Source organism: Sphaerodactylus townsendi, linkage group LG09 (assembly GCF_021028975.2).
Source record: "Sphaerodactylus townsendi isolate TG3544 linkage group LG09, MPM_Stown_v2.3, whole genome shotgun sequence".
Lineage (NCBI taxonomy): Eukaryota > Metazoa > Chordata > Lepidosauria > Squamata > Sphaerodactylidae > Sphaerodactylus > Sphaerodactylus townsendi.
The window spans coordinates 88,013,406-88,149,952 of NC_059433.1; the positions used below are offsets into that span (position 1 = coordinate 88,013,406).

Genomic DNA, 136,547 nt, shown 5'->3' on the forward strand with positions numbered 1-136,547 from the left:
AGGTACAAACAGAAACTAAGAACCTTCAAAAATCTGCCATGGGTGCCTAACCAGACCAGTAGAGAAATCAAGTCACAAAAGCTAAGGTTGTATCTGCTCCAAATTCCTATAAAACACATAAATGAACATGATCACTATAATATCTCTCCTCATGCCAAATGAAAATTTACCTTGGCTTATTCTAACATAACAAAAATCTGCTAGACAAATCAAAGCATATGTTTTACTGTTCATACAACTTGGATATCATCTTCACATAATATTCTCCAACAAATACTACACCATAAAAGTCATAAAATACACAGAAAAAAGTCACAAAATACACACTATAAAATACACAGAAATATATAGGAAGATGTACCAGAATCTTTCATGGTTGTCTACAGTGGCTATTTTACATAAGGCTATCATCCTGTTTTACATCAGGCTATCTAGCCTGTCACTGTTTTCAGATTTGAAAAGATATTATATGAAACATATCCAAGATTAAGAAAATCAAAGGGGGTTAAGGAGCCCCATGGGGCAGAGGAGTTAGCTGCAGCACTATAGTCAAAAGCTCTGCATATGACCTGAGTTTGATCCTGACAGAAGTTGGTTCAGGTTCTGTCAAGACTTTCAAGGAAGAAACTTACTAGACATATGCCATAAGAACCTGTAAAGACACTGAAAAAGAAAGGAAACAAGTTAAGGTCCAATAGAGCAATGCAAGATTTTTAAAATCAATAATCATGTTAAAGATTTAATTCTATTTTGGTGTTTAATGTGCTGAAAGTTTAGGGTCTCTGGGTTAATATTCGATGTAGGAGAAACTGCATGTCTTTATGAAATAAGTACTTTATAATCTGGTCAACTTTTGTCTTTGTGTATGTTTTGGATTTTGATTTTAAAGTAGAAATAAAAAACTGAATCAGAAAAAAGAAAAAGAAGAGAAACTATGGAATTCACCATGCAAAATCAACACAGGTAACATAATATACAAACAAAATCTGTACACAAAGAATATAGAAGAGTATATATAGAAGAGTATATATAGAAGAATATATATTTTGTTTAATTTTAGACCAAAAGCCTAAGTGCATGTTGTGTAGATGCTCCAAAAATCCTCTCCCTGATTGGACACCCTAGAGCAAAATCTCCATCTGGAAGCAATTGTACTGTCGTAGTATCACCTAACTTCGACCTTTAGATGTCTAAATTTTGCCTTTCTTCCTTGTGTTTTTTCTTTTTCACTTGTCAACTGATCCTTCTCTCACTCACAATGGTGACTCTGAGCGATAAATGTTTATGAACGATAAAAGCATTAAATGTAATTATCACACATTAGCCTTTGATTTGCTTGTGTTGACCTAATTTGAACACCTCAACTTTGAAAGCAAAAGTGTCCCTCAATTCAAAATAGCTGGTGCTCTTTTGCCTCTGGGATTAACATATTTCAGCATCTCTTCTCTATTTCACATTTGAACAAAGCACGCTGCTTTCAAAGGGAGCATAATACATTTTCCACGTTTTTTTAAAAAAAGAGAGGTTTTATCTGGCTACTGTAAGGCTCTTATGTTTGTCTCCAAGGGATTTACTCCCTACTGTTGTATTTAGTAAAAAAAAATCATGCAATTAATTGTGTGACTTTGCAGAATTATTTTACCTGATGGCTTGATCTCAAAATTAGGAGTTCCTCATTTCCATCCAAAGTTAGAAAATGAGTCCCTTGATGCTTCAGTTTACTAGGTCAATTAAGTTCTTTTAACTTCCTTGACATAATTGGTGGCATGCAAATGTGCAAAACCTGGATTGTAAACTTGGACAGTTTTCTCTCCCCTCCCTTCCAGATATGGTGGGACTGGATGTGATTAGGGGCATAGCTACAGAAAATGGTGCCCAGGGCAAGTTCTCCAATTGCACCCCCTCCCAACATTTGACAGATAGGGAAGTGCCGCATTATAGCAAGATAACATCACTACACCAAACAACCTGGACAAGTCATGTACCCTGTTTCTCCGAAAATAAGACATCCCCTGAGAATAAGATGTAGTAGAGGTTTTGCTGAAGTGCTAACTATAAAAGCCCTTCGGGGGTTGGGCGGGATATAAATTTGAAAAATAAATAAAATAAATTTAAAAAAACATCCCCCGAAAGTAAGATGCATGGAAGCATGCCCGTTGAACAGAACACCAGAGCATACAGCTGTGGAGCGGAAAAATAAGACATCCCCTGAAAATAAGACATAGCGCATCTTTGGGAGCAAAAATTAATATAAGACACTGTCTTATTTTCGGAGAAACATGGTAGCATCAAAAGACTCCATGGTCATGAGAAAACATGCAGAAAGAATTCCTACTGAGTTCTCATTCTTCCCACCTCCAGCAATCCTAATACACACTTCTCTAGGGTAGAAACGCCACTGAATGTGGAGGCAACTATTCTTGAACAAACGTACTTACACCAGGGTGCATTATGGTTCTGTAGACAGGAAGGAAGAAGGAAGAAGAAGAAGAGTTTGGATTTATATCCCCCCGTTTCTCTCCTGCAGGAGACTCAAAGGGGCTTACAATCTTTTTGCTCTTGCTCCCTCACAAAAAACACCCTGTGAGGTGGGTGGGGCTGAGAGAGCTCCAAAAAGCTGTGACTAGCCCAAGGTCACCCAGCTGGCGTGTGTGGGAGTGCACAGGCTAATCTGAATTCCCCAGATAAGCCTCCACAGCCCAGGCGGCAGAGCAGGGAATCAAAGCTGGTTGCTCCAGATTAGAATGCACCTGCTCTTAACCACTACACCACTGCTGCTCCTTAATCACTTAACCACTCCTCAACCACTACTTTGGGCTCTTTAACCCCAGCTGATCCTGAGGTCTGATTGGCTTGTCAATACAGGGAATCCATTTGTGAATGATTGCTGTATGGTGATGGTAGAGCAACATCCAAAGATGTGTAGATGCAGCCAGAAAGCCACCTGTAAGATCACTTCAGTTCTCCAGACTGCAAATACAAAACATAACGAGGTTCATTGGCTCTACAATAGCTTTCTGCATTTACTTACCAGTGTCTTTGCAAAGTACAAATAATGAAAGTAAAGGTGTAGCGGAACCAAGGTATAAACCAGAAAAAAACCTACTACATCAATGCTACTGGCACAAAAGAATAAAGCGTCAAATTTTTAAAAAGTGCTAAAAAATAAAATAGCTAAGTGCAATAGTGCACAATGACAATAATATACAAAGCCACATATTCAATGGGAGTAACAATCCCACATAAATAGCGCAATACATACAAACAATACCAGTGTCTACAAGATGAACAAGTCTCTTAAAGGAAGGACATAAGTCCTAAGATACTGTCGCATAAAGTCCTTTGATCTTTATGCAGTAAAGATCCTATAGGAGGTGGATCATAGCCAGTATGGAATCTTTCAAAAAAATCCAGTGTGTTATAGAATACGGCACAGTGGTGGGATTCAAATAATTTAACAGCTGGTTGTTTACAAGCACCATTTTAACAACCAGTTCTGCCGAAGTGGTGCAAACCTGCTGAATCTCACCACTGAATATGGGGCTCCTGGTTACTATCTGTTTCACACAAAGCTTGATCACTTCGCAGTTACACACAGTGCTTGCTTGCCCTTTATCAGGATATCCAAGCTGAACATCACAGGAAGACATCCCAGAAGAAATGGCTCCTCTCTTCTAGCTTCAGGGGAAGAAGAATGCTGAACTTCACCATTGTGGAAGGAGGAGTCCTTTCCAGTTCTGCATCCTGCCAAAGAGCAGCAGACCCCTATTCAAAAGGGCAGGAAAAGAAACACTCAGAAAGCAGGTAATTCATCCTGAGAAGATTTTAGATTTTGATTATAGCTCCATTCATTTCAGGCTGAGTAACTTCCTGTGGTGTCAAGTACTTTCCCAAACAGGACACCAGCACTTTGCTCTCGCGACGTACCCTGCAGAAACTACCATCAGCCTCAGGAGGGGAGGGGAAAAACAGCGTTCAATCATTTTAAGATTCCAAAGCAATCAAGCTTCGTTTTAATGCACATCACTTATTATTCCAAGTGCTCTGCAGGACACAGATGAGAGCATTCTGTAGTTAGTACAAATCACTCCTGTTGCAAAATTGCCACCCTTTACAAGAAAAAAAACCCTTTCTTTTGACTCCATTCAAAACTCTATTTTACACGTTAAAACTGGGAAAGCTGGGGCTAATTTTGACTTTTAGGATTTGAGACAAAAGGCTTATCTACTCACAGTTAACACCAAGAGAGGCATACAAACAGCTGTTGCTGACTTACGAGTAGCTGACCGAGAGAACGTATTTATGCTTTATTTCTGCACTTATTTAATTATATTTCTGCCTCACCCTTCAAGGCAGGGCGGTTGAGGCTACCACCCCCCTGTCAAAAGTCTACTCCTCCACATAGCCCAAACCAAACAGCAAATGAAAACAAAATGGATGGCTTGCTGCTATATGTGCATTATACACTCCCTTGTACTGTTCCTCATATCCCTCTCTCTCAGGTTTCCAACTCTAGGGCTGGGCGGTATATTCAACCAATAAATAAATAAACAAACAAACTCCAGTTTGCGAAATTGCTGGAGATTATGAGGCTTGCCTAAGAGCATTGGTGAGCTTCAGCGTTCCCAATGAATTCCTCTGGTTCAAACAGGGAACTGTGGGGCAGGTGTGGGCAGAGGTGGGATCCAGCAGGTTCTCACAGGTTCCCGAGAGTAGGTTACTAATTATTTGTGTGTGCTGAGAGGGGGTTACTAATGCGTGATTTTGCCACGTGATTTTTGCCTTAGTTACGTCCCTCCTCTCAGCAGTAGTGCGCAGAATTGGAAGCAGTCTAGCAGGAGGTGAACCGGCGTGCGTGGCAGCCTGTGCCTGCGTGCATTCATTTTCCGCCCAAGGACTGGTGCAGTGGCTGCGTCCTTGTCACAGCCCCGCCCCGGAATGCCCAGCCACGCCCCCGTCGTGCCCCGCCCATCCCCATTGGCACTACGTTACAGTTTGAATCCCACCACCATGGGAACCTGTTACTAACATTTTTGGATCCCACCACTGGGTGTGGGTGCACCATCCGTGTGGATGTTCCACACATTAGCCAGTACAGGGAGAGGGGACAGTGCTAAGCTTCAACTTCAAATGGTGGAGCTAAACTCTGGCCTTCCTCCCCTCATCTTTTGAACCTTCTCCTACTTAAGTCACATTATAGCTAAGCTCTACAGCATAGCTAATCTGGGAAGGAGGAGAGGGTAAATTGCTGTGTAGAGTGGCAAGACTCCCCCCACCCCTGCTGGTCCTTTCTGTCACTGCTCAGCTGGGTGGCAAGAGAAAAATGGGGGCCAGTCAGCATTAGTGTCAAGATAGTGCACCTGGCAGGCTACGAGCTAGCAAGCGGAAAAGTTCACACAGAGCAAAACCCACAGAAATCAGGCCTGACAATTAGCAGTGATACCATGACATCACTTTTGGTTGTGCCTCATCCACAACGGTATTTGGCCCAACTAGAGTTTTGGCTGAATGTGACAGCATTAGCCATGACACAATGACATCACTTCTGGTTGTGCAGGAAGCAACATAATTATGTCAGCAGTGATGGGTGTAGGGTTGCCTCGCTTCAGGTCCTTTTTCCCACCATTGCTCTGAGCAGCATTGGGGGAATGTAAAGGTTTTTTTTTTAATTGTCAGGACGACAGCATGATATCATTTCCAGAGAAACCACTGAAGTGATGCCACACCTGTTTAGGAATCCCCAGAAACTCTACAGTAAATTCATAGAGTTTTCAGTGATTCCTAGAGAGGGCGGGCATCATTTCCAGAACTTTCTTAGAAATGACATCATCATGCTATTGCTGAAGGCCACCCCCAAATCTCTGCCACTGTTGCTAGGCTGGGTCTAGCAACCCTAGTTTGTGAAAGCCATTTCCACATGTGATTATATATGTGCGTATACTTTTAAGTCAGCCCTCAAGAGCTAGTTTCTGTTTACTCCCTCAAGCACTGTGTGGGAGGGTCCTCAGTCTTGTTCTGTGTCTATGTTGGTTGAAGTCTCCCAATGTTTATCGTAAATATTCTCCATTTGTAACTGGTCCTTCCCAGTTGAGAGTAATAAAGATACCTGTAATTGAGGCTACCCGGACCTCCTGTGTGCTGGCTATTCAGCAGATAATACGATAGGTTATTTTATTTATTTATTTGTCTTAATATCCTGCCCTTGCCTTTTAGGCTTGGGGTGGTGTACAACAATAACAAAACAAAAGTTTATCCCTGTCCTCCACACCTCAAAAAGCACCATACCACCTGCCCCTGTCATGTTTCTCTCTACTGCCCAAGTAGGGTTCTACTTTTGTGCCCACATACAGAAGCAGACAAACGGTCTGAAAAAACTCAGAACATTCACAGCTAGGTTATTTAAGATTGCCAGCGGGTTTGTATGGAATGGGCAGAAAAAAATATTTATTCCCATTGAAGGAAGTGATGAGCAATTATATTTTTAATCTTGCCTCTGATGATTATCTCTTTCAGCGCGTCTGGATGTTCAGGAGATTATTGTAAAGTACAATACAGTCATCAGCATCCACATGAAAGGCGCTTCAGGATGTCATCTTTAAAATGTAGACTCATCAGCTAAACTGCATTTTTATTTCACCGTTCCTTTCAGGAGCTCATATGTGATTCCCTCTTTGCCATTTTATCCCAACAATAACACTGTTGTGGAGAGAGGGCAAGTAATCCAAGGCCATTTAGTAAGTGTCACAACACAGCATGGATGGGAACATGAATGTCTCCAGTTGTGATTCTACAAACCAACAATAACACCTCACTATCTTTCAGTGGTCTGGAGGGACTGCAAGTTTAGGGCACCATTGCTTAGTCGTAGGCTACTTCGTTATGTACACATTAGTGCACAGGTGTCGAACTCGTGGCCCTCCAGATGTTATGGACTACAGTTCCCATTATCCCCTGCCAGCATGATGCCATAACATCTGGAGGGGCACAACATAACATGAGGCCATAACATCTGGAGGGCCACAAGTTCGACACCTATGCATTAGTGTAATGGGGAATGAAAAAGTTACCATTACATGTTAAGTTACATGTACCTTACTTCTTCGATCAGTGAGAAGTTGCAGAAGCAATGTTTTCCTGGGTTAGTTCCTTTTGGAGAAGAGAATCCTGGAGACTTATGGCATTTCTGATGTTTTTGCATTGTTTTCAAAAATAAAAGTAGAGTACAGATGGATGCCCAGAGGGGCAGCAGATCAACTATCCCGCATCAGATACTGAGAAAAGATCCTGCATTCACTCTCCAGATCTTTCAGCCAAATCACAGCAGTGGCTCTCTGTTTCTCTCTTCTCCTTTGAACGTAAACTGTGCTTTCTTTTTACACACACACCAATCTCCTCCCTCCAATTAGGCTGGAAACTTACCTCTTTCAGGCCCTGATAAGCTCTTGAAGAAAAACACTTCCTGAAGTTGAAGGCCCACTGAAGAGATGCCTGCAATTATTAAGACACATCACCCTTTTTCCAGGTAGGAAAGACTGATTCTCACAGAACCAAACCCACAATGATTGGCCAGGGCAGGGGGGGGGGGGGTCATTCTAACATTAGAGTCACCAACAACCTGGAGGGGGAAAAATCTCATGTTGCTTAATGTTATGTGATGTTATTTACTTCCATGCTGCCAAAAGGATCAGTTGTTCATGATTTCCATAACTGAAACCTTTATTAAAGGGGCAGGACATTTTCTTCTCCAGGTTGTTGGTAGCCCTCTCTAACCCTGAGCATTTGAATCTGATTACTAAGATGTACATTTTCTCCTGCTTTGTGGCTTAAATGAGCATTTGATATTATGCACATTTATTTATTTTATCAGCCTCCCAAAAGCGGTCTCTCCCAGTGCCTCCCTCTGCCGCACCTGCTTGCTTCTTCAGGCTCCACAGCCAGCTCTGGTCTCCTCAACAAGGCAAGAAAATGGAAACAGGCTCCAATGAGACTTTTGCAATATTAATATTTTTAATCATGCCATTTTGACTTCATGCAGTTTGACCTCATGTTAGTAATGTTTGTAGCAGTTTTATTCTTGGCAGTGATTGATAACTTACTGTAATAGTTTCAAAGTGTGAACAGCTAATTCAACCTTATTAGCAAATGGTTTATATGGAGTAGTCATACAACTGAAGATGGTGAAAGAACCATTGGCTAAATCAAAATCACTCCTATTCCTGTTTTCTGCCACTTTGGAGGACGGGGGTCCATTATTCTAATCAGTTTTGGGGGGTGGTTGTGACCCAGTTGTCAAAGATGCTGTACATCTTGCATTACAAAGGCGTGGGAGTTCCAGTGTGCTGGAGTGGTTAGATTGTTGGATTAGGATCTGGGAGACCCTAATTCAAATTGCCATTCTGCCATGGAAGTTTGATGGGTGACCTTGGGCCAGTAACATACTCTCAGCCTCACCTACCTCACAGGTTTGTTGTGAAGACAAAACAAAGAAGAGGGGAATGATGGAAACTGCTTTGGTTCCCCATTGGGGGGAAAGGTGGGGTATAAATGAAATAAACAAATAAATAGTTCCACCCCTTTCACTGATTGGAAGTGGTTCTTCAGGGGATCATGCATTTCATATCCTTCTTTTAACTAGATATGCTAAGGGATGGACCTAGTATATTCTAGGTGCAAATCAGGTGCTCTACCACTGAATCACAACTCTTCCCCAGGACTTTGAACAGCAGTTTTATGTAGATGTGGAAACACATAGGACACTTTCGCACATGCAGAATAATGCACTTTCAATGCACTTTCAATCCACTTTGCAGCTGGATTTTACTGTGTGAAATAGCAAAATTCACTTGCACACAATTGGGAAAGTGCATTGAAAGTGCCCAGAACTTTGTGAGACTACACAGATTAACTCTCATGATGTCAAGCAGTGATCACCCAGCATTACCCCAGAAAGGAGGATAACTTCCTTAGAGTAGTCAGTGCCCCAACTTCTAACTCTGAGGCTGTTTCCAAAAAGGTACGATAAATGGTAAATGATATTGAAGAAGAGTTCAAGAAGAATTAGTAGGATTGCAGGCCCCGCTGTGCTTCTCTTTTAAGTAAGCCATCTACCAAGAGAACCAAGGTGTAGCCTCAGTTGCAAAATGAACCTGACTAAAATGAATCTACATAATCTACTCATCCAAGGACAGTTGAAGTTGGCTGACAACCATCCTTTCAGTTGTTTGGCCCCCAAATACCCAAACTGGCGTATAGTTGTTGAGTTTTACTGAATGTAATGAAGGCTTTAAAAAAGAGAATGAACCACTGCCTGTTTTAGAAGCGTTAGAAAATTGTCTTCTACAAGAGAAGCACTAATGATCAGAACAATCACATTGGCCAGTTTACTTTTAATATGAAAAACTGCACTTTAAAAAAATGTACACTTTGTTTAAAATAGCTAGATGCAAGTCTAGTTGTACCTTAGGCTGTTTTCCCACTTTCGAAATCCCCCCGTGCTATATCTGGGAGCGCAGCTGCCGCGGGGCTCTTTAACCTGCTGTTGACTTCGCACTGCTCCCTGGCTGTCCTCCACTTGCACCGCGAGGTCTTCGGCAACGTCTTCTACGAATCTCTCCCCGCCCCCCGCTTCCCCCAGTCACTTTCACAAATTTAGTCTGCACAAAACAGGTGCTGGTAATCGGCGCCCTCGTCTAAAATCCCAGCATGCGCGAGAGAATCGCGGTACTCCAACCCCCCCATCTAAACTCATTGCGTGTGTGAGGGAATTGCCACCCTCCCGTTCACAGCTCCTTCACACACCACTTCTCTGCAAGGTTTCTCACTTTTGTGGTTCTGGAAAGTTCTGTAGCAAAGCCACTGCTGTGGGGTGGCACTGGGGCAACAGCATGCTGTGGGAAACTCCCCATTGCTCCGGGGAATTCCCCGTGCCAACAACGGGGCACTTTTAACATGCAAAATCAGCCTTAGAGAGCAGCAAGAGCTTTTGAGGGTTAAAGCTCCCTTGGCTGGTGACCACCAGCTCGTGATGCTCCTACCCGCAAAATCCTGATGGTCTCCAAGGTGCTACTGGACTAAAATCTAGATGTTCTATTGTACCAACATGGCTACCCTCTGAAACTGTTTATAAAACAGCAGCTCTTAAGGCTTACTGCTGAAGTCAGAAACATAATTTATCTTCAAAGGAGTGTTAACAAAGTTGTTTGTTCTCATCTTTGTCCTCTGCTCTTGGAGAGCACTTGTAATCATTAAGTACTTGAGCCTCCCATTTCCTAAGGGCAACATTACCTGTGGAAAGCCAGGCAAATGTGCTAGCTGTTATCTTATGATGGCAAACTGTTTGGATACAGTGTCAAGAGAGGTTATGTACTGTTCTCTCATTTCCTGGTAGCTTGAGGTTATTACATGATAATGTGGCTTCTTCTGGTCATTCCATTTGTCATGTTTCTGACTTAAAAATATTGTTACAGTGGACTGTTAGCTTACTGGGAAAACAGATCAAATTAAAAAAAACAGAGTGGGACATGGAGTACAGATGTGTGTGGGTAGATTGGGAAAAAAAATATAGGGCATAGGGATCTTTCTACAAACTTTAGCAATCATGTGTTCTTAGAATTTTATTACACAACTGAGAATCAGCATAGCCCAGTGGAGAGTGAGACACTGAGTGGGAAGAGCCAAGTCCAATTCCATTTTAGCCAAGAACTCACCAGGCAACCGAGATGTGTTTTTTTGGCATGGTGTCGAAGCCTTCTGAGAGACAGTCCTTCCCTCATTAATACTGAACAGTGTCATTACGAAAAAATAGTAGCTGAGATTGTGACATTGGCAGCCACTTGGAAAGAAGAAAAAGATACCAGATCAGTCTCTCATGTTTTAACTCTCTATTTCTCATAGTTACTTAATTCTTGTCTACCCCGGGGCATCCTTGCAACAAAACTGCTTGTGGAAATAATAAAAACAAAGCACAAACAAGCAAATAATACCACTGGTAAAGCAGGATGAAATGTCCTAGTAACTGAAGTTTGCTTACCAAGCCCTGTGCTTGCCAGTTTTAATTTTTAAAGCAAGGGTCTTCTATTTATAATTGAAGAAATAAGTTTGAAATAGAATAACTCCCCCCCCCCCCAAGAACCCCCAAAGAAAATGCTCACATTTGAAAGGACTTTTCACTTCACAGTTAAATACTGGACTAAGTGGAGATATTATCATTACAGTATATATTACTGGCATTTCAGATTCTATCTCTTTTTTCCTTAAAAAAATTTATGCTACACCCATGCCAAAATAGATATTGTGCTGTTGTTGCCCTGAAGCAATCATTTCCAACTGGATTGTCTTATCCACTGTGGACAATCTAGTTGCAAATGATTTGTAGAGTACAATGAGAGCACAATATGCAACAAGGTGTGGCTACCATCTTGCCTGTGAACAGATACTATTCCTTCTACATTGCTTAAGTGCTAAATGACAAAGAACTGAATACTGGCATTTCAGTTTACAAAAGAGTTTAAGCAAAAGGTCATGGAAGAGGCTGCTTGTATTATAAAACCCAAATAATCTGGATGCATTTAATATGCATGGGCTCAGCCAAGACCAAAGTAAACTCTGAAGAACTGGCTATGTGATTGAGGGCAATAACATAGGTTTAAAAGAATGGAAATATAGTCATGGGCCCAGCTATGGAAAAGAAACCATATTAATCGTAGGCAAGTTCTCACCTCTGAATAAATACATGCCCATATTGGGGGGTGGGGAGAGTAAAAGTCCTCCAATAAATGTAGAAAGGAGGGTAGAAACTACCATAGGTTGTGGGAGAAGGCACCAAATTAAAGAGGTAATACAAGCCAGGGAAAGCACAGGAAAGGTGAGCCCCTAATAGGAAAATTCTTAGTGGGTCACTGAAGCAAGCCAAGCATCTCTGACATACAGCTCTGATCCCGTCATAACTTTGACAGATATAGGACTTTCCCCTCACTTCCTCAGGCCATCTGAATCCAATCTGGGCCTCTCTGCAGCGATGCAAGAGGCAACAGTGCCACTATTTCCAAGACTGGAGCCAACCCCCAAAGATACTACCTGGATTCCAACTCCTTTCTTAAGACTGTCCACAGCACCTACACGAAGCAATAATTTCGTTCATGTTTGGCTAATTGCCCATCTTCGTGCTCATCTTTGTTCTAAGCACCTGTAGAATGAGTGTTTTACACTGAAATCTTAAAACAGAATTATACCCTTCTAAATCCATTAACTTCAGTGAGTTTAAAAGGGTGTAATTTTGTTGAGGATGGGGTTGCTAATGAGTTAATGTGCCTCTTTTGGAATGAGAGGTAAGAAAAATTAACACTGAGTTCTTCCTTTTTTATTTATGTGCAGTGAAGTTGGAAAGATTAGTAGGATTTTTTTTTTTGCAAAGGAATTATGCTGTCATTAATCCTGTTCGGCAGAGATAAAGGTTCTCTGCTTTTCTGGTAAGAAGGTTCAATACTTTTCTCACTCAGACATTGTCAAGAGACCAGCACAGACAAATTATTTCCCTGTTTCTGAAAATAAATTATTTTACCTCTTTATCTTGCTGGAAATAAGCTACCAAAATAGAATGGGTGAGAAAGGTAAGCAGAAACTGCATTTACCATAAAACTGCATTTACCATGGGAAAACCAAGCTAAAGGATTTAAGTAAGTAAGCCATCACTGTTGGACAAATCTCCATGCAGAGTCAGCAATCTCTGTGTATCAAAAGGTAAATGATAAGAACTTCATTTTTATATGCTGGTTGTTGCTTGGGGAGGAGGCAGAATTGTCACCATCAATTTCAGATAATGTGTGATTATTCTTAAAGAAAATCTATATACATAGCAACCATATCATATTCTCAGTTGCTTTATATATATATATATGTTTACTAGCTATAAAGGGAGGGCTACATGGAGATAAAATAAGAAATTTTTTCTTTCCTGTTACACATTTACATTACTGTATATTTGGTTACATCTTACTACCTCTCTGCTGTCTCACATGATGTCGGTGACCTCGTGTCGCCTCTCTAGTGTCCTGTCTACTCAAACAAAGAAAGAGTTAACTTTATAATTTCAGATGTACATGCTCCCTAACATGTAAGCAATGGCTATCTCACTGACCAATAGCTAATCAATAGATCAGGTCATAAACAGTGACTTCAGCAACTTCTTTACATACTCAAGATGTTGATGTTAACCCCAAAAATCCTATATGTTTGGGACTAGCATATTTAAGGACTGCCATCTCCCACCCAGAGCTATCTGCCTGCTACGGTAATATTCTGAGGCCCTGCTTCAGATGCCCCCACCTTCTTAGGTCAGATGGTTAGCAACTTGAAATAGGGCCTTCTCAGTTGTGGCACCCCCTCCCAAGGGAAACTTGCTGCACCCTTCTATCAATGTCTTCTGACAGCAGGTGAAGATTTCTTTGTTTTGTCTGGCCTTCCCATAGTGACCCCCCCCTTCTTCCTGCCCTATGTTTTGCTGTTTCTGAAATTTTACCTGTATAGTTTCATTTTGATTTTGTTGGTTTTATTGTTTGTTTTCATAATGCTGTTTTTAATTGCTAGCTGCCTTGGTAGCCTGGACCAGGCAGAAAGGTAGGATATAAATTGGGCAAATAAATACATTTCTGGCCAACTCACTACTTCTACTGAGTTACTGTTATGTGTCCATGGGCTTTACAGACTGCAACCATTGAATGGTGCTGTACTCAATAAAGTTACAAAAAACTTGAAAACCCAGCTTTTCTTCCCAGTGGGGACACAAAGTTGTTATCCTCTTTCATTTTTATCTTCACAACAACTTTCACGAGAGGTAAATTAGGCCAGGGGTGGAGCGAGGGGGAACTGCGCCTGGGGCACGCGTGCGCCCCGTGCCCTTGCCTCACCCCACCTACCTCCTGCATGCCCCCTCCACGCCCTGGCCATGCCTCCGCACAGACACGTGCCTGGGGCATCGCCCCCCCTGTCCCATTGGTGCTACGCCACTGAGTTAGGCAGAGTGTGACTAGTCCAGGGTCACCTGTTGAGTAGTAGACATTAATTTATTGACTGGAAATTAATGGATTCATTAATTTCCAATCTTTGGAGACAATAATTTAATTTCCAAAACTTTGGAGACATTAATTTCTTGATTGGTGTTCCAGTAAATGTTCTGATCTTGGGCAAAGTGACTGAATTCGTTGTTGTTTGGAAAGTCATCTGTTTGTAAATTCCTGTCCATAGGAGGACACCAGAGAAAATAATCTGGTGTGCATAAATAGCATATTTTTTTTCCAAAAAGCACATTTTTCCCCAAAAAGCACAAAATACTAGAAGATTTGAAATTATCCATAGCTATGACAAGACTGGACCACAGCTAAATTGCCGACAGATGCAGAAGTTTGCTCTAAGCAGATGCCAAGAGGAGATGTGTGCCATGCATGCAATGACCAGACATAATTTGGTTCATGAGACCCACTTATGTGCAACAGAATGGCATTAATTGTAAAGGGAGGAGGGATAATTAATCATATTTCCAAAGTACAATGGACTCAAGCCAGCACATTCTCAAATTCCAGTCACCAAATTGCTGTGTCCTATCAGTATTGCCAAGAGAAGTACCAGAGCTCAAAGGCAGCTGAAAAAAAGAGCAGAAAATGTTATTCAATCCCAGAACTGAAGTGAGGTATAGTGGTTAAGAGCAGTGGAGTCTGATCTGGAGAACCAGGTTTGGTTCCCCACACCTCTTCTTCTTCTGGGGGAAAGGCAGATGGGCAGCATCTTCCCACTTCCCCATGATGTGGGGAAAGATGGAAAAGGTAGGCATCTGGGCTTGTCCCTCCATCAGAAGCAAGAAGAACAGGCAGCCTCTTCCCACATTCTCGTGGCATAGAAGGGGCTGTCGGAAGGGGCTGTTGGAAATCGGAAGGCCTTCCGATTTTCCCCACTGGGGAGCGCTGCCAAGTACCTATGGGATCTATATTCAGACCTTAGAGTAGGGCTGGGGCCCGTGAGCTAGGATTGAGCCTGGCAACTGGCAACAGGGCTGCGGGCAGGAACCTGGGGGTGGATATAGGTTTGCCAACCTCCAAGTTGTGGCTGGAGATCTCCTGCTATTACATCGAATTTCTAGGTGACAAACATCAGTTCACCTGGAGAAAATGGCAACTTTGGAAGGTGAACTGTATGGCATTATACCCCACTGAAGTCCCCCCTCCCCTGAAAAACCCCAAATATCTCCAGATATTTCCCAAACTAGAGCTGTCAAACCTAGGGGGTGGGTGGGATGTCAGCAATATCACAACATCATCTCCAGGTACAACCCAGAAGTGACAACATGTACGTCCCTGGAAACTCTATGATTTTACCACATGGTTGTATCTGAAAGTGACATAGTAAACCTGGTAATAGTGTTTTTAAAATGTTCTCCTGCCACTGTGAGAAGCTATAGAAGGAGGTCTGACAGATCTACTGTGGAATATTTTCAATAGTGAACAGAGGAAAAGTTCCAGAGGAAAAATTATTTAGAGAAAATAAACAATTATAAGGTATACATCCTAGGCTAACCTCATCAGACCTGATGGCATACACTGAAGGTTTGAGCAGAATAATTCTGATGGTGATGGGAAATAGACCTGCCCTCTGCCTCATTTTGGCCCCTTCTTTTGTAGGGTTGATGGCAATATCACTGTGTCTCTGGCGCTTCTATGCTCTTTCTCGACCTCTTTTTGACCCTTCTCCTTTATTCTGAAAATGCAGGTGTGGAGAAATGGCTTCCCCCTCCCTTTTTTTCCTTTTGCCTCCCCTTCTCCAACTAGGGACCATAGATCTGGAGGACTTAGAAATCCCAGATCAATATTAGGAAGTACTACCTGACCTAGGGGGAAATGATATCTTGACCCAGCCTGACCTGGTCAAAGGTGGGTGGGGTCTGGGATCTGATAAATTGAGGGGAAGAGAGAGGGGAGGGCTCTTTGCTCAGATCTCTCTGGATGAGAGCAGATCTTTTGCCCGAACTGGGAAGGCGGCAGTCATTTTCTGGACCATGTGCCAGGTAATGTGAGCTCTTTGCTAATTGCAACATTTTAAGCTTAAAGGACCTACCTGGCTTTCCACCATCTTTTAGCCAGAGTATGTATTAGTGATAGGGGAAGAGGATTTGCATTTTATCTCCTTTATTTTGTAAACCCTTGCTAAATCTGGTGTGTGCTAAAACATATGGTAATTGCTTTCTTTTTAATAAAGATTTTTTAAACCTTGGATGTGGAGGACAGTTCTCTGTACCACGTATGCACCACTGTCTTGGACATGCTATTTAAACAGGAGGTAGAGGAAGGCTGAGCAGCTTTTCCTCCAGGAGCTCCAGTCTAACCTGTGGAACCTAGGAGAGGGGAACCAAGGGGAAACTGAGGCAGGCGCCTCACACAGTTGGAAAGGAAGCTGGGAAATCCCCAGTGGGTAGTCCTCAAATTTTCAGGTGGTGGCAGCATACCCAGAGAGAAAGTTAGCCCTCCCCAGGAAACGTCGGTAACTCCTGGGGTGTGCAGAGTGTGAAATAGGGCCTGCCAGCCAAAAGCAAGCCCGTTTCGCCATAGCAGTTATACCCATTTCTTGCTCCACACCTGAAGTTATTTGTCTGTCTTGTCAGCTCATCAGCTCCAACAGTCTTCAGGGTTGTTTCTGCTTACCTTGCCATGGTGGCTGTTGGGGAAGGAAGAGGCTGACTATACTGAGAGGTTCCAATGCATCACATGTGTTATGCCAAAATGGAACAAGCTGTTCTACAGCCAGAGTATGGTGTCCTTGATCTTTGCCTTGCTCCTGCTTTTCACAAGTTCTTGCAAACATTCTCTGTTTCTAAATATGGATTAACAAATCGTCAGCATTAGAGTTGGCTACATAGAAAATTTCATGCTAGTGTTGCTGAATGCACAGAATATTTGAGGGACAGTTGCAGTGTCCAAATTAGCTGGTTTTCTTTACCCTACAGACTTAGAAATAAACATATAAGCATTTCAGGAAGCAATATCTATTAACAAGCAGTATTGGCCCTTCAATCTATATTCCATGTTTCACAGGCTGAGGCCCTTTCCGCACTGGCCAATGAACATGGGTTAAGGGTGGGATAAAACCTGGGCGGGGGGGGGGGGGGCTTTGCATGGATCCCACTTCTAATGCAAGTCCACTCCGTGTTCCCTCCCCAATCTGGGTTTTTCATGAATCGCGATTTGTGCAATTCTTTTGTTTTAACATGCCTTGCAGCTGTGGCCGAGCCAACGGACGGCAGGAGGCATGCTATGTGGCTGTGCTTTTTTTTCACTCCCGGCCCCCATCTGCAGGCACTTCTGGAGATTCAGGTATGTCTGCTTGCGTAGCTACTGATTGATGGGAGGCAAGGAAAAAGAAAAAGACGCGCTGGTGACCCGTTAGTTCCGGGGCTGCCCACATGGAAGCATGCGAATGGCCTGGGCCTGAACCGGGTTCATGTACCCCAGCTGCACCCTGCTTTGTTTTGGCCATGCGGAAAGGGTCAGAGTTGGTCGACCCTGTTGGTAATTTAATATTTCTTGAGATATTTATACCCTGTTTTCCTTCCCACTGGGGACCCAAAGTGGTTTTAACGGTGGTGAAAAATGCTGTCAGGGTGCAGCTGATTTATGGCTACCTTATAGGGTTTTCAGGGCAAGAGATATTCAGAGGTGGTTCTGATAGCACTGTGACTGGCCCAAGCAGGCTTCATGTGAAGGTGTGAGGAATTGAATCTGGTCCCTCTGGATTCGAGTTTGCCACTCTGAACACTACCCCACACTGTAAAGAAGGTTTGCAGCACTGTTGTCTCTCCTTTTTTTAATCTTCACAAAAACTTTCATGTGAGATAACTTAGGATGAGAGTGACTAGCCCATGATAATAGTGGGAATTTGAAGCTGGCTCTCCAGATCTGAAAACGAAGCAGGGTCAACTCTGGTTAGTATTTGGATGTGAGATCTGAGTTTCTATGCAGAGGCAGGTGATGGGAAACAACCTCTCTTCGTCTCTTGCCTAAAAAATCCTACAGGGTTACTATGAATTTCTGTGACTTCGCAGCACTTTCACTACCAGTTCCATATCTTAGTCCCCATACTTTAACTACACTACTACACAGGCTGGCTCTCCCTCACGGATTCTTCCCCCTAACTCTGCATTCACATGGCAAGGCAAAAGCAGAATTATACAGCGTGTTTTCCCTTTTGTTGGCAATGGGAACCGTTCTTCTGGAAAGATCCCTGCCCAACTGCAGCTGTTCGTTAGAGTCTCTTGGTCCAGGGAGACTTGCTGTTCTTTTTCTGCACCAGACGGGAACTCTGCCCAGTGCTCAGACCATGGCAAGCAGGCTGTATTGTCCGATTGGCGGGCTGATGGCTCAGGGGCTCCATATTGTGCTCTGGCTGAAAGACATCCTCTCCATTCCCCTGCTGTTGCTGGTTGTCCAAACCAGGCAGCTCGTTTTGTGATGCAGCACTGTTCTGTCCTGAACCTCACTGGAGAGTCCGATAGCTCCTTCCTCACTTAAAAAAAGTTAAGCAGACAATACACGTATAGAAAAAAAATATCTATGAACTCTAAACAATAGTCCATTATTCACATGCTGAAGTTAGAAGGGGAAGGGTGAAAACTGACGCTGCCTGACAATACCACTGATTGAATTCCAAAAATAATCCAATGGGCTTCACCCTGCTCTCCTCCAGTTCTTGTTATAATGAATAATCAGTGGTGCTGAATTCAAGAATCAGAAATACCTCAGCTTGGGAGTAAAGAGAGGCACAGAACAACTACACAGCTAAGAAATAATAATGGAAGTTGCTGTATCACTCCAAAATCATATTTTGCCAAATCAACAGAAGCCAGTGGTGGACATGGGAAGATACGGGAAGGTCATTTTACATCCTGGGCCCTGCTAGCCATTCTCCATTTCCCTGCACTGGCAAATTCTGGAAACAGAGCCTAGAGGGGCCAGCACTTCTGGAGGGGACTTATCTCAGAGGGGCATGATGACATACCATGCATCTTCCAAAGCAGCCATTTTCTCCATGGGCACTTCTAGAGATCAGCTGTAGTTCTGGAGATATCCAGGGCACTCATGGAGTTTGGCAACCTTGATTTTGACTAATGCAGGATTGACATATGAAGAACATCTGCTCTGTACCTAAAGCCCTGCTGACTGACCAAAGTTTTGCTTCTAACTCCTATGATGCCCTTCCCCGGTTGTGGTGGTGGTGATGATGATGATGATGAAGAAGAAGAAGGGTTGGATTCATATCTTCCCTTTCTCTCCTATAGGAGACTCAAAGGGACTTACAAACTCCTTACCCTCCCCCCTTCACAACAAACACCCTGTGAGGTAGGTGGGGCTGAGAGAGCTCTGTAGAGATGTGACTAGCCCAAGGTCACCCAGCTGGTGTGTGTTGGAATGTACAGGCTAATCTGAATTCCCCAGATAAGCCTCCACACCTCAAGTGGCAGAGCGGAGAATCAAACCCAGTTCCTCCAGATGGACTTGCACATGAAACTTGCACATAATGGACTTGCACATGAAACTTGTAATTCACTGAGAGGACAGGTCCTCCCTGCCTCCGTAGACTTAACAGCCATGGTTCCTTTATGGGCTTTATAAATAGGAAAGCCATAGACACACACACACCCTCCCAAAAAGCATCTGCAGCTTTCTGCTGCTTCTTTTTGCAAGGACTTCTGGGAAGGTGGGGATAGATCAAAGCCAGCCATCTGTATCTCACTCCATGTCAGCAAGGCAAGCAAACAGCAAGAAGAGAAAGAATCCTCTTGGCCCTGAGCCTGTAGCATTATGTGAGCCAGTCCAGAAGGCCTGGTGTATTCTTTTGAATCCCCCCATTTATTTATTTAGATTGTATTTTTGATATTTTTTGTGAGTTGCCTGGAAGGAAAAAAAGCAGAATTTTAAAACTGCCTGAATGGAATGATAATGTAAAAATAAAATCAGGACAATGCCACAGCTGCGTCAAAAAGAGCAAATTACGTCACTGGCGGCCACTGGATTCCATCCCCCTCTTCCATGACTTTGCATTAGTCCCAGATAAAATGAATGCAGTTTTGAAGCCTGACCTCCAAAAACTACTTACCAGCTATATAATTCGTAGTTTGCTGAAGTGCTTTACAATTCTTCAATGAAAGAGGCCAGTCAAGTGTGCTTTAAAGGTTATTCCATTATTCACAATACAGCTGCCTGGAAAAGCCAGGATATTTTAGATGAAAGCGGGTGTGTGTGTGTGTGTGTGTGTGTGTGTGTGTGTGTGATGAGATTTTAGATGAAAGTGGATATTTGTGTGTGTGTGTGTGTGTGTGTGATGAGATTTTAGATGAAAGTGGATATTTGTGTGTGTGTGTGAGTGTGTGTGTGATATTATCCAATATCTGGTGGGCTGGATGAAATACTAGGCATTTCAGGGTGGTTAAACTTTCTGGGAGATGCACCAAGGGCCTTGCCACATAGAACACAAAAGAAGAGGTTTGTTGTGCTTGTGGAGAGACTCCTGTCCAAAGACTGCAGCTGTGTATTCACTACAAAGCTACATGCATCATTCCTTGGGTACCTTGGCCATATTTCTATTGCTTTTCAGCTTTTTTCCATTTCGATTTCCCTGATACTTTTTTTAAAAAAAAGATTGCACATGCGGTCGAGGGGAATGTGCTGATCATAGCAAATTCCAAATGTGGTGAAATAAGCTGGATGTGCAAAAACTAGCATGAATCTACACGGTTTCCTTCCCTGGCACCATTTTTTGCACCTTCTGACACCTCCTGCTTTTATAGCACATGCAGCCAAATAAAAACACCCAATTCATAACACAGTTAATACCAAGTGACTTTGGGAGCATTCAAACGTGCACCATAGGCTGCCTGTCCTGCCTGTGATGCTATGGGGCTTGCAAATACCCCAAATCACATGAAGGTGGAGGAGTTCTATGAGGACTTGAAGGATCTGCTGAGATAAAAAGGCCACTGTAAAATATGGTAATTGCATACAACTTTGTGCATGGGTATTTTTGGTTTCCCCTGGCAACTATATACTGGCCTCAGAATGGCTTCACTAAACCAGTGATTCACAGCGTTTCAGTATGGGGACCCACAAATCCAAATTTACTAGTTATAGTGACCCACCCAGGGCCCAATGGCGTAGCACCAAGGGGACGGGGGTGCACACGAAGCACCAGGCATACGCCCCTGTGGGTGCAGTTCCCCCTTGCTCTGCCCTTGCCAAGGCTAGCCCAATATTTTTCTGGTATTTAGTCAAACTGTGACCTTGGCACCCATCTAATCCATTCTCTACAGTAGCCAATGAGATGTTTTTGACAAACCAAAACACATCATAGGAAGGCCGCAGCTGCCCCCAGTATGAACCTCAAGCAACTAGCATTCCAGAGTACAGAGCCTTTGCATGTGAAGGTTACTTTCCAGCCTTTGATCATCTCTCCATTACTCTCACTAATCTTCCCTAAAATTTTAAGAAACTAGCTGTAGTTACTATCAGGACATCTTTTACTTGATTCTTGTGCACTTACACACTTATGGTCTCCTTCACATTCAGCATATATTCCCTTCATGTTGGATTATTCATAACTCAGTGTGCCTCAGACCAGAAAATCTCTGAAGTTTCTGAAACCTCTAAAAGCACGGCTTTTCATCTCCCATTGCAGGGAAAGTGATGGGAGACAGCATTAATTTGGTTTGCAATGGATTTTCTTGTTCCTCCCACTTTCCCCCACTCAATCAACAGCACTCTTTGGGGCAGCAATTCAGAGTTATTGGAAGAGCTTTCTTTCTTTAATTTTAATGCTGCCAGTATATCCCTGGAGCAGTAGACCAGTGAAATCTACCTGCAATTAACATGGTCTAGTAAAATAATGCTAGACTCAAGACTGCACGCATAAAAAGGCAGCTGAGAGCAACCTTTCCAGCTGCAGGTTGCACAGAGAGAACAGGTGGGTAAAATGATGAATCATCTCGGCTGAGGACATCTTGCAGAAGGAGAATACTGTTTGAACACAAAAAGCGGGAAAAACACACTGCAGTGCTGATAGCCAGAGGACAAGGGCTGCATGTATGAAGGGCCTTTATCAATCACTATGCAGTGAAGCAGAATACCAACTAATGTATAACATGGAAGGGGCCATGGCTCAGTGATAAAATATCCACTTGGCCAGCAGAAGGTCCCAGCAACTTCAGTTGAAAGAACCAGGCAGAAGCGTACCGGGAGAAAATGGTGCCTGGGGCAACACCTGCTCAAGCGGTTCACCAGATAAGCCTCTGCCACTCAGGTGGAGGAGTGAGGAATTAATCCCAGTTCTCCATATTAGAATCCACCTGCTCTTAACCACTACACCACACTGGTTCTGTCATCTCCTCCTCAGCCAGCGAGCCATTGACACTGTTAGCTACCCATTTCACACGAATCTCCCTCCTGAGGTAACTTAGGCCCCTTCCGCACATGCAGAATAATGCACTTTCAATCCACTTTCACAATTGTTTGCAAGTGGAGTCTGCTATTCTGCACAGTTACAAAGTGCATTGGAAGTGGATTGAAAGTGCATGTGCAGAAGGGGCCTTAGGGTCTCGTTTGAGGATAAAGGCAGGGTATAAATCAAGCAAATAAATATTTTTTAAAACAGATAATTCTCATTTCAGAGCTGTCATATTCTAACTTCAACAACCATCACTAACATTCACTGCCTCAGCCCTCTAGCCCTAGGTGTGGAAGGGGAGCTTTTTCTGGACATCTTTGGCTTGGATTTAGGTTTCAGTTTCAGTTATTCAGTTATTACTGCTCTCCTTCTTCCAAGCCTTGCTTTTAGTCCTATGGAGGTTCTCAGAAAGCAACAGCATCAAGAATGGGTACAATGCTACCTTAGTCACATGAGTAATCTCAGCCGGTGCTGGAAAATCCAGAGCAATTTGGACACAGATTAATAGGGTTAGCTATGAAAACTTGCACTAAAGAGATTGTTGGACCCTTAGCTTGATTCATGTTTTGATTACTGTCTTGAAAGAAAACAGATTTTCTCTCCCATCATCTGTATTACTTCAAACCTGCAGCTGCTGCTACTACTAATAGTTTTCCAGCCAAGAGAGAAACTGTGGATATCCCATTAGCAGCCACTAGCCAATCAGAACATTGCTGATCCCCTCGTCACTCAACCCAGACCCCTTCAGGAGGTTTGCCAAACTGCCAATTCTCATTGACTGAGAATGGAAATCTAGTGTCCTCTGAGGGACCGCAGCTACTCTGGAACTAATCTTGAGTTTGGCACAAAACCTCAGAATTCTTTTTGGTCAAGACAATATTTTATATACCTAAGTGTGCTTAAAAGCACATTCTAAAAAGCTTCGTTGAAATGTATGGAAAATAATTAGTAATGTTGCAATTTTAATCTCAATTTCTCTTGGCTGAAGAACATATTGAAGTCATTTGCACAGATTGTCTGTAGACCACAGGTACTATTTATCTAGACCCAGAATTCCAGACACAGGCTGAACAGAAAGCAACAGATAGTTTTATCAAACAATATTTTTTACAAACAATAGTTTTATAGTTTCATAAACAATATTATCGATGGGTTTTTGGATGAGCTCATCTTTCTTAGAATCACATGCTAACATTAACTTTTGAAGTACTGTTGGAATCTATAAGTTTTACAGTTAAAAACAGTCAATCACAGATACTAGTCTTATGCCTACCCATAACAAGTTCTTAGGTTTCTTTCCTCATTTCCAAAGGACCTCCCAAGAATCAGCAGACCCTCAGGGGCCACATTACTGATATTTTCTTGTCTGACAACAAGGGGATCTGTTGTGATTTAGTCCACTCTTATGCACTCAGAACCTGCATAGATTTATAAAAGCTCTTTGAACAGTTGGATATGGTGTGTTTTTAGAGTTTAGATTCTTTAACTAGATTTCTTATTCTCTTAAAGGTTAAATTCCCTCTTATCTGATTCAACATTTATTAGCAAATTACAAAATATGCCCACCCATGAGCATTTTCCATGTCTCTCTCTCTCTCTCCCTCCCTCCCTCCCTCTCTTTCACACACACACGAAACAATTTGCACCTGGGCAGATTTCGCTTTTATCTATAACCTTACCAAATATGAAAAATGCTAAAATTAATTCCATATGCACACTGCAATAAAGGCTGGCATTTCTATTTTAGCTGATTAGATGAATTCAGTATTTATAAACGTACCTTGCTTCCCATGTATTTTCTTTTGTCAAAGTGAAACCTATGATTAATAGCCCTATCAGATCATAAATCACATTATTAAACACAGTCAGCACTGCGGGTGCTTTTAGATCTCACCGCAGCATTTGGCACGGTCAGTCATGATCTTTTGGCCCATGGACTCGCTGCCACTGGAGTGCAGGGGACTGCCCTAAAGTTGCTGACCTCATCCTTCTACGAGCAGGGTCAGCAGGTAGCATAGGGGGTAAGGATGTCTCAGTGACACCTTCTTGTGTGTGGTGTGCTCAGTGGCGTAGCACCAAGGGGACAGGGGGGTGCGTGATGCACTGGGCATGCGCTGGTGCAGGGGTGTGGTGGGGGCATTCTTGGAGCATTTAGGGGCAGACAGGGGCATTCTGGGGTGGGCGTGGCAGGGGTGCAGGGTGCACGCACGCCCTGGGTGCAGTTCCCCCTCGCTCCGACCCTGGGCATGCTACAGGGGGCAATCCTTTCCCTAGTATTATTTAACATCTATATGCAACCCCTGGCACCACTAATTCAGAGCTTTGGGATGGGTTGTCATCAATATGCCAATGAGACCCAGCTTTTTCTGTTAACGGAAGACTGGCTGACTGCTGCCCCAGATGTTTTGGTGCAGTATTTGGAGTCCGTGGCAGAATGATTACATCAGAGCAGGCTGAGAATAAATCCAGCGAAGATGGGGGTCCTGTGGCTAGGATGGGGCTTACTGACTAAGTTCTAGCTGCCAGTTCTGGGTGGGGAAGCTTAAATACCCTTCTGCCAGAAGCCTGGGTGTGATCCTGGAGTTCTCCGACTCTATGGAGGACTAGGTTGCATACACAACCAAATTGGCTTTTTTCCATCTCTGCCAGGCTAGGCAGCTGATACCCTATCTGTCCTGTGCCAACTTTCCACAGTGATCCATGTGACAGTCATCTCCAGGCTAGACTACTGTAACTCATTCTGTGTGGGCCTACAGTTGAGATTGCTCCAGAAACTGCAATTGGTCCAGAATGCAATGGCTAGAGTACTCACTGGAACTCCAGAGAGACCATATGAGACCTGTCCTCTACTGTCTTCACTGGTTGAATTCTGGATGGTTTCAAGGTTTTGGTGTTAATCTGTAAGGTCTTGAGTGGTCTGGGGCTGTCCTACCTATGGGACTGCATCTCATACTGCCCACCCCCTGGTCCTCCAAGAGCAATCTGCTGGTGATCCTGGCCCCCAAGGATATATGTCTAACTTCCACCAGAAGCTTCATCTTGGTGGAACATTCCCCAATTTCACAGAACAGGCAAGACTATGTTGTTCGGCAGAGCATATGCCTGAAGACGATAAGAGCTATGCAGAATATGCTGATGCTGACCCATATATTCCTCCTTTATCACCCAACCAAAACTTCTAAGACCAAGCAAAGTTGGGTTGGTATAAGCAATGTGATTTGGTTTAAATCACCATCTGGAGTTTGTTCTATTTATGAGTTTTCCGGATTTTAATGATCTGACTTTTGTATGATTTTAATTATGTATGTTACCCATCCTGAGCCCAGCTCAGGCTAGGGAGGGTGGGATATTAATTAAAATAAATAAAATCAATGAGGAACTCAAGAGCACCCCCTCGTGAGAAGCAGCCAGCAAAATGTCCAAAGTTTAACAAGTAACTTGAACAAGCTGGCACTGGAGCACATTAAATGTAGAGTCAAGCTCAAAAGGATTTGTTAAGTTTCATTTTCACATTAATTATTGTAAGGTCTGCTGGAATGACCCTGTGAATTTGCATCTATTATTTGTTCATGTTCTTCAAAAGGTGGCAAACACCTTTCAAATTGTAGTTTGCATGTCTTAGTGGAGCTATACAGTCTCCGAGCTAATCCTGAGGTTCTCCTGGGAGTCGAGGTGATATTTCAGGATTTGAGCAAGCACTTGGAAGCTAACTACTACTAGGACAAAGTTTGAGCAAAAAATCTTCACAATCTCTCTGAAAGATTCCTCAGGCCCCTGTCAGTAAAGTCACATGGACTGAGGGAAGGCCTACCAAGTAAATGAAAGAAGAAGACGAGTTGGATTTATATCCCCCCTTTCTCTCCTATAGGAGACTCTAAGGGGCTTACAAACTCCTTTCCCTTCCCCGCTCACAACAAACACCCTGTGAGGTGGGTGGGGCTGAGAGAGCTCCGAGAAGCTGTGACTAGCCCAAGGTCACCCAGCTGGCTTGGATTGGAGCGTACAGGCTAATCTGAATTCCCCAGATAAGCCTCCACAGCCCAGGCGGCAGAGTGGGGAATCAAACCCGGTTCCTCCAAATTAGAGTACACCTGCTCTTAACTACTACGCCACTGCTGCCGCCTAAGCTTTAACTGAGGCTGCTTCTGCATTATGGAGGCAGATTGTAGGGCTGCCAACATTCAGTGAGGCCTGGAATTCTGAAATTACAAGTGATCTCCTGACTACAGCAATCATTTCTCCTGGAGGGAATGGTTCTGTGGAGTCATATCAGGGCTGAGCTCCTGCCCCTCCACAAACTCAGCCCTCTCTAGGCACCGTCCACAAATCCCCAGGAATTTCCAGAGCTGGTCTTGTCATCTCAAGGTTGGGAAAAAGTGCCCCTGCTGTGGTGTGGAAACTGGTAGAAATGGACTCCACCATCCTCAATCCATTTGCTGCTATCTGTGCCATCTCCCCCTTCCCTTCCCCCTCCGCCTCTCTCACCTTGGCAGAGAAGTGAGGAATCATGCCAACCTGCCCCCCCCCCTCGCCCAGCAATCCTCTTTTTCAGCTGAGCCTTGATGTAAAGCTTAACTGCCTTAACATGAAAAAAAGTATCTTCAAAGGTCTAAAAGCCGAGGTGCTGTGGAGCTAAACTCAACTACCACCCCTCCACCGAGTATCTACATGGAGACTCTGCCCACAGCCCCCCCACCCCCCCAGTTGTTCCTTTGAGTCAGCTTAGCTCAGAGGATTTTCTTGTTCCAGCTCAAAGGGGAAAGCGCTGACAGGCCAAAACTTGCTCACAATGAGTTGTGTGGAAATGGAAATGCCCAGTAAATTCCAGAACATGGTGCTCTCCATTCAGAGAGGGGAAAAACTCTGGACAGAAACAACTTCAGGCTCAGCCAGGTTGGGAATTTCTCCAGTCTTAGTCAAGCTCAGGGACTGCACAGCTATCTTGCTCCTGAAATTCCACAGAGTTTTCCCGAGCGATATAAACTAGTTTAGGGACTGTACAGGTCCTGGAATCTTAAATATTATTTATTCACAAAATTTATATCCCACCTTTTTCTCCTTACAAGGACCACCAAGGCAATGTGCAACAATTTAAAACATACATGAGCAAATTACCTCATGAAACTATAAAAATCAACCCACTTTCCAAACACCTTTAAAATAAATTTTAGAAGAGTTAAAACAACACAGTTAAAATATGTACAAACCGGTTAAAACACATGCAAATTATTTAAAACATTGGTTAGGGGGGAGGGATCATTGAGGGAATGCTAAATTAAATTTTAAAAGTCTTTCATCACTGGCAGAAGATGGCAACAGAAGATGGCAACATGAATCCTTCTTGGGAGAACGTTCCAGAGCTTTTGTGCCAAGACTAAGAAGATGCTCTCCCAGGTTGCCCCCTGCTTAATCTCAGGCGACAGGGGCAGCCAAAGCAGGGCCTTCGTGAATGACCATGATAGTTATGCAGGTTCATAAAAGATTAGGCTTGCAGAAGGGGATGGAGGAGAAATGTATGCGTCTCCTTTCCTCTGAAAGCCATGCCCAGCACTTTCAAGGAAAGGAGCAGAGAGGCAGACCTGATCTTCCAGCAATCTATTCTGCCCATTTCTTGCCTTAAGCAGTTCACATACTTTGGAGACACACTTGGGTTGCCAGGTTCCCTCTGAACACCAGTGGGGGGTGAGGGTGGAAGGAAGGCAGTGGCGTAGCACCCACTGGGCAGAGGGGGTGCGATGCCCCGGGCGAAGCTGTGGTGAAGGTGTGGCTGGGCCGTGAAAAGGGCATTCCAGGGCGGGGGTGGGTGGTGCTGTGGCAGGGGCGCAGGGTGCATGCACACCCCAGGCGCAGTTTCCCCTCACTCTGCCTCTGAAGGAAGGGTTACCAAATCCAGATTAGGAGACTCCTAGAGATGTGAGGTTGGAACCTGGAGAGGGCAAAGAGGATCTCAGTGAGGTACACACTGTGGTACAGAGTAGTCAGCACATTTTTATTCAGGCAGGACTAGCATGCTCAATTCTGCTCTCAATGAGGTTTTGAAAGTGCCAACTTATGGTGACCCTGAAGGGTTTTCAACTCAAAGAGATTAACAGAGATATTTTGCTATTGCCTGCCTCTGTGTGGCAGTCCTAGACTTTCTTGATGGTCTCCCATCCATGTACTAACCAGGTCTGACCCTGCTTAGCTTCTGAGATCTGACAAGATTCAACTAACCAGAGCAATCCAGTTCAGGGAATTCTCAATGTGCAACTAGTATGTACCTGTATACATTGCCTCTACTAGCCTGTTACCATTTAGTGTGCCTAAAGGATTTTTGACATCAATTTTAAACCCCCGGCTTCTTGGGATGGTTAGACTGAAATCTAAAATGCTGTTACACAGTGTCCCAATATTTAGAACCAGTGTCATTGGAACCCAATCTATACAGAAGTGTGTGTGCTTTTTTAAAAAAAGACACCACTACATTATTCATAGGCATTCAGGACTTTATTTTTCACAGGTGAGTAGCCAAAAGCAGAGCTGAAACCAAATTCCATGTTAGATACTGTATTTTATACATAACAGTGTTTCATACAGTTTTAATACTGGTAGCTTGCAATAACTTTGCTTTTGGTGACTAAGGTTCTCCCTTCTTATTTGATGCTCTCTTGGCCTTAAAAACACCTCTTTTAACTGGAGCTTTTTTGCAGTGATCTAACCTGTTCCCACTGTTTACTGTTTCAGCCATACCAGGTTAGGGTCCCCCCCATCAAAGACTGCTCATACAGCAAATCTCCAGAGGAACTAAAGTTAACCCCTTCTTCAGTAAGCACACTGTAAATGATTCTTTTTTAAAAAACCAGACGCATACACACACACGCACACATATATATAACCTGGAGTGTAGTCAGGACAAATGTAAAAAGTAAGATGGAAGGGCATGAAACAAGTAAGAAAAAAGCCTCTAAATGGTAGAAAATAATACCTTCCAGAATTCTCAATACCAGAAAGACAATGCTAGAGCTCACATGTGGAATTCACCAGTTGTGGGATACATCTCTCAAGTCTAACCACATCATATTTCTAGACCTGATCAAAGCTCCTCTTCCAGGTTTCTATAGGTCCAGGTCTCAATTCCATGAAAATGTACAGTACACAAACACCATTTAGAAGAGAGAGTACGACATGAGTATGTCTTCTGTCGCAAGAATAAAATGATTTCAGTACAGAAAATGCAATGTTTCCACACAACATTTGAATATTTTACATAATTTACAATTAAATGAGTAGGGGAAAGATGAACACGGGTAATTTATCATGGGTAGGTAACATCTTTACACTTCTAGCAGGATTAAGAGATTTTTAAAAATCTTAATCATGCAAGATTGTCTTTTATAATTCCTTTATAAAGCAGAGTGCATGGGCTAGCAGCTAAAGATATCAAATGGCATACAATGCCCACTTTTTGTACACATCTACGTATTGTTTTCAGTAACCACGGAGGTGTTTTTTCATTGCAGTTGGAAGAGGAAAGCATTCTTTCACGATACACAACCACCCCTCCTTGTAACCCAGCCACCATAAATGGTAACAGCAATTTCTGTTTTTCAAAAAGGTCTGCATGTACATACTGTCCATGATACAACTGTATACATAAACACTTTTTATTGACAGATGTAGCTTTTGTATATGAAACCGCTAGGTATATACCTTGGTCTTCATCTCTGACAAATCAAGTGAGAACTATTCACTTGATAGCAGAGGTGGAATTCAGCACATTGTGGCAGTGACAGAGCGCCAAGGGGGTAAGGGGCGGGGTTGCGTCATGCACAGGCCACACACCTGGGGGATGGAAAATCGCCCCCGTCCCGTCCCCCTTTCCCCCGTGCCTCCCCGCGGCACACACACCCGCCCCCTTCCCACACTTACCTACGTTCCTTTTTTTTTTAGTACTTTTTGAGGCTGAAAAAAGTGGCCTATTTACAGTTCAGGCTAAAAACCGCCAGAGGAACTACAGTTCCCAGGAGACCTTGGGGCTCACAAAGTCTCCTGGGAAGTAAAGTTCGTCAGGCAGTTTTTTCCCTGAACTGTGAAGAGGCTGCTTTTTTCAGCCTCAAAAAGTACTAGAAATAGAAAAGGAACGTAGGTAAGTGTGGGAAGGGGGGCAGGGGGTATGTGTGCTGTGGGGGGAGGCGCCGCGGAGGGGCCATGGGGCGGGGCAGAAAAAACACACTGCGCACCGGGCGCAGTTTGGCCCAGCTACGCCTCTGCATTGTGGGTTTTGCATATAAGCTCTTTAAGGAATGTGGGTGGTAACACTAAAGTGAATGCCATGAAATGTTCACAAGGATATCCATGTTTTCTGACTTTGGTCTGGAATAAATAGAAAAATTAGCATGTCTTGGATCCGTCAACCTTTGAGCCGCGGTATGTTCCGCTCCCTCTAGCAGTCCCTTTGCTCCCTGTTCCATAAACAAAGGGTTGTTGATGGAAGAGGGATAGTTCCCCCTCAACCCTGCAACATCCTTCTCACAGCAGCCCACTCAGACCCTTTACAGCCATCTGTCCATGCAAGTCCTGTGTCACACCCCCCCCCCCTCGGAATAATCTTCTCAGGAACTGAAGGGGAATGCTAGGGGGTGGGGAACCATTCAAAAATCACTTACCACTGAGATCTATGGATTCAAACCACTTGTTCAAGCAAATGACCCATGAGGGAATTGAGAGTTAACACAAATACATTCAAGAATGATTTAACATGAGACGACCATCAAGCGGTAACAATATACATCTTCAAGAATACAAAGAAGAAACCAATGTTTGTTATGAAAAAAAAATCTCTTGAGATATTTTCTCCCATGTAACATTTAGTACAGATGGCGCAAATAGAATATAGATGCAGCAGCTTTCGATGCAAGGGCTTTCACATTGATGACGAATGAAAAACACCAAACAAAAGAGAACCTCGGTTAGCTGCAAAGAGTACATTCCAAAACCTGATCCCCTGTGGCACATGAACAGTCATGGATTTCTGTGGTCTCTCTATTTACAGCACTTTACCTGTGGACTTTCAGAATATTTTATTATTGACTGGTATATATCTGGTAGCAAATCACATCTAGTGGCATTTCCCAGTTGAAGAGCCATTATATTTTATTGCATGGATGTGGATGCCTATCTCACCTGCTACCTTTCTCACAACCCCACAACCCAGCTGCCAGATGCGAAGGAAACAATCTTTGCCAAAGAAGGTTTCAGTTCTGATCACTTAAGAGCAAAATATAGCATGGTTCAAACTATTACTGATATTGTCTTCTTGGGAATTCCCCAGTTTGGTGAACTTTATAATGAAATACTGTTAGAGCATTTTTTTAAAGAAATGAAGACAGTACTGTAAAAACTGACCCGATAAACTAACAAGGTTAGGTGGACTGTACTCAAAAAAAATAACAGCAAAAAAGGAACCTCTAGCAATTTGCCAGATATGCCATCTTCTTAGGCTTAAGAACAACCATTCTTTTAATGGGGATAATTTTGTTGCTGTTGGCCTCTCAAGAGGAATGTATCTGAAAGACGTGGTGAAGTTGAAGAGATGATAAACTTCCAGGAAACACTGGAAATGCTGGGAATTATTATTTTTTTCGGAATACCGATATGGGTATATGAAGCTACATATGCATCTCTGGAATGGCAGACACTGCTCTTATTGTGCAGTAGATTTGAATGAACATTGGACGATGAAGTGAACATGATGAGCATTTGTTAGACTCAGAAAAGGTTCAGTTAAAATTACCAACACATACTCCAATACTTTATGACACCCTGCTGATTGTTTTTTTAAAAAGTGCAAAAGGGTTCAGCTGACTGATGGAGAAAAAGGGCAAAATATCTTTCAACCAAAACATCCTGTTCCACAACAACAATAAAGGAAGATGCAAAACAAAGTTTTTGGGAACCTACCACAAAAGCAACTGAGCCAACCCCAGTGGCTGCCTTTGAGTTATGATCCTCAGCTAAAGAAGGGCTTTCAAAGAAGGCATTTGCGCTACCAGAACAAAACTTAGCAAACAAAACCCTTCAGGAGCAAGCAATGATTTTTCCATCTTACATCTGTTTTGAGTGTCAAGTGCAGAAGAGGTTAAATTTAATCCAGTGAATGGCAAAGTGACAGCAGCTAATGATCTGCAATATACAGGTGAGCTCCATCTTAGACCAGGTTCTGGGCCTCTGGTTTCTGAAGATGTCGTCCGTTTCCATCTCCTCCTCTTCTCGTCAACCTTCAAGCAGGGAATTCAGAATCAGGCCCGGTTTAGTTCTCAGGCACACTTCTGGAACCAATCTGGAAACTGTCATTCTATCTCTTGCCAATCCCATTGGTCACTTTTGTTTTTGAATGGCGATTCCTCTTCCTAGACGAATGGCCCTCAGTGTTGCTGGAGTGCTTAGGTGGGCTGTCTTCGATTCCTGTAAAACCAATCAACCTTTATTATGGTCGCAGACCAACATAAGGTAAATAAGATACATACAATTGACAAGATTAAAATATAATAAAACTGTAAATATGCAGAATCTACTGGCAGAAGAATATTGGGCAACCAAAAAGGTATGGGAACACTGATTGACTGATAGGTCTTTAAAAAGATCATTTGCTTTTTAAAATACAACAGCTGGATCTGGTAATACCTTTTGATATATTTTGCTTGAAACCAGTATGCCACCTAGTGGCGTAACAACTGTCTTATTTCCCCTCATTATGGCAACCTGTTAACTGCAATGTAATAATGATTAGTCTCTTCAAATATGTATCACTCCCTTTATTAACAAAGGGGGCAGTTAGCATGAAGATGTACTGGTCACCAAAATGCAACCAAGGAGAGACTGCAGTGGGTCTTTCTAGGGCAGGTTTTGGCAGGAAAATCTTGATAGTTGGAATAAAGCCCTGGATTTCACTAAAATTCTCCCCAACTGAAAAGTATGCAGGATCGTGTAAAGAATGAGAGAAAGCCTGCAGGAGGAGGCAGTTAAACAGCATCCCTTCGTTATAATGCATTCATAGCTGCATGAATCAACAGGATTAGAATTCTAAAAACAGGTAGGAAAATCAGCAGTTAGACTGGGAAGAGGAGGAGCGGTAGCGAGCAACAGATTTTGGCGTTAGGAATTTTTATCAGCATTTCTTCAGACTGACAGACTTATTTGGGACAAATAAGGCAAGTTTTCCAGGGCAATCTTTATCTTTTATTCAATTTGGTATACCACCCCATCCCTGGAGGGCTCTGGGTGGTGTACAACATCAACATAATACAATAACAATACAATAATGCTTTCCAATGTGGTGCCCAATAATACCCGGACACTTGCCAATTGATTCCTGGCTTCTATTGGCTTCTTCCTCAAAGCAATTTACCCCCAAAGCAGAGAGCCAATCCTGATTTTAATCCACTTCACGGGAAAAGGAGGGGCTCTGGAAGGAGCAAAGGAGACATCCTCTTTGGATTTGTGGGGAGCACTCATTTAGAAATGTTCCTCCCCCCTCCCCCCAAATCATAGGATAATGCGTGGCCTAGAATCATACAGTTGGAAGAGACTACAATGGTCATCCAATCCAACCCCTTGCCATGCAGGAATACAAAATCAAAGCACCCTTGACAGATGGCCATCCAGCCTCTGTTTAAAAACCTCCAAAGAAGGAGATTCCACCACCCTTTGAGGCAATGTATTCCACTGTCGAACAACCCTAATTGTCAGGAAGTTCTTCCTAACATTTAGGTGGCATCTCTTTTCTGGCACCTTGAATCCATTACTCCTTGCCCTAGTCCAGGGGTAGGGAACCTGCGGCTCTCCAGATGTTCAGGAACTACAATTCCCATCAGCCCCTACCAGCATGGCCAACTGGCCATGCTGACAGAGGCTGATGGGAATTGTAGTTCCTGAACATCTGGAGAGCCGCAGGTTCCCTACCCCTGCCCTAGTCTCTGGAGCAGCAGAAAATAAGTTTGCTCCATCTTCAACATGACATCCCTTCAAATATTTAAACATGGCTATCATGTCAACTCTTAGCTTTCTCTTTTCCAGACTAAACATACCTAGCTCCCCAAGCTGCGCCTCATAGGGTATGGAATCCAGACCCATTCCAGCTTGTCAATATCCCTCTTGAATTATGGACTTGTTCCAGCTTGTCAATATCCTTCTTGAATTATGACTTGGGACCTCTTAACTTTTTGTAGAATCTCCCAGCATTTTGTGACTGGAACTGCCATGGCTGACAGCTACAGCAGTCCAGAGGAAGAGGTGGCAGCTGTAGTAGGGAACTGTTAAGCCACCTAGATCTGCCTCTGGAAGACCAGCCAGCTGTGTAGATGCACCACCTTGACCTGGAAGTGTCACCCGGCAATCACAGCTGCATCCCAGGATCGTCTTACTGGCCCTCCAGCGATCCTGCCCCCTCTCGGAGGGAGAGGCTACACCCTATCATTTGGGTTATGTGGCCACATTAAACACATGACATCCAATCATTCTGACAAGCATGCTCAAATGAAAACTGCTCAAGGGGCCACTGAGCACCATTCTGCCAGCAGCATGTGCAACATTTGCCACCCTTGACCATGCAGTAGTTGTGGCACTATGTCCTGAAGGCTGCCTCAATGGTCCAGAGGCCTCAAAACAAACCTGGTCTATTGCGCATTAAGGTCAAGTAGGACCTATTTGGACAATTGGGATGGAAGATTGAAACAATTCAGCTCAGTGTGCTGCTGAAGAAAAAAACAAACCAGGGAGGATCCAAGTCCATATTCACCACAGACAGTAACCTGTCCGTATTCCAACACTATAGAAACTGTTGAAGGCTTTCACGGCCAGAATCACTGGGGTGCTGTGTGGTTTCCGGGCTGTATGGCTATGTTCTAGCAGCATTCTGTCCTGACGTTTCGCCTGCATCTGTGGCTGGCATCTTTAGAGGATCTTCAGCCAGCCACAGATGCAGGTGAAATGTCAGGAGAGAATGCTGCTAGAACACGGCCGTACAGCCCGGAAACCACACAGCACTACAGAAACTATTCTTCACTGAAAGCTGCAAATGAGCAACAAAAAGTGTATAAGCGCTATTGACAAAAGGGAACAGAACGTACCGTATGATGCACCAGTACTTCTTGGGAACTTAGAGTTTATCCAGGAAGCATCTGGGATGTACAAGCTGTCTTCACTTTCTGACAAAGTCTGTGAAAAAAAAGATGGACATCGGTGAATTTGCAATTAGTACGTCTTGTATCCAGGTCCTATCAGACAAATAAGTTTATAATCACCAGGACAACTGAGTGAATACTAAAAAGCCATATAGCTCCACCCTAACCCCTGCAAGTTCAGCAGCAGAGAGGAAAAGAACCAAACAAAAAGCAAGTCTGACTCAGTTCCCTTCACTCCACCATGTAACTCAAACCTTTCCCCCCATGTTTGGGATACCTGCAGGCCTTTCCATCCAGCTATGGTGACATTAATGGTGTGCCAGCTATACTTTGCAAAACTGGAGTTGATCATAGTTGTTGCTTACCTCAGACAGAAGGATTTGGGCCTAACTGGTCATTCTGCTTAAGTCACAGAACTCTTCTCACAAAAAAGGTTGGCTTTCAAATTCATATATCAACCATTTTTTTGTCCAGCACATGATGGAAAGAGGCAAAAATCCATGATTTTTGGTGGCATAGGGAGCAACCCTAAGGGTTCAAAAGTAACTCCCATTTTATTCAGTAGTGCCTATTCCCAGGGAAGTGTTCTCAGGATTGCAGCCATAATATCCACATTCTTGCATAAAGAAGTAAGGGAGGATTTAGCCTGGTACATTAACAGGCAAACAGGAGCACCATTTAGAAAGGGCTGGGGAAGGCATTCCTCCTGTGATTCCCAGGTGATTATAGTTCAGGACCACTTTTATTTATGACCAGCTCACTTGTTCAACACGCTCCCTGCTACAGGAATTGGAAATGACGCCACTACATACAAATCTACCTTGGCCTCCTCAGACAATTCTTGTCATTTTTCTGGGTAAACTGTATGCGATCTGCAACCCCAAAAGCTGCTTCCTATGAAGGGCTGCATTTCCCACTATGCATACCTTTTCTCGCTGTCCATAGCGGTCTGCGTACCAAACCATGCCATATAAACACAGGAAAGTTGTAACGGCCTGTTACAGCGAAACAAAGAAAAAACAGAGAAATGGTGAAACACCCAACAAGACAGACACACAGTTCAATGCAGATCTCAGAAAACTGCAGGCTACATTTCTGTTACCATGATGAAACCAGGACATTAAAAATTAGCTCCTTTTTTAACACAGACACAGGGCCTTGTTTACCCAGGAATACATGGCAGTTTTACATCATTTTATTTGTTTGTTTGTTTATTCGATTTAATACCCCACCCCTCCTGGCCTAAGTCGGGCTCAGGGCGCTAACATGCATAATTAAAGTTATACAATAAAGCCAATAAATTGCATAATTAACAGTTTAAAACATTCGCACATATAAAAATTTTCCCAGATTGTGGTTTAAGTCAAAGTACGTGGCCCATATAATAAAACTCACATTCGCTCCCAAAAGAGGGAGCACAATCACGGGGGCCAACGTAACTCAGTGTGGTTCACAACAGCTTCAGTTGTAAGCATGACAGAACATCTTGGTTTTGAATGCTCTGCAGGACTGCTTGATATCAAGCAGAGCTCTGGTGTCTACTGGTAATGCGTTCCACCATGTAGAAGGCAGGGCCGAGAAAGCTCTGGCGTTAATGGAAGCCAGTTGTATGACCTTGGGGCCGAGGATCACTAAGAGATTGCTATAGAAGGTTTGAAAAATCCTCAGTGGACAGTATTGGGAGACATGGTCCTGAAGGTACGACAGTCCCAGACCACTCAAGGCCTTAAAGCAGAGGTGGGATCCAACCGGTTCTCACCACTTCTCTAGAAGTGGTTACTAATTTTTTCTGAGTGCCGAGAAAGGGTTACTAAAGCAACCTCTCTGCCCAACAGGGACTGGAGGTGCGTGTGTGCGGTGCTGCCACTGTTTGAATCCCACCCCCATCGAAACCTGTTATTAAAATTTTTGGATCCCACTACTGCCTTAAAGGTTAACACCAAAACCTTGAAGATGATCCAGAATTCAACTGGTAGCCAGTGCAGCTGATAAGAGTATAGGTCTCTTGCCGCCGCATTCTGGACCAATTGCACTTTCTGGAGCAGTCTCAAGGACAGGCCAGCGTAAAGCGAGTTACAGTAATCCAGCCTGGAAGTGACCATTGCATGGATCACTGTGGCAAGGTCTTAGCGGGGCAAATAGGGGCCAATTGCCTTGCCTGACGAAGAGGTGTGACCTGGGCCTTCATTTACAAGGAGGACTCCAGAATTACACCAAGGGGAAGGGGAAGGTGTTAAAACCTCACCATCTAAATTTGGCACCTGGAACCCCTGCTCTGGCATGCCTTGTCCCAGCCACAGGACCTCAGTCTTCATTGGATTTAATGTCAGCCTGCTCTGACGCAACCACCCCGCCATATGACATAGCTTTCTGCAAATTCCTAGTCTTCCCTGCAGTGCAAATTAGACCCCAATCATTTAGATAAAGGTTACCATGAAATATGAGAGCACTTCAGTGATTATATATGGGCCATTATTCGCATATAGTTTGCTAGTGACTTACTTTGAGTTGCTTGATAGAATGTTTTAATCTCCTGGACTATGCTACTGATCTCGCACAATTAGATGCATGAGTCTAGCAATGACCTCTGCTGGGATCTGACTCAGGATGGCGCTGCCTACAGGGCTCCAGCTGGCCTCAGGCCAGCCCAGTGCACACAGATGTTCCTCTGCCTTCGACTAGAGTCTATTGTGCTCAAAAGCACGACTGTTATTGCAAGCCACACCCCCAGGGCGTTTTGGCTTCTTGCAAACCATACCATGTGCATTTCATGAATGCTGGAGAAAGACATCTCACAATGCCGTTTCACATAATTAATTAGTCTAGACTAACTACCCTTACTGCCAGAACTAATGACTGTTCTTCTGTTTGCTCCCAGTTCCTCTGATCTCCAACAGTGCCGCAGCATTTACACAAGTTCCTAAACTTGCGCCTATTTTGGGGAACAATCAAACAGAACTTCCTGCTTGCTCTCCAGTAAAAGAGGATGCACAGGGCCATGGCAAGGACACCCATGCAGAAACTGCTTACCGTAATTTCAGTGGGTTTCAATCTAGAGGAATTTCCACTGAACTAAATCATAAACTTGTGTCCCAGGGTAGTTTCTACACAAATCATGTTGTGCTTGAGGTAGCCAGGAGCTGTCCTGGTAGATCTAGTTACTGATAAATGGGCTGGTTGTGGTGAGTTTTCCGGGCTGTGTGGCCGTGGTCTGGTGGATCTTGTTCCGAACGTTTTGCCTGCATCTGTGGCTGACATCTTCAGAGGTGTATCACAGAGAGAAATCTGTTATAAGAGAAGTCTAGACGCAGTGTGTAACAGACTTCTCTCTGTGTTACATCTCTGAAGATGCCAGCCACAGATGCAGGCGAAACATTAGGAACAAGATCTACCAGACCACGGCCACACAGCCCGGAAAACCCACCACAACCAGTTGAATCTGGCCATTAAAGCCTTCGACAATAAATGGTCAATTTGTATAAAATATTTATACCCCATCTCTCCATACTGGTGTCTTGGAGGCAGCTCATACAGTATGAACAAACAGGCATCACAATGAAAGACAAAACCAGCAATGAGGGTTAACAGTAAATGACTGATAAAACTAATAAAAGAGCATAACATTAATAATATTAAAATAATGAATAAACTTCAAAAAGCATGAAGCAGCAAATAACATAGTAAATTTGGAACTTATTTAAAATTGTTGTAAGATGCTTTGGGTCTGGGAAGAGAAGCAAGAATAAATATTGTAAATATGTAACAGATCTCTTTTAAAAAACATCACCACCACCACCACCACCAATAAAAGAAGGAAAAATAATAAATCTCTATAGAGGAAGGGAACTCTTTCTAAAAACTTGGAGAAGTAAAGACATCTTTGCTTGAAATAGTTCCTCTTTGAGAAGGGAGTTCCCCAATCCTGATGCCACAACCAAAAAGGTCCTGGTTCTGTTGTGTTCCCCCCATCTTGTTTGTTTCTGCAGGGACACAGAAGGCAACAAATATCCAGACACTGCAGCTCCACGGAAGTAGACACAGCCGCCAAGATGCAAAACATCATCATGCACAAAGCAAAGTGCAACTTACCAGACAGATGAGCCAAAGTATAACATATAATATCTGTGTTTTAGAGAAGAGGTCTTGACCAAACTTGATGCAAACGATTGCTTCAAGGAAACCGATCACCCTGGAGGGAAGAACAGAAAAAAAATGTCACTTGGATTGAGCCACAGTAGACCCTCAAGTTCGATGGACCTGTGTCTTGACTCAGTAAGAAGCAACTCTATCAGTTCAAATCAGCTTAGTGGGTTTGGCAGCCTTCCAAAGCTGCTTCCTGCTGAAGAGGAAGTGAAGAGCTCAGTAGGGGGGTGGAAAGCACCATCAGTTCACAGCCAACTGACGGCGACTCCATCGGGTGTTCAAGGCAAGAGATGAACAAATGAGATGCACTGCCGGCCTCTGAGTGACAACCTTCAACTTCCTTGGTAGTGGCCCATCAAAGCACTAACCAGACAAACCCTGCTTAGCTTCCAAGCTCAGACTAGATTGGACTAAACCTGGGCCATCCAGGTCAGGTTAAGGTGAAAAGTTTTAAAATAATGAGCCTTACTTCTGAAAACTCTTCAACAGGGTCTTTTCTCCCTTCTGGAATACCTTAATTGTGGAAAAAAACCACGACAAACACAGGTAGAAATATTTTGTTCACTTCAACCAAGTACAAAAGAGACATACAGCTGTTATCAAGGCTACGCATCAAGGTAAGCATGTGCTATGGGGCTGGAGAAAACCCACTGAATGCTGAAACTAGGTCTTCTGAGAATCTTACACTTCCTTAAAAGAAAGAAAGAAAGAAAGAAAGAAAGAAAGAAAGAAAGAAAGAAAGAAAGAAAGAAAGAAAGAAAGAAAGAAAGAAAGAAAGAAAGAAAGAAAGAAAGAAAGAAAGAAATAAAGAAAGAAAGAAAGGAGCATGTTTCTGGCCCTTGCTGTGCTGAAGGTATGCTTGAACATGTGTGGGCAAAACTGCTCAAATCACAAATGCTAAAGGTGGTTGAATACCGTTCCTGGGAAGAGGAAAAGGACCCTTGTCCCTCCCCACGAATACTATTAAAAAGGCAGAAACAGGCAAAAATAAAGCAAATCATGCAAAAAGACATCACTGGCATCTTCAATACAGCCATTAAATCCAGGCTTTCACAGGGCAGAATTTGTGCTACAGGATGTTGAATGTCCGATTTTCACAGCAGCAGAGGACATGAAGACCAAGCTGCTCCTTCCCTGGAAACCCCCCCCCCCCCCCCCACACACACACTTTTTGCCTGACGTCTGTTTTACAAGGAAGGGATTTCACTGGATGTCTAAATTCATTTAACTTATGATCTGAGATTATGTTTAAAGAAAGGAAACCTAATCCTCCTTGTGAGACACTAAGCAGCTTTCTGGCAGATGAAAGCTTGTTTCTCTCTCTCTCTCTCTGACACACACACACACAATGAGACAGGGAAGACATGCACATTGACTGCCTCTAGGTCACAGTTATTTGTATGAGGAGTTCTTTAAACCAAAAGACAATTTGAACGGACCCAGCTCCTTTCTTCATATATGGAGAACATCATACAATTGAAGGGTGTGCAAGCAGGGACATAAACAATTTTTGTTTGTTTTTGGCACGTATTTGTTAGTGAGAACTGGGAAAGTTGTGTGTGGGGAGGTGTCTTTTGTTACTTATTTTTAGATCTTGCCCCTTGCCTTTATCTGGTATGCAGGTTATTGCTACAGCCCAGTCTGGCTGGGGGACCTTATTCAGGTAAGAATTTATCTCACCCATTCCCTATGGTGCCTTTTTCTAACAAACAGCTGTGATGATAGTGGTAGGGACCCAGGGACCACATTTCCCAGCGTGCACCGAGGCACAAGGTCTTGTCAGAAAGAGAATCTGAGACACTGAGAGAGGAGATTTTTGACCTACATCAGTCATGCCCCCAGCTGGTCTGGCCTGCAGCAGTGCCAGTCCCAGCATTCTTTCTCTCCAGCCGTCTCCTCTGCTATGCTCCTCCCCGACCCCTGCACATTCCCAGACAGACTGAGATGTCAGAATATGGAACCTACTGTAATCTGAAGGAATGTCATTAACAGTGGAGTGCTGTGGGGTTTCCGGGCTGCAAATGCTACTGGAACACGGCCGTAGCCCGGAAACCCCACAACACCCCAGTGATTCCTGCCGCGAAAGCGTTCGACAATAAAATGTCATTAATAGTTTAACTTGCATTAGTTTATAAACATTAATGAGAAGAATTACTTTTAGTCAGCTTATATCTGAATAAGCATCCCTACCCTTGAGAGCGACAGCAGCAAAGTCCCTGATTACTTCTGCTAAGCACTGCTTGTGCATTTACACAGGTGACTTTACTACTGTGGAAAAGACAAAAGCCACTGTTTGGAATCAACAGCAGATCTTACTCAATTCCTCTCCTATTTTTCCCCTTTGTTGCTTTGCCTCTCCCTCTCCATCTGGCCAACAGTTAGCAGGTGAGCTCCAAGAGGGTCTTGGTGCTTTTTTAACATCAGTTAATGTGTCAAGTACCTCATATACAGCCACAGCCAAGTAAAAAGCAATAAAGGTCTGAATGGCTATTCAACAAGGCATGTGTGCAAAACCATGGGCAGTTTTGCATTGAACTTTGGGGCATTCTGCCGTAATTACTCATTTTTACGCAGTTTTAATGAATGTAGGAGAGATCACTAAGCATCTCTGACAGAAAAGGAGACCTTCTACAGGAGACTCTTTTTTTGCCCCAAAAGGAACAATTGTAAAGGACCATTAAGATGAGACCTTGAAGGTGGATCGGACAGTGAGGAAATGATGACAGGGAAAATGTTCCTAAGTACAGCCAAGTAAAATGATTCAACTGGTTTGTTTATTTTTGCCAAACGCCAAAAGCAAGAGTCAAGCAAGTCCCTTTGTTGCTATTAGCTCCAAGCTGACCTTCTCTACGAGGTCAGACTCTGCAGATCCAAACATTGCCGCTGCTTTGAGATTAGGAAGCTTTCTTTCAAAAGGCTTGGGTGTTGTACACAGATTTGCTTCCTTTACTCTGGTAAATTGGGAGGTACAGTAGGAAAAAAACACAGTTTCAACACACAAGTGAAAGCTGCAAGAAGCTAGGAAATCACCTAATTCTCTTCATGACAAGATCCCTTTATGCAATATCTTTTCCCTGCCCCCATCCTTGGAATACATGCTACAGAGTGCTATAAGGAGAAAGTCATGCAGACTAAGGTAAGCTTTGCCGCTAATAGGCATGGGCAAGAAAATCCTTCTATAGCTTGAACTGCTGAGATAAATCACATGCCCCAAAAGAAAATTTGAAGGACAGCTGGTCAGTTTCCTAATACTAGAGAGATGGGTTTGATATTTCTACAGAAATCGGGGCACCTTCACAGTTCATAGGCCCCTTCACAGTTATTGCATAATGGCTGGAGCTGAAAAATGACGCCAAAAGGAACGGTATTACTCTTCTCTCTTTCACACAGAGGAACCGGAGTTCATTCTGCAGCTGAAGCCAATTTAGGGGAGAATCTCATCTCCAGATTTGGCCTTAATTATTCACGACTTTGAAGGGCAAAATTCATATTTTAATCAAACCAAAATACCATAGGAGCTTTTGCCATTAAAGATGTTTCACGCACACGACTTGTAAACAACCTCCACCATGGGTTGTATTTATAGTTCCCCAGTCCGGTCTGTCCTCTAAGTGACATTTATGGCTAGGCTTCTCCTCTCCCATTCTCTTTTTTCCCCACAGGGAAGGGCTAGGAGAGAAAAGTGGAAGGGGTGGTCAGGATAGGCCTTTCTCTTCTCTATCTCAAGCCTTCCCCCATTTGGGCAAATGGGGAGGCAGGAGAAAGGTTGACTAAACTGTGCTATGTCCAGATTTATTTCTGTTTTCCTGTTACTGATAGAGAGATAAAACAGGAAAAAGTACAGAAAATTTTATAAAGATCAGCTGATGCCCCTCAGAACCTTTAGCAGTTTCAAAAGGACAAGCGTCTTAAACCACTACAAGGTGTGTTGAAAACCTCAGGTTAACTATGAGCAACCATTCCACACAGAAGGAACATTTCAGCTCTGTCTTGTTTCTAGGACGTGACCTGAAGTGACAAGATGAAGAAAGCTTCCCAAAATCATGCAGGTTCAGTTGCTACATGGATAGGAGTCCATCCGCAAGTCTTTGGGAATAGAGGCTCTATCCTCACTGAGGAAGACTGCAAACGTTTCTACGCACATCTATATTTTCAGCTATAGCAAACACTTACCCAAAAACCCAGCACTGAGTTCCTACCCTCTTGCATTGTGTGTCTGTGAGGTAGGCATAGTATTGTCTGGAACAAGAAATAGAATCCTACTTTAGTGAAATGAGAAATTACCCATTTAGGATATAGCCAGCAAAACACCTGGGTTTCGCCCATTTTGTGAGAAAGAAGGGCAATTAATGAAAGCTAACAGTGCAATCCTGAGGGGTGCTGAAACACCTGAGGAGGTGGTGTGACTCCAGTGCCAATGTAAATGACATTTCTTCCAGCATAAGGGACGTTAATGCTGGCACAGAGGCACTTATGGCAACTCTGGGGAGCTGTGCAAGAAGGTAGGCACAGTCCTACCTTCATAGACCCAATTCCATAAATGGAGCTCCATAGACCAATTCCACAGAGGTTCGAACCCTGTTGGCTTGCTGCCTGTAGTGCAGTGGCAATGTGGCTACACCATAACTGACCATAGTGCAACGGCCCCCCCCCCTTAGAATTGCACTGGCTGGTGGTCACCTGATCAGAGAAATAGTCACTTATCTGCATTTTACACTGCCATTCTAAGTAGTTACAGCCTTCTAAGACTACGGGCCTTCATAAACTCAGAAAAAACCTCTACTAAGAATAGTCAGTTAATTAAATTAAATATGCATGCATTTCTATAAGGAAAAATCATATATTGCAATTGGCATTATCTTAGAAGAGGCAGTATTGTACTACACTTAGAAAGAAACGCCTCTTCTGGGACTTGCATTTAAAAATAATTTCAAATATCTGTTGCTTGATTCAAGAAACAATTTTCTAGTCAATCAAAAATTAATTTAATCAGTCAATCCAACAAAATGCTGCAGCTGTAATTAAAAGGGTTTGAATGTTTCTGGGATAGCTGCCAGCAAAATAAGACAAGCAATCATATGAAGTATTAAAAACAGAAGAGATATTCCCTGTCTCCCCTTACCTGAGTAGCTAGAAAAACATATTCACCTGTAATCTTACAAAGTTGCAAAGTTTAAGATGTCTGCCTCCACAGCTCAAGCGGCAGAGTGGGGAATCAAACCCAGTTACTCCAGATTAGAATGCACCTGCTCTTAACCACAACACCACTGCTGCTCCTTATGAAACACAGGCAGTGCAGTTACAGTGAAACAAAAATCATAGATTGTGAGTGTTCAGGAAAACACTACAGATTGAAAAACCATCTTACAAGCATAGAGTAAAGCTCTTATAACAACTGGAGAGGTAAGCTAATGCCATAAAGGGTGTGTACTATTTATCTAGCTTTCTCAGTCAAAATCATATAATCAATATTGGTTGAACAGACAAAAATTGAAAGAAAATACAATGAGGTGAGCTAGATCCCCAAAGGGTGCAAATAATCAAACAAGCTCCTTCAGTCACTTTCTATATAATATTAAGTAGTCAAAAAGAGACAACTGGTATATTCAGTCCTGTTTCATAGGGAGTCAAACAAACCCCAACTTCAGCTTTCTGATATGCAGTATATCAGCTGCTGCCTCAGCCTTTAGGAACTGTGAGAAATGGATATCACGTATTATTACAGATAAAACGTAAAATATATGATTTTGATTGTACGATTTTGACTGAACAAACGAGATTAATTGCACACACACTTTGTGGCATAAGCTTACCTCTCGAGTTGTTATAAGAGCTTTTACTCTATGCTTGTAAGACTGTTTTTCATTGTTTTCCTGACAACCTATGATTTTTGTTTCACTAGAACTGCATTGCCTTTGTTTCCAGTAAGTTTAAAATTATTGTGGTGGTGGTTGTTTTCTTGTTATACTAAACTCACCTTTTGTGTTTTTGTCTATGAAACAAAGGTAGGCAGACAAACAACTAACAAGCTCCTAAACAGAGCTACACCTTTCTAAGCCTATGAAAATCAGTACACTTACACACTTCTAACTCTACTGAGAAATGCACTGTAATAATGGGAAGGTAAACACTATGGGGAATTGAGGCACAAAAGGGAGGTGTCCTGCCAATAGAACATCTTACTTTGTGGGATTTTGCTTAGGTGATCTAAAATTAAGACTGTGTCTACATTGCCCTCTTAATTCTCCATTTTCTATTAACATTTACTATTTTACTTTAAAAAACAATTTCTGCAAAATTTGTTGCATATTAAAAAGGGAGCAATACAGTTTCCAAGCACTTTTTCAATGGGAGGAAAAACAAAGCAAAATATTACCTCACAGTGGGGGCTGTGATAGTTCCAATGAAGAGGATTCTACCCCAGCTTAAAGGGTGGCTGGCTTGGAAAACAAAGATGTGTTTCAAGAAAAATGTGTTCAACTCAGTCAGCTACGGAGAAGAAGAAAGAGTCAAGTCACAAAACTTTATATCCCGGACAGGCAAGACACATTCTTACCTCCGACGTTTTCTTTATGTTTCCCACAGGCGGTTAGTGACCAATTTTGTATTTGCCTAGTAAACCAATGAGTTTTGAAGCACCTCTTTAGACAGTGAAATGGTTATTTGAAAATACTTTCTTGCATACACACACAGTAAGGCAGCAAAGATCCTTTTAGCAGTGACTATTTAGCAGTGACTATTGAAGCAATTTTTTTAAAAAAAATCTGAACAGCCTATCTCCCAATGGCCAATCAGAAGCCCTGCTGGGTGAAGCCCCCCCCCCTTAGTTTCTAAAAATCACAAAATGGTGATGGTGGGCACAGTAGCACACACAGGCACCGCACGGAGTATCCCTCCTTCAGGTTATGGTTTTCTTTTTTTTATAAACCTGGATAGCTTTCAAAGGGGCTTGGACAGATTTATGGAGGAGAAGTCGATCTATGGCTACCAATCTTGTTCCTCCTTGATCTGAGGTTGCAAATGCCTTAGCAGACCAGGTGCTCGGGAGCAGCAGCAGCAGCAGGCCATTGCTTTCACATCCTGCCTCCCAAAGGCATCTGGTGGGCCACTGCGAGTAGCAGAGTGCTGGACTAGATGGGACTCTGATCTGATCCAGCAGGCTCTTTCTTATATTCTTATGAATACAACAAGCACAATTTCTTTTGACTAAACTAGTGAGGTATCCCTGGCTGTTGCCAGGTTTTTTTTACCTGCCAGATAATCATGAAAAGGTAGACTCCAGTCACTCTTTGAAACGAAGACTTGGGATCAAACCAGCGAACGTATGTCCAGCTTGCTGGAGTGAACTGTAACACAGCTCTTTTGATTTTACCTGTGGTGGTGTGGATATCCCTGCAAACAAGCCACAAGTTAAAAAAAAGGGGGGGGGGATCAAAATTGCATTCCCCTGGATCTGTACAATATAGAATGGTTCTATAATAGTGCTACACACAACATGAGGATGCGCGCATGTTGCCAAGAGAGGTGCATTGAGAAGCAAATTTTAGTACCTTTCCTAGTTATGGAAGCGGAAGGCACACTTTTGCACATGCATGCTTCACACTTCTGTAATAGCGAAACAGAGAAGTGCAAAACACTAACAGCTTCCTGTGACTACTCAAAAAGGCACTTTCAAGCTGTAATACATTTGACAATTAAAAATTGTTCCTGAAGACAAATATTGGAACACAGTGACGTTCTGGAGGTCACTGCCACTTTCTATTATTTTAGATTTGATCGTAACAGTTAAGAATAAGGGATTAGGAAACCATTACAAGGTTTCCTGGTAGGAATTTGCATTCCATCCTAATGTGACAGTAGAAACAACCAATTTCACCCAATGGAAGTCCTCTGCCATGGCGTCCTGGAGCTTTTCTACTCCCCCTTCTCTCCGCAGCCCATGTCCCCAAAATAGAAGCGTATAAGGGGGGGGGGTCTTGTGCCCTCCACAGCACTTGATGGACTATAGAAATGTTTCTTTTAACATGCATTATTTGTATCTGAAGTGAAACGTAAATTGACAATACTCTTGAGGGCTGCCCTGTTGCAGACAAATTCTCCCCTTTGCTGATAAAGGGATATGAACATCATTCTAGTTTATTTCTTAAAGAAATGAAAATTTGTTTACAAATGATAACAAAGAGGCTTCTTTTTTTCTTTGAGGATTAGCAAAATTGCATCGAGTTTGTTTTGATTCCCATGGGGGGAGGGGGGAAATGGACCAAGGCATGAATTTTGTGTCAATATGGTATATATGTTTGTGGTGTCCAACTGGAAGGATTATTATGTAAGTTTATCATTTTACACTGGATGCTTTCATTAAAATGTTGTTATTATCTGCCCTGGCTTAATGCCAAGACAGAAAGAGAGGAAGGGCAAAGAACAGGCTGTACACCTCAGGGTGGAAACACAGAAGATAAAGTAATTTTAGGGAAAAAAACCCTTGTAAAAGGAAGGCAAACAGAGAACTAGGGAAAGTGTAAATACAGCCTCGTGTACTTTACTGCTCAATAGCTCCTTCTGGTTTAAAAAATAAGTTTGACATTTAATGGGACATTTCAGCTACAACTTCAAAGCATATCTTGGCACTGCATGCCCAGACTCCAATCCTAAGCAGAGTTATATGTTTCTAAGCAACATGGAAGTCTATAAGCTTGGAAGGACAGAACTCTGCCTGGGATTGTACTCTAAATGTTTTAATGGCCTTGTAACTGGAAAACCTCCACAGGTTACACACAATTTCAGAGTTTTTACACAGTAGTATCATTGACACAACGTATATTGGCTTGTACTTGGGAGACCTACTTGAAGCTGGCCCAGTGATAGGTCCTCATCTCCAAGAAACGACAAACTACCATTCCCAACCAGATGCCACCCCCGTTACATAGCAGGATGTCCAAAATGACTTGATCCCACCAGCATTCAGCGAAATTAGGCAGTAGATGCATGAAGAACAGCTACAGAACACAGCAAAGAAATTCTGGGTGAGAAATTCATACAGATAAAAGGTGTTTTTTTCTTTTTCAGACATACAATGCAAATTTATACGACAACAGAAAATACAGAAAACACTTTTCAGCTGAATTTGACAAAAATCTATCAACATGATTTCAAAGAGCTCTTGATCAGCTAGTACTTCTCAGCATAACAGTGCAACACAAATGTTTTCAAAAACATGGTTATTCAGGGCTAAGTTGATTGGTTGGTATCTTTGCACTGGTAAAGACTTGCTCTAAATCATAGGTGTCAAACTCGCGGCCCTCCAGATGTTATGGACTACAGTTTCCATCATCCCCTGCCGGCATCATGCAGGCAGGGGGTGATGGGAACTGTAGTCCATAACATCTGGAGGGCCGCGAGTTTGACACCTGTGCTCTAAATTATCATGCTTCAATGAGCTAATCTAGAAATCCGCAGCGCAAAATTTGCCAGATTCACTGGCAATGTCTACATACTTCACTGTCCATAAAGTCTACCCTTCTAAACCTGGCTTCTTGGCTACTGCCAATTACTAATGGTGGTTCTACTAGGACCAACACCTGGTCCTACCAATTTGATGCCAGCTAGTTCATAAGGAAAGAAACTTTCAGTCAACACAAACTGAAATCACATCAATGGGAATGAAAGCATCACCTCCTGAACTCCCGATACGCAGTGAGTGCAATTCTAAGAACACTTTCCTGGGAATAAGCTCCACTGGACAGACCTGAGCAGAATTCCACATAGACTTGTTTTGCGTTATCTTTATAAGCAGCTTTCTCTCATCAAGTAAAGAGTGAAAAATCCATTCTAACTTTTCCTCATTTAACAAACACTACAAAAATAATTTGGCCTTAGCATGTTGATCGAGAGATGGCTTCCAAGCAACAACGACCTTGTACTTTTCACTCCTGCAGTGGCAACTGGGAATGCCAGATGGGCATCTTTAAATCCAAACTTGACGAACGGCTGGAAGCATACTGCTCCTCAGCAGTCGTTCAGTTTTACCACTCACAATCAATTAGGAAAAACAAAGACAGGCACTGACTCAGTTGAACTGCAGAACTGGAGCCATTTCAGGTTTGGCATCACCTTGCACTAGGGCACCTACTGAACATCAAACGTTTTGTAGTCTCTGGCACAGTTAAGATCAGGTTGCTGGGAGCATTTTGACTCTGAGAATCATTTGCCTGAAACAGTAGTTTCAGATCCAGACAGTTTTCTGTATTTTCTTAAACACAAAAGGCTATTCCTTGTCACCCAATCCAGCCTTTATAACATTTTAACAGATCAAAAAAACACAAGTTATTGACCTGCTAATTCGCCATATTATGCAGCAAGCACAATTTTAACTGCAGAGAGCGTGCTAAAGAAAATGCAACATGTCACAATCAAGGGGCAGTAGACTGCTTCATGACACCATCAAGGAAAGGCACAGATAACTATATAGTGTACATCAGTAAGCTATGCAGGATGGGACATTCCACAGAGAATTTACTAAATTGTTTCCTACATTAAGCAGCTTACAATCTGAGGTTGCAGGGTTACGCGATCAATTTAACATGATGTAAAAATAGCCCTGTAGGTTGATTTGCTGTGAATCTGTGCCATGCATATTGTTTCAGTCCGGCAGCAGAGATTTCACATAACTGTCATAAAATGTTTGGCCTGATCTAATGTGGCATGTGCTTTAAAATCTTGCCCAATACTCAGACTCAGGTCAACGAACTAGGCTACACCATTTGTAGTTTCTTGAAAATAAACATACGGTTATCCAGCTTTGGTATTGATGCTCAGTAATGTAGATCACAGGTAATGCTAACATCCAAGCTTTGACAAATTAGGAGTCAAAGCTTTTCAACTATATGGCAATGGTTCACAGTCACACAGAAAAATGCCATTGTCTTGGTGGCTTAATCTTTGGCTGCACCCTTGAAGGTTATGGGAATAAAATTCACTTGGTCCTAGACTGAACAGACTACCCATAGGCTTTAACTAGTTTCTATGTTCAAAACATTTCATGCATGTTATCACATTTGCAATGCTTACAACCACCTCAAAAAGTAGAATAGTATTATCTCAGATGGGGGATGATTCTGAGGGAGAAAAAGAGTGGTCTATGACCACCTAAAGCATAGGTGTCAAACTCGCGGCCCTTCAGATGTTAGGGACTACAGTTCCCATCATGGGCCGCGAGTTTGACACCTATGACCTAAAGTGTCTGCAGCAGGTGCAATTTGACTCATTCAGCCCCTAGATCACTGCACATTTTCTTAGACACCACACTATCTCAACTCACTGCAGCTCTAACTTAAAAAAATGAAGAAAATCCAAGGCCTCTCCTGTGCCTTCATCTCATTCTCTTACAAAAACGAAAGCGATCCTTATATACACAGGGAACCAGCTGCCAAAGATATTTACATCTCAGGCTATCAGCAGTCCCTTGTATGTAAGAATCACTTCCAAATTACTGAGGCAAGCAATTTACTTGAGTTATATAAATTATTATGCCTATTGTGGTGACAGAGTGATAGTAATGCCACATGAATGGTTGAATTGGACACATCCTTCCCCTGGGATACATATATATCTCCTTTCTGAAACAAAGATGTTCTGCAAGGCTTCAGAAGGGTGTCGTTCTTGGCCTATTCTAGCATGAGCTAGACAAGAGCTTCAAATAGCACAATCTGCCTTGTACATTCCCATCTCACTGGGAACTACCTACCTCTGTGAGCTCCCAAGTGATGCTAATAGTCCAGCAAAGACCATAGCTGCGGATCAACAATGCTTTCATTGCCCAGCCCCAGAAATGCCCAAAAGCAAATATATCAAAATGGCTCAGGATCCGCTCCCAAGTGATAACATGACAGTTCACAGCGTATTCCTGGAGAACGAACAGAAAGAAGAGACAGAATGAGCTCAGCAAATAAGTCCACGTTGAAAACGTTTCAAGGTGAAATTAACTCCAGACTACTCTGCTACGAGAGAATATTCCGTGCCCAGATTACACTCTTGGATAATGGCTAACCGCACCTCACTCTGGGAAACAGTAATTGGCACACATATCCTCCATGATTGGCAATACTTTTAATGCATTCTATACTACTGTTTCTCAGCTCATCACATGAATATTTATTCATAGTCTGAAAAAAATATTTCTATGTTTTGAGGCATAATTACTTTATATTCACAAGTCAACAACCCTCAAATTTTGTGGCGGGGAATTCAGATTCTGCAATCCCTCCATGCCAAATTCTTTTACCCAATTAGCAGGCTGTTCTTGATTATTTACATAAGCGGTGGTGTGGAGCACCAACAAACTGCCCTTGCTCTAAACTAGCTCTGTTTCTCCCCAGTGATGTCCTCACATAACCAAACCTAACTGGCTTTGTGAATGTCAACATTATTCAATGAGCTATTTTTTGAACAAATTAAAGCACTGAACTTGCAGCTGATATGGTTTTTGAAGAAGTTGCTGCCTGACCATGTCAAGCAGCATAGCTTCCCTTTGAGGCACACCACCTGCTACAAAAAACTGCCCCAGAGGTCCACCATGTGGGGTGAAACATACATCCTTTCCTTGTATAAAGCTGTTCAAAAAGCTTCAAAAGCTTTAGTTGTTCCAGTTAGGCAAGGTGCTCTTATCATGTTATAATCAACAACCCTTTTTACTCTCCTCCTGTATGGAAGAGATTTTACATCTAGAATGCACTTTATATTTTAGAGCCATTTTTCTTGTCCTTCCCTGTACCCAGGGAAAATTCTAAATTACATTCTATTATTTTCAAAAGAGGCAACTGATGCCACTTTGTTTCTCTTCCTCTGTAGTGCTGGCAGTACATACCATGATGTCTGCTTCTCTTGTGGCATATCGGAGATTGGGGTCCAGCCAGTACATCACAGATTTCACCTGTTCAAAGTTCAGAAATAGCAGGAACACCAGAAACAGAAAATAGAGCACACTCAAACCTGTAGGAGAACAATTCAGAGGGGCTGGTTTACTGATTAAACTTTTTTGAAGGTTAGATCCATCAAATATCTGCTCGAACAGCAATACCCCCCAACCCTGCATTCAATTAATGTATACGTCAGTATTAATGAACCTCAGCCCCCACCCTCTTGTCCTTATAAATTACACATATTGAACATTTTTCTCTTGAGATGATTCTCAATTGACTACTGATCCTAGAAAGAGTGTGTGTGTGTGTGTGTGTGTGCATGTGTTAAATGCCATCAAGTTGTTTCTGACTCATGGAGACCCTATGAATCAATGTCCTCCAAAATGTCCAATCATTAACACCCTTGCTTAGGGCCATGGCTTTTTTATAGTCAACCAGTCTCATGTAGGGTCTTTCTCTTTTCTTGCTGTCTTCAACTTTTCCTAGAATTGCTGTCTTTTTCAGGGGCTCTTATCTTCTCATGAGAAGTTCAGTATGATAGCTTCAATGAGGTCATTTTAGCTTTTAGGGACAATTCAGGCGTGATTTAATCTAGAACCCATTTATCTCTGGGTGCATGTTTTTGATAGTCCACTGTATCCACTACACTGTCTACCACTGCCACATTTCAAAGAGATCAACTTTCTTCCTGTCAGTTTTCTTCATTGTCCAACTTTCACCCCCATACATAGTAATAGGGAGTACTTCTGTAGAAAGTACTTCTGTAAATAGTTTTATCCATAGCCATATCATATATTGTTGGCCAGTAGCTTAGATAGCTTTAAAAAGGACACAGGTTTATCAATGTCTACTATGGCAAAAAGAAATCTTCTAATTTGCAGTCAGTGTGCCTTTAAATACCAATTGTTGGGAAGCAAAAAGGCGGGGCTCCATGTTGGCCTTGACTATCATGTCCTGCTTCTAAGTTTTGCAATGACATTTGGACTGCATAGACCTTTGGCCTGATCCAGCAAAGCTCTTCTGATGTTGATGTTACAGTGATGGTAGCAATCAGAACATGACACCAATGAAAACCTCATCACCATTCCCCCAGGTGTTTTTACAACTGAAATTTGAAAAGCAAACAAGTTAGAAATCACATTATGAACTACAGTCAAAATACTCTGAACGTCTGACTGTCACCGTTTACTTCCAACTTTGGTTTGGTTCCAACTGTCCATTGTGAACATGGACAGGCTCAAGGAAGAATTCCAGGATTTGGAATAAGAACGATATAGCAGTTAAAAGGATCATCCACCATTCATGGAGCAGATGCATCTTTGCTCAGGTTTTTGAAGGGCATCCAAGAATTTCTTCACGATGGAAACTCAGCCGCAACCTTACCAGCAGAATGGCGGCAGATGCTTGAAATGCCTGCAGATTATAACTATACACGATGACATTTTTGAAACTCTCTCAGTGTGTATGGAGGCCAGGGTCCCATTTTCCAAAGTATCTCAGGAACTCTTGGAAACTTTCCCCAAATCTTTCAGCTGACTGAAGCCAACCCCTGCCTTTAAACATTCACAGGGGAGGTTTTCTGCACCCACCTGTCACTCTGAACACTAAGATATCCTCAGGAGTGAGAAATGACTGGGCACAGCTGTGTGCTCCAGTCTTACTGTCCTTCTTTTTGCCTGAAACTCACTGCCCCCTTTAAAAAGTCCAGTGAACTCATTCTTAGGTAGTAAACATGCAGAACAAGAATATCTGAACTGACTTTGTGCTACACTCCTGAACATTCAGGAAGATATTCCCACAATCTTTAAATGGTAGGCATGTAGGCAATTTGATAGGTATGACAAAAAACTACCAATGCATTTCAAACTTGTCAACTCTCCCATCCGTTCATATAGAAGTTTTACAATACTCATTCACTGAGAAAATTTATCTTCTGTATTTCAACAGCAAGCACTCAAGGCAGTCGATAGGCAAAATTTTAATCATACAAAAACAACACAAACAACACTTATCCCATCCAATAATAATTTGGGGGAAAAAACTAGCAAAGTTGGGATGGATAGTACAGGAGAACAAAAGTGACAGGGCTAACTGACAAAGTAGTTTGTAAAAATCAGCATTTGCCGTTTAGGTCCTCAGTTAACTTATGGGTATTCCCTTTGCATCAATATCTTGAATGTCTCTTGTCATGGAGATAGGAAAACAACTTCATTAGATATATTTACTAGTTTAAGAAGAGAATTCAAGCTCAGTACATTGTAGCTGAAGTGTAACTGATTTTATGTTTATCCTGCTTTGCCTGTCTATTAACAGATGGGAGAGACTCTCAATCGCTCTGAATGGACTGATTACTTCTTTGACAGATTTTGTTTTAACCTGGTCTCTCTTCGAAAGTTTGTCCGCACACACACACACACACAAAAATATCAACATAAACTTATTTGCGCAAAGGATGAATTGATGCATGCATCTGATGGTGACCTCTGACTCATAAAAGATTATGTTGCAGGAATAAATTTCATTACTCTTTGCAATAGCATTACTTTACTGCAATAGCAATAAACTGGACTCCTAGTTTATTGTTCAGAATAATCCAAAAATATCTTTAAAAAAAAAGACTTACCAAAAACCATGCGCCATATTGCAGGGTGTGGGCGAGTAAAAGGCCCTATAAAGAAAAAGTTCTGTTAAAGGAAAATAAAGCAATACACAGAAAAAGTGGAATAATACACCTAAAAGGACATTCAAGACAGCCAAAAAGATGTAAATCTATACCAGCTCTGAAACAAATTGTGATTCTTACCTAAATCCATTAAAGAGAATGTTTCATCTAGGCCAGGGGTCTGCAACCTGTGGCTCTCCAGATGTTCATGAACTACAATTCCCATCAGCTCCTGTCAGCATGGCCATGCTGGCAGGAGCTGATGGGAATTGTAGTTCATGAACATTTGGAGAGCCACAGGTTGCAGACCCCTGATCTAGGCAGCTCATGTTTGAACACAAACACAGACCTTTAGAATCTGCCATTCTTCTCAAGACTGCTGTGCACTTGTGTTGTGGAACTCAGTGAGAGCCGTCAAGAACGGAGCAGACCGTCCATCTCTAGACCTCTGGGAATCATTTGTTACACATACTGATCCCAGTACTGCTTGCAGAACACTGCCACAATATTGCCTATATTTGGAGCCATTCCACGAATGTAAGAAGATGGCTTGCCTTTGTCTCTAAGAACTCATCCCACAGGGGAAGCAGCAAAACTCACTGGTCACTGGACGTGGGGCTCACCCATCTTTTTATGTCTTGCTTTTTTTCCTTCACAGGTACCCCCAAATCAGCTCAAAAAAGCATTCTCTCCTTAGTTTTGTTTATTAGATATTTATAACCTTTCCTCGTCATTCTCCCGTTCTCCAATTTATCCTCTCAACAACAAGCCTCTCAACAACAAACAACAATTTATCCTCTCACTAAGATAGGTTAGGCTGAAAGCGAGTGACTTGGCCAAGATCACCCAAGAGTTTCCGTTGTAGAGTAGGGAATCAAACTTGAGTTTCCCAGTTCTTACTCCAATACTTTTACCATTTATACCACAGTGATTTTTATTGTAACAAAACACCTGTGAGGTGGGTTAGGCTGAGAATGACTAGCCTAAGAAAACTTGGGTTGCAGAGCGAGGGTCTGAATCAGACTTTCCCAGACCCTGGCCTGGTTCTACATCACACTATACCATTCCACAGAATGGATCTAAACTTATGGGCTAAAGAGAAGCGTCATGTCTTTCATACACTTTACAGTGTTGACAAATACCAAATACCTTTCATATACTTTACAGTGATGACAATTGCCTTTCATATACTTTACAGTGAAGACAATTGCCTTTCATATGCTTTACAGTGATGACGATTAGCTGGAAAAATTCTGAATCAGAAAGTTTTCTGATTCAAATTTACATATATTAAATATTTAAATAGCAAAGGAAAGCAAATATACCACTACAAGCACTGGAGTTTGTCCACGCTTCATATCTCACATTTAGCTCACCTAATATGGTATATTTGTGGCAGCACACTAGCTGTGATAACGATAGATTATATTTACCTATGTGGGATGGAAATTTTTCCACAGGAAATAAAGCACCAAAAAAATTTCAGTCCCACTTCCTGTCTTGACCAGGTAGTTAAAAGCAGAAGACTCCTCTGAGATCCCCTAAGTGACCCCAGGGATTAGAGCCTCTTCTTAGATGTCCATATTCCTTTTAAGAAGTACTTATTCCCCACACGATCATTTTACTTTCCTCAGTTTCTGAGGCTTACTTTCAGTTCATTCTGAGTAGGTGGATTTTCTGCAATCTAGTTTATTTCAATTACATTGTACAACAGCTTGCTTGAATGTACATATTCCTACATCAGAGGAATTCTGTGAGGTACCCTCCTGCACTGCCTTCATAAAATGTTGCCAGACAGGCCACCTAAAACGTCCCACAAGCCAGACATTAGATAGCACCCAGGATATCAAATACCAGACACAGGTTGAATTCGTGTGGAAAATCGGTCCTCTCGGCTACACGGCTGAAACAGATACCTTTCGGAGGCACTGGCTAAGATCAGATACAAATCCAGATTATATGGCTCAAAGCAGCTTATTTTGAGGTGTCTGAAGCCTCTCTAGCCCTCAAGGCTCTCAACTGATGAAGGTGTATCTCTGCTTCATTTTACAACTTTCCCATTAGAGTGATTCAGGCCCGCATTTATTGGGTGCCTGGTTCCATAGCATATAGCCTGAGCGTCCTCCGTGCAAAGAAATAGCACAGTGCAGTCTCAATCAGTCCTATGGGATACCAGACACTGTTTGATAACCGGCAGTTTGGATGATGGAGTGACTGATTCTCGGAAGCCCCTAGCAACAGAATCACTCTGGGGAGGTATTCTGGGGGAGATATAAAGTGCTCCTAACAGCATTTATATCTCCTCATCTGAGCGTTCCTTGGTATTCAGTCACTTGCCAAGAACACCAGGACTGAATACAACTATTGCTTCAATCAGATAACACAATACCATCCCCCCCCCCCTTATATACCACATGATTACTACACATAGTTGAATTTCCCTTTGTAAGAGCAAGGAACTATTTGCTATGAGTAATGACCACAGCTACCATTGTTCCCCACAACAGACACAATTTTCAGTGGAAGAGGGTACTGAATTGAACACTAAATAGTAGACTTCAGTTAACCAAGATCTACTGAATTCTACTTCCTTTCTGTATCGGAGGATTTATCTAAAGCCTCATGTTTTAAACTACATTCTCTTAATATAATGCTAACAGTGGGATAGCAAGATGGGATAGAAATAGCTTAATAAAACAAACAAACAGCTTTTGTAGCTGGACGGATGGATAAAAACCAGCAATTTTTTAAAAATCAGATTTTTGTCATTTAATTTGGATTTTAAAAATTATTTTTTTTAAAAATAAACTGCTTTTGGGGTAAAAATTTATCTAAAGATAGTTTTCTATTTAAGATACATTATAGTCCAAAGATTATTCATAATGAAATAAGGATCAGTTTTTAATTATACAGCATGAGGATGTATATTCACGCAATATTTAAATTTTCTGATAAATAAATTCCATTAATCAATTCACAAATTCCAGAGGTTACTGTAAGATTATTTGAGGCATTTCTTTTATTTAGAAGGTATTATCACAGATGCTTGGTTTTACAGTTCACAAAACTGTGAATTTGCATCTGTAGAGGTAACATGCCTCTTCTTCACAGCAACTGATATTATATTATATTCTTGGTACCACCAAAGTCACAGAGTTAGAAGTTTTAATTTTTTTTAATTCTTTAAACGCATATATATTTGTTTGTATTAAATGTTGCCAGCTGCCCTGAGCCCATCGGTGGAAGGGTGGCATACAAGACCTATAAAGAAACAAACAAAACTGAGAAAAAGACTTAGCCCCACTGTTCCTTTGCAAATCAATGTACACAGAATCAACCCCTTACGTCAAGAAGTTCAATGAATAGAAGATTGTTTGGAGTGGAAAAGATCTGCACAAGAAGCTAAGTATGAGGAAGGGGGGGCTAGCAGTAAAAATGAAAGTGAAACCTTTTGAGAAGAATACTCCACAAGTCTTGGGATCTTTGTGTGTATAGCCTGAGGCTTATTATACTATTCTTTCCCTGGAGGGGAAAACCAATAATGGCAGCAGACTGAAAAAGAGACCCAATGAGGTTTCTCTACCTATAGTAAGGCAAGCAGGCATGCAAAATGAAAACGCTGCAATAAAGATGTGCAAGACCTTGTGGCCTAAATGAAATATCATGAGAAGCGCTGTTTATGCAGAAAACCATGATTTAAACCTAGTTTTACTGACTAGTGATTTAAATTATGATTTCAATTCGTGACTTAAATCAACTTGATCTATATCAAATCCACTCTGGTGGCTAGGGTCTTCTTTTTATGATGCCAGGTGTTTTCACAAATTCTTTCATCTAACAATATGAAATTCATGGGATAAACAGAGTAGAAAATGCTAATCTCAATTTTAAAGCAAACCTATACCTAATTCAGAATAAATTCAGGAAAAGCCTTTTAGGCTGAACAGCTACACAAACAATGTTGGAGTAAACCTCATGGAACTTTATGAGGTCACTTCTGAGTTGACATGCAAAGGATCAAGTCAATAGCATTTCAAACCTAATAGGAACTTGACCTGAATCTTTTTCAATGACGACATGCAGTTCACTGCTTACAGCACATGCCTTGAATGTAAAAAGTCCACTCTAATCCCTGACATTTTCTGTTAAAGGATCAGCAGGTCTTGAAAGGACTTCTGTCTGAGACATGAGGGAGAGTGGGATACAAATGCAAAGAATGAATGAGATCTCAAACATCTGCTGCTGACCTAACAGCACCACTCGTCTGACACAGCAAAAGACACTTTTCCCATTAGACAGCAGGAAAAAAACCATATTCTCACCCGGATCTTAAACATATTTGTCTAAACCAGTGGTTCTCAACCTTCCTAATGCTGCAATCCTTTAATACAGTTCCTCATGTTGTGGTGACCCCCAACCCTAACATTTATCCATTTTACAGATGGAGAACACTGATGCAGAGTCTCTTAGGCGACCCCTGTGAAAGTGCCCAAGTCGCCGACCACCAGTAAGGGTCGTGAACCCACACACAGGAGTTGAGAACCACTGGTCTAAACATAGATGAAGGGAATGCTGGTCTAAACATAGATGAAGGGAAAGTAAGACCTTAGTAAGACCTTTGACAAGGTGCCCCACAACACACTTACAACCAAGCTAGTAAAATGTGGGCTAGACAATGCTGCTGTTAGATGGATTTGTAATTGGTTGATGAACAGAACCCAAAGGGTGCTCACCAACGGCTCATCTTCATCTTGGAGGGAAGAGACTACTGGGGTGCCACAGGGTTCTGTCCTGGGCCCAGTGCTATTCAATATTTTAATCAATGACTTGGATGATGGAATATACCTAAACATTAGGAAGAACTTCGTGACAGTAAGGGCTGTGGGACAGTGCCTCAGAGTATGGTGGGACTCCTTCATTGGAGGCTTTTAAACAGAGGCTGGATGACCACCCATCAGGAGTGCTTTGATTGTGTATTCCTGCATGTCAGGGGTTGGACTTGAGGTCTCTTCCAGTTGTAGGATTCTATATTTACTAAGCAATTTATCTCACAGACATTAGTGAGACTTACACCCAAGTCAGCATGCTCAGGATCATAGCCTTTATCTTACTTCCATTAATTTCCCTTTCTCTCTTTTAGGGCATTTCAAGGATTAGTTAAAACAATAATGGTATTTTTCCATTTCAGTTTTTTTTTTTTTTTTAATGAAAAGGCGAAAGGGATCATAGTATTTAAAAGATATAATCACTAGATGACAGGCAAAGAAACTTAATCTCAATTGCTGCAAACCAAAGAAAAAGCAGATATTTCCATTTTTAAAAGTGCAGTTCTTTAACTGAAAACCTTAAGAATGTGTAGCCTGCATTTTCATTTCAATTTCTGTTTAATGTTGCTGTTGCTACCACCACCACGGCATTTACGCAGTGTTTTAATTGTTGTCTTCCTGGGTATTACCAAAGTAACCCTTACGAAAGCTTGGCAGGAAAGGCTGATATTATTAACCCATTTTGCAGCTGAAAAACTAAGACTTACATACAGTGACTTGCTTTAGGTTACCTAGTGAGTCTGAAGCAGGGATTAGATTTGCAATTATATTCCCACAGATCCATTCTCTTAGCGATAGGATACCGCAGCTCTCCAAATGGGTTTCTGCATATCTGAGGGTATTATGGAGTACAAACCCATTCAAATCCATGGAAGGTTGAGGGTTCCTTACCATTTCTGCCCTAGGAAGACTCCAAGTAATGTCCATCTATGCAATAAAGCTGTAAGAAGGGAAGGAAACTAATGCTTCCTTTTTAAGGGCTTGCACTCTGCCAGCAACAGGACAGTAACTTATACATTAACTAAAATGCATCAGCAAAACAGGTTGTGTTCTTTGTTCTGTGACAGTGTATGAGTAGGTAAGTTAAGAGCAGGTGTACTCTGGAGGGACTGGGTTTGATTCCCCGCTCTGCTGCCTGAGCTGTGGAGGCTTATCTGGGGAATTCAGATTAGCTTGTACACTCCGACACATGCCAGCTGGGTGACCTTGGGCTAGTCACAGTTCTTCTAAGCTCTCTCAGCCCCACCTACCTCACAGGGGGGAGGGAAAGGAGTTTGTGAGGGGGGAAGGGAAAGGAGTCTGTAAGCCCCTTTGAGTTTGAGAGAAAGGGGGGATATAAATGAAATTCTTCCTGTTCTTCAAACTGAAGTATTTAGAGCCCAAACAGGAGAATTCTAGTGAGCGTCTCAGGTCATCTTTTATACCTTTTCAGCTACACACTGAGTTTATTACCACCCTGTTGTGAAGCTTTGCCAGATGCTCTTCCGGGAACGCACCCGAGTGCCAGTTTATGAATTCAGTAGGATCGATGGATTGCAACACCTTGAATTGCAGATGGCAGATCACATTTCTGGACGTTCCTGTGTGTGTGTGTGGGGGGGGGGGGACCTTCCCACATACTCCAAAATAGCAGGTTAGGGCTGAAAATTTCTCTCGAAACGCTAGTTTTTTATTGCAGGGTACTGCTCAAACATGTAACTTTCTTCCTCATTCCTTAATAGGTGCAGTTCCGGAAAAGGTTGATTCTGTTGAATTTGTGGCGGCATTTTGGAAAATGCATATTATTTTCATGTATTTACATATAGTTAGCATTTCGTAGCCAGAGTTTAGTATAGCAAGGAGCAATGAAGCAAAGAAATATAGTAAGAATTGATGAACTTTGACATAATTTCCATTTCTCCCAGTACTACAAGATACCAGCAAACAACCACTGTATCAAAACCACATCTATCAGGGCAAAAAGGGCTGAATGAGCAACAGGGAATGGGGAAGAAGAGAATGCATTAATCATAACTTCTTGAGGATGTTTTGGGAACATTTGGATGACCCACAGAACCAAAAAAGTTGCATTAAAATACTAAATTATTCTCCTTCTTTGCCTAAAGTTCAACCACTTTTTGGATCATGTATCACATGCACTGTATGTTCTGGGCTAGCACATGCTTTGTAGGAACTGGGAGGAGCCTAAAAATGATATAATTAATGTTATATGCAAATCAATTTGTAAACTACCATATATACTTTATGATAAGCTCGGCACTCCACATACATAAGTCAGAGGGTAACCTAATTTTACCTCCTCAAAAAAAAAACTGGGAAATTTCCATTGACTTCGTGTAATAAGCTTCCAGGGTGGGAAAGGTCCATCAGGAGGCAGGGGTGCCTGAGCCGGCAAAGAGGAGCTTCACAGCTGGAGGAAAGAAGAGCCCCAGAAGCCTTTGGGAGGCTTTTTAAGGAGGGAGCAAGCGGCATGTGCGGGTCTTCGGGGAGAGGGAAAGCAGCTGAAGTAGTGCAGAGGAGAAAGCGGGTGAGAATGCGTCCGCCCCTCACTACTTCGACTCATTCTGACAGGCTCTAAGTCTAAGGTTTGAGCGAAGAGTAGCCGTTGGGAACTGAAAGCCGTGTTTACGGTTTTCTTAAAAGGGCAATGCTGGAGCATTGCCCTTTTGGCTGAAAAAAGAAAAACTCCCACAGACGCGGGCTGCTCCTGGCCGCAGCTTCCTGAAGCTCAGGCCTTTAGACTTATGAGTCTCCAGCAAGAAAGAAAGCTTTATGAGATTAGTGAGGGGACGAGGCCGGACTTCAGCAAGTGGCCTTCTTGACGCGCCTAGTGGTGGGGGGGGGGGACCCGCGTAGAAGTTGAGTGGGGCATTTTTCAACCTAAAAAAGGGCTGAAAAATACAACTTATGCACGAGTATATACAGTACTATATAGAAGCCTGCTTTTGTGTTGTCTCGTGACCTTCTGAATTACTGTGAATTCAGTTATTTTATGCTGAAGAGGAAAATAAACCCTCCAATTTAACCACAGTCTTGCCTCTAAAGTTTTATTTTGGCTGTTGAGACTTTGGACTTTCAAGATCTGGTGTTTCAATGTGGGACGTCAAATTTATACACTTGCCTCAAGAAAGAGATCTCACCCAAGTGACAATCTGAAGAACCAGACTGAAAGACGAGGATTGCAAACCAAACAGTTCTCAACTTAAATCAAACAGACTGATACTCTGGAATAGTTTAGGAACACTTTGCCGAAGAACCCTTACATGTAGCTTAGGAGACCAGAGCAAAATCCTACTTTTAAAAAGATGCTGTTAAGAAAAAATAAAAGAAGATAAACAATGGTAACAAAGGCACACAAATACACATGAAATTACTTACCATTTGGAAAAGCTAACACACTGATTATGAGAAAGAAGAAAATCACAGAGAGAATGCCTTTCCAAATATTGTCTTCTGGAGTGGTATCATCCCTAAAAGAGAAAAATGGTAGTTTAAAAAACAACCCAGGGAGGTCAAGTACTGGATTTTTCATCTTAGCTATCAAAAGCTAATTCAGTTATCTCCTGACACCATGTATTTTAATTTAATTGACACATCTGCAGCTCAGTTCATATGATGGCAAAAATAAGCATGAGATCAAGACAGACATTTTAGGAGTTCTAGCAGCAGCCTTAGGAAATGCATTCCTGCAGTTTCTCCAGATGTTCATGGACTACAAATCCCATCAGCCCCTGCCAGCATGGCCAATTGGCAGGGGCTGATGGGAATTGTAGTCCATGAACATCTGGAGAGCCGCAGGTTGCAGACCCCTGTTCTAGACTTTGTTGGACTCTATTGTAACCTGAGGACACTCAATGAACATGAGGCTAGTCAATCATTCAGCCAAAATATAACATTTCTCTATCACAAGCACCTGTCATAAGAAACTGATCTATACAAAATTCTCACTCTTCTCTCCCTACAGATGAAATAAAACTTTAGGAATGAGTCTGGTGAATGGGAGTGTTAGATTTAGACCAGATATTCTGACAAGTAGTTCTTTTAAGATATTTGTTTAGATAAGAGGAGGTGCTCACTCCCTTTTAAGATCGTAGAAGGAATGCAAAGAAAGCTCTTTTAGCTCCATACTGCTGAGTCGACAGAAGGGCTTTCCTCACACTCCATCATGTCATTTGAGTCATGCAGCTAATGGGCATAGTTTAAAATCAAAGCAGCAAAGACTGTGGCCATGAGCCATGCCATTGAGAGCCAATGTGGTGAAGTGGTTAAGAACAGTGGACTCTAATCTGAAGAACAGGATTTGATTCTCTCTCTTTCATTTGAAGCCTGCTAGGTGAATTTGGACTAGTCACAGTTCTCTCTGAAATCTCTCAGGCCCAGCTGCCCCACAAGGGAAGGCAATTGTAAGCCACTGTGAGACTCTTTACAGTAGAGAAAAATGAGGCATTAAAACCAACTCTTCTTAAAATTGGAAGGTTCAGGTGAGGAGGACTCCCTGCACTATGCTAACTAAACAAGGCAGAAATGGAGTTGGTGAGACTCCTGAATAGAAGCAAGAGGGTCCACAGATGCACACATGGCATAAAGTCAGACCCACAATCCTGCCTGCCTCTCTGTTCCAGCACACTAGAGACAAAAACATCACCAAAATACCATAAGTATGGTATTGCACATTAATGTGACATTTTCACATGGCTTGTGGCACATTTTCCAAACAGGTCTGAGCACCACTGAACTTCACATCAAGCATCAGAACACTTGGCATTTGAGTTGTCTTGGTAGAGGAGAATAAAAAAAAACAGGGCTCAATCAACCTTACAGATTTTCATTTTGTCAGCATTCGAAATGTAGAATTGGATCCAGCCACTCCCCATCCGTTGAGTGAGGAGTTGACGTTGAACACTAAGTGCAGCCCTAACCAGAATCAAACTTTCTGAATTAGCTTGAATCGATTTAAATGGGCACAGCTCTGCTTAGGACTGCACCATAAGACGGATTCTCCTTTAGCAAAATGTCGCTGCTGTGATCCAACCCACAGCATTTCCCTTTAAGTATAACATAAAATAGGGCTCTGTATGGACCCCCAATTATTCGGAAGGTAAATAAGGAATCTTTTCTCAGAAGGCAGCAATTGGGAGTGGAAAATCAGTGTGTGTTTGTGGGGGAGGGGGGCAGGTCTTAATCTTTTCCTTATAACCCATGTTTAAAATTCCTCTCCAGAGCTGATTTCTCCCTGCCCTCAAGATCCCATACAGTGAAAAGCAATTTGGGAGGACTGCCTGATGGGGAAAATATCGACTGGGCAAAGGGTTAAATCTCCTGCGCTGACCAGTCCTCCACTAAATGTTGGCAAAACATTACAAACATGGTCTGGTCTGCATAATAACAGACATTACAGAAAACAGCAACCCTGTCTGTCAAACAGCAGATTCCACTGGAGTCCTAGCCAAGCCATAAAATACGATAAATCATCCTTACTTAATGTGTGTGTCCCTGTGTGTATCTGAAAGGAATGATGTATCCTTTTTCACTGATCCTTTTTCAAGTGTGCTGTCTATGGAGGGGAACAGGAGAAGGAGGGCATTTGCGAAAGTAGTTTCCTGTTTCACAAACCCATTGCCAAAACACTGACAAAAACTAATATTGTTATTGAGCTCTGCGTTTAATCGGGGAGGGGCATAGATCTGTTAACCCTTGCTCTCTCCTCTCCCTTCCAATTGAAACACAACTTAAGACAGCGGAAATACGCCAGTCACTTGGGAGGATGTGTGTGCGTGTAAGAGAAGAACTTTGTTACGCCTCACGATCTGTACAATGTCAAACACAGTTCCTCTTGCCCTTCATGTCCCGGCACTCGTTCTGCAGCACAAGGGCTGTGGGTTGTGCTTCACAAACTGTGCTTTGGTACAATAGCTGCCTCAGAAGACAGAGTTTCACACCAGAAGAAATATGAGCTTCCCAGGCCCAACTCTGGCTCAGGAACAAAAAAAAGCTACGTCAGGGCCTATTTGTAAGGGTGGCTTGGCAGGCAAGTGTTTCAACCTCTCCACGCCACCAATTCTTCCTTGGGGACGTCCTCCCAGGCTGTGAGACAAGTCAGCCCTATTTCCAGGCAGTGAGCCCAGATCTGAGGTGGAGTGAAAAAGAAGGGAGCATTTGCTGGGCGGAACTGGCAGACGGATGAAAAGCATCTCATACCATTTCCTTTCCTCCCTATCAAATGCCATTGAGCTTCACAAGGCAAACCTGCCTCCCCGTATGCCTTGCAAATACACAATACTACAAAGTTTTTTTGGGAGCCCTGTGGCACAGAGTGGTAAGCTGCAATACTGCAGTCAAAGCTCTGCTCATGACCTGAGTTTGATCCTGGAGGAAGTCAAGCTTAGGGAGCCAGCTCAAGGTGGACTCAGCCTTCCGTTCTTCTAAGGTACAGGTGTCAAACTCACAGCCCTCCAGATGTTATGGATCACAGTTCCCATCATCCCCTGCCAGCATGATGCTGGCCGAGGATGGTGGGAACTGTAGTCCATAACATCTGGAGGGCTGCGAGTTTGACACCTCTGTTCTAAGATCAGTAAAATGAGTACGCAGATTGCTGGGGGTAAAGTGTAGATGACTGGGGAAGGCAATGGAAACCCACCAGGTAAATACAGTCTGCCTAGTAAAAGTCATGATGCAACATCACCCCCGTGGGTTAGCAATGATCAGGTGCTTGCACAGGGGACTACTGTTACCTTTACCAAGCTTTTTGCCCTGACCTGGATGGCCCAGGCTAGCCTGATATTGTCAGATCTTAGAAGTTAAGCAGGATTGGCCTTGGTTAGTGTTTGGATGGGAGACCAACAATGAATACCAGGGGTGCTATGCAGAGGAAGGCAATGGCAAACTATCTATGTTAGTCTCTTGCCTTGAAAATCCTACTGGATTGCCATAAATCAGTTGCAACGTGACAGCACACACACACACACACACACAAGTTTTGAAAGTCAGCATGGTATAATGGTTGAGAGTGGTGGACTTTAATCTGGAGAACCAGGTTTGACTTCCACTCTTCCACAGGAACCCTGCTGGGTAACCATGGGCCACTCACAGATCTCTCAAGACCACTCTCAGCCCACATGGAGGCAGGCAACTACCTCTGAAGTCTCCTACTTTGAAAACTCTACAGCAGTGGTGGTGAATCTTTGGCACTCCAGATGTTATGGACTACAATTCCCATCAGCCCCTGCCAGCATGGCCAATTGGAGTGCCAGATGTTATGGATCTGTAGTCTGTAACATCTGGAGTGCCAGAATTGTAGTCCATTACATCTGGAGTGCCAAAGGTTCGCCACCACGGCTCTACAGGATTGCCGTAAGTCAGATGTGACTTGACAATACTTTCCACCACACCAAGCTTTCTAATTGCCACATAGTCAGAAGAGACCATTGGGGAGTGGGAGACAACTAGCAGATTCCTCCTGCTTCAGCTTGGTTTTAACAATCTAATAATTGCCTTGGGTCACACCAAGGATCCATACAGTCCAGAACTGCATCCATACATTGCTGTAAACTTTGCATCCACGCATTGCTGAAAATCCAGTTGCAACAACAGTCATTTGCAACTAGATTGTCATGCATGGACAATCCAACCCAGTTGCAAATAGTTTAACAGCACATCTTGCAATGTACAATACAGAACTCTGCTCCTTACAGCAGTTACCGAGATAATTCTCGGAGGAAGCTCCCAACTAATCTCTCCCCAGTAGCTCCACCCAAATTATAAACAAGGTATGTTTGCCCAAAGTTTCACTTGTAAAGAAAAGAAAAATGGACAGAAGTTCGAGCTATAAAATACTGAATAGCAGCAAACAAGAACAACAGAGTTGTACACCCAGTACATGGGAACAGCAGGTTGCAGTGTCAGATTGGAGGCGGGGGGGGGGGGGGGAGGACACAGCCATAATGGTGTGTGATCTTTGGTCCGTTTTTCTCAGCATAGCTATCTCATAGGGCTGTTTTGAAGATAAAATGCAAGACAAGGGAACTGTGGTACATGATTCAATAGATGCAACAGCACATTTCATAAATCAGAAAAAAATGGAAGCCAAAAATCCACAATGAACATTGGTGTCAGAAGACTGTGAGACATATGGCAATGATGAAAAAGCACACTTTGAAAAACACAAAACAGGTTGGCCCTTACAGGGAAGATAGTGTGGAAAATTCACATGAATTTAACAATACTGCTTGAATTGTTTCTAGCAACTCCATATTGTCTACTGTCTCTGTTTTGGTTGTCTCCTGATGACAATGATGGTTTGTTTTGTTCAGGGGTTATATTTGTGACTCATCCCTGCTGCAACAGAAATGGTCTTCTTCGAGGGCTCAACAGAATGTATTATGTGGTCTCAGGCACAGGGCTGACTCAAAAGTTTTTGGGCATCTTTGGCAGTCATACCTACCACCACCACCACCCCACCACCCCGCCAATTCAATATTGTGAAAAATGAGAAGTCTGGAATAAACGTTTGCCTTTATTTACTTGGTGTTTAAAATGAACTGTGTACAAATATAAATTGTATTGATTTTTTTAAAAAAAATAATTTCTGGCTGACACTGGGCTACTGAGAATGACTTGACTGCCCCACTCCAGCCACAAGCAGCAAATTGCCATGACACATTTTAGCTGAATTTGCACACACAGCTGTGATCCCACAAGGGGAAACAAATCACTCCTGTCCTGGCACTAATGCACTGTTTCACAGGTACAATTTGGACTACTTTTCTTTACAAATGCTAACATATTGCTTTAAAAAAGAGAAAGAACTATTTCCATCTAATTTGATACCCATTAAAGTCTGCTGCACTAGGCAACCATCGAGTTTACCTACATGCTTAAGCTAGCCCAGGGGTCTGCAACCTGCAGCTCTCTAGATGTTCATGGACTACAATTGGCCTGAATTGGCCATGGTGGCAGGGGCTGATGGGAATTGTAGTCCATGAACATCTGGAGAGCTGCAGGTTGCAGACCCCTGAGCTAGCCACACACAGGCAGTGCTCCAGATGTGCTTCGAGCAATGTCCTCTGTCAAGTCTAAGGCTGAGCTGCCATACTTCAGAAGGCATGACTATGAAAATTACACAACACCGAGCTAACAGAACTGCTTCAGTTAAGTTTATACATGCAAGTTAGCAGCTTGATTTCATTCTGCTATTAAACTTACCCTTAGCTGAAACGAACAAAACTAAATAAACTAAGCATACACTGGAAGTTTCTGAAATAGTTCAACTGGATTACTGTTAAGAGTGCAATCCTAAACAGGTCTAAATTCCATGTTATCCCATGAGGGTTACTCCTAGGCAAGACTTCTCATGCATGCAGCGTCAGGAATGCATTCCACTTAACATGCTTAGCTTCATACGCAGCCAACTCTCTGCTCAGTAATCTGTTCTATTCAAAGGGAGTTCTCACGACTTCCTTGAAAAGCACTAGGCCAGGCAACTAACAGAAACCTGAGGGCAGAGTGACAAAAGAACAGCACTTCCTGAAAACTGCACGTTCAAATCAACTGTATGGCACTGCTTCACAGTCATTTGGGATCTATATCAAAACCAGGGTCTGAAGGCTTTATAAGCGTCATAATTTTATTTATTTATATTTTCAGCTTATATCCTGCCCTCTCCTCTTGGTCAGGCGGGGCCTGCTTTTCTGGAAAAGCCAGCATGAGATACCACAGATTTGCATTGTGTACTTATTTGAACTTGTTCTTGCTCCTTCGTCCTTATCCATTTTCAGATATAAAGCAGATAAATGGGTTACCTTTATCAATCAAACTATATTCCACTTTTGCAAAGTCAAAATTGACACAACCGTGTCACTGTCTTAAATACATGGAGAAAAATATTGGGAAATAAAATCACTGGAAAATAATTATTGGGAAAAATACTGGGAAATAAAAACAGGCAAACATAACAATACACAATGTCCACTTGAGCAGACAGAACAGTCCGAACCTGCTTGGCTGACATGTCAACAACTACAATTTGCTAAGGCAGAATCATCCTCACAATGTAATCCTGAGTCAAGTTACACCTGACTAAATCCATTCAAGTTAACACTGAAGGGTACGATTCTGGTTAGGACTGCACTTAGTAATTGAAGTCAACTCCTCACTCAACCGACAGGGAGTCATTGGATCCAAACCTATGGGGGGGGGGGGGGGGGAGGATCAATACAGCACTTTTTCCCTATATTTTTCTTGCCTCAGTCCTTTAACCTTTGTTTTAAAAATCAGGACAATAGATAACAGTAACATCACAGCAATCTACTGCCATAACTTTCACTTTTTTACACAAAATAAGTCTCTAGTCCTTTTCATTATGCAATTGTAAGGAAATTTGGGCCACTTGCCCCTTGCCCCTTACAACTCAGCAAGAAAAAGGTTCAGAGACTGAAATGAAATCTGGGAACAAGTAGATTGTGGCAACAGCACTATAGGGATCTGGAAATCTCCCCTTTTTAAAAAAAGGAGGGGCCAAGAAGCACTTCTGGGGGGGGGAGGCAATGGAGGCTGCAGGGACTGAGACAAAAATTACAACAATGTGGGCAGGACTTATAAAATGCACTCCTCCCCACCCATATAGTATTCAAAATCTCTTTGACTGCAATGTTTCCAAAAAAGATTGTCTCAAACCACATTTGGGAATGATTTAAGGAAAGGGGGAGGGAACAGAATCAGGACGAGTGGAGGACGACATCATGTAGATGCTCTCCCAAACAGTAAGAAAACTAGAGCAAAATATCCATATAAAAACCACTGAGATGACATTTTGAGTTTACACAAGTTTCTGACACCCAAACACATATAGGTCCATCACCACAGAAAACTTGAAAAGCTTCAGCCCTGGGATTACAATCTACATCCCAGCTCATTCGAATGCTTGCCGTTATTAAGCCTGCGCACTGAATCACAAAAGATTTCTACTGCTCTGCTACAACTGATTCTTATGATTCTATGCTTAAGAAAAAGGACATTGTTTATGGACCCTTGCAAAAAAAAAAGTTAATTTGATGGAGACAGCAGCTGATGATCCCATTCCTATCACCAGGCCTTCACAAATTAAAACCAACCAGTTTCAAATATATTTTTAACATGTACTTTGTGATTTCAGAAAATGCCTCAAATACATTCAGAAGCTGGCTGTGATGTAGTGTATAGCAGGGGTACTCAACCTTTTTGAGCCTGCAAGAACATTTGGAATTCTGTCACAGCATGGTGGGCACAGCAACAAACTGACTGTCATAAAAATGGCTGCCACAGGAGACAAAGTCAGTCACAAAATGATTGCCACAGCTTAATTTCAGTAACGGTGCCAATCCTTGTGCTGGGTTGCAGCTGCCTTCAAAGCAACACTTTAAAAAATCCACATAGTCAATCAAATCTCCAACTGTCAACCAGAAATGTTGATGGGCAAAAGCCCTCCTTGGCCGTGCACATTTCCTAAAAACATCTAACTCCAGAAAGAGTGTTAGCGGTGCTATGGACCCATAGGCACTATGTTGAGGATTCCTGTAGTACAGCATGGTTCACACATTGTAATTGCCAGCAATGGACCACTGGATTCTAGGGGTCAAAAAATGCACCTGGAAATTGCAAAGTCCAGCGTATGAATTGAGCTATTTGACAAGGCAAAATAAAATGTTATCCAAGAGATAACCTATATGACTTTTCAATATTAGTCAGCATTGTATGCATTCCTTAACCATGGGTCTGCACCACTGGCGTAATGCCCATTGGGCAAGGTGGGCAGCTGCCCACGGCATCACCTTGTGGGGGGCATCAAAATGCTGGGTTCGTTTTTGGGTATTTTAGTGGTTTTCCATTTTTGGCTTGCAGGGGGCGCAGTTTTTAGGATATCATCAGGAGACTGTCCTTATGCTGCCCTCCAAGTTTGGTGAGGTTTGGTTCAGGGAGTCCGAAGTTATGGACTCCCAAAGGGGGTGCCCCTATCCCCCATTGTTTCCAATGGGAGCTAATAGGAGATGGGGGGCACAGTTTTGAGGGTCCATAACTTTGACCCCACTGAACCAAACTGCACCAAACCTGGGGTATCATCAGGGCAGTCTCCTGATGAGACCCTGAAAGTTTTGAGACTGTGCCTTCAGAAATGTGCCCCCCCAGCCTGCAACCCCCATTGACAGCAATGCAGAAAACTCAATGCAGAACAAAGATTCTTGGGCAAATTTCGGGATGTTCTTGCAGGGAGGGCATTCTTGGACGTATCAGCACCAAAATTTCAGGGCATCATCTGGAGACTGTCATGATGGCACTCCCAAGGTTTGGTGCAGTTTGGTTCAGGGGGTCCAAAGTTATGGACCTTCAAAAGGGTAGCCCCCATCTCCTTAGCAAAGAATGTGGGTTGGGGTACCCCATTTGAGGGTCCATAACTTTGGACCCCCTAAACCAAACTGCACCAAACTTGGGGGGGGGGGTCCCATCAGGACAGTTTCCAGATGATACCCTGACATTTTGGTGCTGATACATCCAAAAATGCGCCCCCTTCAGGAACATCCTAGAAATTTGCCCAAGAATCTTTGTTCTGAATTGAGTTTTCTGTATTGCTGTCAATGGGGGTTGCAGGCTGGGGGGGGGGGGCACATTTCTGAAGGTACAGTCTCAAAACTTTCAGGGTCTCATCAGGAGACTGCCCTGATGATACCCCCCAGGTTTGGTGCAGTTTGGTTCAGTGGGGTCAAAGTTATGGACCCTCAAAACTGTAGCCCCCATCTCCTATTAGCTCCCATTGGAAACAATGGGGGATGGGGCACCCCCTTTGGGAGTCCATAACTTTGTACTCCTTGAACCAAACCTCACCAAACTTGGAGAGTAGCATAAGGACAGTCTCCTGATGATATGCTGAAATTTTGGTGCTGCTATATCTAAAAGTGCACCCCCTGCAGGCACCAATGTCCTGGTGCAAAAACAATTGGTCTTGGTGGAGTGGCCGCCCATGGGGTGGGGCATCCAACTCAGATTTTGCCCATGGCTACAGTTTGCCCAGGGCTGCCTCGTTACGCCCCTGGTCTGCACGATAAGCAATGGAAGCCACAAGAAATGGCAAATGCCATTTGCAGTTTCCCCCATCTTAGCAGCTCTTCATGGAAAACTTGTTTTTATACTCAAGTGAGTCTAAAGAGCCATTGAACATTTATAAAAAACTACTGACAGACACAGATATCAAAACCTATCATAGGGTTTACATGGAAGTGACTTGACAGCACCTAACACAGAGAAATGCCAGCACAAACTAAGGCCCTTTCTGCACGGCGGTGGCAGCGCTCCTCCACCAGCATAATTTATGCCAGTGGAGGTGTGGGGACTGCTTGCACAAGCAGTCCCGGCTCCCTCCCTAGCTGGAGAGGCGGTTCCGCTTGGAGCCGCCTCTTGGTCACCCTCCCCCACTCACCTGCCTCTCCAGTGTTGCTCTGGAGGGCTGCAGGGACCCGCCCACGCTGCCCTCCAACCCCCGGAGGTCAGAGGACAGCATGGGCGGGTCCCTGCAGTCCTCCACAACGACGCTGGAGTAGCAAGTGAGTGGGAGTGCCAGGGAAAGGGGCGGCTTTGCTGCAGTGCGCACTGCGCCGCCGGGAAGACACAGTTTTTTAAAAACCTTGCTCAATGAGCGAGGTTGTCAGGGGCGGCTTCACGCCACTCGGGGAAAGGCAGGACGGCGCTGCTGCGATGCAGCAACGCCGGTCATGTGAACGCTCTCCCAGGGACGGTGTTTTTGCCATCCCTAGGACGCTTCATTTGGCCTGTGCGGAAAGGGCCTAAGTTATACATTGTATCTTACTGTCTGAGAGCCAGCATGGCACAGTGGTTAGGAGCAATATTCTCTAACCTGGAGAACTGGGTTCAATTCCCCACTTCTCCCCATGAAGCCGGATAGGTGACCTTGGCCAGTCACAGTTCTCTCAGAACTCTCTCAGCCCATGTGGAGACAGGCAATAGCAACCCACCTTTGAATGTCTCTTGCCTTGAAAATCCTACAGGGTTGCCATGTAACTTGACAGCACATGCCCACACACACACTTTACTGTCTGCTTCTGACCAGAGGAAGGGAGAAAGCAATTTTTGCTGATTCCCTTCTCTCACAGCAGACTGTGTCTCCTATGGTAATTCTGAGGGTCCACTAACTTTCAGGAACAAAGAATGTACATAGCTTAATGGATACAACAGGTGAGAAGGAAGCAAGAACGCTCCACTCATAGGCCTTATAAGTTATAAGCAAACGTTTCAACCCTGGAGACAAGAAAGATACTACATGAGAAGCTAACAGATAATGACACATTCCAGAGGTGTGTTAAGGGTTCGTGTGCAACACTAAACATCCAATGGAACTTCTGGGGTTGTTTTTCTCCTGTTAGATACCCACACACTTTTTTATACTGAAGGAAGTGGGAAAAGCCACTTGGACACACAGAACTGCAGCATGAAAGACAGTCTAACATGCAATCATTATTTGGCAGCAATCATGAATTTCAGCCCAGTCAAGACCACTGGTATCATGGAGCATCCAAGTAAATAGTATGTGGTGCAGACTGTGAAATCTCATTCCACAATAAATGAGTCCACTAGCATCTTAAAGACTAACAAAATAATTTCAAAAGCTTATACCCTGGAAATGTTGTTGGTCTTCAAGATGCTATTTCCCCCCCAATTTTGCTCTTCCACTGCAGACTAACAGTTACCTACAATAAATGAGTTAGCCCTGAATATGCTGCAGTATTTAGCCTTTTGCTGATTTCAATTATTCTTGTAGCAATGTGATATTCCTTTATAAATAAGTATCTAATGTTGTAACAGCTTCATTGTGAGACAAAGGAACGGTTGTGAGCAGCATTTCTCATTGCTAATCAGGTAACCATTTCTCCCACTAGCTTATGACGGCTGTATCACATTACTCACTTACTAACAGAAGGTGCCTCAGTGTAGGCATTAGCACAAACACATTCATAGATTACATGCTGCATAGCTTTTTCACTGCATTGCATACAGTGGAAAGTTGCAGTTCGTCACAGTGACCCCCGTGCCTACACAGTAAGTGTATAAAAAAAATTATCTAATGTGACCAATCATGTGCTATTAATTCACACTGTGCTATATACACACTGGCTTTCACGCTCATTCATATATAGAATGCCTTCTGTGTAGAAACTCTGTATTTTGAAGGGGCCCCAGAACTCACTGTAAATTGAAGAAGCTCATTCATCAAGCTCAACAACAGCTTTAGATGTATACCAGGCAACTGAACCAATACTTTTGCAGGGTGGTATTAGATGTACTTTCCCCAGGGGGAATGAATGAAAACACCTGCTAGGTGGTGCTACTAGATACTCTCCAAAAACAGCAGTCTTTCCCCCATGGATATATTTCTGTCCAGTAACTTTTTTTAGTAAGCTTGTTCTGACAAGAACTGAGAAAGGGGATAAATTTTTACACATATTATTAACTATCATTCCTACTGCCACATATTAGCAATGGGTTGTTTTTTTTGTCATCAAGTCACAGTTCCCTTAGGTAACTCTGTAGCTTTCAAAGCAAGAGGCATTAGGAGGCAGGTTGCCACAGCCGGCCTCGGCCTCATGACCCTGGTATATCTGGGAGGTTTTCCATCCAAACACTAACCAGGGCCAAGCCTTCTTGGATCCCCAGATCGGACCACAGTGGGCTAACCTGGGCCATACAGTTCAGGGCTTCCCGAGAGTAAGCCTCTTTAAAGAGACTTGACTAGGGATTCTACATAGATCTACTAAGGATAGCATTGTACACGACTTATCAGATTACTAGCCTCTCCAAGCACTTTTGCTATGCCCACCTTTATTTCCCCCCTCCTGAAGTTCCTCTATGTTTATCTCCAACATGTGCGAGACCCTGCCTAGCTGGCTGCATCCTCTCCACCTAGAATAATCTCCAAAACAACAACAACAATGTACCAATGGAGCCACACGTTGCCGGGTATGGCACAGCCATTGTTCCATAAATACACTTTGCAACTAGTTTTTCCTACGTGGACAAGACAACCCAGTTGCAAATTATTGCTACTTGACACATGGACGGTGCAACCATCAACGATGTGTGGATGCAGTCTCAGTCTTCGGAAGGGCAAACCGGGGAAATGGGGAGATCTAGGCTGAGATGAGCCAACAGTCGACTGCGACCCACTAAACACTTCAGAGAAGCAACCTCACGACCTGATCCAATCAATGATTGTGATCTCTGGTGGTCCCATCCTGATCCCGAGTGAGCCTGTCTCAAAGGGATCCCACTCTGCAGTGGCACTTCTGGGTAGCTGAAGATCCCACTTAACAACGGATCTACTGTCCTCCCCTCCACCCCGCCTCCTCCTCCTCCTCCTCCCTGCGGCGACCGAGGCGCGGGCACCTGGTGAAGGCGAAGGCCATGAGGCTGAGGGTGGTGAAGCTGAGCAGGGTGATGGTGTGAGGCCGGTAGAAGAACTCCAGCGTGATGTCCTCCACCTGCTGCTCGTTGATCATGCGAAAGTGCAGGCGGTAGTTCACGTCGTCCTTGCTCAGGGTCCGGCTCCCCACGCACGACGCCATCCTCGCCCCGCCACGGGCGCCGCGGCCCGGTTGCCCCCACCCCTCCGGCCTTCACGCGCCCGCCCGCCCCGCGGCTGAGCGAGAGCGAAGGAGACCGAGCGGCGAAGGCCGGCCGCACAGCGCCGCCGCGGGCCCGCGAGCGCATGGCAGGGGAGGCGCCGGCGTCGGACGGGAGAGGGTGGGCCTGCAAGGCCCAGCTCCGCCTTGAGCGCCTCTCCGCGCCTCGGGTGAGGCCTTCGGCGCCACAGGCCGCGCGGTTGGAGGCCGCGGTGCCTGCGGGGATTTAAACGGGCTCAGCGGGCTTTCCCTTGCCGCCCAGAGAACAGGTAACCGGGGCCCCTTTCCTGAATCTGCCTGCTGGAGGGTTTACACCGAACACGGCCCAGCCCCGGAATATATTAGTTCCTCGCCAGGCACAGCAGCTCCGTCCCCAGCGTTTTGCCGGCCCGTCTCTATGATTTCCGGGCCGTGGGGATGAATTGCCCCCGATGGAAGTCCCCAGCAGCGGAATAAAACAGGCCTCCTGAAGACTAACAGTTTTTGTTCCAGCATAAACGTCGCTGAGTTGATTCATTCTCATCTAAAGCTGACATTAAACTAGAATTCAAGACCCACAACGGGAGTGTGGTGAAGGTGCCAATCTCCAGGTGGTTATAACTAATACTGGTGGTTGTGAGTTTTTTGGGCTGTGTGGCCGTGGTCTGGTAGAGCTTGCTCCTAACGTTTCGCCTGCATCTGTGGGCGGCATCTTCACAGGTGTATCACGGAGGGAAGGCTGTTACACACTGTGTCCACCACATGCTGCTTCATGCGGTGTAAGTGGCACCTATGCTGGTCCAGGGAGGCTCTTGTAACACACTTCCCTCTGTGATACCCCTCTGAAGATGCCATCCACAGATGCAGGCAAAATGTTAGGAACAAGATCCACCAGACCACGGCCACACAGCCCGGAAAACCCACAACAACCAGTTGAGTCCAGCCGTGAAATCCTTCGACAATACATTATAACCAATACATGAGGTATAGTGGCACTGATGATTGTACGTCCCTTGAGGTATCAATCTAAGTTGTATGGGCACTGCGTGGACTTACTGCCATCTAGGGAAAATGTTTATTAAACTGCTTAAATTGTATTTTTATAATCTATGTAATTTATTGGTTTTAAAATTGTGCTTCAATATTGTGTGCGAGCCACCCTGAGCATCGGCTGAGCCACTGAGAGTGGGATATTAAATTGAATAAATAATAATCTCCAGATTCACAAGATCAGTTCCCTTAGAGAAAATGGAGGGTGGACTGTTATGGCATTATACCACAGAGGCCCTTTCCACTTTAACATTTCCAGGAATTTCCCATCCTGGCTTTGGCAACCCTAGGATGAGGAAAAGCCACAAAATGGGCCCCTTATTTTACAAGAACAGCGCAAGTTTAGAATTCATTAATGGTTATTCATTCATTTATTTGCTTTATAACCGGCCCTTTCCTGTAGGTTAGTTGACAAAGTAATTGTTCTGCATTCCTGGAGAAATCTTGTGTCTTGTCTGTAAGTAACCCTGCTTTTGTCACCTCTTTGAGTGTAGTACTGATGGTTTGTTCTAAGAACTTGGATTTAGCCAAAACCACTTGTAAATAGTAGTAGAGTGGAAAGGCCATGAAATGCACAAGGCAGTCTAAGATTGCAGGTACCCTTGTGGGTCCAAAAGTAAAATCCCCAAACAATAGCCCTGTAATACTTTTTATTAAGATCTACAGAACAGTACATAGGCTTTTACGTTCCTCAGAGTTCTTCAACAGGCTAAAATGGAAGGGGCGGGGGAGAGATTTATTTATTTATTTTTAGATTTATACTCCGCCCATTCCCGAAGGGCTCAGGGCGGCAACAACAAGATAAAACCAATACAATAAATATTTAAAATACAACTATATAACAAATCCACATTTCGTTGGCGACTTAATCCCCACTATCCCATAGGAGGCCACTAATAGTAAATCTCAGCCCAGCTGGCCCCTAAAAAACGCCCAGTAGAAGAGCTCCATCTTGCAGAACCTGCGGAAAGAACTCAAATCCCACAGGGCCCTGATCTCACTCAGGAGACCATTCCACCAGGTTGGGGCCAGGACCGAAAAGACCCTGGCCCTTGTCGAGGCCAGCTGGATATCCTTCAGGCTAGGGATTACCAGCAGGTTCTTCTCTGAAGAGTGGAGGGACCTGATTGGATGATATGGGGAAAGGCAGTCCCTAAGGTGTGTGGGTCCAAGACTGCTCACAGCCTTATAGGTCAAAACCAATACCTCAAAAATGACCCAGAACTCGATAGTCTCATATCATGATCCTAAAACGTCCACGCATTTTGTGTAGAATGCCAGTCAGCTATAAAAAGTATCAGATCACATCTTTACCCTTTAGGAAGATGAAAGGATAATGGTAGACTCCAATTACAAATATAGAAACCAGTGGTTAATCAAATGTCTCTAACACTTTTGTTGTATAAGAACATAAGAAAGAGTCTGCTGGATCAGATCAGAGTCCATGTAGTCCAGCACTCTGCTACTCGCAGTGGCCCACCAGGTGCCTTTAGGAGCTCACATGCAGGATGTGAAAGCAATGGCCTTCTACTACTGTTGCTCCCGAGCACCTGGTCTGCTAAGGCATAAGGTATAGCTGCCAAACATCGCAAACTTGACAGGAGGCCATTGTTGTGACATATCAAATCTCCTGATAAATTCTGACAGTGCAATTCGTGGAGGGGAAAGGGCTGTAGAACTGGTATGACCCTGGCACTGGCATTGCTGCTGTTTCATGCGGTATAAGTGGCACATATGCTGGTTCAGGAAGGCACTTACACTGGCACTGGGGAGCCACGTAACTTCCTATCACCCAGGCACGAATGCTGCCACTGTGGTGGCTTTGATGGGGGTGTTCCCAGGTGCAAAGGCTTCTTCAGGCCTTCTAGCCTGGGAAACCCCCATTTCCTGACATCAACTAACACCGTGGTGGCGAACCTGTGGCACTCCAGATGTTATGGACTACAATTCCCATCAGCCCCCGCCAGCATAGCCAATTGGCCATGCTGGCAGGGGCTGATGGGAATTGTAGTCCATAACATCTGGAGTGCCAAAGGTTCGCCACCACTGATTAGGCAGGTGAGGCTGGAAGGGACCTTTTCAATGTGGTAGGTATGTTTTCTTTTTCATTCCTGCATCTTTGCATGCCTCTCAGGAGGCGGCACAGCTCTGGTCACTGTCCACCATCCATCTGCTCCCCTCTCCCCATGGATTGGGCTGAAAATCAGTTTCAAATCAATACTGAACTGTTGTGGTAAATTGCTGGCATGTTCACATTCTGTACTGTTACTTCATCTACAAACATGATCCTGGTCTGCACAGACTATCAGAAATATAATCTGTGATGAGAGTACACACCCTTTACAGCTTTGTCATCACTCACAATCGCTTTGATTTGGAGAGAGAGAAAGTGTCTTCGTGTTACTAGAACTGCATGGCTCTACAATAGGTTAGCATATTCACAGCTGATTGAGGGCTGCTGTTCCTTAGTTCCTGTCCCTAAATTGCTTTTCCCTGCTTGAGATTCATTGATGAAATAGTATTGATGACTGCCAGCATCAACCTGAACTCCTCCAAGCAACAGTTTTACTTTCCAAAAACCTGTTGCATTATGTGCAGCCACAGGATGAGGGCACCATTTTATATCAGAAATCCATCTACTGTTGTCTTCACACTATCCAGAATACACCTCACAATCTATTGTCTGTAGCTAAGTGCTTGCTTACAGGTAGTCCCCTGATTTAAAACTACCATTACATCAGCCATGCTGTCGAGGATTCACTTGCTCATTCTCCCCTTTGCTATCTACATTCATAGAGCAAAATAATAAAAGAAGAAGAGTTTGGATTTATGCCCCTCATTTCATTGGATTTATATCCCCCAAGTTTTGCTTATGAATGTCACAGATTATACTTTAGATGTTTTGTTGCCATTTGTGTTCATTGTTAACATTTTTTCCTGTATTCCTACATGTATGGATAATGCATAATGTATACAGATTTGTCAACTGAAGACACATTGTTTGTATCTGATGATGTGGGCCATAATAAATCTGTTAGTTTTTTTCCATACCACAAGTCTCTTATTTTGTTTACATCTGTTAGTAATTTATTTATGGCACATCAACAGGCTGAGAAAGATAAATTCTATGCCTAATTAGAGGCTGCATAAAATCTCTCAAATAACAAACCAAATATAATGAGAGGAACATTGCAGCATTTTAAATAATGTTTTCTTCCAACTGTTCAGTGCAACATATTCTTAAGACATCTTACCAAGGTTTTATTGTTCCATATCTGCAGGGTTACCATATTTATGCCACAGAACTTTGGTTATTGCTTCAGAACTGTGCATAGTTAGCAACTGAAATAATATTGCAGAATGTTAGTGAATTTTCCTCTGTCCTTCTGTTCTATTACTTTTTCCATACAGTCTTTATGAACAATAAACATTTATCTTCAATTATCTTTTTTTTTACAGAATATCATTGTAAGATGACTTTAATAACTCGACAGATCTCTAGATGTTATTGCTTGGTGACGAAATGCAGTATCTTGAACAGTAGAGAATTGGGAAACCAATCAATCAAAACATGGACTTTTCCTCTAAAGCAACCGGGTTTGCCATTATTGTGGCATTACAGATATTTCTGTCAACCAATGTTAAAGAACTCTAGAACTCTACTTTTTGAGAACCTCATAAGATTCTGTAGTTCAAGCACTGCCCGAAATCCAAGTCCTGAAAATAATTCACTTTCTCTAGTTAATAAACAAACTGTCCCAAGATTATGTTCTGACTCCGAAGTGTTGGATGAAGGTAGGTAATGAGTAAAATGTTATATTTAAAACTTCTAGGCGTGGGAATTCTCATAAAACTGTGTCTAAAAATTGTATATTTATACAAAGTGCTTGGCCTGTTTGGATTATTGTTACTCAGTAGGTTGAAATACAGTTGTTTTAGAACCTTGTCTTAAAGATTCAGTATTGTCTGAGGGCTGATTCCCATATTTTTAGGAACTGGGCTGCAGAGGAAGCAGGGAGGCAAGAAACTTATCCTGCGGATGAAAATCGTTCCATCCATAGAAACTCTCTTGGATCCGAGCAATAGTGATCCATAGGTTTGCATAAGAAGATACATAAATGTTTTAAAGTGATTGTGCCAGTGATGAGAGCTGGCATGGTGAAGTGAGCACAATACTTATTCTGGAAAGATCCAGGTATAAATTTCTTGTGGCTCAGGAATGCTAGAACCAGCCATTCTCTCTTTGCCTAACTGCCTCACAAGTTGGCTGTAAAGATAAATTGTGGGGCAGGGGCATGTATGCTGTCCAGAGCTCCTTGGAGGAAGGACAGTAAAAAGAAAATGAATATATAAAATATCTGCCCAGGACGGCAGAAAGGGGTTACTGCAAACCAGTGTAAGTTCTGCAGGCTTTCCTGTGGTTTCTGTTGCCCAGTTGACACCATTCAGTTGCTGGTTTTGAAGAATAAAACCCTGCTCACAAGAAGCCCTTCTTTTTGTCCCATTGGGATCCCATGTCAAGAGACTGGAAGTGCTGTCTGGGAAGTAGTCTTTGTGTACCCTGAGTAACTGAAAGGAGGCTTTCTGGCTATCTGCTCCTCAACATCAGATCTCCCTAAGCTTTGTAACTTAGGTTTAATTTAGAGGTCTTTTGCCTCACCTTCTACCTGATGCTTTTAACTGGAGATGCTGAGAATTGGACATGGGACCTTCTGCAAGCCATTGTGATGCTGGAGTTAATAATGGGATGATAACTTGAGGAATTAAAAGCTTTTATTTAGAAAGATAATGGATGGCTGCATGTATTTTGAAAACATCGGACTGGAATGCAGAAGAGAGGGAAACACTGACTGAGACCAGTTCCTTAATACTTCTGTTGTGCCCCTCACCTTATAAAAGATGTTCCAGTATGCTTTAAACTGTTCCTTAGTTCAGTCTTCAATAACAAACCTAACTCTTATTTCTGCTCAAAACATCTCAATTTTTTTAGAGGAGCTTTGGATCGCTTTGCTTATGCTGACATTGATTTACTTTCCGTACTTCAGTGGGTTCATTTCCTCAGTGCCTTATTTTAAGACAGACATTCTTTTCCTCACTTTGCCATTAGAGGAGGGCAAGCTGAAGCATATGTTAAGCTGCTTGTCCAGTAAGCAGCAGAAATCAGTGATTGATATGGTGATTTGTGCATCAGTCAAGTCATTGCAAAACTGCTTAAAATTAGAGAATGTGCAGAAAGTTATACTGCATGGGACCCCAGGCCTGCAGCCGTGCTAAAATCACAATGTTTTTCACACATTGTCCTGAAAGTTCCTTTCCATCATGGCTAATTGTTCAACTGCTAGTTGCTAAGAATTAGAAATACATTTCACAGGCTGTGTGACAAGGAGGCTACCAACACTGCTAATGAGGTCTCCACCTTAAATAATGTTTTTAATTTATTCATGGACTCTGCCAATTTAGTTTTGTTTTTTCCTCCCATTTTAACGACCTTTCAGGATGGGAAGCGCCATCGCCTCCATCAGCCTTGGAGGAGATTTCAGAAGATGAAGCTGTTCGGATTGTATCTGAACCACCACTTCCTTTTGAATCCTTCACACTTCAGGATTATGTTGATCATTCAGAAACCCTGCAGAAGTTGGTGCTTCTAGGTAAGCACAATCGTATTGGAAGGCTCTATGACTGTCTTGGAAACTCTTCAGTAGACGCTCTGTCTCTTTGTATAATAGTGAGTTATAATTTCATAAGCACAGTAGTCTGATAGAAATGGTTCTGTGGGGGGCACAAGGCATGATGGATACAGTATGGAATATAGTCTGCTGCTTGTCTAGTGGCTCAAATGTAAGCCTTCCTTAAGATGGAGAGGGGAGTAAGTGCTGTAAAGGCATCTATCACATTTTCCAAATGTACAAAACCCCTTTAATTACAGTGTCATGTGTTCATGAGTGCAAGCAGCCTAAATAGCTCAGCTTAGCCCAGCCTTGTCAGAACTTGGGAGTTAAATAGGATTGGTCGTGGCCAGTACTTGGATGGGATTCCACCAGGGAAGGTGGGAGTTGTTATGCAGAGGGCAATGACAAACCACCTCTGCTCATTCTCTTGCCAGGAATACCCCATGGACAAGGTGGCCATGATCTAGTTTCAGTGTAAAGAATCCATGAACAAGTCAAGATAGATACTGCTTTGAACGGTTTGAGATGTTGTTTTTTATCAGTAATCCTTAAGGTTTATATTTTAAGATGTGCGGGGGAATTGTAGTTGAATGGATAGGTGCTGGTGATTAGTAGCCTTCTGCTAGAAGGCTTCTGAAGAGTAGAACGGATACATCTGAGCTGTCCAGGCCTTAGATTCGTGTAAATACAAAATTAACATCTGAAGCACCCTTTGGGTTTTTGCTTACCTTTAGCATCATAGCAACACCGCTGTTGTGGGTATCATTTAGTAAGATCAGAGATCCAAGGCTCTTTGCAGTGAGACGTAAGGCAACATACACTGCAGTTCCTTCTTGTGCTGCTACTGTTCCAGTGTGGACTTTCATACATGACTTCAGTCTGCTGAAGTTACCACATGGGACAGACAGAAGCCATGCTGCAGTGGATTCCATGCTTCTAGGTACCATTGGAAGGTGTACCAGTGTATAGTTGGAGAGACTGACTGAAAATGTTTCATGCTCTGGGTGTTGCAGACTTTCTCAGTGGGACTCTCCTCTTGCTTGGAGAAGAAAAGAAGCCTAGCTCTGAAAATCTTCACTAGTTCAAGAAAGATTTGTCAAAGGTGGAGACAAAGCAGAAGATAAAGTATTAAAGTCTGGAATGTGAAGTGATTCAAAGACCAAAACAGAGGAAAGAATCTAGTGCCTTCCTCAGAACTGGCGGTTTCTTTTGCTAGTGATGACCAAGGCTTGCAGTGCAAACTTGGCAGTTTTAAGTTGCAATTCTGCACGTAGCTGAAGTTGCTTTTGCCCTTGATTCCAGTAGAACGTCAGGAGACTAACCGCAGAGTCCTATTCCATCCTAAATCAATGGGTTTAAGCTGGAGTAACTTTGCATCAGATTGCCCTGAAAGTGCAGGATTAGAATAATGATTTCCTGCACAAAAATTTATATGTGCCAGATTGCTGAGGACCCTTCCCAATTTCTTGAAAATTATCTCTTCAGATTTTGAAGAGTTCAGTGTGAGTGGTAAAGAGCATTTGACTGTGGCTGACAATTATATTGATTGTAGACTAGAATTGTTACAACTTCTGTCTTGATTTTTTTTTTGGTCATTCTGAATGTATATTCTGATTCTCAACTAGTTAGAGAATGCTGGCTGTAGTCCAGAATATGCATCAAAAACTGTATACAGAATTCAGTAGTTATTTACAAATGCTCGGGCCATCAACAAACCCAAAGTCTTGACAGGTTGTATTTTCTGATAAATTTATTGCAGGAGTTGATTTGTCTAAAGTGGAAAAACGTCCAGGTGCGGCTCAGTTTCTTCTGAAGTTAGACTTTGAAAAAGATATTGCCAAAGTACTCCTGTTTCTTAAAGATGTTGGTGTGGAAGGTCATCAGCTTGGGGCAATCCTCACTAGAAACCCTTATCTTCTTAGAGAAGACGTGGAAGATTTGGAGACCAGGTATAGTGACTCCTGTAAACAGCAATGAAAAACATTGGCCATTTAGAGTATGATCTTTATTTTTCAATTTTTTTTCACCTGAAATGTTTTATTATCCTAAAAGGATTTTATATACAGGCTCCTGAAGCTGCCTGCAGTCATATTTTATTTTGGGAGGGCACTGAGAGCCAGCGTGGTGTGGTGGTTAAGAGCAGGAGAATTTTAATCTGGAGAACCAGGTTTGATTTCCTCCACCTGAGTGGCGCAGACTTATCTAGTGAACCAGATATGTTTCCGCACTTCTACATTCCTGCTGGGTGACCTTGGGCTAGTCACAGTTCTTTGGAACTCTCTCAGCCCCACCTACCTCACAAGGTGTCTGTTGTGGAAAGAGGAAGGGAAAGGAGCTTGTAAGCCACCTTGAGTCTCCTTACAGGAGAGAAAGGTGGGATATAAATCCAAACTCCTCCTCCTCCTCCTCTTCTTCCTCCTTCTTCATTGTTGTTTACCCTAGTGTGCTGTTTTAAGTGTTCAGCATAGACAAATGCAATATAAGCTCAGAAGCAGGCTGGATTCTGTTCATTATTGCGCATGATTATTTCCCAACGGAGTCCAGCATGAACAGATTCTGTATTTATCTTTTCTGCTTTTTGCTTTTCTTGAGACTTTTCCTGAGGTTGGGTAGGGAAGGAGATTTCTAAGGCATTGTGACTTCATGAGATTGGAGCACAGTGTTTGTTTTGGTTAATGCCTCTCTGAACACAGTAAGTGCCAAAGGAGTTTGACTTTGCTGGTATAACTTTCAAGCTGATGGTAATCTGTCTGAAGGAGGGAGAATCCAGTCATCCTGTCCGCGAAACCAGATGTAGGAGCAACTACATGAAAACTTAAAAGCCGGAAGTCTTTTGCTGGAAGTATTCTTGGAGCCTGTTGGACATAGCAAAGCCAGAAAAACAAACAGAACAAATAGTGTGGCAGAGAATGCATTTCGCTTGCCTCACCCTTTCGCTTAAATGTTTAGTGTTTAATCAGCAGTTTAGACAAACAAAAACACCTTTCCTGTACTGTTAAAAGAAAGGTGGGGTATCCTAATCACAATGCCATTAAAAGGAGCATAGATCTGTTTATTTTCATGGAGGCATGGACCTATTTGTGCAGTATTAAGACAGACCTTCTCGCAATTGTCTTAGAGAAAATGCAGAGCTGAGTCAAATAAAAAGGATTATTCCAGACAAAGCTGCATAATTCTGTTCATCTAAACTAAGGGTGGCCAACCTATGGGGCTCCAGATGTTCATGGACTACAATTCCCATCAGCCCCTGCCAACATGGCCAATTACTGGCAGGGACTGATGGGAATTGTAGTCCATGAACATCTGGAACACCATAGGTTGGCCACCCCGATCTAAGCCTTACACAATAACCTACTCAGAAAATCTGCCACAGAAAAATACCTGCCCATAAACTAGGTAATCCATCCCTAATATCGAATGTAATCAGCAGGAATATTGGGATTACGAATGGAATGGCTTTAGTTTCTAGGCAGGGAATAGGCATATTTACTTGCCCAGTGTGGTGTGATATTTTTGTGTTGCAGGAAGACGTATTCACTTCTGTGACCTACTAAATTATTGGAATTACAGGTTCAGGGTCACTTCCTATTTAAAGTTGGCTCCTTTTAAGTACTTGATACTAGACCTGAACAATGTTTGCCTGCACCCAGTTTATATTTTGATTTGATGCAATTGATGAAAGCACTAGCACAGCTTGTTCTGTTGTTTCTTTTGCAAAAGCAGCATAATTTCATGCAGGTCATCAAATTTTGTGATGAGGTGCTGAAGCAGAAGTAGACAGGGCATGTCCAAAGCATGTATAAGTTGTGCAGCACAATGACAAGTATGGCAGTTTGGAAGCATGATGTGTCTGCTCATTGTTAGACTTGTGATTGAAACATCAAGAGGACATGCAGCTTAGTCCTATGCGACTCATTCCTGAGTTCTGTGGAGGTTTCCCCCAAGCATGTATGTATGGGACTTTTATTCATACCCTGACTTATCCTGTGGGCTCTGAAGACCTTATGGCAACTTCAACGATTTATCTCTGTGGCTAAAAGGGGCACAATCTGATGACAAAACAATAATGGGTTCCTCTCAGGGATGGAGCGAGGGGGAAGTGTGTCCGGTGCGCACCCTGTGCCCCTCCAAGCCCCCAGAACGCCTCCGCAGGGGTGTGCGCCCGGTGCGTCACGTGTGCCCCGCCCCTTGGTGCTACGCCTCTTGTTCCTCTGATCAATATTTTACTCTATTAGTCCCTTTTTCTCAAACTGCAGCACTTTCACGGCATAATCTTAGTTCTATTCCATCCATCTCCTTTCTTCTGCTCCCTCTTTAGCAACCCTGCCCCTACACACACAACATCTTTTGGCAAGCTTTATTGGGTCCTCAAATAGCTGCTGCTTGCTGGTCTCAGTTGGTGAAGGAGCTGACTGGAGGGGCTCTTTGTCACACTTGTTTCTCTGCGCATTCCACTCACCAGACAGTTGGCAAATTAGATTGCAGCCTCTGTCATCTTCCATGCAAAATATTTTGCCTTAGGGTTGATTTAAAACTAGTCTAATAACAATATGGAGTCCAATTTCTGTAATAAAACTTCAGAAGATTTTTAAAAATTACCTCCATTATTCCTCATCCTAGCATGGCCAATTGGCCATGCTGGCAGGGGCTGATGGGAATTGTGGTCCATGAACATCTGGAGTGCCATAGGTTCGCCATCACGGCAATAGGGGATCCAAAGTGGATTTCATCATTCTCTCCGTCAGTTTTTTCCTCACAACAACTCTGCAAGATGGGTTAGGTTCAGAGTTGTGACTGGCCCAAGGTCATCCAGTGAGTCTCCATGGCAGAATGGGGAATCAAACATGGATTGCCCAGATTGGTAGATTGGTAGACTATACTGAGAGAGGGGCCTGCAAAGTCACTCAGCATGCTTTCTGGAAGTCTTTCACTCTTTCCAGTGCACCACACTGGCTCTGAGTATATATGTTCTAGACACTGAGGGGTGATTCAGATAAAGTTTTCCTCCCAAGAGTCTTTCAACTCAGAAATGGGTCTTCAGCTGCCCCGTTCTCTTTACCTCAAGGTACAGATATTAGGTCATCCAGGAAGTTGCCACTGCTGCTTGAGTGTGCGGTTTCCTTGATGCTACAGACATTTCAGTGAAAGTATTTTCGGAGCAGAAGATGTCCCCTAGGTGGGTTTGTTTTGCACTGAGTTTCCAGCTTGCTAGAAAATAGCAGAGGGTCTTCCAAGCTCTTAAGTCAGGTAAAATATACTCCTTGTATTGTCAAAGGCTTTCATGACTGGAATGGATCGGCTGTTGTGGATTTTCTGGGCTGTGTTGCCATGGTCTGGTAGTGTTTGTTCCTAACACTTTGCCCACATCTATGGCTTTCACATTTGCAATCACATTCGCACCACAATTGCAACTGCAAATTAACTCTACCCAGACACATGCAAATTCGCCCCGTCCCCTGTGCGGTGGACAAAACATGTACCCCACCACACAATCACTCCACACTGTGCCACCGATAGAAACACATCTTACCATGACATGCCTCTGAAAATGCCAGCCATAACTGCAGGCAAAACATTAGGAGCAAAAACTGCCAGATTGCAGCCACACAGTCTGGAAAACCCACAACAGCCAAAATACACTCCCTTAAATAAGCAGTAATCCACTCCTTAGAGGAATCCGAGCTCCAGATGGAAAGAATTGTTGAGTGCTGAAGGGCTGTTCCCTCACATAAATGTGATTAATGGCAGAATTATTTACATGTTGTGTATGTGTCATCTTAGGTGGAGATAGTGACAAGGGGAGCAGCTTGGAAATGGGATATAGATAAATTATCTTTGCCTAAATACTTCTGTACAAATTGAGACAATATGGGTAATTTCTTTGCCTGGAATGTCTTGCTGCTTTGAATCTTCAGTGCCAGAGAACACAACATCCATTTCAATAAATATGGCATTTATTACTTCAGAGAAACATTGCAAAACTCAATACTCCAATGCTTAAAACTTAAAACTCCAATGCTCATAACTGTTCTGAAAGTTGTGAAATATCCCTTCGATGGCTTTACTAAAACTGTTTATTTTCAAGTATTACTGATTGTTGTTAAAGTGCTTTTATTTGTAACAAAAGTCTGCTTACTGTTGTCTAGCAATGAAGTGGGTCAGAAGAATAAGAGTTTACCTGATATGTGTTCAAACCAAAACTGAAAATATTTTAACGTTGGCTAAAGACAGGGACCAGGAAAAGCCTGTTAGCCATCTGTTTTGCATAATTACTGAGACTTGTACTTTTTAATTGAAAACAAATTGGAATGTTTGTCATTTTTCCTATTCCTAGGAAGAAAATGTTATTTCCTCATTAATCTGCTTCCGATTAGTTGATTCTTCATTACTCCCTCTGTATCATGGTAGGAGAAGTCCATCAGTAGTTACTGGCTTAAAGACAACCTCCACATCTAGAAACAATGAATCTTTGAACGTGTTAACCTCTGTGCCCTGATGGTTGGCTCTACCAGGCAACTGTTTGGCTACTGTGCAGGATAGAATGCTGAATTAGACAAACAGCTGGTCTCAACCAGCACAGTGTAGAATGACTTACTTGCCAAAAGCTACAAAATGGATCCATACTCAACTGGAACTTTGGGCACTGTTTTGTTTTGTTGGGGTCCAGGCACAGCACTGTACCCAAAACCCATGGTGCTTAGACCAGTAATTCTCAACCTTCCGAATGCTGCAACCCTTTAATACAGTTCCTCATGTTGTGGTGACCCCCAACCCTAACATTTATCCATTTTACAGATGGAGAACACTGATGCAGAGAGTCTTAGGCGACCCCTGTGTAAGGGTCGTTAGACTCCCAAAGGGGTCCTGACCCCCAGGTTGAGAACCACTGGCTTAGACCAAGAACAGTTACAAAATAGCGTGTAATAGTGTAACACTTAGTTTGAGGAAGCTGAGCTATCAGTTCAGCTATTATTTTAATTTTGTTTGATGACACAGCTGCCAGTTCTTTAGCTGGTTGTTGGCCTTTCATTACAATTCGAGCTTCACCCAGAGGCTTAGGATATACTATTCACATGGACCCCAGCAGGGCTGTCTTTTGAATCTGACAGATGTTGATTTTGTCAATTTGAAGGTGTTTCAAGTGCAGCCCTAGTGTTTTTGGAATGGCGTCCAGGGTGCCGATTATTACTGGAACTTCCATAGTTTCTGAATCTCGATTTTCAAATCATGATATTTAGTGACCTTCTCATGTTCTTTTTCATTGACCCTGCTATCCCTCGCCATTGCTATGTCGATGATGGTCACTTGCTTATCCTGTTTAATATCACAGCTGCCAGTTCTTTAGCTGGTTGTTGACCTTTCATTACAGTTCGAGCCCCACCCAGAGGCCTGGGATATTGTAATGTATTGACTTAGCATTCATGTGGATCCCAGCAGTTGTAATGTATTGACTTAGCATTCATGTGGATCCCACCTTTTGAATCTGACAGATGTTGATTTTGTCAGTTTGAAGGTGTTTCAAGTGCGCCCTAGTGTTTTCGGAATGGTGCCCAGGGTGCTGATTACCACTGGGATGACCTCAGCTGGTTTGTCCCATAGTCACTGAATCTCAGTCTTCAAATCATGATATATAGTGACCTTCTCGTGTTCTTTTTTATTGATCCTGCTGTCACCAGGTATTTCTATGTCAATGATGGTCACTTTCTCATCTGCAATCACTGTGATGGCTGGTGTGTTATGTACCAACACTTTGTCCATTTGGATTCAAAAGTCCCACAAGATTTTGACCTTCTCGCTTTTCAAAACTTTATCTGGATGATGTTCCCACCAGTTTTTAATCAATCACCACTATCTCTAAGAGTGCAATGTCATCACTAGCCTAAATACTAAGAAAGACACACGTTGCACTCTGGCTGTATCCAATCTTATATATTGATCTTACATATAATTGATCAACTTAACACTTCTATTTGTATTTACATTTCCTCCATTTCTCTGACAGAGTTCTTCAAGATACAGTATAAGTCTTCCAACACTTATAACTAAACATAAATAAACACTTAGTCCATTCAATTCCTGCCGATTCTTTTTTCAGAGACAAAGCTTCAGTTTCATATAGTCCATATTCCAATTCTGTAGGTTCTACATAAAAAACGTTTCGCGCGTAGAGAACGTTTTTTGTGCGTCTTCCTCAGTATGTTAGTATGTTCAATCACACTTCCAACAATTCTTTGAAGCTTCTAATGGGTATATCTGCAATTAAAGTTACACATATACGTCTATACTGAAATCAGAATTGCACATGTACATCGATCTTTCTTGCACCAGTACATTTCTCAATTAATCTTTTATTTTTATTACTCACTGGCTCTCTATTATGAGTTGCCCCAATCACCCTTCCAACAATTCTTGTTGTGATCTCACCAGTTTTTAGCCATCCTGATGTTATAAGTCTTGTATAAATTCCCATGGATCATCTTGGCCACCGAGTTGTGCCTCTGTTTGTACTCAGTTTGGGTGATCTTTTTGCAGCAGCTGAGTGCGTGATCTACAGTTTTTTGTCAGCTTCCTTTCACAACCTTCACTTTGCATTATCTGAGGATTTTTGGATTCTGACCTTGATAGTAATTGCCTGCTCTTGAGCAGCTAAAATCAGTGATTAAGAACTTTTTCAAAGTTCCAGTTGTTACCACAGCCAGATTTTGCTATGTCAAGAATGGTCACTTCCTCCTCCTCCTCCTCCTCCTCCTCCTCCTCCTCCTCCTCCTCCTCCTCGTTCTTGTTCTTGTTCTTCTTCTTCTTCTTCTTCTTCTTCTTCTTCTTCTTCTTCTTCTTCTTCTTCTTCTTCTTCTTCTTCTTCGGCTGCCTTTCTCACTGGGATTCAAAGCGTATGGTGGTGATCTGTACCCTAGAAATGGATGTTTATGGTAACATATGTTCTTTGTCCTATTTCAGTGTGGGGTTGTTTTTTTTTTTGCTGTTCTTGTGCAGAATCCTGTTCCAAGGAGCCTGTGTAGGTGTATTTCCTGGTAGAGCAATATTAATAAGCAAAGCTGCCAAAAGGAAGGGTGGAAAAGTCTGCAGGTATGACAAAAGCAAAAGCAAAACCCCCTGCCCAAAGCAAAAACACTCCAGCCCAAAACATTAAGAAGATTAATTATTTCATAAAAATTGTAAGAATGAATGGATGCCATTGCTAATACAATATCAAACAAGCTTTGTAGTTTCAAAGCTGTAATTAATTTTTCCCCTCCAGGTGATTATCCCTAGGATTTGTATGAGAGGGTGCATTTATGTTGTATTGATTTGTAAACCCAGAGGTGGGGGAAATAAAACCACAAACATTTACACTAATTCAAATAGAGGGAGGTGTGTGTGTTTGTGTGTGTGTGTGTGTGTGTGTGTGTGTGTGTGTGTGTGTGTGTGTGTGTGTGTGTGTGTGTGTGTGTCAAATGAATGCAAACCAAATCGATGCTAAATTTTTTAGATATCACCAAGTAAGAGGAGGAAATAGAACCACCAGTATGGTATGAAACAAACCAATAATTCAAATGGCGAGGTTTCCCAGTGATATCCTTGGATGAAAATCATTATGCTGAAATAGATGAGTTGATAACCATTTATTTGGCATATAATTTACAGTTCTTTAGTGTGCTAAAATTAGTGTGACAACAGTTTGGGAGGTAGTTGTTCAATTTAAACAATATAAGCAAAATGTAAGCAAAATACAAGCCACGTTGTGTTTAAATTTTGCAGGTATTATCCTAATAAAATAATTTGCACATAAAACTTTGAATTTGTTTGATGGTAATGTTTAAACCACACTTAATTCACCCCCCTCCACCCACCCCTGGCGCAAGTATTCCAGTTCAGGCATTTGTTGCTAATAGGGTAGAAAATTGACATGGAGAAATTTTTAAGTGTTATTAAATACGTCAAAATAAACATGCTAAATATGACCATGCTCCACTTTTTTCTGAAAAACTGCATCATTGGGAGCAAGGAAAATACAGATCTTTAGGATTGTTGCCTTGACTACTCTGTGGTTTTTTTTTTTTAAGAAAGAGACCTTTCAGTTCTTTAAATCTCTTATTTAAAATCAACTTTCAATTGTAGAAGTGGTCATGTTTTACTGTTTTCTTTGGGGATAGGAATATTATTCCTCTGAGCTAGTACTGACTTTTTTTATTTAAATACAGCTGGAAATCATTACAATCATTCTTAATGTTTTGGGCTGGAGTGTTTATTTTTCCTTTCTCATTAAGGCAGGGGTTTTTGCTTTTGTCATACCTGCAGACTTTTCCACCCTTCCTTTTGGCAGCTTTGCTTGTTAATATTGCTCCACATCTGTCAATTTGATTGACGCTGTTTAGGAATTGCCACAGCTGGAGAAGTGATGGCCATTTTATTTTCTTAATTTTCTTTTGGATTTTTTCCCCCCTTTTCTTCCAGGGTGGCTTATCTGACATCAAAAAAATTCAGCAAGGAGGCCATTGCACGGCTTGTCTCGGCGGCTCCATATTTACTTCTCTTCTCTGTGGAAAGGTTGGATAATAGGCTTGGTTTCTTCCAAAAAGAACTTGGATTGAATGTGAAAAAGGTACCCTTATTATTCCACTTTGGTTATTTAGTTTTCTCTGTTTTGAAGATTACCAAACACAGGAGTGGGTTTGAATTCATAAAGAACAAAACAAGGTCCCCAAGCAGTTAAGAATCCTTAGTAATCTGGGGGCAAAAAAATCTCCGTTTCCAAAGGCTGTTTTCATCTTAGAAAAGTATTTGAGGCCAGGAGGATAGTGCAGCCTCATTCATCTAGATGCCCAAGAGACATCCAGGACGTTCGGTATTATGGTGAAGGATTTTGTCATCTGTTCTGTTGAGTAAAACAGATCTTACAAGGAGCAGCAGTGGCGTAGTGGTTAAGAGCAGGTGTACTCTAATCTGGAGGAACTGGGTTTGATTCCCTGCTCTGCCGCCTGAGCTGTGGAGGCTTATCTGGGGAATTAGCTCTCTCAGCCCCACCCACCTCACAGGGTGTTTGCTGGGAGGGGGGAAGGGAAAGGAGTTTGTAAGCCCCTTTGAGTCGCCTTTCAGGAGAGAAAGGGGGGATACAAATCCAACTCTTCTGCTGCTGCTGCTGCTGCCGCCATGGTTTGGAATTTCAGGTGTGCAGAAAAATAATTGCTTACAAATTAAAAAACAAAGCAATGCAATGTAGTTAAAAGAGATTGTCTTTTTGCCCACTGAGCGGGCATGGATTGTTGAGCGTTGTTAATATCAGGCAAAACAGAAGGGAAATCACTGGGGCAGTTGACCTGACCAGGCTCCTAAAAGTTTTAAAATATCCTCGAAGAGGGAATGTGTTTAATATTCCCCTCTCTTTCGGATACTACATGTTTTTAAGGCTCTGCCATCTTTGAAGCTAAGCATTTTGGCGTAAGATGAGCAGGTGTCTACTTACCAAACCTCAAAATTCAGTGTAATGAAGACTTTGTTTGTAGTTTTGGGTTGCTGATGCTCTAGAAAGCAGCATATTTAGTTCTGGAGCTCAGGAGGCAGGAAGATAACCCCATTATTCCTCACAGGCCCCCAATTTGTGCAGATATAATACCCATATAAGGAAAAAGTTTGTGTGAAGTGATTTTGATACCAAACCTGCTTCCAAAGCGGTGTTTTGCACCTCCTTTGTTTCCTTATGTTGTGTGTGTGTGTGTTTGTGTTTTTATTTGGAGCACCCACATGATGACATCCTCTGTCCTGTTTCCATGATATCACACTTCACTATGATTGTTCCCAAACCTGGTTGAGTGTGGTATTGTTGGAAAAATCAGTCTGTGTGCTTTCGGATGTATCTGTGTTACAGGCCCCATTTGCATTTTCCTTGCATCATTTGCCCTGCATTGTCCCTCATAGATTCCCTCCCTCCATGAACACACCTGTGACAGCGTTTTTTCAGCCCTTTAAATAATTATAAATTACAGATTCGTACAACGAATCAATTCCCAACTTTTCTGTTTTTTTAAAAAAACTAGCCCTTTTTATTGCAGGGTTAGGTAGGGGTGTACATTTCTTCTTATAGACTTCCTTTTTTACATGAAAGCTTTGAACTAAAACATTGTTATGGCAGATCACTACAGAGGTACAGTTATTAAATTTTTTAAAGCCCTCCCAAGCAATGGCAGCCACAGGGGAATGGCAGCCAATTGCTTGGGATGAGAGCAATGGCAGCCACAGTGGGCTGAGGCAAGGAAAGTGCAGGGGAACTCCCACTGGGATGCTCCATTCTCCCTGTGAGTGCCTTTGCATTCACAGCAGCAACAGGAGCTAAGAGGAGAATAGTCTTTGTGTTTGGAAGCATCCTGAGAAACAATGCCCTACCCATGAGCCCCCACTGAATAAAAGAAAAAACCAATTCCTGATAGGGCACATGTATTTATTTTACTGTGTCTTTAGAAGCTGATGTGTGCATATAATTACATTAAAGTAGACAGCATCTTCATAGGTGATAAATACTACTCCGTGTAGGGAAAATGTTTACACAGTGTGGTGAAGTGTCACCTGTCAAGTGTTCCTTGTGTGTGTATGTAAAGTGCCGTCATATCACAGTAGTTTTATGGCGATCTCAGAGGGGCTTTCAAGGCAGGTGATTAAGCAGAGGTGGTTTGCCATTATCCTTCTCCTGCAAAGCCTTCCTTGGTGGCCTCCCTTCCAAGTACCAACCCTGCTTAGCTACTGAGGTTACACTATACCGCTGCACATCCCCAAGAGCCCCTTGTATATTCAATAAAAAGTAAGCTTTCTAAAGTTTCTATATAGAAAATAATTCAGTAAAGAAGATTAAGAACAGATTTATTTTACCTCAAAGAGATGTTACTTAATACTGATCACATCAACATTTTTGCCTTGTGTTTAAATTACAGACCAGAGATTTAATAACTCGTCTTCCAAGGTTACTGACAGGCAGCCTTGAACCTATTAAAGAAAATCTAAAGGTAAGTCTGCCATTGTAAGACCAGGGCTTTAAGAGACCTTAGTCATTCCACTGTGAAAAGGTAGTGTTTTAGTTTTTATTCTGTACAGAAACTGTCCTGCATTCTTGGGTGGCAGAAAGGACTTTACAAGCAGTTTGTTTCATTTTGTGATTGTGTCAGAAGTTTACTGTATGCCAATCTGGAAATCCACACCCCCTCCCCATATTTAATTTTCAATCTTTAATGTAGCCAGAGTACATCCCGAAGGTGTTCCAAAGTGTACGAATAGATTTCTGTGTGGTTGTTCTTTTTTTCAGGTGTTTGAACTTGAACTTGGCTTTAGTCAGAATGAAATTAGGCACATTGCATACAGAATCCCCAAGACTCTGGGACTAAGCAAAAGGAAGCTAACACATACATTTGATTTCTTGCACAACATGATGGGCATTCCACATGGCGTCATTGTTCATTTCCCTCAGGTAAGACTCTTCAGTATTATCTAATGCACTACAGTCATTACTGCAAAAAGTGTCAAACTTGAATTAAGGGACCAGTACCACAGGCAAAATTATGTAGCCATCCATTTGTATATAACATATGCAGGTGTTTTAACGCATTTTTAAAATGTTTATTACCTTTACCTGCCTCATAAAATTAGTTGTAAATGTGTTTCAACAATATAAATTGTTAGCTTGACATTCATTTTTGTTTGTTTGTTTAATTTGCAGGTTTTTAATTCTAGCCTATTACGAATCAAAGAAAGGCATTTGTTTCTTAAATTCCTGGGAAGAGCACAGTATGATCCAAAGCAACCCAGCTACGTCGCCCTGGACAAGCTAGTATCCCTGTCTAATGACATATTCTGTGTAGAAGTTGCCAAGACATCCATACAGGACTTCCACACATTTTTGAAAACACTGTAAAATAACATGTCTCCAAAGAAACTTAACAGTTATAAAATAAATGGGGCGTTTTTCTAACTGTTTTTTTAAACAACATTAATGAACCATGAATAAAAATGAGATACCATTTTATATTTTTTAAAATGTACAGCCTGAGTTGAAAGCATGAGATCACAACTTGTGTCTAGGTGCTGAGTTTATATAAGACAAGGTTATTGTTCAACACCTCGGTCTAAGAACAGGGGTGTGAAATAAAGAAACCACCTAGGACAGGTGCAGCAACAGGTTGTGAGATCACATCAAGAAATGTGGCATTGTAAATCATGAAGAGGAATTGCTTCCTTTCTTACTTGGTTTGTAACAGATGTCAGTCTTGCTCAGACTTCGCCAGTGAAGTGTAGCTATGTCAGATCCGTGGCAGACCATTGCTAACAGTGGTGAGATTTTCCTGTCCTAAGCATGCTGGGCTTTGTACAGTCCAGGCTCCTCACCCCAACCATTTTCTACTATTGTAAGGACCACACCTCAGAGCCAAGTATATTTTGCACAGCTTTCTGCACTGTAGTCACAAAACTTGCCACGTAGCATAAAAACTGGATTCTTGAGTGCTGGTACAGAGTGTCTGCTTTTATGTTCATGAGTTTTTGTACTGAGTTCTTGTATATTCTTGAGTTTTTGTACTGAGTCGTAGTTACTAGTAGTACATAGGCAGGGTCTGCTGAAGTCCCAGATACCAAAAGGGCTCTTGATTTCAAGTGGACATTGGGCTAGGCTGTTACTTTGACTCTCTGGAACATAGATCCCCCAAGGTGGTGTCTATGGGCACCACAGCAACTGCCAGTACATTTCCTGGGTGCCCACCAAGTATTTTTAGCAAGTGAGAACAATTGGGTAAGCTCTTGCCCAACAAGGCTTCTGATTAGCCATTGGAAATGTGATAGGCTGTGTAGTTTTTTGGAAGTAGCTACTACTGCAACACAAGAATCTTCTCTGTGAGACTAAAGATAAGTTACAGCAACCATTTTATGGCTGCTATGCCTCCCACACTGCTGTTTTGTGGAAGCCATTTTTTGGCTCTGTCCACCACACTGATATGGTGCTCTGTGCTGCATCGGAGCATGCTGGGAGGCCGTGGCAGCTGCCCGCCAGCAAATTTGCTCCTCCACCAGAGTAAGTGTTCCAGCAGTGGTGCAAATTTGCTCCTCCACCAGAGTATGTTCCAGCAGTGGTGCAGTGCCAACGGGGCTGGGGTGGAGAGCATGGCAGCCCTGGGCGGGAGGCAGATGGGAGGGGGGGGGCAATGGCCAGGCGTGTGGGGGGGGGTGGGGCAGATGGATTTTGCCACCACGGAGATGCGTCGTTGCCCCCAGGCACAATTCCCCCTCACTCCGCCTCTGTTCCAGGGAGGGCATATCTGCCAGCGTAGGGCCTGGCCACCTCAACTCCTTTCAGCCCCCTCTCCCCGACTCTGTATTGGGCTGTACATAATATTTCACTTCAGCACTGCAGTTTAATTGGACTCAGTTTACTTACACATAACAATATGATTTATTTTGGAGTTAAGACAAAAACCCCATGTAATGGTGTATGCAGATGCTCAGTCATTCTTTAGAAGCTGCTAGTCTATACCTAACAAATTTTCTATTCGGTTATTATACAACATGCTTTCTGGGCAGGACAGAGTGTGCTTTCCAATCTAGTTTTATGCTGTATACGCTGCATTATTTTGAATCCTTAAAAGTTGATCCAGATTGGAACTGGATGGTCACAGGATTCCTTGTTTGATTTGCGATAAACGCTTTGCATTATTTGAGCACGCAGCATATCTGCATGCAGGTGAAGATATCCATATTTAGCTGAGTGCTGGTTTTGGGTTGGGAAGCAGTTTGAAGCAGCAATTCAGCTTTGCTGCCACCTCATATACAGGGTGAGTTGATGTTTATTGCTGAAAATCTAAAACAGTCCCACACAAAATTATCAGATGTGACGTGGAGTTCAGTTACCTCTGCATCATTTCTAGCTACTATGAACAGACATATCTAATATGCAAAAGTAGTAACACAGCATTAGGCCTTTTGAAGTAGGTAACACACTGAGCAATTGTAAGGTGGTTTCAACCCTTTTTCAGTCTGGAACTACACATTTCAGAATATCCAAATCACATTCCCTTCCCTCACCACTGCCTGGCTTTGTAGAACGGATGTTCCCCTCCACATGCGAGTTGCCAACCTCCAGGTGGTGCCTGGAGATCTGTAAATACATCTGATTTTCAGGCGACATTAGTATTCCCGGAGAAAATGGCTCTTTTGAAGGCGGACTGTACGGCATTAAACCCTGCTCTCAAACTCCACCTCCAAAATGTTCAGGGATTTCCCAACCTGGAGCTGTCAATCCTACGACTGCATGTTTTATAAATCCCGCCCAGGTCGTTCCGTGCGGTAAATGGTTTCTGGCTTCTATTTTATCTTGGCGCGAATTGGGATGGGGGAGGGAGCGACATTTTCAAGCAAAACGATACTGAAATTCTGACGATCCCCGTCACCTCGACCTCACAAGCGAAATAGTTTTAAAGAGCGGGGAAGTGAAACAGGAAGTCCCGCCCTCAGACCCGAGAGCTTTCAGTCTTCCTACAAGACTCTCAGCAAGGCGTGTCTTGACGGAGAAAAAAATATCACGTGACAGAAATATGGTGTCCGCGCGACGTCTGATTTACCCATAAGGCATCGCGCGCTTGTTTCTCCGAGGTCAAGATGGCGGCGAGGGCACCTGGTAAGTAGTTGGTGGTGACCGTTGTCGGGGTTGCTGGCTGAGGTCATCGGGTGGAGACGATTCAACAGGTCTTCCCCAGGGAGAAGGAGAATGGAGGAGAAGGGGCGATGGGGGAAGTGTGGTGGAAGCCGCGGTTTGTTAAAGGGGCTGTTGACGTGCTGCCTAATAGCAGGAGTCGCCGTGGTAAGGGTTGCGCTGAATACGTTTTGTTAGCCTCCAAGATGTCACTCGACTCCTGTTGAACTATTTTAATTTAATCTCATGAAGGGAGCTTCGACTGTCCAAAGCTTAATAATCCAAAAATCTTTTTGGTCTCTTAAATGTTGCTTGTTTCGAATCCGGCTCTTTTATTGTAAACCACCATTCCTATTTCTGAAACTGCTTAATTTTATCTATCTGGAACCTCCGCACAGCATTCCCTATTGGAGGAGGAGGAGGGAATTCTCGCTGGTTGAATTCTGGACAAGTGGTCATTTTAGGCTGCTGTGCCCAAATTAGGGAAAGAACCTTGTAGCACCTTAAATATTAGTAAAAGTGTTGTGGTATAATTTGTGTGTGTGCCAGAACTACTTTTTAAGAAGAATGCTCTAAAAATAGTCTTTAGAGTGCAGCAAGGCATTTTGGATGTTGTTGCTAATCCCCAATTAAGACTGATAACTCCCGCCTGTCCTTTATAGTGAGGCTTCTGTTCATGGTATTTTTGTTACTTTTGTAGTGTTAAGCAAATTGAACTTTTTCTTGTGGTGCCTGCATCTAAACTGGTTTTACTGTTTCCAATCCCACGAGTCTCCTGGCACAATGTAAGTTGCACACCCAAAGACTTTGCCATCTAGATAAACAAAGCAGTGGTCCACTGCATGCCCACTTGGGAATAACACACCCTAAACTCGGTAGGGCTGTCTTGAAGTCAGTAGGCATAATAGGCATTAAATTCTGACGATCCCCGTGACCTCTACCTTGCAAGCAAGGTAGTCATGAACTGAATTTTGAATTATGCTTTGCAAACATAAAGCATTCTTTAGGAGCTTGATTATATCCAGCTTGCTTCCCTTAAACAAAGCTGGGTAGGGAAACAAACTGCAGACAGATCCCTGGGATAGCATTGCATGAAAGCTCTCTCAGCCTTCAGTGCCCGAATCCATCTTGCCAAATCTCTTTCCCAAATGCCAATATACATTAAGTGAATGTATTTCTGTTCCTCAGACAAATTCTGGAAAAGGTTTTTGTTTCCACCTGCTGAAATGAAAGAGGGTTTGGTAGAAGCCAAAAGAAATCTGTTTGTTGTTTCTCAGGCTTCTTCTAGAAAAATAGGGTTCTGCCTGGAAAGGACAGTTGACAGCCTAAGTGGCTATGGAGCAGCCCAAGTAGATTTCTTTCATGTCTGCTGCTGCATAACTGTCTCCTATACAGTGTTTCTGACACATTTGGATGTTTCATTTTTAATATTATCCATATTGGGTGCTTTCTTATGGATTAAAACTAAAGTGGTTATTTTGATTAATGTTTTTCCTTCTTACAGGTAGTGCTTTTAGTGATCTTGTGTTCCTTTCCTGTTGTAGCAATGAGACTTGTCACTGTATTTTCCAAGCTTTTAAAGCCTCTGGTTAGATTATATTTTATTCATTAGAAATGTCACCTTTTATTTCAAAAGTATAAACCTAAATAGTTATGAACATAAGAACAAGCCTGATGGATTAGATCACAGCATCTAGTCCAGCACTCTGCTATTTGCAGTGGTCCACCAGATGCCTTTGGGAGCTCACATGCAGGATGTGAAAGCAATGGCCTTCTGCTGCTGTTGTACCTGGGCACCTGGTCTGCTAAGGCATTTGCAATCTCAGATCAATGAGGATCAAGATTGGTAGCCAAAGATCGACTTCTCCTCCCTAAATCTATCCAAGCCCCTTTTACAGCTATCCAGGTGAGTGGCCATCACCACCTCCTGTGGCAACATATTCCAAACACCAATCACGTGTTGCTTGAAGAAATGTTTCCTTTTATTAGTCCTGATTCTTCCCCCCAGCATTTTCAATGTATGTCCCCTGCTTTTAGTATTGTGAGAAAGAGAGAAAAATTTCTGTCGACATTTTCTACCCCATGCATAATTTTATAACTTCATCATATCCCCCCTCAGACATCTCCTCTCCAAACTAAAGAGTTCCAAACGCTGCAGCCTCTCCTAATAAGGAAGGTGCTCCAGTCCTTCAATCATCCTCATTGTCCTTCTCTGCACTTTTTCTATTTCTTTGATATCCTTTTTGAGATGTGGTGACCATCAAGTGGCATTCATCAAAATGCTTTATACACTGACCCAGTTAGATGATCTTATGAACTAGGTTTAATAAAAACATATTGATCCTATTGATACTTTTACATTCAGTTAGATGTACTGAATGTCTATATAGGTGAAAGGAAACACATATTAAAATATGTATAGATTTGGCTGGATAAATGTTTTTACCAGGTCTTGTTCTGCTCTTGAACTAACAGTGGCGATTGTTCCTTTCAGCTGCAACCGGTGGGCGTCTGCTTGAAAGATTTCGCAAATGGTATTACAATGCGGCTGGATTCAATAAGCTTGGTAGGTGTCTACATTGTACAGATAAGCTAGTGAATAGTTGAGAAAACCCTGTAGAAAAATGGCGCCTGCCAGTTGAATGTGTCATTGTGAAATTCCAAGCACGTGTTGATATAATAAACTTTAATCATATTGTCATTATCCTTTTATAGGTCTTGTGAATGTTGATTTCCATTGTGTGTGTTTTTCCTGCTCTTTATGTTGTTGAAGCCATAAAGGTAGAAATATAAGGTGTGAACTAGTCAAAATTAAGCAATTCCAAGTCCAGCTGAAGAAGTTTGAGCAAGTATATTGATGAATAGCTCAGTTGTTTTACCCTTGAGTCAGACTAAAAATTCTCCTTTGTTTGGTTAGCTATGTTGAATAAGAATTGTTTCAATGTAGCCAAACAGGGAAGCTATACAGAAGCTTTTAGGAAAAGGAATTGCCAGTTGGTGGCCTGCAGTAAATTTGTTCATCCTCTGAAACCATTCATCTGCCCTCCCATGCATTTGTTGTACCAAGTCTTGACCAAAATGTAGCAATAAAAGCCTCAAATGTTCATGTAACAAAACCACTTGTTTTCAGCAGTTGTGGAATAGACACATCCCACATGCCAATGTTTATGTCGTTTCCTGGTCCTGCCTCCTTGGACATTCCATAACTTGTACCACTGGATTGTGCTAACTTTATTATAGAGTCTGACTACTCCAGAGAAGTTGTTTGTAAAAGGCACTTACAAGCTTTACTCCAAGGCACTTACAAGCACTTACTTACTTACTTACTTACTTACTTACTTATTAGTTCCACTTTTATACCGCCCTCCCCCAAAGGGCTCAGGGCGGTTTACATCACAATAAAAAGCGGATAACAAAACAAAATACTAAAATTCATATCAGTTAAAAGCTACTAAATACTAAATACTAAAATTCATATCAGTTAAAAGCAGCGCTCCTAATTCATAGTCAGTTAAAACAGATGGCGTTTAGCCATTAACTCCTCAACTCCCCTGAGAGGGGAACAGCGGATCTTAGTTGTTAATGGGCACCTATCAGCAGCCGGCCTCCCCAAAGGCCCGGCGGAATAACTCAGTCTTACAGGCCCTGCGGAACTCATGTAGATCCCACAGGGCCCGGACAGTTGGAGGAAGAGCATTCCACTAGGCAGGGGCCAGGGCCGTAAAAGCCCTGGCCCTGGTGGAGGCCAGCCGCATCATAGAGGGGGCGGGGATCTCCAGTAAATTGGCCTCTGCCGAGCGCAGAGACCAACGTGGGACATATGGGGCCAGACGGTCCCTGAGGTACGAGGGTCCCAGACCGCGTAAGGCCTTAAAGGTTAACACCAATACCTTGAAGACGATTGAGATTCAACTGGGAGCCAGTGCAGACTGTGCAACACGGGCGTGATGTGATCTCTAGAGGCACCGCCGATGAGCAAACGAGCCATACATGCTGGACCAGTTTCAATTTCCGGATCAACCTCAAGGGTAGGCCCGCGTAGAGCGAGTTGCAATAGTCTAATCTGGAGGTGACCGTTGCATGAATCACTGTGGCCAGATCCGCCTGGGAGAGGAAGGGGGCCAGCCGCCGGGCCTGGCGAAGATGGAAAAACACAACCCGGGTTACATGGGCCACCTGGGTCTCCATAGAAAGAGACGAATCCAGGTGGACCCCCAGGCTGCGAACCGAGGGGGCCGGTGCCAATGAGACCCCCTCCCACACCGGCGGCTGGAAACCCTCCGCCCCCCGGCGACCTAGCCAAAGGATTTCCGTCTTTGCTGGATTCAGCTTTAACCTGCTCTGCGTCAACCAACCAGCAACTGCCTCCAAACAATGCTGTAGAGCTGCAGGGGCGGCGTCTGCTCCCCCCTCCATCGACAGAATGAGCTGGGTATCATCAGCATACTGATGGCACTCCAGCCCAAAGCTCCGTACCAGCTGAGCAAGGGGTCGCATATAGATGTTAAATAACAGCGGGGACAATATCTCTCCCTGAGGCACACCGCAATGAAGCGGGCACCTCCGGGAAACTTGGTCCCCGCACCACACTTGCTGACTCCGGTCCCGGAGAAACGAGGCAATCCATTGAAGGACAGTACCCCACTTACAAGCTTTAGGAGCAGCAGTGGCATAGTGGTTAAGAGCAGGTGCATTCTAATCTGGAGGAACTGGGTTTGATTCCCCGCTCTGCTGCTTGAGCTGTGGAGGCTTATCTGGGGAATTCAGATTAGCCTGTGCACTCCCACACACACCAGCTGGGTGACCTTGGGCTAGTCACAGCTTTTCGGAGCTCTCTCAGCCCCACCCACCTCACAGAGTGTTTGTTGTGAGGGGGGAAGGGCAAAGAGATTGTAAGCCCCTTTGAGTCTCCTCCAGGAGAGAAGGGGGGATATAAATCCAAACTCTTCTTCCTCTTCCTCCTCCTCCTCCTCCTCCTCCATTCGTAGCACTTGGCAAATATCTGGCCATTCCTGCTGTAACTTGCCAAAAACAAGCACAGGTATGGGTAGCTGGGCAAGTGAGCTTTAGGAGACTTATTTTGCAGAGTTGGTGTTAAGATAAATTCCAGCTTAAATGCTTATGATGGAGAGATGTCATATGAAGGTGTATTCCAGTATTTATGATTTTTCTAATGTATATGCTTTAGAACTAAACTATTAACCAAAATAATTAAGAGGGTAAGGCTGGACACCTAAAAACCTGCCCAAATGTATGGTGAAATTAGTGGTCTGGCAGTCAAGGAAAACAACATAGGAAAGTTCAGGGAAAAAGGTTTTTTTACTTCTTTTGTAGGTGTTCATTTAATTTTTCAGTGGAAAATCTAGGGAGCACTGAAAAATAATTCTGTTATTTTGTTTACAGAGACTAAAATATATTTTTTCAGGCAGGGTTTTACTCACTCGAAATGGACGTTTTGGAATAAATGAAATGCTTGCAGCTTTCTGTTGCTTTGACATAGGTTGTATTTGCAATTTTGCTCATGGAGATGGGCAGCCCAATACAGATCCCTGGAGTGGCCAGGGACTGCAGTGCTGCCCTGCCACCTCCAGAGGGCTTTTCAGTGCCACAGGGAGGCAAAATACAGAAAAACCTCCCTGCCAATGAAAAGGCTTCCATTGGGTTCAGCGGGCTTACTCCACTCAAAAGGGTGACACAAGTCCATGGCCCGAACCACCGCATTCCTGGAGGCAATGCCAGGGTGGAAGCTGACTAACATTGGCTCCACCCCCAACCACACCTTCAGAACACCTTCATTATGCTGATGACAGCACTTGGATTCTAATGTGCTCCTCTGCCAGGATAAGTGACCCAGGGAGGGCATTTCCACTGGTGTAAGGCCCCACTGCCTCCACAACTCTGTTTAGTCCTCCCAGTCCCCCCTCTGGATTGGGCTAATAGGCATTCATACTTTTCCTAAATAAAATAATACTGTTTTATTAGCTGTCATATTTTATGATGAAGCAACAAAATAGGTTTAGGTTTTCATAAGGGAGTTAGTTTGCTTATTTTTCTATTTTTTTAATCGCTCCCCCTTTTTCACATAGCTTTAAAATTTATGTCAGTTTTACCTTTCTTCTATTTAAAATGCTTCATAATGCATTTATTTTGTAGAGAGGTGTACTCAATATAGTTGCTAAAATGTCCTTGCATGGTTTTTGTGTGTTGACATTTTGCTACAGAATACAAAATGTCAAATGTCATATTTATGACTCCTTTCACTGTGTAGGCCTGTGCTGGTAAAGAGCCTCTGGGCCAGAGACGACTAGCAGACAGCAGATGTTTAGAAATCCTTTTGCTCCTAGCTGCCAGTAATTTTCCTGTGAAACCAAGGCTTATGGGGAATGCATTGGATGAGCTGCCATTACTTTGAGAGGTATTCTAATGAGTGAACCGTGCTAACTAAGGAGACAGAAAGAGCACTGAAGATTGTACTTCAATTGCAAGACCTTTGGCAAACCTTGGAGCCTGTCAGATGGGAGCCAGCCCTACTGGTGATGGGTGACTATCAATTACCGAAAGGACAGATGAGACAGAGCTAAAGTGGGAAGAGTTCAGCACTTTCTTCCTAAGAGCTGATTCACATTAAGAGAAAAAGAGCGGAAACCACAGCTCCTCATTGGCTGAGTTGGGCCCTGAACATTAATCAAGAGCTGCCCTAGTTCTTTGGCCTGGTAGGAAAGGGAAACTGCTCCTATGACAGTGAGGCAAGAATTAAAAAATTCCCTCTACCATCTTTGTGGGAAGACACCTGTCCTCTGAAGAGACCAGTTGTGGCACCTTGGATTGCATGTAAGGTCTAGAGCAGGGGTCTGCAACCTGCGGCTCTCCAGATGTTCATGGACTACAAATCCCATCAGCCCCTGCCAGCATGGCCAATTGGCTGGTGGGATTTGTAGTCCATGAACATCTGGAGAGCCGCAGGTTGCCGACCCCTGGTCTAGAGTTTTCAGAAGAACTCAGTAGGCTGTGACTTGTGAAGGGTGGATCATGAGTAGGAGCTTCCCATTCTGTAGGAATAAAACTTGGGCTGGTTGTGATTGAGCCATTTTGACATTTTTCTTGGATAGTGGAGTATTCTTTTCATTGTTTTCTGAGTATAACCCTTAGATTACGGAATTTGACCATTGGGGCAAAAAGGGGTTACAACTGTTTATGCAGGGCTAATTACCTATCCCTTAATTCTTTTATATCCTTCCTGAAAGGATCTCAGGGCAATGGTCGAGGTTCTTTCAACACTCCTGTAATATAGGTTAGACTTGGAATACAGCTGATTGAGGTTGCCCAGTAAGCTATGGATGGAGGAGCCAGGGTGGAGTCCCAGAAGTGTTTGCTTGGAGATAAGGATGCCTTTGGATATGCATTTAAGTCTACGCACATAATTTTTTGTCGTGGGCTTCTATAGACGCTGTTCCAACATTTATGCTTCCAGGCTCTTCTCTAGTGCAGCAGCTTGTACAGTATATGACATAAATTGAAGTGCTCTAAATCAGCTTGTACAGTATATGACATAAATTGAAGTGCTCTAAATCAGGGTTTGACAAAACCAAGTCATCATAACTCTTAGCAATATCATCTTGGCACCTAGTATTTTCCGCAAGGATTTCTTTTACAGTATCTGTCAGCAATTCTCAGAGGACGTACCAAGTGCTGGATTCAACTCAGACCTTCTTTCGGATGTAACATCAAGTATTTTTTAGTATGGCATAAAAATAAATGTGCCTAAATATCTTGTCATTGCTTGTTTTGTATGGACAGTTAACTTCACAGAATTCTGCGATGGTGATTGTCCTTAGCTTGTTTCAGTGATGACTCTTGCATTTATTTATATTCTACTACTATTTACTTAAATGCTGTAATAAAATTATGAGAAAATGAAGCAAGTAGGCCTAGGATTTGTGGCACTGATAAGTAGAAAATTTGTCCATTAAAATATGAAACCCTAAAGGCTGAAAAATGAGTTTGTCTCCTAAAACCAAAGAAAACTTGTCCAAGCTTGATCCAAAAGTATAACTTTCCCCAACTTTGCTGAAGTTTGACTAGTAGTTTGGTTACTGTGAGAAGCATCTCACTCTTACAGGTCTTATGAGGGATGATACGTTGTACGAGGATGAAGATGTGAAGGAAGCACTAAAGAGGCTGCCCGAAGATATGTATTACGAAAGATTGTTTCGCATCAAGAGAGCGATAGACTTGACCATGAGGCAACAAATCCTTCCCAAAGAACAGTGGGTTAAATATGAAGAGGTATGAGATGATTGATACATAGTTTGAAAAAAAATTAAAGCTACAAAAATTAAAGCCAAGTGTTTTATGCTTACCTAACCTTTTCTAGCCAATAAAGGCACTGAATGGTATAAAAGCAGAATTCCATTTATCATGCCTGGGCACAGAGCTCAAACTTCTCTGATGATCATTGAAAACCATAGATAAACACAATGCTCATGGTCCAAGACTGGTGATAGAAATGTGTGTAATGTACCTTTTCTGCAGCAGACAAATAACTGGAAATGCATTGTGCCATTGAGTTAGGGCAAGAAGCGAGCTTGTATGGCGTATAGCTGTCCTAGCTGCATCTGCTACTCACAGTAGGCTATTGGGTGTATGGTTGCAACATCCTGTCCAACAAAACTATTTTCTTGCACAGTTCCCTCTGGTGTAGTGATTAAGAGTGACGGACTCTAATCTGGAGAACTGGGCTTGATTCCCCACCCCTCTATATGAGTGGCAGACTCTAATCTGGTGAACCAGATTTGTTTCCCTGCTCCTACACATGAAGACTGCTGGGTGACTTTGGGCTAGTCACAGTTATATAAGGGAATCCTCAAGAGGCAGATCTCTGTATTTTCATCAGTCGCTTGCCCAAATACACAGAACTCCAGGCAGTCCTGTGCCATAGAAAGGTACTGACAGAACAAATACATACAAGAGTGCAAAGCAACATTCTGTGTCTGTTCAGTGGTCGTCTTCAATTTGTTTATTAATGATTTCAGGAACTAAATAGTGTCAGAAAACTTACAACCTGATAAGATTGGTTGTTTGGCTGGAATTACTGATAAGAGGATCACACAAATGTGTCAAAGATAGTTTTGATAATGCTGTGGTAGGAAGAAATGATGTAGCTCAACTGGTGAATTCTGAGTTAAGTATTTGACCTTGGATACCAGTGTTTTCTGTTTAAAACTGAACAGTCTTTGATGTGAAGGCTCCATGCCATGTTGCTGCCAGTGCTGCTCTTAAACAAACCAAAAAAAAAGCACTTTCATTCCAGTTCAGCTTCTTTTCCCCCCCTCTTTCCAGGATAAATATTATCTGGAGCCGTACCTGAAAGAAGTCATTCGAGAAAGACGCGAGAAGGAGGAGTGGGCAAAGAAATAACAGATTTGTAACTCTTTTGTGCAAACTCTTCCCTAAAGTTCTACCGAGGTCTATTGAAAAATCTGGGTGCCGAGAAATCCCTCCTAATGTTATAATTGCTGGAGATTTTGTCCATCCAACTGAAACATTACTAAACCAGCTTGGAATCCTTTCTCCTAAGTTGCAAGGAATTGGTTCAAGTATTTTTCAACTACATTGCATGCTAGCAGGGTAATCTGTGATCTTTGTTCCAGCTGTTTGAGTAATTATTTTGTCATAATACAGCTGTTTCCTGCAGCTGGGAAGGTAGATAGCAACAGAATTTGCTGTTTTTGTTCCTGCTCTTTGGGCTTGCTTTTTTCAAACAAGGGATATCCACCTGCACTGTGACTGTGCACATCCATCATCACTTCTTGTCTCTGGAGATGGGAATGCAGGCACAAGCTTCAGCATTCAGCAGCAGCCCTAGACGGGTTATGTAACCCATCATGTCTACCCAAACAAATGGAATGGTACATTAATAAACCCTTTTGGAATGTTTGTGTTTCCTGCCAGTCTTTCAATAAAAATTGCCTCATTTAACCTAAATTAGTCACTCGGACTTATTTGCTACATGACTAAAACTCTATAGTCCCAGGTATACTTGGGTGTAATGTCTCATGGCAAACGAGAGGACCTATTTCTGAGATTAAAGGTTTTTAATTGTGTTGTAAACGTTAAAACATGGTCTCTAAAGGGCAGCTTTCTTATAGGAAATTGTGGTGTTACATAGTGAAATTCTGTATCTACAGTCTACATGTAAATGTTTGTGTCCTTTTCCCCCACTTCTTGCTTACATGAACAAAATCAGAACCTGTCCTCAGCTGCTTGTAGCACCTAAATGAGCACGGGGAGCAGAATGTAGTCATTGAGTTGTAGGTTACCCTGGAGCCCGAAGATCTACCCCAGGGCAAGAGAAATAGGTCTCCCCTTCTTGGGTTATATTGGAATCTGGCAGTTCAAAAGGACAAGCTTCTTGTGCTTCTGTTTCCCCTGCTCTTCCATAACACTTCTGAGAACTGAGGAGGCTTACTCAGTGTGATTATTGAACCTTCACAAGGGCCACATCAATGAGAAGAGGGGTGTGCAGTTCATAAGTTGGCTATAAATAGATGTAACACCTGGTGCAAGTTTTCATCATGTTAAAAAAAGTGCCCAAATAGGTCTTCCATGAAGAAAAGTATGCATGATATGGCTAAAATATGGTAATTGTCATAATTCAGAATGCAGAGTAACTGGTTCAGAAGGCAACGTTTCAAGAGTTAATGGGACTGTGACCTGCCTTCTGTTGGCAAAATCAGAACTTGGAGAAAAATATGGTTGTCTTGGCCCGCAGGTAAGGGCATCCATATACTATCCAACATGATCCAAAGTACTGTGTGCTATAAAGGAGAGATCTAGTGTATTGCAGAAAGGTACTGGCCTAGCAAATGCACAAGAGCGCAAAATGGAAAAGTTGTGCTCCCCAAACAAATTGTCTAGAGCAGTGATGGCGAACCTATGGCATGGGTGCCAGTGGTGGCACTCGAAACCCTCTCTGTGGGCATGCGCACACAGAGTTCGTCATGGGGGGGTGGAAAATCACCCCCCCACACACACATCTAGGCTGGCCTGGGCCACTGAGCACAACGTGCGTGCACTGTGGAGAGCAGGGAAGACTCGGGGGGCAGGTCTGGTGCCTGTGCTCCGGGTGGCAGCTGCCCAGGGGGGGGGTGTGTGTGTGCAGAGGAGGCAGAGATGCTAGAGAGGCACAGAGTGGTGTGCGCAGGACTTGCTGCAGGCTAGAGCAGGCTGGCCCCTGCTCAAGCGGGTGGGGCGGAGGAAGAGGGAGCCAACCAGTTTTTTCTAAACTGAAACCTCAGCATTCAGGTTAAATTGCCGGGTTGGCACTGTGCAATAAATAAGTGGGGTTTGGGTTGCAATTTGGGCACTCGGTCTCAAAAAGGTTCCCCATCACTGGTCTAGAGGTCCTTCTTTGATTTTTGCCTCTCTTTTTTTGCAACTTGTTGTTTTTTGGTGTTGTGCATTTACTCTTCCAGGACTTTTCTGGGCTCAGCTTACTGCTCCTTGTTCCCAAGAGTGAGATTTGAGTCCAGTCTTCGAGGCCAGCGAGATTTTCAGAGCATAACAGGCCTGAACAACTTTTTTTCCAGTGATTTTTGGGTTTGGCTTTAAAAGATCTGAAATTTTTCAGGTTTTAATGCTGAACCCAAAAAATTCAAATCCCGGGCAGTTGAATGCAAGTATCGGCTGAGCCGGCCCCTGCCTTCAGCTGTGTGGGGTCTCCTCCCTGCTTGCAAAGTGAGAACCAGCTTCATAAGTGGGAAAGGAGGGTTTCCTTAAGAGATCGGGGTTCCCAATCTGAGCAGGTAGCCCTACTGGCCCCCTCCCCACTTGCAAAGCCAGAGTCAGTTTTACAAGTGGGGGGGGGGGGGGGGAGGGCTGCCTGCAGCATTGGAAATCTCCAGGCCCTACAAGCAGCTAAGAAAGTTAAAATAGAGTCGGGAGCAGATTTGGATTTACTGAATTATGTGTCTTAGAGTCTGAACTTTTTAGAATGGAGATTTGACTCTTGAAAACTGATGCTTTGAAAATCTTGTTGGTCTCCAAGGTGTTGGAGGACTCCAGTTCAGCTTTTGGACTGCAGACCAACATGGCTACCCGCCAATTTTGAATTCTAAAACAATTCACAAATAATGCTGTCTAGCAGAAGGCTCAAACAGAACATCTTTGCAAGAAAATACTGGAGAGGAGTGGGTGGGAGCTGTTGTCTTCCCAAATATCAGAATACAGTAGCCCAGTGCAGTTGTTCTAGGTGGGTGAATCTGTATGTGACATCAGCAGCAGCTGACTTGGCTCACAATCAGTTCCTCACAGTTGCTGGGCAGCAGGGAGAGAATTAGCTAAAATCTCCCTGAAACTGCTTTGTTCCAGCTGTGTTTGTGTGGCTTATTTTAAGACTGGGGAATTTGGGGAAGAGATGTTCATACTCCCTACTTGTCGTTTGCTTTAAATATCCCCTTTGCCTTATATTTTGCTGCAGTCACGTATAATGTAGTCCTGCCTTGACTGTTCAGAAAAATCTGGAATTTGAGGGGCTCTAAAGTTGCTCTTAAGTAACATCTTGGTATCTAGCATACATACGGCATATTACAGCTTTTATCCATAGCTAGGAAGACTGAAGAAAACCATCTTAGACTGAAGGAAAATCTCTACCAGTGTTGGCTATAGTGTGTCAGTCATTTATTATATTCACCTGTAGGTGCTGCTCATAAATGTAAACTATTAATTGAATCCAATGGAGTGATTCAATTATTGGATGTAATAAACTAAAGATGATGTCAATGGATGAACATCTAAATCCAGATCAATATGGATTGCATGGGGAGTGCAGGGAGGCTGAGACAAATAGCAAAAGGGGCACGGGGCAAGGTTACATAATCACAGTGCGATCCTTTTCTTCACCCCCACAGTCAGCCATTCAGACTCCCTTCCCAGCCAAGCTTGGTGGTAGAAATGTGTCCTGTTGGAAGAAAGATGCCTGGCGTGACACGGGAGAGCTAAACCTTACCCATAAATGCATCTTCATTGTACCTTTTTTTTAGCCCATATGATTGGGGGCAAATATAGTTTTCAACACATTTGCCACTGCTGTTGAGTTTGGCCTTCGTAATAGAAGCACTTGTTAGAAAGCAGCAAGCTACTTTTTCTTGAGGCTTCATCAGGTGAATTTCCTCTAGTTGAATGTGTGTAGCCCTCCCTGTTTGTCTCCTCAGAGTAAATTTTCAGCCTTTCCACTACTGGAAGTAATACTGAGCTTTAACTCCTTGTTCTGGGGTCAGCGCCTGCTAACAAGGATGTGGAGAAGTTGTGGCCAATTAACCTTGATTTGCAAGTTTGCTAATCAACCATATTGCTGTGCAAATTACTCTGTTACCGAACTATAAGTGCATCCATCACTGGAAATGAAATTCTACTGAGGATCATGTTTGCCAAGGTTCTGAAGTCATATTCATTGTTGGAATGGGGTTTTTCCCCCCATCTCTTCTCAAATAAGAGTCTATCTGAGAAATTCAGTCCCCATTAGAATTTTCAGCAAAGAACCAGTGCCTAAATCATTTTTTCATGTGGAAATGAAAAGAGAGAATCGAGAGAATCTACCTAATAGCCATTACTTTGCCTCCTGGCTTATGCTTGTATGAATGCTGGATGGAGTTTCTGGGGAAACGGCTTGTCTTGTGCCTCTGGAACTGGTTTCTCTTGAGACCAAGTTTTAGTTTTGAAAATCTCTTTGACGGCCAGATGAAAGAATTGCAAACGTTGCTGTGGGATAGCTTGGCCCAACAGCCTAAATATTCTGTATACCTGTTTGATTGTGTAATGTTTCCTGTCTTCCCACTGTTGATAACTACACAGAAAGCAGTGGATGCAGTGGTTAGACGCAGTGGTGGAGAACCTTTGGCACTCCAGATGTTATGGACTACAATTCCCATCTGCCCCTTGCAGCATGGCCAATAGGCCTGATGGAACTGATGGGAATTGTAGTCCATAACATGTGGAGTGCCAAAGGTTCGCCACCACGGGTTAGAGTATCAGGCTAGGTCTGTGGAAGGCTGGCTTCAAGTTCTCTGCTCAAGAAGTCGCTTGATGATCTTGGGCGAGATGATCTCATGGAGGTATTGGGGCGGGGGGGTCTACAGTAGAAGGGGGGAGGACAGTACACATGGCACCCTAAGCTATATACCCTACACGGATAGCTGTATACGTAACTAGTTTACCCAGGAGTCAACTAGCACCTCAAAAACCCAAATTTATCTCAACATCAGCTTTTTTGAATCAGGACTCACTTTTGATACATGAATGGTTTATCTCAGAGGTAGGGAACCTTTAACACTCAAAGAGCCATTTGGACCCGTTTTCCACGGGAAAATAAAACACTTGGAGCCGCAAATATTTTTTGACATTTAAAATAAAGATAACACTATATATATAGGGGTTTTTTTACCTTTTACTCCGCTCATTCTGAGAAGTGCATTGATGCGCCTGCCCTGCTGCCTGCAGGGCGGGCAAGGATGAAGCCGGCGGCTTGGCCTCGCCGGCCACCGGGAAAGCGCCCGCCCTGCTCCAACGGGGCAGGCGAGAGGGGAAGCCTGTGGTGTGGCCCAGCCGACTGTGGGCAGTTGATGCGCCCGCCCTGCTGCCTGTAGGGCAGGCAAGGATGAAGCTGGCGGCTTGGCTCGTGGAGCCTCAGTGCAAGGGCAGAAGAGCCGCATGCAGCTCTCGAGCCGCAGGTTCCCTACCCCTGGTTTATCTGTTAGGTCTGGTTTTATAATCTGGGGAGGAGGAATGTTATAAAGAGGCCATTATAAGTAACATCCAATTCATCCCCTTGGAATGAGTTACAATTTTAAAGGGCTTTTTAGACAGTTCCTGTTCACAAGCAAAATTTGTATATTTTGTATCACACTTTTACTGTTCCTCATTCCCTGCCTCCGATACCAATTGGTAAGGAGGGAACGGCAGATTTACAAATACTTTAAAACAAGTAGAATAATAGTAGTGTTATACTGTTGGCATAGAACCAGTGTGCTGTGGTGGTTTGAGTGTCAGGCTGGGATTTCAAATCCTCTTTCTACCTTGGCGCTCTCTGAGTAACCTTGGGACAATCAGCTCAGCACAATCCACCTCCCCAGAGCTGCTGCAAAGATAAAATGAGGCACTGATAATAAATATGTATGGTTCTCTTGAGCTCCTTGGAAGAAGAGCAGGTTAAAATGCACTAATGATTTCATTCAAATTACATCACTGCTGCTTGTATATGAATTTCTTGCCTTTGCAGTGGGGGTAGGGGGGGTGGCATCAATTTTCAAGGCTATCCTTCAGCTATGGTGATGCTTTAAAAAAAAATGACAGTGCCTTTAAATGTTTATGACCCCCAGGAGAACATCACTAAGTCATGTACTGTTGTAATGGAATCTAATATATACTGTGTAGAATGAATTATAAGATGCTATTTAGGGGTTTTTTTGGGGGGGGGGGGGAGTTGTACTTAAGTCGCTTGCAGCTGTGTTTCCCTTTATGTTGTTCCTCAGTCTTCAAACAGACCAGGTGATTCTATAAAAACACCTGATAAAATAAATGTTCAATATTTTCAACATGCTTGCTAGACCTTTTTAAAGCTATGTTAGTTTTCAGACCAAAATGTCCATGCCTTGCCTTGGAGGAAGAATATGACACAATGCTTGCTCTGTGTAGGAATCTCTGCAATCTCTTCTTGGTGTTTTCAGTGTTCCGTTGTCGTGTGTTTGAACTTCATTGTTTGGAAGTGCAAATTGGGACACTTGTAATTGGGGTACCTGCAACTGTTGTCTTCACAACGCCAGCCAACATTAACAGAATGTGAAAAATCAAACAAAGCTCACACAAAGCAAGTGTGGTTTCTTCCTACCAGGCCTTTCTTGCTCCACAATGTGCCACAGGTACAAAATACAATAAGAGGTGCCAATAGCTCCAGATGTCTTTACAATATGAGCCATTCATCCCCCTAGAGCCACCCATCTGAGCTCAGCCTGTCCGGGTTCAGCACTTGCCTCTGCACTTGCCTCTGGATGCCATGTGTGTCTCAGAGGCAGCAGGGGGCACATGAAGTTCAGAGACAGGCTATTTTGGGGGTTTGGGTTTAATAACTTGAAAATCCCCCCCCCCCCATGAAAAAGCTGATATAGAACATTGGCTTTTATCAAGTTTTTTTTAATGTCTGGGTTATTAAATCTGAGTTCGATAAATATCCTCCCCCCCACAAAAAAGGTGGCCACCCCTAAAACAGACTAAAATGCATTAAAATCATCAAAACTAATCACAACTAGACTAAGTGAGTTTCACCAAAAGCAGTCCTAAATAAAATAGCCTTCAACTGCCTTGTAACAATCAAATGTGGGGGGGGGGGTGGTCAGTAATTAATGTCCAGTCATTAGTGGGCTGCCACAGAAAAGGCCCTTTCTTGTGTACCCACCAAATGATCTTGTTTGATTGATGGAGCAGTCATGAAGGTCACTTCCGGTGATCTTAATTCCTGGGAGAAGACAATCCTTCAGATACCCTGATCCCAAGCTAGGCGTGGCTTTCAAGGTCAAAACCAACATCTTGAGCTTAGAAGTGGATCAGTAGCCAGTATAACTGCTGTAATATCAGGGTCACATACCCCTGGTAGCTGGCCCTGATCAGTAGTCTAGCCAGTGACGTAGTGCCCACAGGGTGGGGTGGGAGTGCGACACCCCAGGCGGAGCCATGGAGAAAGTGTGGCTGGACCATGGAGGGGATGGGGTGGGGGTGTTCTGGGGCGGGGCAGGTGGTGCTGCGGCAGGGGCACAGGACCCCGGGCGCAGTATCCCAGGTGCAGTTTCCCCTTGCTGCGCCCCTGTGTTAGCAGCAGTGTTCTATATTATCTGCATCCTTTGAAACTCTTCAATGATGGCCCCAAGTAGAGTGCACTGAAGCAGTACGATATATTTTAAACTAAAGCATGGATCACTGTGGCTAGATCTTGCTGACGCAGTAGGAGCACCAGCCAAACGTAGGCAAAAGCACTCTGAATCATCTGGTTTTCTGGTGTTGAATAGCAGTCCCATGGTACGAACCTGGTGTTTTAAGGGATTATAACCCCATCTGAGACTGGAGAGATGTCAAGTCCCAGGTCTGCCTTTGTACTAACCCAGAGAACATCAGGATTAAAAGTTTAAAGTTGTTCACCCTCATTCAGCACTCTCTGGCTATGCCCAAGTTCGACACCTGGAAGCACTTCTGTGTGGAAATGTCTGGCATAAATCTACGACATTTTTTATTCCACCCTTCCTCCAAGGAGCTTGGGGTGGTGCACATGATTCTGCCTTCTTAATTTTACCTCCACAACAATGCCACGAGGGACTAACTGGCCCAAGATCATTTCGGGAGCTTTAATGCAGAGTGGCAAATTTGAATTCAAATCTACTGGATCCCAGTGTGAATCTCCACTACTACAGCATGCTGGCTTAAATGAATATGCAAGGCCTCAAATCTGAACTGTATTGGCTGAAGAGCGTGAAATATTTCACAGCATTTTTTTCCCCATGCTTGGCTGCAAGCCATCTTGTCATCCAGAAGTGGAACCATTTTTAGGAAAATCAGTCCAGCATCCTGAAACCATTACTGCAAAGTGCATCAACAGTGTTTTCCAACCCAGAAAAAATATATAATTGCTAAGGGATAATAGCCCAGCTGAACAAAGAGGAACAGTTCATTTTATCAGTTCAATATCAACACGAGTAAAAGGTTGGTTTTGTGTTTCTAAGGATGGCCTACTTCCATCTCTTGCTGCTGGAGGGTGGATGATAGGTTTTGGGGCTGTGTCCTAGCCAAACAGTACTGAGTTTTCTCATCAGTTAAAATCTAGGCAGGGGACGATGACCTCAGGGTGTTGTATTTTATTATTGAATTTCGCCAATGGAGTTGCCTAAAACAGCAACTTGAAACACTTCGCAGAGTCAAAACCTTGCAGAATTCAATCTGAGCTTAAACTTGCCCAAAACCTTTTGCTTATGTTTTCCCAAATCAGCTTGGACTCAGTACACCCCATGAACCTATCACACAGCTACAAAATGGGCCCCAAAATTATCATTACAATGGATAGTATTATTTACTCACCCTGAAAACAAACACAACTGCTTAGGCCCAGGTACAGTCCAGCAAAAACAAATGTTGTTGATTTCCCTAGCATTTATTTTAGTAATTGTTGGCTGCAATTATTTTGCATATGTGCAGGGAAAGGAATCTTTATAAATGGCAGCATTTCTACAGATCTTGATTTGGTCATTGATTGACCAACAAGAAACTAAGCAGAACAAAGATATCCAAGGAATAGAATCGGCTGATATATTGTCTAGACTGGGCTCTGCAGGCTAATGGCTACTCCACAACAGAAATCAGAAGAGCTTTAAGGCCAAGAAAAACCCAGAGGACTGAGGAGAAACAGCCCACCACCGGAAAAATATTTCTACCATACATCAAGGGAATCACAGATCAAATAGGGAAACTGATGAAAAAGCATTTCCTACAGACCATCTTCAAACCCACCAGGAAAATACAGCAAATGCTACGCTCAGCAAAGGACAAGAGAGACCCCCTCACTTCTGCAGGAGTATATCACATACCCTGTAGCTGTGGAAAGATCTACATAGGAACCACAAAACGCAGCATTCAGACCCGTATTAAGAAACACGAAAGACACTGTCGGCTTAACCATCCTGAAAAATCTGCAGTTGCAGAACATGTGTTAAACAAAACTGGACATAATATTTTATTTGAGAACACGGAAATTCTGGACAATTCAGAAGCTTACTATGTCAGACTGCACAGGGAGGCCATTGAAATTCACAAACACCAGGACAACTTCAATAAGAAAGAAGAGACATTAAAAATTAGCAAAGCCTGGCTCCCAGTACTTAAAAAATGGACTGATAACCCCACCCGCAATACAATACACTCAACCACACCTTTGCATAGCAAGTTCCACCCAAACACTTAATGATTGGTTCCCCACCCTGGGACATGGACAATATACCACATTAAACTTTCCCTTCTCACTTAGACACAGTGTGAAAAAGACTTCTCTGTGATACACCTCTGAAGATGCCAGCCACAGATGCAAGCAAAACATTAGGAACAAAATCCACCAGACCATGGCCACACAGCCTGGAAAACCCACCAGAACCAGAATGAGCTGATTTTAGGATTTTGTGAGCTTCAGGGAAATGGACCTCAGAGGGTTCTTCCCATGTTGTTGCCTTGGGGATGAGTCCCATAGGGGTTCATTCTAACAATTATTAATTTTGATTTAATCCTGTAGAAGTTTACTGTAGCTGTACTAAATAAAAGCAAAATTCTTTATTTCAATAAGATGTACAGGATGTACTGATGATAAACAACCCAATTAAACATAATGCCGTCTTTCTCATACTTCATTTTTTAAAATTTGCATTGTTTCCAAAAGGAGCAGACCTTGTCAGACCATTGCAAAACGTGGACAAGTGCACAGAATGTGTGAAGGGGTCAGGGGGTCAACTAAACTCTTTGCCCTGGTTTGTGTGATTATCCAGCATGATACATAGAAACAAGCATAAACAAGCATCAACTGTGCTGAAGGCATATATTAAGTTCTGCCATGGTTCAGTCATTCTGTCCAATCCACCCACATACTATCAGTTAAGGATTAAGCATCAATTGTTGCCTTTCTTTCTATAAATGTCTTTCCATAGCTGCCCTCAGGAATGATGCCAGTACCTTGAGAGCAGCCTGCATCCCAGCAATGCTAGGAGAGCACAGTAGATGTTATCCATTACATACCCGTGTCTGCACAAAGTACCTTGTGCCGAGATCCCTGATGTCTTCTCTGTAGCTCAGACCACCCCTCAATCTCATGAAAATAGCCCTTAAATGAGTCACAGCTCATCTTGCTACCTGAATCCCATCAATAGGAGTGGTTGGCACCTCTGGGAGGAACCCCTCGAAGCTCCATTAGCTCAGAGTTCACAAAATCTTAAAATCAGGCCATTTGATTCCTTGGGTGTCATTTTTATGCTTCTTGTGAAGCACTGAATTGTCAGCTGTTTTCTCCTACCATAAGCCTACTCCTACTACTACTATGTTTAGAATTGAGTAGACAGTTCTAACCCTTCTTGACTCTTTATTTATTTATTTATTTATTTATTTATTGAGCTTCTATACCGCCCCATCCCCGAAGGGCTCTGGGCGGTGTACAACATAGGAGAAGACAATATAAACAGTTAAAACATTTAAAAGCAGCGGCAACCATAAAAACATTTCTAATAAATATAATAAATTACAATAAATAGATGGCGTTCAGCGTCTAATGTCCCAGTCTAAAAATTCCCTCCCCCTTCCAAAAGGGAGGAGTGGCGAGTCTAAGATGACAGTTGGCCCAGGTGTCAGGGCCGGGGAAGGGGGCACCATCAACGGCCGGTACCTCCAAAGGCCCCGCGGAACAACTCCGTCTTACAGGCCCTGCGGAACTCGCCGAGGTCCCGCAGGGCCCGGACAGGTGGAGGAAGAGTGTTCCACCAGGCCGGGGCCAGAGCCGTAAAGGCTCTGGCCCGTGTGGAGGCCAGCCGTATCGCCGAGGGGCCAGGGACCACCAGTAGATTGGCCTCCGCTGATCGAAGAGGCCGTGTAGGGACGTATGGGGTGATGCGGTCTCGAAGATACGATGGTCCCAGGCCGCGTAAGGCCTTAAAGGTCAATACCAGCACCTTGCTCTGTTATCCACCCCTTTATTTGACTTGTGTTCATTTAAAACTGAACAGAATGAAGGGTCGCTTTGTAAAGTTGCTTGTTTTCTCCAGCAAATAATCTCATCAAGCAACGTTTTTCTGTAAGCTGCCTCATGAGACAGATTTGCCTCATGGCACACTATGGAGGCAGTTCCATGTTGTGACAGCCCTGAACAGAGAGCTGTTTGCCCCCCTATTTGACCATGAGGACCTCTGCTTACACCTCCCTTCCTGTAGCCACTCGCATACCCCCACCTACCTGTACACCCTTTCCCTGTCTGCTCATGACCTTCCCACAACCACCTGCATGTCAAGTTCTCAGTGCCACTTGGAGGGAAGTGTATGCATCTGGAAGGGCTGCTGCTGAAAGCATCAACACCCACAAAGAAGGTAGAGCACTTGAGGGAAGGGCATGCAGAAAGGTGGCAAAGCAGCTGTGGTGGCAGATGACCTGGGTCCTGGCAAATGCCCCACCTCAGGGTATGCTAACCCTGGCCCTGGCATACTATGCACTAGTCCAGTGGTGGCGAACCTTTGGCACTCCAGATGTCATGGACTACAATTCCCAACAGCCCCTGCCAGCATGGCCAATTGGCTGATGGGAGTTGTAGTCCATAACATCTGGAGTTCCAAAGGTTCGCCACCACGGCACTAGTCTATTTATTTACACAGTTATTCTCAATGACATGAGTAGTTACTGTTTGTGAGAGTGTTACTCTTAGGTCCTTTCCGCACGGCAAATGTATAGCGGCTTGCAGTTTGGATAAAGTAACCCGCTTTACTGTTTTCACGCTTGCATGCATCTGTGCAGGTTGCTGTTGTGCCTTTGCACGGAGGTACATCTATTTTTAAAATTTTTTTACCTCCCATCGATACGTAGCTATGCAGGCCTGCACAAATGAACACCCACAGCCATGCTGATGTCTTGCGATATCACAATATGACCATTTGCACCTGCGTGGCTACACAGATGTGAGGTGTGATAGTGTGATCTTTTTTAAAAGGAAAGCACAGCCACATAAAGTGCCTCCTGCTCTCAAATAAAGCGCCTCCTGCCCTGTTCACTCACAAATGGCTGCAATGCGGGATTTTTCAAAAGACTTGTGAATAGCACAATTCTAAAAAAACCCAAACCCCTAGTTTGGGGGGAAAGTATGGGGCAGACTCGCTTTAGGGGCGGGATCTTTTCAAAGTGCCCCCAAGCAGATTTTTTTCTGTTCTAAACCTGTGTTTAATGGCTCATGTGGAGTGGGCCACAGTTTCTAACACAAAAGCAGTGTTTCCAATCTGCTGCGCGCAAGATTCGGGACTTTTAAGCAAAATCCTAATTTTGCACATTGAATCATTTTCCCGGGGAAAAGGGAAAGGGCTCTTGTAAAGATCAGCTACACTGACTCCAAATGATCACACAACAATCCATTCTCAGTAAGTAGGACTTTTCTTTCTGTTCTCTTGGCATGTGGAGTTTTCATACATTGTCGAAATATCCATTTTACCATCTGTCTATCGTAACTGCAAAGCTTTAAGGGTGTGACTTGGTGACAGGCCATGGCAAACCACCTCTAAATGTCACTTGCCCTGAAAACCCTACAGGGTCATCATAAGTCAGCTGTGACTTGACTACAAATATGCACACCCAGGGAGAGACAAGTGAGGGTATTCAAATAGGGCTATCAGTGAAAATAAGTTCATTGATAAGAAATCAGCTCATTTGGATCTGATCCATTATATTACCTGGCTATATTCCATTGGTCAGAGAAAACATCTTTTTTGAAAATGTCTCATTATCCTACCGAGGTTATGCCCAGTCTGCTATGCTACAGCCTTCGATGAAGACAATTGCTTTCATGCCTGCTATGTATGGCATTTCCTTTTGAATGTTTAATTCAAATCAAATTCAGGACTTGTCTTACATGCTTTTTTGGTTAGAATGAAATTCTTACCGTGTGCCTTCCACTTCAGCCAAACATTTCTGACTAAATTGTTCTGTTAGGAATTTAGCTAAAATGCTTCCCCTTTTTTTCTGTCAGTCATTAGAAGTGACCTGCCCAATTTTTCCCTGCAATTATAAAGTTTTTGTAAGCACATGACAAAGGTTTTAGCCAAACAGGAGTGGAGTTTCTGCAAATGTCCAACTATTTGCATGTTGGGGCTATTTTCCCAGCATTCTCTTCTGTCTTGACAAAACTTAAATTAAATTCACAGAACGTGGCATTTTATTTTTGAAAATCTCTTTGTTTCAGTTTTTTTTGGTTTTCCAGTCTCTAGAGGCACTTACTTCACATGCATTTGCTCCAAAAATTGTTTGCATCTAGAACCTGGCAACTCATTCCACAACTACTAAATGATTAAAGAAATGCTTCCCTTACCTTTCTTGAATTTATTTCCCATTAGCTTTATTGGGTACTCCACGTTCTAGCATTCTGGGAGAAAAAGTTGTTTTCTATCATTTTTCTTCACCACACAAAGAATGTTATAAATTATTTCACAATTTAAGACAAAGCAGTCAATATATAAAGAATAACAAAATGTTGTGAGCCTGTGCACCACTATTTGTGCAGGTGGCACCTTGTCCCTAGCAGTAGTTGGATGTGTCACTGTTCTGACATTTTCTCCTCCTTTAAAGGTAGAAACAAAGGCAAAGGATTGTGGGAGTGGGGATACATCATGCTGTCAGGCAGGTCTGTTTAATTTATTTGATACATTTGTATTCCACACTCACAAATTGAAGAAATACTAATGAGCTTTCTAATCATCAAAATACAAGCTATGAAAACAGACAATAGCTTGGATCTACCAAATAGTTCTGCTCACAGAACTGTGTGACTTCCCTGAGGAAGAAGGCTAGACCCTCAACAATAGCTGAAACCTAGAACCCCAACATCTGATATAACAATGCAGTGGGTTTTGTTTGTGTTTGCATGGACCAGTGGTCATTTATGTGAGCTTTCAGATGGGCAGACTGAAGTGCTATAGCTCAATACAGGTACTAGTATCAGTCCTGTATACTTTTCTAATGAGGCAAATAGTAATTTCATGAGGCTGTTTTAAGTTGGGAAAATGGCCTGAGGGAAGGCTTGAGGCCATCTTTCCCTCATGCCATTGGTGCCAGTCCAAACTGGCTCCACATGTACTCACTTAGAACAGTGAAAAAAACAATGGGGAACTCCATTTGGGAACTGCTAGTTTGCCCTAAGATAAATTCTAGTGTAAAAATCTAGGCTTAACAGATTCCTGTCAGGCTCCAGTGTGAGGGGGCTGCAAACCTCCTCAGTTCTTGAAAGAAGCTACCCAGCCCATGATGAGGAGACCCAGTTTTGAAGTGGCTCTTTCCCCTAACTCCTGTGACTTTGGCAGGTATTCAGAAAACAGAAGGCTTTTATGTCACTCACTGGTGAGATTGTTTGGCAAGTATGGCAAGCTAGCTAGTAGAGTGATAGATTATAGTGATGGGCTGTAACTGGAGAGATTCAAATCCATTAGGTGGCTTTGGGCTCGCACTTTCTCCATTTAATTTAAGATTTCAAGGATAAAATGGAGGAAAGGAAACTCATGTACATTACCCCAAGCTCCTTGGGGGGAAGGCTGGCCAAAAATGTAGGGGACAGAAAGCTTTACTTAACACTACAAGCCTTAGATGGTTTAAATGAAGAGAAATTTATTGTTTTTCTATCAAAAGCAGGGAATAATCTCTCAGTGAGACTCTATCTCAGACTGCACTCCCAAGAATTAGTTTATGTTACATACTGAAGTATCACTAGCTTTCCCTTCAAATTTATCAATTGACATATTATAGATGTTCATGTTATTGACATTAATGTATCCCCTGAAGAAAAGCAAACAGGTGTCTTGAGGCACCTTAAAGATAAATTATTTTTATTAAAGAGTTTTATTGAATGTTGTGATTTAGTTAGCAAAAGGTTATGCTAGAACAAAAATTTTGATGTAATTTAATGTACTACAAGTTTCCTGCAGTGATAGACTATCACTGCGGCTATTCTTCTGGAACCTCTGAAGAAAATCATTTTCTGGTTTTCTTCTGTCCACAAGGTGGTGCTGTGAACCCACTGTCTTAAATTATGGTCTTCATCTGCGCAAACTTGTGACCCAACAGATGTTCCATAATAAAATGAAAAAATATTATTATATCCAGATGTGACACACTTTGCAAATTCCCCCTGAACCTTGGGAACCAGCCGTGGAACAGACCCGTGGAACACTTTTCTAGCTGGAAAGTCAACATGAATCAATATGCTGTCATTAGCTTGGGACATAGCTGAAAGCACTAGTAATGCAAACAAGAACCGAGGTTGTAGAAGTGTAGCTCAATAAAAGTGTTACTCTTAGCTTGATCACTAAGTTCCTCATACTAGCTGATATGTCATCATTCATAATCCTGGCAAGAGAATTCCACACACCAAGCAATTTGGTAAATGTGCATGAAGCACAACATTCCTATGTGACTTCTAGGATACAGTTGAAAGATCAAGACTAGTGCTGTATCTGACATGTCTCACAGAAATAGGTAGAGAGTTAGACAAAGATAGGTCCATCAATGGCTGTTATGCATAATGGCTAAATGGATCTTCAGAGGCAATGTTCCATTAAATATCAGTTGCTGAAGCACAACAATGGAGGGGTTGGGTCTCTGTGCCCTAGTTGAAGGCATCCTGGAACATCTGACTGAGCACTATGGATCCAGGATACTGGACTAGATTGGTCTTATCCAGCAAGTATTTCTTATATTCTTGTCACTGGAGTCCTGACTGGCATGTACTGCACAAATCCAATATGCATTCAGTGCTGAGGTTGGGGTAGGTTATCAGTGTTTTCACCCGAACCATTCACTACACCCAAATGTTCTAGAATCTTTGAGTAACATAGTAGTTCATCAGCTTTTTGTTAGTATAGAAAATGATCCTTGTCTGCCAAGGACTTCTCTTCTAACAGGGAGGCATAGATACATATGATTGTTGTGGTGCATATTTTCTGGTCCTTGCTTCTCTTCATCAGATGCTGCTTGTGAGACTAAGGAAACATTTCAGGGTATCAGACTTTTTGCAGAAATAAAATGTTACTGGAGGAACAGTAGGAGAAGGCAAAAGACTGACGATAGAATCTATTTCTCGGAAGAAGGCCTTGTTTGTGGGTTTGCTGCCCAAAATAACAAGCCTGACCTTTGATCTGGTAAAATCTGGGTTTTTAAAATTATTATTTTTGTACTGAAAATCACTCACACGTGCAATGTGTTCTTTCAGAAATTAAACAAGATGTATTGGAAGAATGGCACATTTATGTTTGCACCTAATGATTTTCCTTCAAAAGTACTTTTGTGTCACGTAACTTCCTCATCACAATGCACTGCCAAAAACAAAAGATGCTAAAACAGTTTTTTTCTCAAATTGGAAGACAGACTCTTCTGCATCACAATTTAACTTACTGGTGTGTGTGTGTGTGTGTGTGTGTGTGTGTGTGTGTGTGTGTGTGTGTGTGTTTTAAATATGTCACACTCAAAATGCACGACTTTGAATTTTGTGATATAAAACAAGGTAAAACCTGATTACGAGGTTCAGTTTTGCTTCTGAAAATTTAACTTTTCTATATGACGTAAAACCTTCTAACTTCCATATCTGTCATCAAGAGTTGATGCCAGAAATAACCTTTTCAGATCAGAAAAAAAATTAAGATGTTTGGAATTAAAAGAGAATCGGTATCAGAAAAATTGATTTTTAGAATAAAAAGTGTATCATGATCTGCCCAGTTCGCCCCTGAATCACGGCAGACATGTTGTGCATAATCAGCCATAGTATATCAAAATACTCTTATAAATTGGTTTGTTGTGAGTAAATATTGAAATTTATGTTGCATTTACCAGAGGTTTACTGCATTATTCATAACGTAGCATACTAGTGAACAGAATGAATTATAATCCAGGAAGTTACTAATAAACTCATTTCTCAGCCATTAACTCATCAGCAGTTGACCACCAAATTAGTTTATGTTACCCACCAACAGTATGGAGATAACAATACTGGCCTACATTACAGGATTGTTGTAAAAGATTACTATAACCATGTGTGCTGTAGAATAGTTAGATTCAGGTCCAGTAGTACCTTAGAAACCCAAAAGATTTTTGAAGTATAAGTTTTTGAAAGTCAAAGGTCCCTTGTCAAGTCAAGAGTCAAGACAACCTTTAATGGCATAATTAAAATCATTACATTAAAAATAATGTTCAGTCCATCAAAATCTCTGTTAGACATTAATCATAGTAATTACTTAGCATTATTAGTAAGACTGGATCAGAAACTGCTGGTCAGAAACCGCTGATAAAAAATTTGCCACTTCAAAGGTAGTTGTTGAATTGCGATCCATCAATAAGAAACGAAGAAGCTCACATTTGTTCAGGCTCTGGTAGAAGGGGGCTACAGTCTTAATTAATTTCTCCCTTGAATCTTTATGCAGTTGACAGTTCAAAAGAAGAAGAAGAAGAAGAAGAAGAAGAAGAAGAAGAAGAAGAAGAAGTAGTAGTAGTAGTAGTAGTAGTAGTAGTAGTAGTAGTAGTAGTAGTAGTAGTAGTAGTAGTAGTTGCTTGGATTTATACCCCCTTTCTTTCCTGTGAGAAGACTCAAGGTGGCTTACAAGCTCCTTTCCCTTCCTCTCCCCACAACAGACACCTTGTGAGGTAGGTGGGGCTCAGAGAGTTCCAAAGAACTGTGACTAGGCCAAGGTCATCAGCATACATGAGTAAAGGTACTGAGTGGTAGCCCAGTTTTGGTGGTAGACCATCAATTTCTTCCAGGTTGGGGGCTAGATAGTTAATGTACAAGTTGAATAAATGGGGGGCAAGGACACAACCTTGTCTTACTCCTTTCTTAACTGGGATCTTTGTTGTTAGGTCACCATTGATGTTATATTTTATTTGGCAAGTCGTGTTGGAATATAGTCTTTGCATTAACGTAAGAAAGCGTGGGTCTACTCCAATTTTGTGAAGTTTGTTCCACAAGAGTTGATTAGATATGAGTAGAAATGGAGATCTCTGAGTCTTTATATCTCAGTTAGAAGGTGGGAAGTGTGTAATCAGCTTGATTAGAGAAGAGTGGAAATGCTTGGAGACAGAAAATTAGCATTTGTAGTGAGGCAAGACTCCTGTGTCCCTATTCAGCCCTGTGGGCTGTTTTGAACTAGTGAATAAACTCAAATTCAGCAATGTAACATTGTAATCTCCCCTTGAAGATTCTTTTTAAAGCACCGCCACTCTTAGGTCATCAATGGAATGACCTGAAAGATTAAAATGTTCTCCCACTGGTTTTTGAGTGTTGTGGTTTTTGAATGCCCATTTATTCTTTTACACAGGGACTGACCTGTTTGTCCAATGTAACAGTAGATGGTCACTGCTGACATTTGATGACATATATAACATTAGAATATGAACAACTGATTGAACCAGAGATGGTATATCTGGTGTTGTTAAGACCAGTGACTGTGTTGTCAGAGTGGATATAGGGTCACAGTTGGCATCTAGGTTTGTTGCAGGCCTGTGCTAGTTTCTCACCCCCCTACTCCAATCAGTCAGTCAGTCAGTCTATTAATATGGTATTTCTACTCCATAATGGCCACAACCATAAGACTTTCCTAGGAGTAAGCTCTATAGAATAACATGGGACTTACTTCTGAGTAAGGATTACCCCGAAGTGTAGCAAAACCTATCCATGTTCTGATGTCATCACACTCTTCACTTTCCCATTTCACAACCACAATCACCCCACAATTATATGGAATGGAAGGAGCAGAGGGCTGCACAACACATTATGACCTCCAGTCACAGGTATATTTTGCTGCATGTGCAAGAACTTGATGAGATCTTGCCATTTGCAATAGCAGCAGGTTCCTGTTTATTGTTATGAGGGGCTCCATCCTATTTTTTAAGCCTCAGGCATGTGGAATGCAAGTGTAGTCATAGTCTGATCATTTGTCAAAATTCACACTGTGATATTCTATTATTCTAATTATTACTTGTATTTATGATCTGATGCTGCTTGCGATTCCTTTTGCTCTTTGACCCTTTGTGATAAGGTTTGGCTCTCATCCCCCCTGTGGAGACCTGTTGTTTTAGTCCCAGAACAAAGTGATTGGGGGGTTGGGGGGTGGGGTGGGCAGGAGAGGACGTTGTGCTCTTATGTTTTCTTTGGTGTAGGGGCAGCTCTGAACTGCCAGGGATGACTCATTCGTTGCATATTTTGTGCAGGATCCAGCAGGAAAACACTCATCTGGTCCCTTTTCATGGTATTGGTTGGGTGAGACACAAAGCACTCAGACTTCCAACTATTTATCTGATAAGATTTCCTTACGTTTTCCCCTGTATTTTCTTCCAAATACCAGAGTCCTCCATACAGCAGGTGGTGCTGTGGTGCCTTTGCTTGTCCTGTTCTGTGATTTGAAGTAAGAATATGAGTGAGGACACTGGGACATCAGGGAGACAAGCTGGCATTATCATACACTGGCCAACAATTCTCAAACCTGGCTGAAATGGGGGGCATTGTTAGCAAGCTACTTCAAGTTTTATTAATATTGCAATGTTGCTTTTGACTGCAACTCTCTCAGGCCCTGGGATGTGGCCTGTTCAGGAATATCATTCCTCTGCTGAAAGAGCATAGGATACCCTTGAGCTGGCATTTTGTATCACCAGCAGCAGTACTGGGGGGTTTAGGATGGAGCTACCAAAAATGGAATGCAGGAAAGATGGAAATGTCATTCTGTTTGATAACCACAGTGTTGTTGTTGTTGTTTATTAAGGGCTGGTTCACACATGCATGCTTGGCCACAGCATCATGTAGTGATTTACATACGTGGAGGAGATCAAACACATCACAGACAGAACTTTCAGTAAATAAAGGAACTGTATATATCAATCAAAAGAAATGTAACGTCTGTAGCCTTAATTGAACAGCTGCTATATTTTAAGGGGAAAATGTTAAAAGGGACAATTACCTACAATATTAGTCACAAGTAAATTTAGAGGAACAGACTGAAAAGAAATATATTCTTACTGCAAATCAGAAAAGAGATTGGGTTAATTTATTAGGAAATGTAGTAGGAATATATGTATGAGAATGAAATATGAAATAGTCACCCTTTAAGATTGTTATAAAAGTTATCCAGCAGTGTTATACATCTCTGAAACACATGAAAATTCTAGCAGATGTGCAGCTGAAAAATAGATCTCTACACATTTTATGAAAATGTCACAAACAGTTGAGAGTTTATGGGCAGTATGATGGACGTTATGAAAGAAATTGTCAAAGGCTTCTTATTTTGTGATCCCATTGTCATACATCTGAATTATCTGAAAGATATATGCACTGACACCTAAGTGACCATGCTCTAGAATGGTTTTTGAGAAGCAAAAAAAAAGTCATCGTGCTAGAAAAGAACCAATATAACTTCTGTAAAACTTCAGATAATGGAGGTATGGTAACATCATGGATTTTAGAATTTACTAATACAGGATTTTGAGAATAGACAACCTCCCAACTGGATCAATAAGGTTCCTTTTCACTAAGTGAGCAACATTTCATTCACAGAAGTTTTATTCCAGGTATTGAAGATTCCTTTGTTTGTGGATGGACTCTAATCAATATATGGCAAAAATGGGAAAAGTTACAAGATTTTGGAAAGATATTTTATTGGTTTTGATCACTCATCCTATTTCATAATTTATTCAGAAGGTTTGGACTGTTGACTTCTTTCATATGCACTTCATTATGATTAGCTGGGATTAAAAACAGTCTAAAATATATACATCACAAGCTGTGTATGGTAAATGTGCAACAATTTTTAGAATAGTTTTCAATTTGTTGTATACATGAGTTCTGGGTTTTTAAAGAAATCTATAAATGGGGACCTTGACATTTTTCAAAATGTTTATGTTCTCCGTATCTCAATGTACATGGCTTATGTAAGATGCCTGCACAGAAAGAAGTCCAGGGTCATGGGGCTCCGTGGCCAAGGTGAACATTTTGCAGCAGCTCTTTTCATGCAATTCAGTGGTTTGGAAATCTTGTAAAAGAGGAATGAGAAATGATGATACAATATCGCAGAGTACTGTGTTATTATAATCACAGGTCAGTCTGCTGTGTCAACAGACTACTTGGCAGGATCCCAAATCAATACAATAAAGCAATCCACGGGATCCAACCCATTGTCCAGAATCAGTGGTGGAAATATGGTATTTGGGGAGGGGACAGGGCTCACTGGTAGGACATATGCTTAGTATGCAGAAGATACTGGTCCAGCTAAAAGGACCAAGTAGTAGATGAAGTGAAAGACCTCAACTTGTTACCCTGGAGAACTGCTGCCAGTCTGAGTAAACATACTGACTTGGATGAACCAATATAAGACAGCCTGATGTGTGAAGGTACATTGCACCTGTGATGTGCCATCAAAGATACCAGACCAATGAGTCAAACAAATTCCATGCAAGCAGAGGCGGAGCAAAGGGAAACTGCGCCCGGGGCATGCGTGTGCCCTGCACCCCTGCCGCAGTGCTGCCTGCCCTCGTTCTGCCACGCCACGCCACGCCAATGCCACGCCACGGTCATGCCTCTGCCATCGCTCTACCCGGGGTTTCGCGCCCCACGGTCCCATGGGTGCTACGCCACTGCATGCAAGTGATGTTCTTGTGGCAAGCCAAAAATTGCCTTTTGTTTAGCCATTAGCAGCAGACATATACAACAGTATTGGCACCATCTAAAAAAGCCAGAAGGGGCTTTGGCTTCCCCCCCCCCTCCCAGTGTGGCCAAGCCCAGTGTGAGAACAAGCCTGTAGCTGAGCTCTAAAAGGCTTGCAACCCACCCCACCCCACCCCTAGGAATGAAGAAGCATAGTCCTCTCTAAAACGAATTCAGGAGAAGTGATTACACCATAATTTTAAAGATAATGCCTCACTTTGGGAATTGGTTTCAAGACAGATGGCCTCGAGAGTTAGCAGAACAGCTGGGTAAATCACGGATGATAGTAAAACCAGGGGTTGAGTTTACATAGCCGGGGTCTCCAAGCAGAAATACAAATTATGACAAATTAATGGCAAGCACGACATTCTCTGCACATGTAAATAAACACTGCATCTAAGAACCTAACTTTTCCCTAAGTGCTAGTAAATAAAAGCATAACACAGATTTCATGCAAACTAACCACATGCTTATAATTTTTTCCAAACATTGTAGATCCCCTGTGCAAAGTTTCTCCTGCTTTTATTGTTTTGATGTTAAGGTTTGCAAAGCTGATAGCTATTCCCCCCACCTTGCAAAAAAACCCCTCTCAATCTGTGCTTAAATTAAGAATGTTTCCTATATAAAGTGAAGTCTCTATGTCAAATTGGGTAAATAATCACTATTTCAAATTTTCATTACAATGCACAGTGTATTCAGTTATATTTCTGTGGGGTCAGTAACTAACAGGGGGGCACAAAAAGAGCTGACCCTTAACTCACCCCATACTTCCTGAGCTGTTCCAAATATTTTAAAATTCCTACAGTAGGAGAGCCTGACCTGCATAGCCCAGGTTAGCCCTGGCTCATCGACAATTGGAAGCTAAGCAGGATCAGTGCTGGTTAATATTTGGATGGGAGACCACCAGGGTTGCTACTCAAAGTCAAGCAATGGCAAACACACTCTGAATGTCTCTTTCTTTGAAAAGACCACGAAAACACAGTGACTCAACTGTAAGTTAGTGGCAAAAAAAATCCGAACAAAAAAACATCTCAGTGATGACAGGGTTGAAAAGGCACTGGTTTCTTTCCCCTTAAGAGCTTAATGATGACAATCATGAAGTCCTGAGATCCAGTTCAGAAGTGGTCCTGACTTGCTGAGCAGAGTATTGTTGAAGGCTTGATGTATTGTCGAAGTCTTTCACAGGCAGATTCAACTGGTTCTGGTGGGTTTTCTGGGCTGAGTGGCTGTGGTCTGGTAGATCTTGTTCCCAATGTTTTGCCTGCATCTGTGGCTGGCATCTTCAGAGGTGTATCACAGAGGGAAGTCTGTTACACACTGTGTCTGGAAAGAAGTGAATGGAACTCTTGCTGAGCAGAGTTCAAAAACGTTGATAGTTCAGATGGTACTAGAACTCTGTTTGTTGTTCTGCTACCCCACATCATCTCCAAAAAGTTATCTGACAATCCACTGAGTTAAACGGAAGAAAGAAGTTTACGGAGGATAGATAATCGTGATTTTATGCACTGTAAAACCCAGACTAGATATTGATAGAAGGACTGAAGGTGGAGCCACTCAGCTTCTTAGAAGCAAAATAATACGCGCAGCAGAGTTGCTTAAGAAAATCACTTCTTTATAGAGTTTAAAAAGTAAAGCAGGCTACATAAAAACATATTTACAAAAGAAAGAAGTCGAACATAAGTGCACAAGCACTGGCAGATAGCATACAGCAACAATATCACAGAGAAAGAACACACACCGTAACCTGAATGCGACTAGAGGAGAGATCATGAGCATAGAAGCTGCATCACTGATAAGCACCTGGTAAAGGTCATCCTCATTAACCAGCTGCCCGGCATTAACCCACAATCAAACCCACTGGTGCAGCTGGCCTTAGTCCTACAAGCACTTAGCACATATATCCAAATATTCTAAGAAATATTTGGATGGAAGATCTCCAAGGAATTCCAGGTATTGAGATGGGGAGCCAGGCAGTGGCAAACCACCTCTGAATGTCCATGTTTTGACAACCCTACAGGGTCGCCTTAATTCAGCTGGGACTTGATGGCAAAACAACAACATCTGTTAATGAAGGGTGGGGTGAATGAAGAATTGGTTAGATCCAGTGGTGGGATCCAAAAATTTTAATAACAGTTTCCGATGGTGGTGGGATTCAAACAGTGGCGCCGCTGCACACACGCACCTCCAGTCCCTATTGGGCAGGGCGGTTGCTTTAGTAACCCCTTCTCGGCACTCAGAAAAAATCAGTAACCACTTCTAGAGAAGTGGTGAGAACTGGTTGGATCCCATCTTCAGGCTACTCTGACTACACTTTCTGAGCCCATTCTAAGCCCTGGGTCAAAAGGTTTAGGGTGGCAAATGAGGTTCCCCACTAGCACGTCTTGGAGATATGCTGGAACCACACCAGTATAACCACTATATTGGTGTAGAATCTGGCAGTGTCAGGAGCATCTCATAGCTGAAGTGATTCAATCTACTTCCTAAGCCCCTCCAGCCACATATACACGAGCCAACGAGCCGAGCCACTGGCCCCATCCACCAACTGCCCATGGTCGGCTGGGCCGCGCTGCGGGCTTCCCCTCTCGCCCACCCTGTTGGAGCGGGGCGGGCGCTTTCCCGGCGGCCAGCAAGGCCGAGCTGCCGGCTTCATCCTTGCGGGCGCATCCATGCGCTTCTCAGAATGAGCGGAGTAAAAGGTAAAAAAACCCCTATATATATAGTGTTATCTTTATTTTAAATGTCAAAAATTATTTGCGGCTCCAAGTGTTTTCTTTTCCCATGGAAAATGGATCCAAATGGCTCTTTGAGTGTTAAAGGTTCCCTACCCCTGCAGTAACACAAACAGCCAAGAGAGAAAACAACTGTTGCAGCATTTGCCCAGTGGCAGATTCTCCATTAAAAGGACTGAGAGTAGACCAGGGTGTACTACCCAGGGGGAAATAAGGGGTCAAATGTCCCCGGGTGGAGGCTATTTAGTCACACAGGGGTGGAAAATCAACCCCACACCCCTCTTCCTTCCCCCTGCAGCCTACATTATCACTAGATAGCCTCTGCCGGAGACCCCCTCATGCTGGCCATCGCCACCTGCTGCCTCTGCAGTGTGGTGAGCGGCGCCTTGGCTGTCAGCTTGGATTTCCTGGGCCGGTGCAAGGGCTGCCGGTTGGGCCTGCTACTCCACTGCTTCACAGCAGTGCTGATTGCCAGTGTGTTGGTGCTTGGCTCCAGTCTCCTGGTCCTGGTGTGGGGTCAGACTTGCTGCTCACTGGAGCTGCAGCCACTGCAGTTTACTGCCACCCCGGGACAGAGCCTCTTCCTGTTCTTCTTGACCTGCGCCTTGGCTGCCACCACCATCGACTTGAGTTGCTCGTCACAACTCAAAAAATTGGCAGGTGCCATGAAAAATGTAGGTGCAATGGTATCCACCGGCACCACCGTGGGGACCCCTGTACTAGAGGGAGCACGGGGAGGATAACAGGGGGGAATGTGAGAAGGTGGGGGAGGGCGTCCACCCATGGGTTGTTTGGTTGTTGTTTTTTTGAAAACTCAGTTCTTGCCCGGGGCTCTATTCTTTGTCAGTATGCCACTGGAGTAGACCTAGTGGGCAGCTGGTCCAGAGAACTGCCCCTCAATAGGGTCACCCCAGTCAGAAGCGAGGTGAAATGGGCCCTTGCCCCCCACATAAGATGGGTGTGAACCACAACCACAAGCCAGAGGCTTCTTGCCTGTCATGAGGGAGTCAGGACCCTTCACTGATGCTGCTGTGAGCAAGCAGCCCCTGATTGCACAAGGCAGGTCCACACCTGTTCTTCCTCCCTCCTTAACCCCTCCGCTGGGAGGATGGAGCCTGTTTCCAGGGTTGCCTCCCAGCTGACTCTGCCTGCTCTGCTCAGAACCCTTCTAGGAGCAGCAGTGGCATAGTGGTTAAGAGCAGGTGTACTCTAATCTGGAGGAACCGGGTTTGATTCCCCGCTCTGCCGCCTGAGCTGTGGAGGCTTATCTGGGGAATTCAGATTAGCCTGTGCACTCCCACACACACCAGCTGGGCGACCTTGGGCTAGTCACAGTTCTTCTGAACTCTTTCAGCCCCACCCACCTCACAGGGTGTTTGTTGTGAGGGGGAAGAGAAAGGAGTTTGTAAGCCCCTTTGAGTCTCCTACAGGAGAGAAAGAGGGGATATAAATCCAAACTCCTCCTCCTCCTCTTCTACAAGGGGACTTTATGCAATTTCGCACACAGGAGTGACTTGCACACAGGAAACCAGCTTTATGTGAAGCAGTAGATGGAGATGAAAGAAAAACGACCAGGTGGATTGTGGCTCCAGAAAGCTCTTTAGGATCAGGATTCATCGTGAAGTGTCGTAACTGTAAAATACAAGACCCTGAAAGAACAGTGTATTGTTCCTGTTGTGATAGCACCGCCTGAGCAAAAAAGGGCTGGCCATTGGAGGAGCATTTGTTTCCCCAGTCAAAATCCCTTGCACCAGCTGAACAAAGTCCAGGTCAATAACCAAAGAAGATTCCCTTGTTCCCAGTTGGAGAATCTTTATCAGTCTTCGTCCTGTCTCCCTTATGCACTAGAGCAGTCCATCGACCTTTGACCGTTTGCTGCATCCTAGTTTGGGGGTGCCTGCTTGCCCCGGCTGTGCTGGGTATTGGTTTTATAGATTTTCAAAGAACAAAGGCTGGCTGGGTAAAGAGTACTGGTGTGTGGACTAAACAGCCTTGACCGCTGTCCTTGCACCAGGTGTGACCCCCTCTTCTCCCAGCTGATCAAAGTGCTTCATCGTTCTTTTAAGTGTTGTTTTCTATTTTTATCTGACTCAGAAAAATGCATGTAGGTCTTGACAATTCCCAAGCAAAGCTACACA

The 136,547-nt window shown here is 43.0% G+C and overlaps 3 protein-coding genes across 3 annotated transcripts; 2 read left to right on the forward strand and 1 right to left on the reverse strand.

Moving 5' to 3' along the window:
- Positions 1 to 31,126: 31,126 nt before the first annotated feature.
- PTDSS1 (phosphatidylserine synthase 1) lies at positions 31,127 to 76,914 on the reverse strand. The gene is made up of 13 exons (XM_048507486.1): positions 76,607 to 76,914; positions 63,560 to 63,651; positions 55,317 to 55,361; positions 52,639 to 52,763; positions 51,520 to 51,678; positions 48,621 to 48,772; positions 47,027 to 47,168; positions 46,153 to 46,265; positions 43,950 to 44,015; positions 39,723 to 39,822; positions 36,560 to 36,628; positions 35,580 to 35,667; positions 31,127 to 32,916 (listed from the first exon to the last, which is right to left on the reverse strand). The coding sequence occupies exons 1-13, from the start codon at positions 76,783 to 76,785 to the stop codon at positions 32,807 to 32,809; spliced, it is 1,440 nt and encodes a 479-aa protein (XP_048363443.1). The 5' UTR covers positions 76,786 to 76,914; the 3' UTR covers positions 31,127 to 32,806.
- A 43-nt stretch (positions 76,915 to 76,957) lies between these two features.
- MTERF3 (mitochondrial transcription termination factor 3) lies at positions 76,958 to 97,545 on the forward strand. Its single transcript, XM_048507487.1, has 8 exons — positions 76,958 to 77,111; positions 81,331 to 81,666; positions 83,367 to 83,519; positions 85,300 to 85,489; positions 93,993 to 94,140; positions 96,461 to 96,532; positions 96,829 to 96,990; positions 97,240 to 97,545. The coding sequence occupies exons 2-8, from the start codon at positions 81,345 to 81,347 to the stop codon at positions 97,432 to 97,434; spliced, it is 1,242 nt and encodes a 413-aa protein (XP_048363444.1). The 5' UTR covers positions 76,958 to 77,111; positions 81,331 to 81,344; the 3' UTR covers positions 97,435 to 97,545.
- A 2,525-nt stretch (positions 97,546 to 100,070) lies between these two features.
- Positions 100,071 to 110,175, forward strand: LOC125439271 (cytochrome b-c1 complex subunit 7). The gene is made up of 4 exons (XM_048508296.1): positions 100,071 to 100,182; positions 102,692 to 102,763; positions 108,317 to 108,483; positions 109,537 to 110,175. The coding sequence occupies exons 1-4, from the start codon at positions 100,164 to 100,166 to the stop codon at positions 109,612 to 109,614; spliced, it is 336 nt and encodes a 111-aa protein (XP_048364253.1). The 5' UTR covers positions 100,071 to 100,163; the 3' UTR covers positions 109,615 to 110,175.
- The last annotated feature ends 26,372 nt before the right edge of the window (positions 110,176 to 136,547 follow it).

What these genes read in the sequence shown, in the direction of transcription:
- PTDSS1 (XM_048507486.1), bottom strand. Translation starts at nt 76,785, where the DNA reads ATGGCGTCGTGCGTGGGGAGCCGGACCCTGAGCAAGGACGACGTGAAC. An exon ending in TACTTTGGCTCATCTGTCTG is followed by an intron (nt 36,629 to 39,722) that starts GTAAGTTGCACT and finishes TCGCTGTAACAG; the next exon opens with GCCGTTACAACTTTCCTGTG. An exon ending in GCTATGGACAGCGAGAAAAG is followed by an intron (nt 35,668 to 36,559) that starts GTATGCATAGTG and finishes TTTTTTTCACAG; the next exon opens with ACTTTGTCAGAAAGTGAAGA.
- MTERF3 (XM_048507487.1), top strand. Translation starts at nt 81,345, where the DNA reads ATGACTTTAATAACTCGACAGATCTCTAGATGTTATTGCTTGGTGACG. An exon ending in GCAGAAGTTGGTGCTTCTAG is followed by an intron (nt 83,520 to 85,299) that starts GTAAGCACAATC and finishes AATTTATTGCAG; the next exon opens with GAGTTGATTTGTCTAAAGTG. An exon ending in CTATTAAAGAAAATCTAAAG is followed by an intron (nt 96,533 to 96,828) that starts GTAAGTCTGCCA and finishes TCTTTTTTTCAG; the next exon opens with GTGTTTGAACTTGAACTTGG.
- LOC125439271 (XM_048508296.1), top strand. An exon ending in GGCTGGATTCAATAAGCTTG is followed by an intron (nt 102,764 to 108,316) that starts GTAGGTGTCTAC and finishes TCACTCTTACAG; the next exon opens with GTCTTATGAGGGATGATACG. An exon ending in AGTGGGTTAAATATGAAGAG is followed by an intron (nt 108,484 to 109,536) that starts GTATGAGATGAT and finishes CCCTCTTTCCAG; the next exon opens with GATAAATATTATCTGGAGCC.